Source organism: Marmota flaviventris, chromosome 14 (genome assembly GCF_047511675.1).
Source record: "Marmota flaviventris isolate mMarFla1 chromosome 14, mMarFla1.hap1, whole genome shotgun sequence".
Classification (NCBI taxonomy): domain Eukaryota; kingdom Metazoa; phylum Chordata; class Mammalia; order Rodentia; family Sciuridae; genus Marmota; species Marmota flaviventris.
In genome coordinates, this window is record NC_092511.1 from 76,097,466 (window position 1) to 76,241,644 (window position 144,179).

The 144,179-nt window shown below is 41.3% G+C and overlaps 2 protein-coding genes and 1 pseudogene across 5 annotated transcripts; 2 read left to right on the top strand and 1 right to left on the bottom strand.

Moving 5' to 3' along the window:
* Positions 1 to 15,163: 15,163 nt before the first annotated feature.
* On the bottom strand, positions 15,164 to 71,439 carry LOC114103236 (zinc finger protein 519-like). Of its 4 annotated transcripts, none has more exons than XM_071601781.1 (4): positions 71,026 to 71,392; positions 46,634 to 46,760; positions 24,383 to 24,510; positions 15,164 to 16,039 (listed from the first exon to the last, which is right to left on the bottom strand). In XM_071601781.1, exons 1-4 carry the CDS (start codon positions 71,026 to 71,028, stop codon positions 15,920 to 15,922), a joined length of 378 nt encoding a protein of 125 aa, XP_071457882.1. In that variant the 5' UTR covers positions 71,029 to 71,392; the 3' UTR covers positions 15,164 to 15,919. The 4 variants fall into 4 exon arrangements, with proteins under 4 accessions (XP_071457882.1, XP_071457883.1, XP_027804663.1 ...); XM_071601782.1 differs by lacking the exon at positions 15,164 to 16,039 and adding an exon at positions 20,866 to 21,049 and having other exon boundaries at positions 24,383 to 24,525; positions 71,026 to 71,438; XM_027948862.2 differs by lacking the exons at positions 15,164 to 16,039; positions 24,383 to 24,510 and adding an exon at positions 35,241 to 39,551 and having other exon boundaries at positions 71,026 to 71,439.
* Positions 71,440 to 80,686: 9,247 nt separating this feature from the next.
* On the top strand, positions 80,687 to 82,237 carry LOC114103239 (stathmin pseudogene; annotated as a pseudogene).
* A 27,788-nt stretch (positions 82,238 to 110,025) lies between these two features.
* LOC114103235 (zinc finger protein 85-like) lies at positions 110,026 to 141,211 on the top strand. Its single transcript, XM_071601780.1, has 4 exons — positions 110,026 to 110,312; positions 110,708 to 110,832; positions 133,269 to 133,395; positions 137,918 to 141,211. The coding sequence occupies exons 3-4, from the start codon at positions 133,362 to 133,364 to the stop codon at positions 140,065 to 140,067; spliced, it is 2,184 nt and encodes a 727-aa protein (XP_071457881.1). The 5' UTR covers positions 110,026 to 110,312; positions 110,708 to 110,832; positions 133,269 to 133,361; the 3' UTR covers positions 140,068 to 141,211.
* Positions 141,212 to 144,179: the final 2,968 nt, after the last annotated feature.

Below are 144,179 nucleotides of genomic sequence, written 5' to 3' on the forward strand. Positions count from 1 at the left end.
CCCACTCTGCAAAGCCACCGCAGTCACCCCCTTCGGACCCAGTGCCAAGGTCGGAGGGCTCTGCGCCTTGTTGGTACCAGTCAACGACCAGCACGCGCACAGCACCGCCCTGAGGAAGGGCACAGACCCCTCTGTCCAGTGTCCAGGAAAGGACCGACTGTGGAAGAAGCACCCTGATTCAAACCCCTGTGGGAGCTTAGTCGGCGGCCTCACCAGACGGAAAGCCCCCTCCCCTGCAAGCATTGCAGGGGGGAGAGGGGGGATGGAGGGGAGCGGTGGTTGCGTTGCGGGGACAAGCGCCCACCGGGTCGTCAGGCCCTGCGTCTTGTCCTGTCCTCTGCAGGTGGACCGGTCGCCGCGACCAAGGGGCCTCTGCTTCCCTGTCCCCACCGGCCGGGCTTCAACTCCTCTTGGCACCTGGTCCTCCATGGCAAGCCCCTGGCCCCGAACCGCTTGCCTGCTCTGAAGGCTGCTTCCTCCTCTTTCAGGAGCGCCTGCCCTCTTTTGCCATCTGCTCTCTTGCTTGGCTCTCAGCGCAGACTCCTAAGACCCTGTGGCCTCCTTGGCCTTCTCTCAGCCTCTGCTGAGCACACACCCTGAAGTCGTGTGCGCACTTCAAGGGTGATGTGTGAATCCACTCTTACATCCATGGGAAGTTAGATGGGAGATGAGAGAACCTGTGACTGTCCAGTCTCGAGGCTACCATGGACCTGGTGACTTGCAGCCCAGAGTGAGTTGGCTGGGGTGGGGTGGGGGGTAGAGGAGTGAGTGTGTGTCTGTGTGTGTGTGTGTGTGTGTGTGTGAGAGAGAGAGAGAGAGAGGAGAGTCAAGGCCAGAGAGGGATTGAGTGGGAGATGGAGACAGGGATGCCTCCTCACAGGCCAAGAGAGAAGGAGAGATGGATGAACAGAGACCCACAGAGACATCTGCTGCTCTGATGAGAGTGAAAGGGAGAGACAGGCAGAGAGATAGACTCAGGGGGACCCTCACGGAGGAAGGCGGTGGGGAAGGAGGTAGAGACACAGGAGGGACCTTGGGGAGGTGGTGCAAAGAGAGAAGGACCCAGGCAGAGACGCTCGATGGACTCTCCCACTCCCAGGATCTGGGTGGCAAGGTTCTGCTTGTGTGGCAGGAACCGGTGAGGGAGCGGGCCCCGCGGGTGGGCCCCGTGTTCTGGGGAAGGCGGGTGTCGCCCCCCCACACAGCCCATGCTCCAGGCCGAGGGGTGGGGGCGTCGATCAGGGTGCACAGGGAGGGTCGTGGCCTGGACCTGGCTCGGCTCAGCGGGGTCTCATGGAGTGAGTGTCCTAGCGTCCCTGGGGAGAGCCAGGCCTGTGGGCCTTGCTGCAGGCGATGGGCGCTGGTCGTCGGGAGGCCAGCCGCAGGCCTGAAGGGACACCGACCGGCAGCCCAGGGCTGCGCCTGCGCCCTGGCCCGAGGGCCCGGGGGTCACGGCCTGTCTCTCGGGGCCACGCAAGTTAAAAGTGTGTGTGGGAAGGGGGCGCAAAAGCCTACAGCACCCGGTATTCCCAGGCGGAATCCCATCCAAGTACTAACCAGGCCCGACCCTGCGGTATGGCCGGAGACGGTGAGGGCCGCCCGGGGGCGCCTCAATAGCCTGCTCTGGGTTCCACCCTTCAGTCCAGGGGAGGGGAAGGGGGTGGAGGGGGGAAATCGGAGGGGGTGGTCCCAGGGGGCCTCCCTCGCCCGCCCCACAACAGCGCAGCCCAGCCCAACTCAACTCAAGGCTGGGGGCTCTCACGCTCCGACCTGACTCCACCCGGCAGCGGCCCAGGGGTCCTGGGAGACTGGGACTGGCTGAGTCCCGCCTCCAACACCGCCCCTCTCCACCTGGCTCCACCTACCGCGAGCCCCACCAAGCGCCCACAGGGCACGCACCGCCCCGCCCCGGCCTGGCGTGGCCTGGCGTGGCCTGGCCTCCTCCGCCGCTCCTCGCCAAGGCCAAGGCCTCCCGCGACCCCAACCCCCCCCACGGACCCCCGGACCCCCACCGCCACGTCCACCCCGCCTTTCGCCAGGCGGAGAAGCCCAGAAGCCCTGGCCATTTCAGTGTCCCGCGCGCGCGAACCTAGCCTAGCCTAGCCCGGAGCCCAGAGAGCCAGGGGCGGAGAGGCAGGCAGGCACCCCCGTCGGACACCCCAGGGACCCTGACAGAGGCCCAGCGCCCCAGGCGGAAATGCAGTCCGACTGGGCAATGGCCAGCCGCCGGCCACACACGTCCCCTGCGCGTGCCTGGCGCGTGGAGCCACGCACAGGGAGGGCAGGAGGGAGGAACACACTCACGGACTCACGGAAAACCGGGCAGAGGGTGGCCGGGGGCAGCGGCCCGCTGGCTCCCACTCAGTCAGTGGTCCGGCCAGGCTCAGAAGTGCGCCGCTGGGGTCGTGCCTCGCCCTGAGTTTCGGGCCCACTCTGCAAAGCCACCGCAGTCACCCCCTTCGGACCCAGTGCCAAGGTCGGAGGGCTCTGCGCCTTGTTGGTACCAGTCAACGACCAGCACGCGCACAGCACCGCCCTGAGGAAGGGCACAGACCCCTCTGTCCAGTGTCCAGGAAAGGACCGACTGTGGAAGAAGCACCCTGATTCAAACCCCTGTGGGAGCTTAGTCGGCGGCCTCACCAGACGGAAAGCCCCCTCCCCTGCAAGCATTGCAGGGGGGAGAGGGGGGATGGAGGGGAGCGGTGGTTGCGTTGCGGGGACAAGCGCCCACCGGGTCGTCAGGCCCTGCGTCTTGTCCTGTCCTCTGCAGGTGGACCGGTCGCCGCGACCAAGGGGCCTCTGCTTCCCTGTCCCCACCGGCCGGGCTTCAACTCCTCTTGGCACCTGGTCCTCCATGGCAAGCCCCTGGCCCCGAACCGCTTGCCTGCTCTGAAGGCTGCTTCCTCCTCTTTCAGGAGCGCCTGCCCTCTTTTGCCATCTGCTCTCTTGCTTGGCTCTCAGCGCAGACTCCTAAGACCCTGTGGCCTCCTTGGCCTTCTCTCAGCCTCTGCTGAGCACACACCCTGAAGTCGTGTGCGCACTTCAAGGGTGATGTGTGAATCCACTCTTACATCCATGGGAAGTTAGATGGGAGATGAGAGAACCTGTGACTGTCCAGTCTCGAGGCTACCATGGACCTGGTGACTTGCAGCCCAGAGTGAGTTGGCTGGGGTGGGGTGGGGGGTAGAGGAGTGAGTGTGTGTCTGTGTGTGTGTGTGTGTGTGTGTGTGTGAGAGAGAGAGAGAGAGAGGAGAGTCAAGGCCAGAGAGGGATTGAGTGGGAGATGGAGACAGGGATGCCTCCTCACAGGCCAAGAGAGAAGGAGAGATGGATGAACAGAGACCCACAGAGACATCTGCTGCTCTGATGAGAGTGAAAGGGAGAGACAGGCAGAGAGATAGACTCAGGGGGACCCTCACGGAGGAAGGCGGTGGGGAAGGAGGTAGAGACACAGGAGGGACCTTGGGGAGGTGGTGCAAAGAGAGAAGGACCCAGGCAGAGACGCTCGATGGACTCTCCCACTCCCAGGATCTGGGTGGCAAGGTTCTGCTTGTGTGGCAGGAACCGGTGAGGGAGCGGGCCCCGCGGGTGGGCCCCGTGTTCTGGGGAAGGCGGGTGTCGCCCCCCCACACAGCCCATGCTCCAGGCCGAGGGGTGGGGGCGTCGATCAGGGTGCACAGGGAGGGTCGTGGCCTGGACCTGGCTCGGCTCAGCGGGGTCTCATGGAGTGAGTGTCCTAGCGTCCCTGGGGAGAGCCAGGCCTGTGGGCCTTGCTGCAGGCGATGGGCGCTGGTCGTCGGGAGGCCAGCCGCAGGCCTGAAGGGACACCGACCGGCAGCCCAGGGCTGCGCCTGCGCCCTGGCCCGAGGGCCCGGGGGTCACGGCCTGTCTCTCGGGGCCACGCAAGTTAAAAGTGTGTGTGGGAAGGGGGCGCAAAAGCCTACAGCACCCGGTATTCCCAGGCGGAATCCCATCCAAGTACTAACCAGGCCCGACCCTGCGGTATGGCCGGAGACGGTGAGGGCCGCCCGGGGGCGCCTCAATAGCCTGCTCTGGGTTCCACCCTTCAGTCCAGGGGAGGGGAAGGGGGTGGAGGGGGGAAATCGGAGGGGGTGGTCCCAGGGGGCCTCCCTCGCCCGCCCCACAACAGCGCAGCCCAGCCCAACTCAACTCAAGGCTGGGGGCTCTCACGCTCCGACCTGACTCCACCCGGCAGCGGCCCAGGGGTCCTGGGAGACTGGGACTGGCTGAGTCCCGCCTCCAACACCGCCCCTCTCCACCTGGCTCCACCTACCGCGAGCCCCACCAAGCGCCCACAGGGCACGCACCGCCCCGCCCCGGCCTGGCGTGGCCTGGCCTCCTCCGCCGCTCCTCGCCAAGGCCAAGGCCTCCCGCGACCCCAACCCCCCCCACGGACCCCCGGACCCCCACCGCCACGTCCACCCCGCCTTTCGCCAGGCGGAGAAGCCCAGAAGCCCTGGCCATTTCAGTGTCCCGCGCGCGCGAACCTAGCCTAGCCTAGCCCGGAGCCCAGAGAGCCAGGGGCGGAGAGGCAGGCAGGCACCCCCGTCGGACACCCCAGGGACCCTGACAGAGGCCCAGCGCCCCAGGCGGAAATGCAGTCCGACTGGGCAATGGCCAGCCGCCGGCCACACACGTCCCCTGCGCGTGCCTGGCGCGTGGAGCCACGCACAGGGAGGGCAGGAGGGAGGAACACACTCACGGACTCACGGAAAACCGGGCAGAGGGTGGCCGGGGGCAGCGGCCCGCTGGCTCCCACTCAGTCAGTGGTCCGGCCAGGCTCAGAAGTGCGCCGCTGGGGTCGTGCCTCGCCCTGAGTTTCGGGCCCACTCTGCAAAGCCACCGCAGTCACCCCCTTCGGACCCAGTGCCAAGGTCGGAGGGCTCTGCGCCTTGTTGGTACCAGTCAACGACCAGCACGCGCACAGCACCGCCCTGAGGAAGGGCACAGACCCCTCTGTCCAGTGTCCAGGAAAGGACCGACTGTGGAAGAAGCACCCTGATTCAAACCCCTGTGGGAGCTTAGTCGGCGGCCTCACCAGACGGAAAGCCCCCTCCCCTGCAAGCATTGCAGGGGGGAGAGGGGGGATGGAGGGGAGCGGTGGTTGCGTTGCGGGGACAAGCGCCCACCGGGTCGTCAGGCCCTGCGTCTTGTCCTGTCCTCTGCAGGTGGACCGGTCGCCGCGACCAAGGGGCCTCTGCTTCCCTGTCCCCACCGGCCGGGCTTCAACTCCTCTTGGCACCTGGTCCTCCATGGCAAGCCCCTGGCCCCGAACCGCTTGCCTGCTCTGAAGGCTGCTTCCTCCTCTTTCAGGAGCGCCTGCCCTCTTTTGCCATCTGCTCTCTTGCTTGGCTCTCAGCGCAGACTCCTAAGACCCTGTGGCCTCCTTGGCCTTCTCTCAGCCTCTGCTGAGCACACACCCTGAAGTCGTGTGCGCACTTCAAGGGTGATGTGTGAATCCACTCTTACATCCATGGGAAGTTAGATGGGAGATGAGAGAACCTGTGACTGTCCAGTCTCGAGGCTACCATGGACCTGGTGACTTGCAGCCCAGAGTGAGTTGGCTGGGGTGGGGTGGGGGGTAGAGGAGTGAGTGTGTGTCTGTGTGTGTGTGTGTGTGTGTGTGTGTGTGAGAGAGAGAGAGAGAGAGGAGAGTCAAGGCCAGAGAGGGATTGAGTGGGAGATGGAGACAGGGATGCCTCCTCACAGGCCAAGAGAGAAGGAGAGATGGATGAACAGAGACCCACAGAGACATCTGCTGCTCTGATGAGAGTGAAAGGGAGAGACAGGCAGAGAGATAGACTCAGGGGGACCCTCACGGAGGAAGGCGGTGGGGAAGGAGGTAGAGACACAGGAGGGACCTTGGGGAGGTGGTGCAAAGAGAGAAGGACCCAGGCAGAGACGCTCGATGGACTCTCCCACTCCCAGGATCTGGGTGGCAAGGTTCTGCTTGTGTGGCAGGAACCGGTGAGGGAGCGGGCCCCGCGGGTGGGCCCCGTGTTCTGGGGAAGGCGGGTGTCGCCCCCCCACACAGCCCATGCTCCAGGCCGAGGGGTGGGGGCGTCGATCAGGGTGCACAGGGAGGGTCGTGGCCTGGACCTGGCTCGGCTCAGCGGGGTCTCATGGAGTGAGTGTCCTAGCGTCCCTGGGGAGAGCCAGGCCTGTGGGCCTTGCTGCAGGCGATGGGCGCTGGTCGTCGGGAGGCCAGCCGCAGGCCTGAAGGGACACCGACCGGCAGCCCAGGGCTGCGCCTGCGCCCTGGCCCGAGGGCCCGGGGGTCACGGCCTGTCTCTCGGGGCCACGCAAGTTAAAAGTGTGTGTGGGAAGGGGGCGCAAAAGCCTACAGCACCCGGTATTCCCAGGCGGAATCCCATCCAAGTACTAACCAGGCCCGACCCTGCGGTATGGCCGGAGACGGTGAGGGCCGCCCGGGGGCGCCTCAATAGCCTGCTCTGGGTTCCACCCTTCAGTCCAGGGGAGGGGAAGGGGGTGGAGGGGGGAAATCGGAGGGGGTGGTCCCAGGGGGCCTCCCTCGCCCGCCCCACAACAGCGCAGCCCAGCCCAACTCAACTCAAGGCTGGGGGCTCTCACGCTCCGACCTGACTCCACCCGGCAGCGGCCCAGGGGTCCTGGGAGACTGGGACTGGCTGAGTCCCGCCTCCAACACCGCCCCTCTCCACCTGGCTCCACCTACCGCGAGCCCCACCAAGCGCCCACAGGGCACGCACCGCCCCGCCCCGGCCTGGCGTGGCCTGGCGTGGCCTGGCCTCCTCCGCCGCTCCTCGCCAAGGCCAAGGCCTCCCGCGACCCCAACCCCCCCCACGGACCCCCGGACCCCCACCGCCACGTCCACCCCGCCTTTCGCCAGGCGGAGAAGCCCAGAAGCCCTGGCCATTTCAGTGTCCCGCGCGCGCGAACCTAGCCTAGCCTAGCCCGGAGCCCAGAGAGCCAGGGGCGGAGAGGCAGGCAGGCACCCCCGTCGGACACCCCAGGGACCCTGACAGAGGCCCAGCGCCCCAGGCGGAAATGCAGTCCGACTGGGCAATGGCCAGCCGCCGGCCACACACGTCCCCTGCGCGTGCCTGGCGCGTGGAGCCACGCACAGGGAGGGCAGGAGGGAGGAACACACTCACGGACTCACGGAAAACCGGGCAGAGGGTGGCCGGGGGCAGCGGCCCGCTGGCTCCCACTCAGTCAGTGGTCCGGCCAGGCTCAGAAGTGCGCCGCTGGGGTCGTGCCTCGCCCTGAGTTTCGGGCCCACTCTGCAAAGCCACCGCAGTCACCCCCTTCGGACCCAGTGCCAAGGTCGGAGGGCTCTGCGCCTTGTTGGTACCAGTCAACGACCAGCACGCGCACAGCACCGCCCTGAGGAAGGGCACAGACCCCTCTGTCCAGTGTCCAGGAAAGGACCGACTGTGGAAGAAGCACCCTGATTCAAACCCCTGTGGGAGCTTAGTCGGCGGCCTCACCAGACGGAAAGCCCCCTCCCCTGCAAGCATTGCAGGGGGGAGAGGGGGGATGGAGGGGAGCGGTGGTTGCGTTGCGGGGACAAGCGCCCACCGGGTCGTCAGGCCCTGCGTCTTGTCCTGTCCTCTGCAGGTGGACCGGTCGCCGCGACCAAGGGGCCTCTGCTTCCCTGTCCCCACCGGCCGGGCTTCAACTCCTCTTGGCACCTGGTCCTCCATGGCAAGCCCCTGGCCCCGAACCGCTTGCCTGCTCTGAAGGCTGCTTCCTCCTCTTTCAGGAGCGCCTGCCCTCTTTTGCCATCTGCTCTCTTGCTTGGCTCTCAGCGCAGACTCCTAAGACCCTGTGGCCTCCTTGGCCTTCTCTCAGCCTCTGCTGAGCACACACCCTGAAGTCGTGTGCGCACTTCAAGGGTGATGTGTGAATCCACTCTTACATCCATGGGAAGTTAGATGGGAGATGAGAGAACCTGTGACTGTCCAGTCTCGAGGCTACCATGGACCTGGTGACTTGCAGCCCAGAGTGAGTTGGCTGGGGTGGGGTGGGGGGTAGAGGAGTGAGTGTGTGTCTGTGTGTGTGTGTGTGTGTGTGTGTGTGAGAGAGAGAGAGAGAGAGGAGAGTCAAGGCCAGAGAGGGATTGAGTGGGAGATGGAGACAGGGATGCCTCCTCACAGGCCAAGAGAGAAGGAGAGATGGATGAACAGAGACCCACAGAGACATCTGCTGCTCTGATGAGAGTGAAAGGGAGAGACAGGCAGAGAGATAGACTCAGGGGGACCCTCACGGAGGAAGGCGGTGGGGAAGGAGGTAGAGACACAGGAGGGACCTTGGGGAGGTGGTGCAAAGAGAGAAGGACCCAGGCAGAGACGCTCGATGGACTCTCCCACTCCCAGGATCTGGGTGGCAAGGTTCTGCTTGTGTGGCAGGAACCGGTGAGGGAGCGGGCCCCGCGGGTGGGCCCCGTGTTCTGGGGAAGGCGGGTGTCGCCCCCCCACACAGCCCATGCTCCAGGCCGAGGGGTGGGGGCGTCGATCAGGGTGCACAGGGAGGGTCGTGGCCTGGACCTGGCTCGGCTCAGCGGGGTCTCATGGAGTGAGTGTCCTAGCGTCCCTGGGGAGAGCCAGGCCTGTGGGCCTTGCTGCAGGCGATGGGCGCTGGTCGTCGGGAGGCCAGCCGCAGGCCTGAAGGGACACCGACCGGCAGCCCAGGGCTGCGCCTGCGCCCTGGCCCGAGGGCCCGGGGGTCACGGCCTGTCTCTCGGGGCCACGCAAGTTAAAAGTGTGTGTGGGAAGGGGGCGCAAAAGCCTACAGCACCCGGTATTCCCAGGCGGAATCCCATCCAAGTACTAACCAGGCCCGACCCTGCGGTATGGCCGGAGACGGTGAGGGCCGCCCGGGGGCGCCTCAATAGCCTGCTCTGGGTTCCACCCTTCAGTCCAGGGGAGGGGAAGGGGGTGGAGGGGGGAAATCGGAGGGGGTGGTCCCAGGGGGCCTCCCTCGCCCGCCCCACAACAGCGCAGCCCAGCCCAACTCAACTCAAGGCTGGGGGCTCTCACGCTCCGACCTGACTCCACCCGGCAGCGGCCCAGGGGTCCTGGGAGACTGGGACTGGCTGAGTCCCGCCTCCAACACCGCCCCTCTCCACCTGGCTCCACCTACCGCGAGCCCCACCAAGCGCCCACAGGGCACGCACCGCCCCGCCCCGGCCTGGCGTGGCCTGGCGTGGCCTGGCCTCCTCCGCCGCTCCTCGCCAAGGCCAAGGCCTCCCGCGACCCCAACCCCCCCCACGGACCCCCGGACCCCCACCGCCACGTCCACCCCGCCTTTCGCCAGGCGGAGAAGCCCAGAAGCCCTGGCCATTTCAGTGTCCCGCGCGCGCGAACCTAGCCTAGCCTAGCCCGGAGCCCAGAGAGCCAGGGGCGGAGAGGCAGGCAGGCACCCCCGTCGGACACCCCAGGGACCCTGACAGAGGCCCAGCGCCCCAGGCGGAAATGCAGTCCGACTGGGCAATGGCCAGCCGCCGGCCACACACGTCCCCTGCGCGTGCCTGGCGCGTGGAGCCACGCACAGGGAGGGCAGGAGGGAGGAACACACTCACGGACTCACGGAAAACCGGGCAGAGGGTGGCCGGGGGCAGCGGCCCGCTGGCTCCCACTCAGTCAGTGGTCCGGCCAGGCTCAGAAGTGCGCCGCTGGGGTCGTGCCTCGCCCTGAGTTTCGGGCCCACTCTGCAAAGCCACCGCAGTCACCCCCTTCGGACCCAGTGCCAAGGTCGGAGGGCTCTGCGCCTTGTTGGTACCAGTCAACGACCAGCACGCGCACAGCACCGCCCTGAGGAAGGGCACAGACCCCTCTGTCCAGTGTCCAGGAAAGGACCGACTGTGGAAGAAGCACCCTGATTCAAACCCCTGTGGGAGCTTAGTCGGCGGCCTCACCAGACGGAAAGCCCCCTCCCCTGCAAGCATTGCAGGGGGGAGAGGGGGGATGGAGGGGAGCGGTGGTTGCGTTGCGGGGACAAGCGCCCACCGGGTCGTCAGGCCCTGCGTCTTGTCCTGTCCTCTGCAGGTGGACCGGTCGCCGCGACCAAGGGGCCTCTGCTTCCCTGTCCCCACCGGCCGGGCTTCAACTCCTCTTGGCACCTGGTCCTCCATGGCAAGCCCCTGGCCCCGAACCGCTTGCCTGCTCTGAAGGCTGCTTCCTCCTCTTTCAGGAGCGCCTGCCCTCTTTTGCCATCTGCTCTCTTGCTTGGCTCTCAGCGCAGACTCCTAAGACCCTGTGGCCTCCTTGGCCTTCTCTCAGCCTCTGCTGAGCACACACCCTGAAGTCGTGTGCGCACTTCAAGGGTGATGTGTGAATCCACTCTTACATCCATGGGAAGTTAGATGGGAGATGAGAGAACCTGTGACTGTCCAGTCTCGAGGCTACCATGGACCTGGTGACTTGCAGCCCAGAGTGAGTTGGCTGGGGTGGGGTGGGGGGTAGAGGAGTGAGTGTGTGTCTGTGTGTGTGTGTGTGTGTGTGTGTGTGAGAGAGAGAGAGAGAGAGGAGAGTCAAGGCCAGAGAGGGATTGAGTGGGAGATGGAGACAGGGATGCCTCCTCACAGGCCAAGAGAGAAGGAGAGATGGATGAACAGAGACCCACAGAGACATCTGCTGCTCTGATGAGAGTGAAAGGGAGAGACAGGCAGAGAGATAGACTCAGGGGGACCCTCACGGAGGAAGGCGGTGGGGAAGGAGGTAGAGACACAGGAGGGACCTTGGGGAGGTGGTGCAAAGAGAGAAGGACCCAGGCAGAGACGCTCGATGGACTCTCCCACTCCCAGGATCTGGGTGGCAAGGTTCTGCTTGTGTTGCAGGAACCGGTGAGGGAGCGGGCCCCGCGGGTGGGCCCCGTGTTCTGGGGAAGGCGGGTGTCGCCCCCCCACACAGCCCATGCTCCAGGCCGAGGGGTGGGGGCGTCGATCAGGGTGCACAGGGAGGGTCGTGGCCTGGACCTGGCTCGGCTCAGCGGGGTCTCATGGAGTGAGTGTCCTAGCGTCCCTGGGGAGAGCCAGGCCTGTGGGCCTTGCTGCAGGCGATGGGCGCTGGTCGTCGGGAGGCCAGCCGCAGGCCTGAAGGGACACCGACCGGCAGCCCAGGGCTGCGCCTGCGCCCTGGCCCGAGGGCCCGGGGGTCACGGCCTGTCTCTCGGGGCCACGCAAGTTAAAAGTGTGTGTGGGAAGGGGGCGCAAAAGCCTACAGCACCCGGTATTCCCAGGCGGAATCCCATCCAAGTACTAACCAGGCCCGACCCTGCGGTATGGCCGGAGACGGTGAGGGCCGCCCGGGGGCGCCTCAATAGCCTGCTCTGGGTTCCACCCTTCAGTCCAGGGGAGGGGAAGGGGGTGGAGGGGGGAAATCGGAGGGGGTGGTCCCAGGGGGCCTCCCTCGCCCGCCCCACAACAGCGCAGCCCAGCCCAACTCAACTCAAGGCTGGGGGCTCTCACGCTCCGACCTGACTCCACCCGGCAGCGGCCCAGGGGTTCTGGGAGACTGGGACTGGCTGAGTCCCGCCTCCAACACCGCCCCTCTCCACCTGGCTCCACCTACCGCGAGCCCCACCAAGCGCCCACAGGGCACGCACCGCCCCGCCCCGGCCTGGCGTGGCCTGGCGTGGCCTGGCCTCCTCCGCCGCTCCTCGCCAAGGCCAAGGCCTCCCGCGACCCCAACCCCCCCCACGGACCCCCGGACCCCCACCGCCACGTCCACCCCGCCTTTCGCCAGGCGGAGAAGCCCAGAAGCCCTGGCCATTTCAGTGTCCCGCGCGCGCGAACCTAGCCTAGCCTAGCCCGGAGCCCAGAGAGCCAGGGGCGGAGAGGCAGGCAGGCACCCCCGTCGGACACCCCAGGGACCCTGACAGAGGCCCAGCGCCCCAGGCGGAAATGCAGTCCGACTGGGCAATGGCCAGCCGCCGGCCACACACGTCCCCTGCGCGTGCCTGGCGCGTGGAGCCACGCACAGGGAGGGCAGGAGGGAGGAACACACTCACGGACTCACGGAAAACCGGGCAGAGGGTGGCCGGGGGCAGCGGCCCGCTGGCTCCCACTCAGTCAGTGGTCCGGCCAGGCTCAGAAGTGCGCCGCTGGGGTCGTGCCTCGCCCTGAGTTTCGGGCCCACTCTGCAAAGCCACCGCAGTCACCCCCTTCGGACCCAGTGCCAAGGTCGGAGGGCTCTGCGCCTTGTTGGTACCAGTCAACGACCAGCACGCGCACAGCACCGCCCTGAGGAAGGGCACAGACCCCTCTGTCCAGTGTCCAGGAAAGGACCGACTGTGGAAGAAGCACCCTGATTCAAACCCCTGTGGGAGCTTAGTCGGCGGCCTCACCAGACGGAAAGCCCCCTCCCCTGCAAGCATTGCAGGGGGGAGAGGGGGGATGGAGGGGAGCGGTGGTTGCGTTGCGGGGACAAGCGCCCACCGGGTCGTCAGGCCCTGCGTCTTGTCCTGTCCTCTGCAGGTGGACCGGTCGCCGCGACCAAGGGGCCTCTGCTTCCCTGTCCCCACCGGCCGGGCTTCAACTCCTCTTGGCACCTGGTCCTCCATGGCAAGCCCCTGGCCCCGAACCGCTTGCCTGCTCTGAAGGCTGCTTCCTCCTCTTTCAGGAGCGCCTGCCCTCTTTTGCCATCTGCTCTCTTGCTTGGCTCTCAGCGCAGACTCCTAAGACCCTGTGGCCTCCTTGGCCTTCTCTCAGCCTCTGCTGAGCACACACCCTGAAGTCGTGTGCGCACTTCAAGGGTGATGTGTGAATCCACTCTTACATCCATGGGAAGTTAGATGGGAGATGAGAGAACCTGTGACTGTCCAGTCTCGAGGCTACCATGGACCTGGTGACTTGCAGCCCAGAGTGAGTTGGCTGGGGTGGGGTGGGGGGTAGAGGAGTGAGTGTGTGTCTGTGTGTGTGTGTGTGTGTGTGTGTGAGAGAGAGAGAGAGAGAGGAGAGTCAAGGCCAGAGAGGGATTGAGTGGGAGATGGAGACAGGGATGCCTCCTCACAGGCCAAGAGAGAAGGAGAGATGGATGAACAGAGACCCACAGAGACATCTGCTGCTCTGATGAGAGTGAAAGGGAGAGACAGGCAGAGAGATAGACTCAGGGGGACCCTCACGGAGGAAGGCGGTGGGGAAGGAGGTAGAGACACAGGAGGGACCTTGGGGAGGTGGTGCAAAGAGAGAAGGACCCAGGCAGAGACGCTCGATGGACTCTCCCACTCCCAGGATCTGGGTGGCAAGGTTCTGCTTGTGTTGCAGGAACCGGTGAGGGAGCGGGCCCCGCGGGTGGGCCCCGTGTTCTGGGGAAGGCGGGTGTCGCCCCCCCACACAGCCCATGCTCCAGGCCGAGGGGTGGGGGCGTCGGTCAGGGTGCACAGGGAGGGTCGTGGCCTGGACCTGAAGTCGTGCGCGCACTTCAAGGGTGATGTGTGAATCCACTCTTACATCCATGGGAAGTTAGATGGGTGATGAGAGAATCTGACTGCCCAGTCTCGAGGCTACCATGGACCTGGTGTCTTGCAGCCCAGAGTGAGTTGGCTTTGGTGGGAGCCGGGGGTGGTGGGTAGAGGGGTGAGTGTGTGTCTCTGTGTGTGTGTGTGTGTGTGTGTGTGTGTGTGAGAGAGAGAGAGAGAGAGAGAGAGAGAGAGAGAGAGAGAGAGAGAGAGGAAGGAGAGTCAAGGCCAGAGAGGGATTGAGTGGGAGATGGAGACAGGGATGCCTCCTCACAGGCCAAGAGAGGCACAAGGGAGAAGGAGAGATGGATGAACAGAGACCCACAGAGCCATCACTACAGAAGACAATGGGGGCTGCCATAGCACATACTCCCATGATTCTGGACAGTATAGTCCAGTATTCTATAACAGATCCATACTGCAGGGGGTTGTTGAAATACTGGCTCCAGTCACACAGGCATTTCTAGGGACTTTGGAAAATGTAGTCTGCTGGTATGTTGATGCAGACCACACTATGATGGCTCCCTGAAGCTTCAGATTCCCAGGAATTCTTGGTATTGTAGTTCGTGTAAATAAACCCTCAGTGCTCTCTGGGAGAGCTGCATTCCACTGATTATAATGGGTAGTGCATTCCATACAAACTAAGAGGACCTCACCATCATGGCTCCCAAAATATACATACCACAAGACTGCCTGGCTACCAGAGAGGAGTCTGGTAGTGCAAGACGAAGCTCACACATGCAGCTATCCAATAGGAAGTGGAAACTCCCAGAGATTGCCTGCACAGCCTCACTGTGGTGAGCTGCAGGCTACACAGGTACTTGGACACATCCAAGAATTCTGGGCAGTGCAATTCACTTCTCAATCCAGTAGCCCTCACCACTGAGGGTCCTAGGAACAGCAGTCCTCTGATTACTATGAGTAAAGTACTTTAGTGTTTTTTTCTGCATGCCCCTGCTGGAAGGACCATGAGAACTGCAGGCCACATATCTACCTTGGTACTGCAAACCTCACTGCAGGCCTCTGGGTACTGCAGGCTTCAAATTCACCCGGGTTAATGAGTAATGTAGTCTGACTTTCAGCATACATGCCATTACTGTGGGGGCCTCTGGGAGTTGCAGGCTGCACACCCACCTGGGCAGCACCTCACCCCAGGGATACTTAATAGTGCAGTTAAGTTCTCTGCCCTACAGTCCTCACCATAAAGGCTCATGGGAACTGTCGGTACTAAGGTTTGTTGTTAACACAGTCCTGAGTTTCATAGCAGAGGACCCTAGAAGATACAGCCCCCAGAATGTTGAGTAATGTAGTCCATTGTTTTGCTCACTCACTGCAGAAGATTCATGGAGCTAAATTTCCCTTTAAGGTTGTGGGTAATGCAGTGCAGTTATTTGTCCACTCACCACAGAAGGTTATGGAAACCATAGCCCCTGAGCATTGTGGGGTATTGAAATGCATTTTTCGTTGCAACCCCTGAGGATTGTGGATCATGTTGTCCAGTATTTGCCTGCACAGCCATGCCAGGAAGACCACAGAGCTGCATATCCCATGTTTTTTCTAGAACCCTGAAGATACTAAGTGGTGTGCTCTACCAGTGCATCCCTGACCACAGAAACTTCTGGGAGTTACAGGGGTTTTTTTTTATTAATTTATTTATTTTATGACAGCAGAATGCATTTTGATTCATTGTACACATTGCAGCACAAGTTTACATTTTTATTGTTGTACATGATGTAGTATCACAAATTACAGGTTTATAGGGTACAGGCATCCCCAAGGAATTTGAGCTTTGAAGTCTGGTACTTGTAGCCCTCGCCCCAGAGGCTCCTGGGTACTGTAGACACCCAAGGGTTACAAGTAGCATAGTTTGTCCTCTGCCCTTACATCCCTCAGTGCATAGGTCTCTACAAGCTGCATGTCCCCCAGGGTTATAGATAGTGCAGTCTTAGATTTGGCCCATGCTGCCCTCACTGCAAAGTGCTCTGGTAACTGCAGGTTCTAAAGGATCTGGGTAGTGATGACCCTCATAAGCTTTGCAGCCCTCATCTCAGAACCTCTTGGGAGCTTCCTGTCTCATTCTTACCAGCCACACCTGAGAACTCTGGGCAGTGCAGTCCATCATTCTGCTACCCAGCACTCACCAGGGTGGCTCCTGGGAGATTCAAGCCATGTGCTTGCCGTGGTACATGAGGATTTGGGGTAGTGTATCCCAAGGACTGCCTGCCCAGTCAAGAACTCTCCACAGAGTGCTCTGGAAACTGAAGCCACATAACTGCCCAGTAACCTCATGAATTCTGAGTAGTGGTTGTTCCACCTGTGCAGTTTTCATGACGTAGGCTCCTGGGAGCTATGAGCCCCTGAAAGTTCTAGGTAACATAACCCAGCATTTTCCCCATCCAACCCTTCCTGAGGGTCCATAGGAGCTGCAGGGCACATACTGACCCTGATACCCTGAAGATTATATGTACTGTAGCCTAGAGACTGCCCACACAGCCACCTTCATGGTGGCCCCAGAACTTGTCAAAAGGTCCACTCCACTGTGAAGAGACTCACCCAGGAAGCCCCAGCACTGTTCCTTCTAAAACAAATAAAAAATAAAAACTGTAGTCATGTAATGGAAAGAATTATTTAATACAGCTATAATTGAAAATACTCATGAATAATTCCTTAATAGGATATACCCAATTAATATACTGATTATTCCAGATATTTTAAATAATTTTGTAGTTAGGCACAAACAATTTATGTTCAAAGTAGGAGCACCCATTGTATTTGATTACTACATATTCAGTCTTTTTTCCTTGCCTCCTACTTATTAACAAAAGTAGTTAATTTATACTGTTGAATTTCCAAGTCTGTGTTTTGCTTCTTTCTTTGTTTTGCTTCTTTTCATAGTACCTGGGATTGAAGCCAGGTCCTTACACATAATAGACACAACATTACCACAGAGTTATAGCCCACCTGCTTGATTCTTATTTTAACAGACACAAATATAATATTTAAACTTAAAGTTATTTTGAATTTTAACACATTAATCTCTCAATATTTCTCAAATACATTAACACTATAAGACAAATGAGTCATCAAAACATAAATAAGAGCATGCAATGAGGTAAACTTCCCCTTAGCCCTTCCCTTCAGGCTCCAGTGAGACTCCAGACACTGGGCCCTCCCTGTACCATCTTGAGGGGGCATCTACTTTTCCTTTATGTGTCCTTGTATTTGTCTCCAGAAATACATCCAATCCACACATAACACAGTGACATGCTATGATGATGAGCAGCCAAAGTCTCAGTAAGGAATACTTCTGTAAAATTAGTGCTGCTAAAATATTACCTGATGCTGGGAGCCATTAGCCAAGTAGGTATGACAATTTCCTTGCCAGCGTACCCCATGTTGCAGTGACATTGAATGTAGGTGACCTTGCTCAAGGACCAAGGCGGATTAGGGTGTTCCAGGTTTAAGATAATCAGGTTTAGGGCGTTCCCGGTTTAGGTTCCAGGTTTAAGGTTTAAGATTATTCCTGCTGGGAATAGGGCGTATCCTGCTGCCTGAGTTCCCCTTGAGTTCTCACGGGATTCAGACAGTATTTTTTGGGATATAGAAGCCCAGTGGATGTGGATTTGGGAAGAGAACGTGGATTTCCCCAGAACGTGTTTGTAGACGGCTGGTGTGAGTTCGGGAATAAAGAGTTGCTGTTTGAATCTACAAGCTGTGTGGTGGCTCGTGATTGTGTGCCCAGCCAGACTGCGGCATTTGTGCCCAGCCAGACTGCAGCATTTGGTGGCCCGTACGGGGAACTTCTGAAGCTTGGAGGTAAGTGAAATTGCTCGCCCCTGAGGAAGAGCGAAAGAATGGGTGACCAATTCAAAAAACAATGTGTTATTGTTTTGATTTATCTTGTTTTTGTTTCAAGCTGCCTATCCCTAGAAATTTCTTAGGCAAACTGGAAAAAATGGTTGACTAAAGGTTTGAAGTTTGTCGGCCCTGAGGAAGAGAAAATTGATACAACGATTTTTTATTCCGTTTTTGTTTCATTCAGTTTCGGTTTTGTTTTGTGTTATCTTATTGGGTTGTGTTATCTTTATAGTAGATTAGAAATTAGTAAAAAACAAACCAAAAAGATGTTAAGTAAATTGTTAGAGGTTCAGACCATGGAGAAAGACATTTTAGATCAAGCAAAAGAGAAGGTCTCTCGAGCTAGTCAGACAGAGGAAGAAAATTTAAAGGAAAAGGGGTTGTTAGGAAAAAGGCCACAACAGGAGGCTGTTACTAACTCCGTTTTATCACAAGAGGGCGTAATTCAACCAACAGCCCCACCGATGGAGACAGCTGAGTGGCACTCAAACCCCGTAGTTGATAAATGGGATCCTGAGACAGGACCTCAAAGATTAGCATGCCCTGTACTTGAACAGGCAGGAGGGCAGCGAATTCACCGTGCTTTAGATTTTAAAACAGTGAAGCAGTTAAAGGAGGCTGTAACAACCTATGGTCCCCAAGCTCCCTTCACGGTAAGCATGGTCGAGTCCATTACTAACTTGGACATGACGCCAGCAGATTGGGCTAGCATGTGTAAATCTGTACTAAATGGAGGAAAATATTTGTTATGGAAGGTTGCCAATGAGGAATTTTGCACGGAGACAGCTAGGCGAAATGCAGCAGCCGGTTACCCTCAAAGAAATCTAGATATGTTGTTAGGAAAAGGACCTTATGAGGGTCAACAGCAACAAATTGAATATGATCCTGCTATATATGCACAAATTGCTGCAGATGCAGTTAGGGCATGGAAGACTTTACAAGGACATGGAGATTTACAAGGTCAGCTATCTAAGGTAATACAGAGAGCTAATGAACCTTACGCTGACTTTGTAGATAGGCTAATTCAAACGGCTGCCAAAATTTTTGGGGATACAGAACAAGCAATGCCATTAATAAAACAACTGGCTTATGACCAAGCAAATCGTTGCTGCAGAGAGGTTATTAGACCATGGAGACATGAAGATTTAAACACATATATTAAATTATGTAGAGATATTAATGAACAAGGGCAAGTCTTGGCAGCTGCAGTACAACAGGCTTTAGATGCCAGGCCAAAAACATGCTATGATTGTGAACAAACAGGACATTTTAAAAGGAATTGCCCCATAGGAGGAGGGTTTAACAAAAGTAGGTATCAAAGGAATAGAATACCGGGTATTTGCCCACGATGCCGTAGAGGGAGACATTGGGCTAATGAATGCCGTTCTCAAACCACCATAGAGAGTACGCCCTTATCAAAAAACAGACAAAGACCAGGTATTTATCCACGATATCGTGGAGAAAGGCATCAGGCTCCACTGCCAAAAAACAGACAGGGGGGCCCAATGCCCCGGGGCCCACAACCACAAATCTACGGGGCAGTGGAGGAACCCAGCAACACAATCAGGGTAGTGCCCAGGACACATTGTCCATTAAATCCCTCATCAGACAAACCCGAGGGAGCACAGGGTTGGACATCTGCGCCTCTGCCAGAGCAGTATTAACTCCAGAGATGGGAGTTGAAATCATTCCCACAGGAGTAAAAGGACCTCTTCCCCAAGGAACAGTAGGCTTATTATTGGGACATAGTTCATCTACATTAAAAGGACTTATGATAAGTCCTGGGGTAATTGATCCCGATTATGTAGGTGAAATAAAAATTATAGCTAGTTCTCCAAGAGGTATATCAGTAATTTCACCTGGAGACAGAATAGCACAGTTTTTAATAATACCCAGCCTACATAATAAATTTCCTAGTCATAGTGTAGAAAGAGGTTCCAGGGGATTAGGCTCCACAGGTGTAGATTGGGCTATGTTGTCTTTAAATTTAGATTCTCGCCCAATGCTAAAACTAAATATTCAAGGTCATGAGTTTAATGGGCTACTGGACACAGGAGCTGACCTTAGCATCATATCTCGTCAAGAATGGCCAAAACATTGGCCATTACAACAAGCCACTCAAACACTTCGAGGCCTAGGAGTGGCGACTAATCCCCATAGAAGTTCTATGATATTAGATTGGAAGGATCCTGAAGGATGTGAAGGAACTATACAGCCATATGTATTGGATCATCTTCCTATAAATTTATGGGGACGAGATGTCCTAGATCAATTAGGTTTGACATTAACAAATAACATCAATCCTAATGCGCCCACTACTAGGGCTAGACAAGGCTTTAGGAAAGAAAAAAGATTAGGAAAACAAGGGCAAGGTATAGCAGCACCAATACAAATAGATCAAGGAACAGACAGACATGGGTTGGATTTTCAGAAAGGGCCACTGAGACAATCAAAATTACTTGGAAATCAGAAAGACCAGTGTGGGTTCCTCAGTGGCCCCTGACTAAAGAAAAGACACAAGTAGCCCATGATCTGGTCAAACAACAATTAGCGGAAGGACATATACAACCTTCCATATCTCCCCATAATACTCCCATTTTTGTCATCAAAAAGAAATCTGGTAAATGGAGATTATTGCAAGATTTAAGAGCCATTAATAATGAGATGGTTATTATGGGACCTGCTCAATCAGGGATTCCTCAATTGTCTGCTTTGCCAAAAGCCTGGCATGTTTTAGCTATAGATATTAAAGATTGTTCTTTTTCAATTCCAATTCATCCCAAGGATAGTCCACGTTTTGCATTTACTATCCCTGCATTAAATCATGAAGGTCCTGATCAGAGATATGAATGGAAAGTACTCCCTCAAGGGATGGCTAACAGTCCAACTATGTGTCAAATATATGTTAACAAAGCAATCCAGCCACTTAGAAATCAAAATCCTGCACTACAAATATTTCACTATATGGATGATGTATTATTGGCACATAAAGATAAAAACATATTGCTGGAATGTTATGCCACACTTACAAACTTATTAAAAAATTATAATCTAGAGATAGCAATAGATAAAGTACAATTGAATTTTCCAATTAATTATTTAGGAGTTCTATTATCCTCAACCATGGTCCGTCCACCAAAAATTCAAATACGAGTAGATCAACTCAAATCACTTAACGACTTTCAAAAGTTATTGGGAGACATAAATTGGATAAGGCCTTATCTAGGTATACCAACAGGAGAGTTGGGACCTTTATTTGATATTCTAAAAGGTCCATCAGATCCAAATTCACCCCACATGTTAACTCCTAAAGCAAGAAAGGCATTAAAAATTATTGAAACATATATGGAAAATATGCATTTGGATAGAATTGATATAAGTTTGCCTTTATTATTTATTATACTACCAACAAAAAATATTCCTACAGGAGTATTTTGGCAAGAAGGTCCATTATTGTGGATACATTTATCTTATTCTCCTAACACTATTCTTACTAGGTATCCTGAGGCTGTAGGACAATTAATACTCAAAGGAATAAAAGCAGCGAAGGGAGTGTTTGGAATTTCTCCCAATAAAATTATTACTCCATATACTATGGATCAAATTGATGAGTTAGCTAATGAGTTAAATACTTGGGCAATAATCATGTGTAAATCTAATGTTTCATTTGATAATCATTTACCATCTAATCCTTTGTTGTCTTTTTGGTCTAAGCATCCTGTAGTTTTTCCTAAAATGACAAGAAAAACACCTATCATGAATGCTCCAAATATATTCACTGATGGGTCAAATAATGGTACAGCAGCAGTAGTTACCCCTGATCAAACTTTTACATTTTTAGTACCCAAACAATCAGCTCAAAAGGTAGAGCTTAATGCAGTTTTACAAGCTTTTTTGATGTTTAAAGATTCTGTAATTTATTTATTTTCTGATAGTCAGTATGTAGTTAATGCTATAGTATCTCTTGAAGATGCTGGTAAGATTTCCCCTTCTTCTACTGTTTTCTCTTTGTTTTCCACTATACAAAGTCTAATCTGGGACAGAAAAGATCCATTCTTTATAGGACATATTAGGGCACATACAGGATTGCCTGGAGCCCTTAGTTTAGGCAATGATTTAGCAGATAAAACTACACATGACATACATATTTTCTCTACATTTGAAGAAGCTACAAATTTTCATAAAAGGTTTCATGTTAATGCTAATACTTTACAAAAGCATTTTAAAATAACTAAGGAACAAGCCAGACACATAATAAAACAATGTCAAAATTGTGTGACATTTTTACCACAAGTTAATCTTGGAGTCAATCCTAGAGGACTGATACCTAACCATATTTGGCAGATGGACGTCACACACTTGCCAGAATTTGGAAAATTAAAATATTTACATGTTACAGTTGATACTTCTTCTGGATTTCTGATGGGCTCCCTTCATGCCGGAGAAAAAACTAAAGATGTCATAGCTCATTGCTTACAAAATTTTGCCACTGTGGGCGTTCCTAAACAGTTAAAAACCGATAATGGTCCTGGCTATACCTCTACCTCTTTTAAACAATTTTGCTCATCATTTGGTATTACTCATATAACAGGAATCCCATACAATCCACAGGGACAAGGCATAGTTGAAAGAGCTCATCAAACTATTAAAACATACTTATTAAAGCAAAAAGAGGGAATTGGAAGGGGGTATATATCCCCCAAAGATAAACTTAAAATAACGCTTTTTACTCTAAACTTTTTAAATTTGGATTCATCAGGACTTAGTGCTGCGGAAAGGCATATGTATCCAAAAAATGTACATAAGCCTAAAGTACTTTGGAAAGATATTCTAACAGGACAATGGAAAGGTCCTGACCCAGTGATTGTCTGGAGTCGGGGCTCTGTTTGTGTTTTTCCACAGGGAGAACAGCAGCCAATTTGGATTCCAGAGAGATTAACTAAAACAATTTCTACAGATGGAAAAGAAGATGATTTGACTCAAATCCATAACAGCTGATATCCAGAACTCCAGCTTGGCCAATCTTACATCTGCGACAGTGATTAACCAGGATGCTTTTTTCAATAGCTATTTTATTATTGCATTTTTCCACATCATAAGGTTCTATTTTTATTTTTTGAGCTCATACAAACCTAGGTTAATGTTTTTCTGATCAGTTTTATTTTTTGACTGTGGAGTTTTTAAACATTGCAATGGAGATTTCACCTAGGTAAAGCTACAAGGCCTTTACTATTTTCTTATGTGTTGTACATTTGTGTGCACATTTGTGTTTTGTGTTGTATGTCTATATGTGCGTATGTCCATATTTCTTATATGAGGAGCGCTCATGAAAAAATGGATCCGAATTATTATTATTATTATTTTTTATTCACGTGATTTAAATGGTTTAATTTAAATTAGGTAAAAAGCTGTTAAGGATTGTTTTTAAAGTAGGTTAACAGATCTGTTTGTTTACTTTCACCTTTCCTTTTCATTATATTTAATAATTCTTTTCAGGATAATGTCTTTTTAGCATCATTGCCAGAATTCCTATCTTCATCCCAGTGCCGGTGAAGACAAAGATAAAACCAAACTACAGCTTCTATGATAGCTATCACAGTAAGCTGTATAAACTGATGCATCAGTGAATATAACTCAACAAGTAATGCTCAATCAAGGAGTCAACTTACTTTGGGAGGAAACGGATTTTGGGAGGAAATGGACATATTGATAGATTCCTCCGCTTTGAACTGCTTGCAGAACTTGCCTGGACTATGTAACTATCGTTTGGTGCAGCGAATTGTGGTAATGCTGGCATATCTTTGCTGATGGTGTCACCAGTGATGCAATTTTTATTTCCTTGCCAGCGCACCCCATGTTAATTGTGGTAGTGCTGACATATCTTTGCTGATGGTGTCACCAGTGATGCAATTTTTCCCAAGGAGCCGTCAATTGGCTTGGTGTCGTGGCATTTCTGTATCCTCCTCCCTTCTGCTAGTGATGGTCTAAAATTTGGGGGCCAATGGCTTATGCTGGACCGGTAGTCAGTGACGGGTATGATCCAATTGCAGTGGTATCAACCTAAGACAGGAGGCTGACGCCTAAAGGTCAGTTTTCCGATGACGGGTAAGAACCATATGTTGAATTGGACAACCTACCAGGCATGGTCCTTAAGCCACATTAACCTCCTCACTCCCCCACTGGCACCAAGGTCAAATTTGGGGGCCAACAGAGGTGAGGCAAAGAACCTCACCCCCCCACACACACTGGTGCATAGACCTATCCACAAGTATGGCTGTATGCTGGACCAGTAGTCAGTGACGGGTATGATTCAATTGCAGTGGTATCAACCTAAGACAGGAGGCTGACGCCTAAAGGTCAGTTTTCCGATGATGGGTAAGAACCATATGTTGAATTGGACAACCTACCAGGCACGGTCCTTAAGCCACATTGCTTGTTGTTTAATTAATCAGAAGGGGGGAGATGCTGGGAGCCATTAGCCAAGTAGGTATGACAATTTCCTTGCCAGCGTACCCCATTTGCAGTGACATTGAATGTAGGTGACCTTGCTCAAGGACCAAGGCGGATTAGGGTGTTCCAGGTTTAAGATAATCGGGTTTAGGGCGTTCCCGGTTTAGGTTCCAGGTTTAAGGTTTAAGATTATTCCTGCTGGGAATAGGGCGTATCCTGCTGCCTGAGTTCCCCTTGAGTTCTCACGGGATTCAGACAGTATTTTTTGGGATATAGAAGCCCAGTGGATGTGGATTTGGGAAGAGAACGTGGATTTCCCCAGAACGTGTTTGTAGACGGCTGGTGTGAGTTCGGGAATAAAGAGTTGCTGTTTGAATCTACAAGCTGTGTGGTGGCTCGTGATTGTGTGCCCAGCCAGACTGTGGCATTTGTGCCCAGCCAGACTGCAGCAACCTGAGAAAGTAAAGAATGTGGAAGAACTTCTTCCTCCACATGCTGGGCAGTACTCAGTAAGATTTTCCTAATTGTTTCCTCACATAGACCTCAGTCATCCTGAATCCACTGTGGTGTCTCCATGGATAGGTACTAAGGAGAATAAAGCTTTGCTCCTTACCTTAAAGCTCCCAGGCATCCCAAGTTGTGGCAACTTCCAGGTGCGTCCTGAAGAAAAGGGAGTTCTGATCCTCAGTGTAGACATTGCCTCTAGGAATTCCCAGGCCATGGAATCTCCCTGGGTGGCTCCTAAGGAGAAGGAAGCTTACAGAGAACAGAGAACACAAGTTTCCTAAAGCAGATGTTCCACCATAGTCAAGAGAACATTGCTCCAAGCACCACCTGCTGGCCTCCAGGGACATCATATAACATTGGGTACAATTCTTCAGAGCTGCCCCTGTGCCCATGGTGCCAGTCACACTGAAGCTCTGTAATCCATAAGTCTGATAATTCTGGGTCATGATTTTTGAGATCAAAAAGAAACAGAATCCACCATCATATGTCTGGGTCAAATGGATGGAGGTGGCAAGAAGTAAAGTGCATGCAAAATTCCTCTGATTTCCTATTTGTCAGAAATAATGAATAGAAAACAGTGGAATTTAAAAGCTGCAATATGAAAACTTTAAAAATTTAAAATATGCTCCACAATTGAAGTACTTGCACATGTAAATATTAAATTACATACTTTCAGAGAATCTTGAAATACAATATTCAGATCTCAATATAGTTATGATTAAATTACCTGAAAACTGATTTGCAGATTCACTGCAGTCCCAGTAAAATTCCCAAAAACAAGATGTTTCTAAACCTAGAATAGCTAGCACTGACTTCAAAAGGGTAAACTTCAAGAATATATACATCTGGGTTCCAGAACCCGTCAAAATACTCCATACATAGATTTATATTTGAAATATCAAACAGTAAATTCTAGATGTGCATGACCATGTTTCATGATAAGGTTTTAAATACAGCCCCCAAATAAATTTATAAAACAAAAAATGAAATGTGGACTTTATTCAAACTACTCTCTGAAAAATAATCATATGAAGAAAATTAAAAGACAAGTCAAAGACTGGGTAAAACATTTGGAAAGTATGTGTCTAAATAAACTTGTGTCCAACATATAATAGGAAACTCAGTCATAACTCAGTGGGTACAAATCTGAATAGACAACTCACAGAAAAGATACAAGACAACAAAGAGGTAAAAATGATGTTTAGCATCACCTGTCACGAGAAAAGCACAAACTAAAACCGTGAGATGCACTGCGCACCTACTAAGCTGCTATGGTCTTTTCTTAAGAGCAATATCCACCATGAGGAGGATGAGCAGCCACAGGCACTCTCATGCATTGCTGGAGGAGTGCATACAATTCACTATAAAAAAGCTGGCCTTGTTTTTCCCTCCCAGTGTTACACACAGTGTCACCACATGATCCTAAAAATAAAAACAACTGCCTTGAAAACACATATCTTGATAATAGCATGCAATTACATACAGTAGTTCTATTCACAATGGCTATATAACTTAAGGAATCATAATGTACTTCAGTGGGGGAAAGAATAGCAGAGCTCCCCTAGACCTCTGCTCTAGTCTACGCAAGCTCTACTATCCCCATTCCCCCTTTCCCCCTTGTGGACCAAATGGAGATTGGCCTACTGTCCATGCTGAACTCTCAGAATAGATTTGTGCCCACCTGTCCCTCCACATTCTTGTGACCCCAGCAATAAGATAACCAGGGTCTCTGGGGACAATTGGTCAATACCAATTGGCAGGGAAAGAGAAGGTGATGAAAGAGGGTCTGTGACCCTCCGCAGAGCAGGAGGGGGACCAAGTTGGCCATTTACACATTCAAGGCACTGATCCCAAGAAGGACTCAACAGAATATTGAGCCAAGTCTACGATGGCACCTCAGATGACTGGGACTCCACAGGGACTGAGGGTGGTTGAGTGTGTACATATCACCCTCTAGGTGACTCAGAGGACAAGAATGTGCCTCACTCTCCACCCTCAAAGAGTACCAGTTATGTCTGTCAGACCCAGGATGTTTTCATTTAACTCAGCTAGGCAAATATACTTAAGTGAAGGTGCCCTCAGATTGATCTGTGCTTTTACCACAATGCTAGGGATCATTCGACTCCAGAGCAATAATCTGAGTCACTGGCTGCACTAATTTATATGCACACAAAGGTGCATGAGAGTTCATTTTTCTCCATATCACACTGCTACTTTTTCAAATTATTCATTCTAATGGGGATGAGATGATAACTAATTATATTTTTGATTGGCATTTCCCTGAAGGCTAATTATATAGAGCATTTTTTCTATATATTTACTGAAACTTTGCATTTCTTCTTTTGAGACCTGTCTACTTAGATGCTTTGCCCCCTTTTGAATTGTATTGTTTATGGTGTAAAGATTTTTAAGTTCTTGACATAACTTGTGTATTAGTCTTGCATAGAATGACTAGATTTGCTCCAGTTTTATACTCTTTTATACTCTTTCTCTCCCCTCTGGGCTTTTTCTTTTGTTGTGCATCAGCTTTTTGGTTAATGTAATTTTTTTTTTTATTGTGTGAGTGATTTTGTAATTATGTCCAAAATATCATTCTCCTTCTGAAAATCTTTAATTATTTCCCATGGGTTATTCTTGTAGTTTAGAGATTCAGGTCTTTCTCCAAGATGAGGCTCAACCTTATCATTTATTTATTTATTCATTTCTCTATCCAGCCATTTTTATTTTTCAATTTCGAGGCAGTGTTTTGCTAAGATGTCAAGACTGTCCTCAAACTTGAAATTAGTCATAATTAGCCTTCCAAATACTTGAACTTACAGGCATGTGCCATCAAATCTGGTCCCTTGCCAGCTTTTTTTTTTTTTTTTAATTCCCATAGCTGCTGGTTTTCTCCCCCTGTTGATATATGTGATGTCAGACCCCAAACTATTAAAACCCCCCACAATTCTAGTGTTAAAAATCTAAATCTTGCTATATGAGGTAATATAATGGAGATGCCTGAAAGGGAGGGAGAAAGAAAGAAAAGGGGGAAGGAGGGAGGGAGGGAGAGAGAGGGAGAGAGGGAGGGAGAGAGAGAGAGGGAGAGAGGGAGATCAACTAGGAAAAAAGTGGGAACTTTAGTGTGCATGGCAGAACAGACTTCCAGCATTTGTCAATCAGAGATATGGTCATATCTATTTAGGAGAGCGGGTACACATTTAAGGAAAATGTGAAACATCTTCAAGGGAGATAGAGCAAACCACTGTTTTGGTGTGTTATTCATAGTGGGACATGGTGGGGTGGGGCTGGATCAAAGGTACAGTTGGAGCAGAAATACATGATTTTACACTAGTTTTTCCAGGGGTTTCTTATAGACTGGTTATCAGGTTAGTATTTTGTGAGCCAGAATTCTGGCCTACCAAGAATTCTGGATTGTTTAGGAGTTGCTTGTTTTTAATGTCATTTTTTTTTTTTTTTTTTTTTTGGCATTTCCTATACTGTAGTGATTTATGAGCCTTCTACTTTGAGACTCAGCATATCTTCTTTGTATTCCAAATTCCTATCTCAGGCAAACATAGTCCACACTTCCTTATGGCCCCCAAGATTTGCTAAAGTAACCATTAAATTTTCATTTGGTTAGGAAAGCAAACATGATAGTGGCTTCAAGATGGAAATCTTACGAACAACTGCACCCACACAGAGGAGAGCAACTTGCTGCAGTATCCCATCTCCCAATGAATGGCTCCCCTAACCCACTTCCATCTTGGGACACTGCAGGCCTCTCAAAAGCCCCTCCACACATATTGTCCTCCACCTTGGGCCTGGAGGTAGCAGCCCACTGCAGCACTGTACACCACGGCTTTGCATCTCTGACCAGGTTTCCCAATTCCACAGCATGGCTTGCCCTCTCAGCCCCATCTCTGAAAGTGGTCACCTCCATCTTGGGACACCTCCACCAACATCTTGGGTTACCTCCACTGCCACAACCACCATCTTTACTTGGGGCAGCTTCCAACTTAGGACACCAGGTAGGGCCTGGAAGCCTAACACCAACATATCTACAGATTAGATGCTTCTACTGCCACCAACTAGGAACATGGCTGTTTTTATCTGGAGACAACTGCGAGGACCTGGTACACTATCACCAAGGATGCTGCAGGCTTGATTGCAAGAAAGGTATCCCTGTTAGCCTACTTCTCATGATTCCTCTTTTACTCTTCGTATGATCTAATACCTCTGTAATCTCACTCCTACCTCATAAACCTCACATCCTACACCCCCTGCTCTCTCTGTCCACCATTAAAAACTATAGATTAGGGGCTGGGAATGTGGCTCAAGTGGTAGCGCGCTCGCCTGGCATGTACGTGGTACTGGGTTCGATCCTCAGCACCACATACAAATAAAATAAAGATGTTGTGTCCGCCGAAAACTAAACAATAAATATTAAAAAATTTGTAGACTCTTATGCAAACCTATGATTTATATTGTAAATATTAATCAAATACATTTCTGTTTATTACAACAAAACTGTAATTGTCCAAATAGGAGTTATTTGGTTTAAAGCTGCATATTGTTTGAATTGGGTGGCGTAAATATTTATCTCCCCCTTAAAGGAAAGGTATTGGTAACCTGCAGGTACACCACAAGATTATAGGATAGAATGTATAATACCTTTGATTCGCACTGCTGGAGAGGATGGCACATGGACACCAAGAAAAAATAAGGAAAGAAAGTGCCCCAAACAAACCAAGATGCTACAATAATGGACTATATTGACAGCACTGTAGGTGACATGTCAGAGAAGGAGTTCAAAATGTACATAATTAAAATGATCTGCAAAGCAAAGTATGATATAAGAGAACAAATACAGAAACAATTGATCACTCCAACAAAGAGATAAGAGCAAAAGATTACTTCAAGGGCTAGGACTGTAAGCTCAATGTTTGGGCACTTGCCTCGCATGTGTGAGGCACTGGGTTCAATTCTCAGCACCACATAAAAAATAAATAAAATAAAGATTTTTTAAAAAGATTACTTCAAGAACAAGATTGAGATTCTGAAGGAAAAAAAATCAAAAATTGGTAAAAGGAAGGAAGTAAAAAAATTAATAGAAAGCATCATCAACAGATTATATCACTTGGAAGGCAGAATCTCAGGCAATGAAGACAAAATAAATAAAATAAACTTTGAAAATAAAGTTGACTACACAGTGAAGATAGTAAGAAACCATGAATAGAACCTCCAGGAATCATGGGACAACATGAAAAGACCAAATCTAATGGGGGGCAGGAAAGATGGTGGTATGAGATGATATCATTACCCTGGATGACTGAACATATGGTGTGACATTACATCGTATACAACCAGAGAAATAAAAAGTTGTGCTTCAATTGTGTACAATGAATCAAAATGCATTCTACTGTCATATATACTTAATTAAAATAAACTAAATAAAAAAAAGACAAAATCTAAAAATTATTGGGACAGAGGAAGACTCAGTGATACAAACCAAATGAATGCACAATGTCTTCAATGAAATAATATCAGAAAATTTACCATACATGAAGAATAAATTGGAAAATACAAGAGGCTTCCAGGATACCAAATGTACAAAATGAAAAGAGATCCACACCAAGTCACATTGCAATGAAAATGCCTAGTGTACAGAATAAGGATAGAATTTTAAAAGCCAGAAGAGAAAAGTGTCAGATTATACATATGAGAAAACCAATAGAGATGTCAGCAGACTTTTCAACCCAGACCCTCAAAGCTAGAAGATCCTGGAACAACATATACCAAGCTCTGAAAGAAAATGGATGCCAACCAAGAATCTTATATCCAGCAAATTAAGCTTCAGATTTGATGATGAATTAAAAACTTTCATGACAGGGCTGGGGATGTGGCTCAGGCGGTGGTGCGCTCGCCTGGCATGCATGCGGCCCGGGTTCGATCCTCAGCACCACATACAAACAAAGATGTTGTGTGTGCCGAAAACTAAAAAATAAATATTAAAATTCTCTCTCTCAAAAAAAAAAAAAAACTTCCATGACAAACAAAATTCAATAGAATTTACAAGAAGAAAGACTGCACTACAGAACATTCTCAGTAAAATATTTCATGAGAAGAAAATACAACCACCAATGAAAATCAACAAAGGGAGGAACAACACTAAAGAAAAACCCAATAAAAGGAGAAACCAAGTCAAGTTAAAAAAAAATAAACCAAAATCACTGCGAATACAAACCATATTTCAATAATAACCCTGATTATTAGTGGCCTAAGCTCATCAATTAAAAGACACAGACTGACAGATTGGATTACACAACAACAAAATACTGCATTGAGGAGACTCATAATAAAAGACATCCAGAGCCTGAAGGTGAAAGGATGGGGAAAAAAATATCACTCACATAGATTGTGTAAACAAGCAGGGGTTTCCATTCTCATATCAAATAAAATGGACTACAAACCAAAGTTAATCAGAAGGGATAAAGAAGGACATTTCATACTGCTAAAGGGAATCATACATCAACAAGACATAAGAATTATAAATATCTATGCCCCAAACAATGTAGCATGAGTGTATATCAAATGAACACTTCTCAATTTCAAGAACCAAATACACGGGGGCTGGGGTTGTGGCTCAGTGGTAAAGTGCTTGCCTAGTACTTGTGAGGTCTTGGGTTCGATCCTCAGCACCACATATAAATAAATAAATAAAATAAAGGTATTGTGTCCAACTACAACTAAAAAATAAATATTTTTTTTTAAAAAAGAAGAACCAAATACATCACACACAATAATACTGGGTGACTTAAACACACCTCTCTTGACATTTGAAACAAACAAAACAAAACAAACAAACAAAAACTATAGAACTCAATAATACAATCAATAATTTAGACTTAACAGACATATGGAATATTTCATCCATCAATGAACAAATATATTTTTTTTCAGCAGCACATTGATCCCTTTCTAAAATAGATTATATGTTACATCACAAAGTAAGTTTCAGCAAATACAAAAATATAAATATACTACCCTGCATTCTATCAGACCATAATGGAATGAAATTAGAAATCAATGATAAAATAAAAAATAGAAGGTACTCCAACACCTGGAGACTAAATAATGCTATTCAATGATGAATGAATAACAGAAGACATCAGGGAGGAGGTAAAAAGTTTTCAGAGGTAAATGAGAATTCCAATACAATATACCAAAATCTGAGGAACACTATGAAGGCTGTAGTAAGACGAAAATGTGTTGCATCAAGCTAATTCATGAAAAGAATAAAAAGTGAACAAAATAAATGACCTGACATTACATCTCAAAGCCCTAGAAAAAGAAAAACAAATCAGCACCAAAAGTAGAAGACAGGAAATAGTTAAAATCAGGGCCAAAATTAATAAAATTGAAAGAAAAGAAATAATTTTTAAAAATTTACGAAACAAAAAGATGTTTTTTTTAAAAAAATAAATAAAATTGGTAAACCATTGTCCACCCTAACAGAAAAAAGAAAAAAATTACTGAAATTTGTGATGAAAACAAAAACATGATGACAGACACTATTGAAATAAAGATAATTAGAAATTATTTTCAAAATTTTTACTCCAGTATAATAGAAAATCTGAAAGACACTGACAACTTTTTAGAGGCATATGATCTGCATAAACTGAATCAGGAGGACATATGCAATTTAAACAGATTAAGTTTGAGCAATGAAATGGAAGACACCATCAAAAGCCTACCAACCAAGAAAAGCACAGGACCAGATGGATTCTCAGCTGAGTTCTACAAGACTTTCAATGTAGAAATAATATCAATACTCCTCAAATTATTCAATGAAATAGAAAAGGAGGGAACACTTCCGACCTCATTCTATAAGGCTAATATCACCGTAATACCAAAAGCAGACAGAGACTCATTAAGAAAAAAGAACTTCAGACCAATATCCCTGATGAATATCCATGCAAAAATTGTCAACAAAATTCTGGCAAATCACATAAATAACATATTAAAAACATAGTACACCACAATCAAGTGGGGTGCATCACAGGAATGCAAAGTAGGTTCAATATATGAAAATCAATAAACATAATACAAGACAAGAATCTTATAATCATCTCAATAGATGCAGAAAAAGCATTTGAAAAAATACAGCACCTCTTGAAGTTCAAAACACTAGAAAAACTAGGGATAGTAGGAACATACTTCAAAATTGTAAAAGCTATATGTGTTAAACACAAGGCCAACATAATTTTGAATGGAGAAAAATGGAAAGCATTCCCTCTAAAAACTGAAACAAGACAAAGATGCCCTCTTTCACCACTATTCAACATTATCATAGAAGAAACTCTAGCCAGAATAAATTAGGCAAAAGAAATAAATTAAAGGAATACAAATAGGTAAAGAACTCAAACTATCACTATTTGCTGATGGCATGATTCTATATTTAGAAGACCCAAAAGATTCCACCAGAAAACTTTCAAAAAACCAAAGGCCAAATGTTTTCTCTGATTAGTGGATGCTGATCCACAATGGGAGGGCGGGCATGGGAAGAAGAGAGGAACTTTGGGTTGGGCAAAAGGGAGGGTGGGGAAGGAAGTGGGAATGGGGAAGGAAAGCTGGAGAAATGAAACCAACAACATTACCCTAGGTATGTGTATGATTGCAGGAATGGTACAACTCTACATCATGTACAACTAGAGAAATAAAAGTGGTGCTTCATTTTTGTACAATGAATCAAAATGCATTCTGCTGTCATGTATAACCAATTAGAACAAATTGGAAAAAAATGTAGATCTTAGAAAAATGCTAATTTTGATGTTTATTTATTACATATTTATTTTGCTGAGCACTCATGCAGTTTTAGCAGTGGCCCACAAACCAGTGGACCAGCATGATGTCTCCAGAAAAATTGTTAGAAAAGCTTTGGAACCTCTGAATTTAAGCCTGAGAATCAATGTGGTGGGGGGCTCACACAGTGTTTCTTAATGAAGCCCTCAAGGCAAGCCTGCTTGTGCTAATGAATTAGCACCAGGAGTTCACCTTAAGGACTTTCCACTCAGTGGCAAAAACACCTCACCTGCACACGTTTTAGAAATGCAAAAATCTCAGGCTACATGCCAAACTCACTATTTCAGAAACCAATCTAATATAGTCTCTAAGGAATTTAAATGAGAACCTTTGTCTATATCACCATTTGTGCATGATACAATGAGGACTTCTTCAGCGAGGTGAGAAATGTGACAGCCTCACTGGAGAAATGATGAAATCTAACATCTTAAACAACCTAACCCATGGAGCCCAGGGCAGCCAAGCTGCTTAACAAACTGCAGAGTGATGGCAGAGCCAGAGTTCAGAGGGGTTAAAAAAGGGGTCTGCAGGAAATACTCCATCAGAAACACGGTCATTTCATCTGGGTTGCCAGGAGCAGATATGTCGGGAAGGCTTCAGAAGCTGAAGAAATTTCTGCAGAGGGCAGGAGACTAAAAGGATCAGGAAGTGGAGGCTGGTGCAAGCACACAGCTGTAGATATCTGGGTAGTACTCCCTGGGGTTCAGGGGTGGGAACTGCACACTTCCTATGAAAAAGGAACGTGTGCAGTCAGGGTAGGAGGGAGGTGGACCACAGGACTGTACAGGCCAGTGACCACTTGACTCCTGATTCCCTTCCAAACTTCCCTGGCACCATATTGCAGGTAGTTGTCCAGAAAAATTGAGGTGGATAGGAGCTGGTACTGAAGCATGGAGGCTTTGTGTCAGAACGGGAAGGCAAAGAGCTGTGGTGAGGTGAGAATTAGGCTTCCATTTCCCACAGGTAGCCTGTGGACTACAATGATGAGCTGTCCTTGAGCTGCCCACTGTCAGGGCCCCTGTGAGCTGTTACCCTTCTGTATCCTCCCTCAAGAACACTTCCTTGAACACACATCCAGCAGCCACCCCAAGCATACGGAATGCAAGGTCAGGTCCTACAGTCCATGTGCCTATGCAGAGTAACTGGATGGTCCCCCCCTCCAGCATAGGAGCATGCTCCAGGACTCAGGCCATCCTGAGTTAGGTGGCATTGCTATTGGATCAGGTTAGTCACTGCTACTCCTCAAGTGCATCAAATCTACACATATTGGGGTTGCTACCCTTGCTGGACCCTTCACAGTGTATATATGGATGGGGGCTTCAGAGCCTTGCAGAGGGGTGGAAGAGGTGAAGGGGTGCCCTTCAAATTTTCACTTTCTTCCTGCCTTCAAAGGCTGTGCTGAGCAATTTTAGAAGCAGTTGCTCCAACCTTAGAAAATTTCCTTCTGGGCTATACCGTCAGGGTCATGTATCCTACTTATTATTCTTTTGGATGAGAAAACATGGCATTCTTTTTTTAAATATTTATTTTGTAGTTATAGGTGGGCACAATATCTTTATTTTATATTTATGTGGTGCTGAGGACCGAACCCAGTGCCTCACACATGTTAGGCAAATGCTCTACCTCGGAGCCACAACCCCAGCCCCCAAACAGGCATTCTTAATGAATCCTTTATGGGGCAGAATTAACTCCTCTTCTGACCCTAGATGTCCCATTGGATGGGTAGTTGATAAGAACAGTGGGGAGGGAAAATGTTAGCAAAGGGTAAATGTGGCAACTGCAGGAAGAAGAAAGTTAAGCCTAAGGGATTTCTGCAGCTGGGACAATTGCAGTAATTATTACTTTTGCAGTGCTGGTAGATGGGAGGGGGAGGTGTTGTCCCTGCAAACATTTGATCCTTCTCTTTCCAGAGAAGGCCAGGCATGTGACAGGAGTCCTAAAATAGTCTGGCTGGACCTGTCATTAATTGACCACGTGGCATCCCTCAGCTAGTTTCCTCCTCTTTCAAGGAAAAGGCAAGAATCAGTGTTGACTGTGCTGCAAAGAAGACAAAGTGAGGCACTTTTGGAGGTCCCCATCCCTGACTCTGGTGTTCTTGCTTGATAGGACTCCAGACAAGATGCTGCACTTACTAAAACAACAGCAAAGTTTATTTAAAAGAAAAGGAAAGCTGGCCACAGTGGCACACAACTAAGGCAGGAGGACTGTGAATTCAAGTCCCTATTCAAGTCAGCCAGACAGTATCTTAAAAGAAAAGAAAATATTTACAAAAGACTGGCACTCCTGGTTCAATATCCAGTTAAAAAATAAAAAGGTATAAAAGTGAGGAAAGAGGACACTCTAAAGGGAGGGAATGGGTCCTCTCAGAGGCAAAGATAGTGCATTCCTCCTGTGCTCCAGTTTTATTGGGAGTCCCAGAGAAATGTTCAGAGAGTTCTATTTTTAATTGTTCAGTTTAGGTACCAAGATATCAAACAAACCTGATTAACATTTTAAGTCATTTTTTTTCTGCCAAAGACAAACATTAACAGCATTTTTTTTTTCAACATCTGCACATGGAAATAAAATTCTTGCCCTGCCAACTGAGCTAATTAGTTCATGAGTGTTTCTTTGACTCCTGGGGTGCCTAGAACTCCCAGTATTTCTGGCATATACAACATGGGCACCCCATTGGCTGCTCTGCTGCACACCAGAATCACACAAGGTGTTCATGTTGAGCTCTACAGCAGTGGCAGTCCAATGGCCCAAGGGCCTCTGCTGAATCAGTCAGTGTACCAAGCACTCTTGTTGCCCACCAGAACTGCTTCTTCCTGAAAGGATGATGGTTCTGTCAGGTTACATTCATCACCAGTGTCTGGTGCATCCTCAGGGGCATACTGCACTGGCCATAGAACCTTTCTGAGATCATAGGATAAATGACTAGGGCATAGAGCACTTCTCTATTCCAAATATGCCCTAATTTGATGGAGGAGGTGTCTGGCTATGCCCATCCAATTCATGCACCATGGGAATTTCTGCATGCAGAGAAGACACCACTTCAGTCAGTGCTCCATAATCTAGCCATTCTCCAGGTGCCATTAGGTTTTTTCACCAGCTGTGACTATTCTGCAATCATTGTCTGCCCCCAGTTCTATAGTCACAAAGCCCAGGCTGCCCATGGTCTGTTGGTCTTCCTTCTGAGCTCCTTCTGCGTTCTACCACAGACCACATTGTGGGGGCTGAAAACTCAGTGGGGACAGAAAGCTCCTCTGAGCCCTTTGCTGAAGATGGAGTTGGAACTTGTAGGAAATCTGTTTAATTTCTACACGTGACCCTTCAAGACACAAAGTATCAAGTTTACTTTTCATGGTGTATAGTTCAGTCCCAGCTTAGGCATTACAATATTTTATGTCTTGAAGAATATGTCAAGTCCTAGAATGTAGTGTCCAGTTTTCTCCTTCTTCTTTTGCATCTGGAGGGAGGTTTTACTTCTTTGTTTTATAATGTTAGGCCTTAAACCCACAGACACTCTATCCCTGAGCAGCATCCCCAGCTCTCTTCATGTATTCTTATTGGCTCAGAGAACCATTATCCACATTCCAATTATCCAGCTTCAATGTCAGGTTTGGGATGCTTCTGTATTCTATTGGAGGTCTCTCAGGGAATGGCAGGACCTTGCACCAAAGAAAATTATTTTATAGGGCTTAAGGCCAATCAAATGATTGTCAAGTAATCAGCATCAAGAACTATGAAAATAGGCTAAGGCTATTCTTTTATTGGTGGGTGTAGCTTATATGGTCATTTTTTTTTCCTATGTTGAGGTAGGCTTCCAACTCTCAGCTAGGGTCCACGTTATATCCCACTGTTACTCAGCTTTTCTTGGACATAAGGAAGTTATATGTGCAGAAAGTTTCTCAGATAGCAAAGAAACTGACTAAACTAAAGTAAAACAGAATCCTATGTGAATAATCCCAGCTTTTACGGTTTAATCCAGAAATTGCAAGATTGGGTCTGGTAACATAAAAAGTACAAACAGGAAATATTTAACAGCTTCTTGAAGTCAGCATTTTTTCCTACTTCAATAGAAAAGCAATAGATATGGGTGAATTCTCAATCTAGTGTATCAAGTTTCTGTGTATGATAAATGAGCAGGGAGGGAATCTTGTAGGAGAGTGGCTAGGGAGATGCATGATTTTTACCTTCATCAAGAGGACTTAAGTTTTCAAAGCAGAAAAGAAAAACAGACTGGAAGAAAAGGGATAGGAGAGATGATAAAAAGACAAATAGAAAGGCTGAGAGGGAAGGAAGGAAAGGAAGGAAGGGAAGGAAGGGAGGGAAGGGAAGGAAGGGAGGGAAGGGAAGGAAGGAAGGAAGAGAAGGAAGGAAAGGAAGGGAAGGAAGGGGAGGAGGGGAGGAGGGAAGGAAGGTAGGAAGGAAAAACTCCCTGCACTCTGACTCAGAGCCCTGCAGAGCTTTGCCATTGGAAGGAGATAAGAGTGTGCTTAGCTGCTAGGGAAATACATTCCAATTTAGTACTCTGGGTACTTGTAGCATGTGCAGGAAATCTAGCAGGTGTTCTGGGGTGCTATGATTGGGACTTTCCTTGTCTCCTGCATGAATTCTCTGGTGTTTGGTAAAGGATGAAACATCCTTAAAAGCACTGCTGCATTCTTTACATTTGTAGAGCTTCCCTCCAGTATGAATTTTCTGGTGTTGGGTAAGGTGTGCTCTTTGAGTAAAAGCTTTCCCACATTCTTCACATTTATAGGGTTTCTCTCCTGTATGAATTCTCTGGTGTCGAGTAAGGTGTGCTCTTTGAGTAAAAGCTTTCCCACATTCTTCGCATTTGTAGGGCTTCTCACCTGTATGAATTCTCTGGTGCTGTGTAAGCTTTCGCGTTTGGGTAAATCCTTTTCCACATTCTTCACATTTGTATGGTTTGTCTCCTGTATGAATTCTCTGGTGTCGAGTAAGGTGTGCTCTTTGAGTAAAAGCTTTCCCACATTCTTTACATTTGTAGGGCTTCTCTCCTGTATGAATTCTCTGGTGTTCAGAAAGCTTTTGTGTTTGAGTAAAACCTTTGCCACATTCTTTACATTTGTAGGGCTTCTCTCCCGTATGAATTCTCTGGTGTTGAGTAAGATGTGCTCTGAGAGCAAAACCTTTCCCACACTCTTCACATTTGTAGGGATGCTTTCTAGTATGAACTTTCTGATGTTTAATAAGGTTTGATCTGAAAGTAAAACACTTGCCACATTCTTCACACTTGTAGGGCTTCTCTCCAGTGTGAATTCTCTGGTGTAGAATAAGGTTTGAGCTACGATTAAAACATTTCCCACATTCTTTACATTTGTAGGGCTTCTCTCCAGTATGAATCCTTTGGTGTTCAGTAAGAGTTGAAAAATTTTTAAAAATTTTGTCACAGTCTTTACATTTGTAGGTTTCCTCACTGCTATGCCATCTCAGGTGTTTAGAAAAGGTTGAACAACCCTTAAAGGGTTTGCCACATTCTCTACATTTGTAGGGTTTCCCTCCAGTATGAATTGTGTGGAGATTAACAGGGCATGGTTCTCTATTAAAAGTTTGGCCACATTCTATAAATCGGTAGTGTTGACCACTGCTATGGTATTTAGAAAGGGGTGAGCAACTCCACGCTTGAACACATTCCTTAAATTTGGGGGGCTCCCTTCCAGGATGAGCTCCACTGTATTGAGGAAGGCTAGCCACTGGGTTAGAAGCTCTCTCACATTCCTCACATTTGCAAGGTGCCTCTTGGCCCTGAGTACTTGGATGGGTCATAAGCTTTGAGCATTGAGGAAAGATGTTCCCACATTTATCATCTTTGTAAAGGTTCTGTGCACAATGAGCACACTGATGTTCTCTCATATTGCAACCAGAGCTAAAATTCTTATGTGTCTTGTCACATTTATAATTTTTTTCTCCAATATAAGTACACTGGTAATTGCTTAAGATAGGGACCTCTCTAAAGGTGTTGCTTGCTTTATTACATGTGTTGTTTACTTTCCAGATATCTAAATTTTGAGTAGGCAATAATGAGTGCATAGGTGCCTTCCCAGAATCATTAAAGGTGTATGTTTTGTCACAAGAAAGAATTCTTTTTTTATTGCAGAATAATGGACAGTTTGCAAGGACAGTTTCAAAATGATCCCTTTTAGAAACTTGTCCTTCAGTTATAAATTGAATACTTTTCTGAGCTATTAAATGTTCTTTAGGTCTGTTGACATTAAAATTTTCTTTATGGACAGTCACTACTAATTTGTCTTGTCCTTTATAATATGATTTCTGACCTTCACTCTCACCTACACTGTCACATACTTTCTTTTGTTGGAAATAGTCAAGGTCACAATTTCCATATCTTCTCTTTATAACTTTTTTAAATAAATATTCTATGCCAGGTTCTGATGAAATTTTCTGGGTATGATGAGAGGTCATGCCTGAAATAAATGAAAATAACAGTTATTTTACATATTAGACTAGAAATATGCTTTGTATATATAATATAAAATTATAGCAGTCAGTATATCAGCAGGGTGGCTGAATAGTACACCAAAGGCCATTATTACCCCATAAATACATAACAGTGGAGAGAAAAAATTACTTTGTATGAATTATAAACCACATGAGAGTTCACAGTATCCAAGATGAGCATATCATTAAGGAGAGTGATATAGTAGAGGAAAGGAAAGTATGTTACTTTTATCCACTACAGGTCTTCCTCTTCAAGCATACACCTTTGTACAATTATGAAAAATCCACCAACTTCCTTCTTCTCTATCGATAGCAAAAGGAAATGTGAAACTTAAACATTTCTGACTTTCTTGGGGAAGGTCTGAAAACCACTTGACAGAGAAATGGATTTAAGATATTGGTTTTTGGATGACAACAACACAGATATTCAATAGGAGTAAAGAGCCTATGATCTCCAAGGAGAAATATGGATATATCTTTTTTAATGGGAACAATACACAAACAAACATGCACAAAGCCTATATTAGTATGACTTGGATGAAGTCAACACATGGTGATCAAGACAAATGACTTGCTTTTTAATTTTTTTCAATTCTAAAATTTATTTTTATTATATTGAAATATAGTCAAATTATTTTTCTATTATGATACCCTTTTTATTTGTTCTGATTAGTTATATATGACGATAGAATAATTTTGACACATCATACGTAAGTATGAGTGTAACTTCTCATTCTTTGGGTTGTGCCCAATGTAGAATCACATTTGACATGTAGTAATATATGCACATAGGGTAGTAATGTCTGATGCATTCTACTATCATTCTTACACCATACATTATCACCCTTTTCACTCTCCTCTGCCTAATCTGAAGTACCTCTTTTCTTCTCTAGTTGCCCCTCCTTATTGTGAATTAGCATCTACATATCAGAGAAATATTTGGCATTTGTTTTCTGGGGACTGGCTTACTTTGCTCAACATGATATTCTCCAGCTCCATCCATTTACCAGTAAATGCCATAACTTTGTTCTTCTTTAAGGCTGAGTAATATTCCATTGTGTATATGTACCACATTTTATTTATCCATTCATCTGTTGAAGGGCACTTAACAGGCTTCCATAGTTTAGCTATTGTGAATGATAGACCCAACCTGATCTTTTCTTAAAATTGGGAGCCATCTTGCCACAAAGCCATGAAAAGATAATTTCGGCTTTACTATGAATTACTGCAAATTCTGAACATGCTTGGAATGCCTGCCTGTGCCTTGAACTCACCCATGCCTGGCTCTCTGACCAGATAGCAGCCCTCTCTGAAACTTTAGTGACACCTTATAAATATTGGCCTTCCCTGGCCAGACAATGACCCTCTCTGAGGCTCTAATGGTCCTCATAAATTCTGATGTTGGGGCCAGCAAAAAATGTAAACTACCATTAGTGTGATGCTTGTCAGAGTTCTGTTATCTGTAACCCCCCTTTGTGTAACTTTCTGGGCTATAAAGCTGGGCTGCAGGAAAGCTGGGGGGCTGTCTTGTTCCCGCCGTTTTGGGAGGGAGAGGCAGCCCGGCCGGTGGAAATAATAAGCTTGCTTTAATTTGATTTTAATTGGAGTCAGTGGCCTTTTCTTGTGTCCTGGTCTAACAGTGAGCTGCTATAAACATGAACGTGGCTGTGTCACTGTATGATATCCTCACTAATATGAGGTTGTAAACCTCTATTTGTTTACATGATCCATATGAGTGATGTTTTTTCCATCCTTTCATGTTCATTCTGTGGAATTAATTGGCTAGGAGGTGAGACAGCATACTGTTGGGTCTTGATTTTTAAACCAATCTGCCAGTCTATGTCTTTTGATTGACATTAACATTCAAGGTTATTATTGAGATGTGATGTGTATTCCTTGACATTTTGGTTTATTTCTATTTTTTTCATATGACTTATTTCCTTCTTTGATTGATGATTCTTTTAGTGCATTTCTGTCCTTTGCTCATTTTCATTTTTTTTTTCATTTTATCCTCATGTAATATTTTCTTGAGAATATTCTGTACTGCACACTTTTAAAAAGTTATAGATTCTTTAACTTTTGTTTATCATGGAAGGTTTTTATTTCATCTTCAAATCTGAAACTCAGGTTTAGTGGGACTGGGTTGAGAAGTCAGCTGAAATCCAAACTGTTGTGCCCCTATATATAATTTGATATTTTTCTCTCATGGCCTTTAAAATTTGATCTTTATATTTTATGTTAGTCATAATGTGACTTGGTGTGGGTCTGTTGTAATTTTGTACATTTGGGGTCCTGTAAGCCTCTTGTATTTGATTTTCCATTTCATTCTTTATGTTTAGGAAATTTTCTGATATTATGTCATTGAAAATATTGTGCATTTCTTTAGTTTGTATCTCTGCACCTTCATCTATCCTGATAAATCTTAAATTTGGTCTTTTAATGTTATCCCATAATTCTTGGAAGTTATGCTCATGGTTTCTCATATCTTCTCTGCATGGTTAATTTTCAAGGTGATATAGTTTCTCTTCATCTGTTGGTGGGTACTTTCCATTAATTTTTCCTTGGGTTTTAAAATTCATTTTGAGGATTTCTGCTTGATTTCTTTTCAAAATCTGTTTCTTTATTGAAGTGATCTTTCATCATCTGAAATTTATCTCTGATTTCACTCTTTGCATCACCTTTACATTGTGGATCAGTCCAACTATGTACATTCTAAACTCCTTCTCTGATATTTCTTTTACTGTGTTGTCAATGGATTCTGTTACTGGAGCATGGTGGTTTGTTTGGGGCAATTTGTTCCCTTGTTTTTTTTCATGTTGTTTTTATGTCTTCCCAGTTAGCACTACGGATCTGAGGCAGTACAGTGTCCAGTATCTTGCCTTTAAGGGAGAGAACAATATTAACAGCACCCAATGCAAACCATATGCAGCCTCTTAACAAAATAGCTCCTATTAAGACATCTAGAGTTTTGTCACAATAAGCAGAAATAATGGTTCAATTATTGTTCATAGTATAAACTGTAAGTTTGTAAAAAGGTTTTACAATTTCAACTGGTGGATAAAGAGAGAAATGGTAGGATATGTTTAGGAGGAAGGAAAAGAGAAGTTAGAAGTAAAAATTCATAGAAAGAGTGAAAGAGGTATTAATAGAGGCTATCTGTTAAAAGTAGAAAAGAAAGAAAGATTCCAGGGAGACAGATAAGTGAGAGGAAAAATATATACAGAGTAGAGAGAGAGAGAGAGAAACATAAAAATACAGAAGAAAACTGTAATATACTATTCAGACATCCCAGTCCTCAATAAACTGATTCATAAAAATTCTTGGTTTTAAAAATGGTAGAGAAGTAAAAGGGAAAGAAATAATAATTTAAAAATTTTTCTCAATGAAAAATTGAACAACTGTTTCCCTTGGAGTTCAAGTTTTTTAGCTTTCCTCTCAGCCGATATGTGTGGTAGTCTGGAGATTGATGGTAGCTCTGGTCTGGTGGGTGCTAAACTGGCTGGCTCAGCAAGCTGATAGCAAGATACCCTAATACCCTTTATCAAACTTCTGATCCATTATAGCCAACCTTGTCTATCCCCACATACTTTAGGACTCATGGAGCTGGGGACAGCCTTGCTCTCTCTGGCCTCTCTAACCTGTGATTCCCCTTAGTAAAATACTCCCAGTTTCTGACCTTTCCACAGGATTGCTAACTCAGATTGGACCAAGCAGATCTAGCTGTAAACTCACAGATCTGGGTTTCAGTTTCTTTAGGCTCTGCTGTGTTGCAGACCCATGATCTCAATGTTGTTTTAATTTACACACAAAGATGTGACCATGTGATGCAGCAGTAAGATTGTGGCCACCAGCACATACAGCAAGATCTCAGCTACAACTAAACCTCAAGGCACTTTGATTTGGGTCCTCCAGGCCTGTGTCCCCAGATGTAGGTGGTTGGGACTCAAGATGGCAACAGCAAACTTGCTGGCACCCTGATATCAGACTTCCAGTGGTAGCTGAAATGATACAATGTGGCTGGAGGAGGTAGGAATCAGGGCATGCTTTGGAGCATGTATTGTATCTGCTTTCTGATCACCATATGAGCCATTTCCCTCTGCTCTCCTTTCCTGCCATGATGTTCAGCCTCACCTCAAGATCCAAAGAACTGAGCTGGACTTCTATGGACTAAGACATCTAAAACCATGAGCCCCCAAACAAACCTTTCCTCCTTGAAGTTGTTCTGGTCAGGTCCTTTAGTCACAGCAGCAAAATAGCTGACTAAAACAACCAGTGTCCCGAGAGAGAAGAGGCTGGGTGCAAGGAAACCTGCAGGCACCCTAAGAATGGACCTCCAGGCTTTCACATGGCAGCAGCTATAGCAGCCTTGCTTTTTAAGTTTTGTGATTTTGGTTATTTACTGATTCATTTCATTGACAAATTAAATTTCATTATTTACTAAGTATTGGTATTTTAAAATATAAATACATGATGAAATAACTAAATCTAGGGGCTGGGGCTGGGGCTCAGTGGTAGCGCACTCACCTAGCATGCATGATGCACTGGGTTCGATCCTCAGCACCACATAAAAATAAAAAAAATAAATATTGTGTCCACCTAGAACTAAAAAGTAAATTTAAAAAAAAAGAAAGAAATGACTAAATCTAGCTAATTATCAAATTTATTATTTCATATAATTATCATTTTAGTGCTTAGAAAACATTGCAATTATTCTACTACCATTCATCAAGAATACAATACATTAGTTAGGTGTGGGGGTACAAGTCTGGAATCCCCACAACTTGAGAGGTTGAAGCATGAATATCCTAAATTCAAAGTTACCTTTAGCAACTTAGTAGGGCCATAAGTTAATTAGTGAGATGCTGTTTCAAAATGAAAAACAAAAAAAGGGCTTGGAATGTTGCTCAGTGGTTAATTATTTCTGGTGTTAATACAATATGAATATTTCATATTAAAAAATAAAATAAATGTGCACAAAAACAAAAGTCATATGAAATTTTAAAGATTTACTGGCAAGAAAAAGTCATATAGCAATATACAATTCATTTTTACTGGAATGATGTATCATAAAACACCTTTTCCATAGGATTTGTAAGACAAAAAAAAATCATCATAAACCTTTAATGTGTATGCAATAAAAAAAAAAAAAAAAAAACCTATGCCAGGGCTCGGGTTGCGGCTCAGTGGTAGAGTGCTTGCCGCTTGCCTTGCATGTGTGAGGCACTGTACTGGGTTCTCAGCACCACATATAAGTTAGTGAATAAAATAAAGGCCCATCAACAACAACTATAACAAAAAAATAAATAAAAACTAAAAACATAACTGTGCCATCAATAAAATAGTTTTAAAAGAACATATAAATATACTAAATTTTGTCATAAAATTGAAGTTAATTTATTGCCAGTTTAAAATATAGTATAATTTTTAAAGATTTTTATAAAATCCCAACGTAAATGATAAAACAAATATACGTAGAATGAAGTGAAGTGAAAGAGAGATCAAAGAATTTCACCATAAAAATCAGTGGACCACAAGTTAAAGCAATAAGAAAACAAGATAAAAGAAATAAAAGAAGCAAGGGAAACTTACCAAAAAAACCCCAAAACAAAACAAAACAAAAAAACTATATGCAGTCTACAGGAGACTCTAAATCTACGGATACAATGTGAAGGCAAAAGCAAATAAAAATATTACACAACAATGACCAAAACCTGATGTAGCAATAATTATCATGTACAAAACATACTTTAAAACAAAAACTTAGGAATACATTTTATCCCCAAAGTAATTTTATTGGCAATATAAACAAAAATAAAAAATAAGAAAGAAACGTAATTTTATTGGCAACAGAAAAAAGGAACAGGCATATTTTAATTCATCTCACACTGCCCTAATTTGTGAAATATTGGGAACTGCCATAAAATCATAAATGTAGGTAAAAAAATGAAAGCATTAACTGATTGATGTGAGGAAACCTGCACTTTAACATGAAATTATCTTATAAAATAAAACACAGAGAAGGAAAAAAAAGAAATTTAACTAACAAAATTCTGAATAACCATGGATGTATTATTTTATAAACTCCTATATAACTACAACTTTCAACTATGACTATTTACCCAAAGTAAGCAGCCATTGCAAAGCACTGACATTCATTATATCGCCAAAAAAAAAAAAAAAAAAAAAAGCAGGAAATCCATTATAATATTCAAAGGCGCTCTAATAAGGCAATTTCAATGAATAAATAAATATGTAATAAATAAATATGTATTAGAGAATCTGCTTTATGACACTAATATATTACAATTGCTCCATGTAGAGGTCTCCAGAAACGTGCATGGATTTCTGAGAGACTTCCACCAAATAATAAAAATGCCATCAGATGATGCTGACCTCACAAACAAAAGAGACTGTTTGGGCAATTAATTTGAACATATTGGGACATCAACCCAGGAGAAAGAGGAGACTAAAGAAGTTGAAAGCATGCTAAACACAGAGCATCTAGAACAACAAGAGAGATAAACATAAGCTTCTGGAAAACAATTTCTGTGGCATAATAACTTCTCCACCATCATTTGGAAGTTTGGCTTCCTCCTTGGCTTTTGGATCTCTTACCTGTGTCCTCTGCTTCTTGAATTTCTATCCACTTGGGAATATGGCTCAGGGCTCTCTCCTTTGCTCCAGAGGAGGGTGCCCAAATAGAGCTTAGAGATAATAAGATGTGTTCATTGAATTCTTCCTGTGATTACTGATGCTTAATAGTAGTACTGATGATACCACAAAGGGAAAAAATTATACTTTGACACGTAGGTTAAATCATTGTATATCACTGAATTACTGTAAGTAGCACTAATCTAAAGTGAAGGGTATATATCACCTCAAGAAATGAAGAGATAAAGGACTAAAAGAAATGGAACAAACTGCCCAATCCTTTTTCTTGAAGGCAAAAATCTTAAACTCATTAATGAAAAAAAAGAATCTCCCAAAAGATATTCTGCAAGGGAAGAAAACTATATAATTAGGAATTCTGAAGGGAAGCTCTGCTCACCCAGGAAGACCAGGTTTCTGTAGGTCTCCAGCATCACATCTCTGTATAAATTCTGCTGAGCAGGCTCCAGGCATTCCCATTCCTCTTCAGAGAAATCAATAACCACATCCCCGAATGTCAACAGTTCCTGAAATAAGAATAAGTCAATTAATAGCACATTGACCATTTGATCATTCACAGAGCTTCAAAGCTGACTGAAGATGAAATGAGAGTTAGTAGAACTGCTGTCAAGAAAGTGGGTGATTTTAATTATTCAAGAAAATACATTGTAACAGTGATATTCTCTATTATTTAACACTGACATAAGAGTGTCAATAGCCCCCCACCCCAAGTGAATATACTCCACTTTTATAAAATAAAATGTAAACTTAAGGCATTAACACAAGAATATACATTTTAATTGAGATTTAATATATAATATGAATTGTCTACTTCTCAGACAAGAAAGTTATGGTAAAAAAGGTAATAACATTAAAATATTAAGTATATAACCATAAATCAGAGATTTACTAAAATGCAGACTCTGATTCAGTGGTTACTGGATGGGAACTGGTTTTCTGAATATGTACAGTATTCCAATCTAGTGATATTAGTGCCAGAGCGCCGAGACACTCTTGAATAGCAATTAGGTATCCCACTATAGGAAAAAAAATAATTAATGAATTTGAGTTCAAGTATTTTAAGGGATTTATGTACTTTTATTAGAATACCAATTACCAGCAATAATCCTTTTTAGCTATTTCAAATACATACTTCATGTCTTAATGCAGAAACCCAAAAGATGTGATAGCTGTAGTGGTACTCCTCCTTTATCACATTTGTCAAATATCCAGTAAATGGTAGAGCCTGATTTTTACCCAAGTTTATTTGGCCTGTAACTCAGTAAAAAAAGGAGTATTAAAGTCAAGACAAAATGTGAATGTTAGAAGAAGAATTTTTATAGCATGGCAGTGATTACAAATGAGAAGACTAATGAAAGTATTCAAGAAGAAACATGATCAGATTGATCAAATGATATTTAGGTTTCACGTACACACATACAGAAATGTCAACTTCACACATTAAAAACAATTTTTCATGTAAATTAAAATAAGAAGCATATTCTGCTTTGTAACACATATAAACTAATTTGGGATGGATGCTATTTTAAAAGACACTATTGAGATACAGATAATTAAAGATAGTAAATAAAATAAGAGCTACATTTACTTGGTCTTTTCATTTTTTCCCTGTTGTTGAAATTTTATTTTGAGGTATACTTTGTAATTTTCAGACAACTGGAAAGATATAACTCTTGTCTCATTCACAGAAAATGCAAGGAGGTTATGAGGTTTAGGTCTGTGAGCTGGAGGTAGAATAAAATGAAAGCCTACAAGACCGTGGTCTGCTTCAGGAGCTCCAGTAATAAAGTCAGTACTCTGGTAAACAAAAGGCAGAGGCTATATTCACCCAAAGCAAAACATAAGGAAAAACTACTCAGAAAAAAAGAGTTTCTGGATCAAATATGATTGTTCAAGTAGATTATTTAGAAAAATCCTACCAAGATGCCTACAAACAGAAAAAATTAATTTTATGGAGTTAATTTGGCTGACAGCATTTATACCAAGCAAATGAGGCTAAAACAGTTGTAGAACAAATAGAACAAATTTTAACAAAGTTGCATCAACATAAAAGGTCATATCATCAGTGCTGTAATATCAGTGGCCATCAAAACAAAATGACATAATAAGAATTGTAGTAGACTTTCTTTGGCATTCTAAAGATTGAGTCATTTCTAATCATTCTGTTTGTTCAGGACATACTAATTTCTTAGGGGAAACTAATGTACATTTTACTAACACTGTGTATGTAGAGATGATGGAGCATCCAGATGGAAAGTAAACAAAGCATGGTTCCATTCTTCAGCAACATCTAATGACCCCAAAACATGTCCAATAGGAATCTAGGATACCAAGATTTTCCAATATCCATTTACCAAAAAGAAAATCTTTTCAATCCTGTAGGCATGGCATGGCTTAGACGAAAGTGTAAGAACTGAAGGCTCCTGGTATAGGGGGTATATATGGGCACATATATTTTAAACAGATAATGTTGTTTACCATGAGAAGAGAAGGAATCAAAGTGGCTAAAACATGTTAAACACAAACCTGATTGATAGAAAATTACAGGTGTGCATATTTCAAATATAAGGTAGTTTGGGAGAACAATACAATGCCACACCTGATGTGGACCACTTATCTGGAAACCAACTACATTGTTCTCTTCCTTCTCTAAACTTCCTTCTCAGGAGTGACTGCTTACAATTCAAACCCATAAATGCATGGGTCTCAAGAAACAAAATACATGGGTCTCAAGAAACAAAATACATGGGTCACAAAGACCTTTTATGGTAGCCTCAAGATTAACTTAACTACAAGTCACAGAGCTCAGATCTCTATGTTTCCCAATTTTATTCATTTAGTTTTAGATGAGAAAGGACCCATTACTTAATGGGTAAAGGTATTCACACTCAGTAGGATTTTGTTTTGTACCAGTGGTTGCTGGGATCCAGGGGATATATACAGATTTACCAGTAACAACATTCATAGTTGTAATAAAATTCATTTTACATTTAGTCATTTTTACTTTTTATTTTAAAACACATTCTCCCTAAGCTTCCACGTTTGATCTCCAAATGTTATCTTTTTTTGCATTAGCCTCCTGAGAAGATGGCATCTTAGACATGCACTACCCACCATGCCTGGCAAAACTCAGTGTTTATGTCTACAGGAGGCAACAAATGTGTAAAGCACTTATATTTCATTCCTCAAGAGGGAAAAACAAAAGCATCCATCTTTTTCAGAAAATAAAAGTAAAATTTTGTTGCTATCTTCATGATAACAAATAATGTGCTAAAAAGTAAATCATATAAATGATTCTAGGATTTGCCAAAACTTATATCACATGATTTAGTATTAAGCTCAAAAACCCAGATCAATGACTTATTGACAGTCACAGGCTTTCATGGATAAGAAGCTGATAACTTGGTAAATTTGAAATTCAACTATGTTGCTGCCCCTCAATTTTTTAAAACTGTATTCATTTTTTTTTCTGCAGCCACAATGGGAGAGATATTTTCCCTATTTACTATTTCTGGTAGAATTTCCAAAGCTAAACCCTGGAATTTCACTTGAAATCACTCCCAAAATACAGAGCCATGGAAAAAACCCAAAGAAGACTCTGAAGAAGAAAGGTAAAAAAACATTTAAATACAGTAATGTAAGGCTGACTTCCTTTACTAAAATCCTACTCTGTCCTATACCTTTGGAGACAAGGACCAAGCTCTCATTATCAAATTTGGTTGTATGAAGAAAACCAACAGTGACCTGTTCAAGCATTCTTAGGTAGGTCTGGCACTGTGAGTAACCCCACATCCACACTGAGGATACAAGGTGGCTGATCATCTCATTGACAGTTGAGTGTGGAGAATTAAGAGACAGGTAAGTTTGTCTCAGGTTGTCCTGGAGGAGCTGTTTTTTTAAATAAAGAGAGGGTCTGAGCGGCCTTCCCAGAAGCTGCCAAGGCTCCTTGGTTTCTGGGATCTCTTGATTCTCTCCCTGAATGTTGTGGGTTGCTCCACCTTGGGTCTACTATAGAAAAAAGGAAACTAAATGCAGTAAAGTGATGCCAAATTGGACATCCAACAAGCTCCCCAAGTGTGCACACTGAGACCCTTGATTCCACACATCTGGCCCCCTATGGGGGAAAAATCCTGATCCCTGGGGACATCTATGGGATCATTGGTGTCAGAGTTGTGCTTCAATGAGAGTAGGAAACTTAGGAGATTTTCCCCCTGTCAGCTCTGTTTTAAAGGCTCCCTTCTGTTGGTCCTGGTTTGGGGATCTCTTCTGGTTGTCTCCATGCTTTTGATTGAATGTTGCTGGCCCTATAAGACATGGGCAATGCTGCATTGATCTCACCTGCAGACTCTTGAGAAAAATCCTGTCTGAGAGGGCCAAAACTAGGTATAAGCCTGTCCAAAAATAGCTGATGTTTTACTGTAACCATCAGATCACTGAATGACTTTCTTAATTATTATGATCTTGCTATTGGAATTGGTCTGTCAGAGATAGGTAAATAGAAGAAATAATATAAGTGCAGGTATTCACGCAGTTGCATGAGGAGTCTGAGTGGCCTGAAACAAGATGGTGGTGTAGAAAGGCACTGCCTCTGGTGTGCAAGGATAGCAAGACACCAGAAAACAAAAGTGTGCCCAGCACTGTTTCTCAGCCCAGTCCCAGGCAGCTGCAGATCAACCCACTGTGGGTCAGAAAAACCAGCCCTATGTCAGAAGAAAAATCCCAGATAAGCTTCTGGGGTTTAGAGAAGTAAGTGAAGAGGATGTGGCCTATGCCATGTCTTCAGCCTCCTTTGCCTAAGCTGGGAAAAGATACATACACACACAAAAAAAGACATGGCAGGGGGTGTTGTAACCACTAAATAATGACTTGGGGACAAGGGATGGTCTCTCCTTTGGGATTTCAAGGACAACTCATTTGCTCAGAAGACACTCATCCCCAAGGCAAAGCCATTTTCCCTATGACAGTACCCCATCACCCTAAATGAAGATGGACAGCATAAGCAATGGCACAAAGAAGAAAAAAAAACAGGTCTGGATAAAAGTAAATGGCTAGAGGGAATAAAAACAAAACAAAACAAACAAACAAAAAAAAACCGTGACCTTTTGGGCCCTGGACTAGCCAGGCTCTAGTGAAGCAGCAGGGCTTATGCCCATATAGATATAAGGCCAGCTTAGATGAAGAGAGGCAAAGCCTCCAGTGCAAACTCCCCCAACTTTTGTGTCATAATCCTCTTCCCTAGTGCCTGAAAGTACATGGCTCTGAATGAAGTCCAGACTTTTGTACACAGACCTCAGCATATACAATGGCCCCCTCAAGTCCCCATTTATGAAGGCATCTGCTTCTTGGTCCTGCTGGTTTCTGCAGAAGGAAGTCCCTAAAAATATCTGTTTGGACTAGCTGTTGTTGTGCATGCTTGTAATCCCAGCAACTTGTGGGGCTGAGGCAAAAGGATTAGAAGTTTGAGCCAGCTTCAGCAAATTAGGGAGGCCACAGAAAACTTAGAGAGGCTCTAAACAACTTAGGGAGATCCTGTATCACAATAAAGCATAAAATTAGTATATATGGCTGAGTGTTTAAGGGACCCTGGATTTAATCCCTGGTACAGTACAGTCAATGTGACCTTCATTGGACAGAGTACCCTGTACATAGGAAAGAAGCTCTGATGGGTAGAAGGGGAAAACTGACACACTCCCCTCAAAGCTAATTGATAATTTCTTTAAGGTAATGCCTGGTCAGGACAACCCATTTTTCTGTGTTCTTCATCAAGCTGTGGTGGTGCTCATACAGAAGTATGGGTGCCAGCTGAATGTTGGGAGGGTAGGGAGATTCAAAACCACCTTATCAGACAGTCCAAATGTCAATCTCAAAAAAACCCATGACACTTTAAATCAACAAACCCTGTTGCCAGCAGATGTAATGAACATGACTCCTCAGAAAGCTTGGAGACTCTTCACAAGTGCTTTTATCTTCAGTAGCCTATCATTGAGCCAGACTGGGCCCCTTCACTGATAGAAGCAAGTTCAGGGTCAATGGCCAGTGAATACCTGGATACTCTGCAGTCAAGGAATAACTGATATTTAAAGCTGAGGCCCTGCTGCTAAAACATCAACCCAGAAAAGCAAGCTAATTTCTCTGACAAGAGCTCTCACTGACCAAAAGAAAGAAGGTAAGCATTTACATTGACTCAAAATATGCTCTCATGAGAGTGTAGGCACATGGAGCTATCTTCAAGGAAAGAGGAGTCCTTGCAGCTAAGAACAATGCATTAAGCATGCCCTTGAAAATACTGGCATTAATATAAGCTGTGGGCACACCAAAGCAGGTAGCAATCATACACTATCCTGGTCATCAGAAGATTGACATCTAGATGACCTAGAGAAATTGGGCTGCAACTTATAGGGCAAGAAAGAACAAACTGTTTATTAGGGCCTTGAATCTCAGCTTGAATCAGACAATGCAAACCTTTTCATACTCAATCTTTCATAGCTCAACATGTAAGGAACACATTGCATATCCAAAGAAAGTTACATGCACTCTGGAGACCCCAATGAACAGGAAAATAGAAAAGACAAATCTCACCTTAAAAATAATGTGATCTAAGGCTGGGACGGCTCAGTGGTAGAGTGTTCACCTGGCATGCATGAGGGACTGGGTTCAATCCTCAGCACCATATTAAAAAATCAATAAATAAAATAAAGATATTGTGTCCACCCACAACTAAAAAATATATATTAAAAAAATGGGGTCTAAATTATGTCAAGAAACCCATGTGCATTGTGAATAGGTGTCTTTCAAATGCTCTCCACTAAACAGTATTCATAGCAGCTGGATTAAATAGAACTCACAAAGAAACAGTGTATTAGAGATCCTTTCTTACACCATGATGGGATAGCAGAAAATAGAGCAATAGCACAACACCCGCAACAAAAACTTAGTTAAAATAGTATGTACAACCATCAGTCAAAGAAACTGATGTACAAGAACATGTTTCTTCCAGGTCACCTTTAAGAATTGCCCCTCGTCCCTTCTAGTAAAAATGCAAAAGGAAAAATTATAACAACTGGTAAATACCTTCTATTCTAGGAACCCCTTCACCACCTAGTTTGTGGAGAAAACAGCTTAGAGATATAGTCACCCGTTTTTTTGTTTTTAATAAAAATTGACTGTGGGAAAAATAAAAATAACATTTGCTGTTCTGCCTCTATGAAACCTACACCAGGGTATTCCTGTGTTCTTCAGAGTATCCAGCTGCTCCCAAAAGAACCTCCATCTCCAAAACTCAATGATTTATTATTTTAAAAACTCTATGATTTATTATAAAACTTACTTTAAAAAAATTTTCCCTCTCCACCTTTGAAACCATGAGAGGAGAAAGGTTAACCCTCTTCTTGTCCTAGGTCAATGATCCCTCCTTCAGCTCTTGCACCACAGGAATGAAAAAAATCAAGAGTTCAGGGCTGACACCAGAAGATCTAAGAAGTGGCTACCTCTTAAGAACACAAGTATAATATAACTCCTGATAGGGCACAGTTAGAGTGTAGACTTTTTGTTAAAGGCACATTTTTCCCTAGAGTAGTTAGAATCACAGCCTCTGGGACAGGATTCCTCTCTGTTTCTTCTTGAACATCACAGCAATAAAACTTATTTTTTTTCCATTTCCTCAAAACTTTTTCCTCATTATTGGATCAGCAATGGGGACAAGGACAGAAAGCAAGTGCTTCTCTAAGTAACTGAGAGATGCTTGCTTTCCTAGTATGTCAATGCATCTTTAAAATAAAATTACTTGTTACCCAAATCTGAATGACATATATGACAGTGTACGGTATCACTAAAAATTATACCCTCAAAAAGGTCATTAAATTCACCATTCCATCAAAACTTTTTCTGGTCTCATGGAGGGCCCTAACATGCTTGATGTGAGAAGAATGTGACAGCAGTAGGGGAGGCTCCTGAGAGAGAGCAGGCCTCAACAATATCATTTTATAGGTTCAAAAGTTGGCCTCAGTTTACAACTTCTTCTTTTGGAGTGGCTAAAATCCACCTGTATCTTGCCTCTTAGGAAATATCGTCTTTCTACTACTATTGATAAAATACATAACTTAGCCAGGCACAGTGGCAGATTCTTGTAATATCAAAGGCTTGGGAGGCTGAAGCAGGAGGATCATGAGTTCAGAGCCAACCTTAGGAACTTAGAGAGGTCCTAAGTAACTCAGTGAGACCCTGTCTTTAAATAAAATATAAAAAGGGCTGGGGATGTGGCCCAGTTATTAAGCACCCCTGGGTTCAATCCCCAGTACCAAAACCAAAAAACCAAAAAAACAAAACAACAACAACAAAAAAACTTAGATGGCATGGTGGCACATACCTATAGTACCACTGGCTCAGGAGGTGGAAGGGGGAGGGTCACTGGGTTCCAGGCAAGTCACAGTAACTTGGTGATGCCTTAAGCAACTAGCAAGACTGTCTCTAAAGAAAATATGAAAAAGGGCTGGGGATGAGGCTCAGTGGTTAAATGCACCCAGTACCCAAAACAAACAAACAAACAAAAAACATAGCTCATAAAAACTGAGCTGGAAATTAGTGAACATGTTTTTCAAATTGACAAACTTGGAGAGGGGGGTGTACTGGTGGGTTGAACACAAACATGCTCGACTGTAGGGAAAAGTCAGGTCATCCTGCCAAATAGGAAATTCTTCCCACAAATATCCCTACCATGAAATACTGTGTTGTACCCTTGTATCTGCATGAAGTGAGTTTTGCCCTGGAAATACCCTGGAAATAAAAATTTAGAAATGATCTTCCTATTTCTTTGGAATACTTTAATCTCTCTTCACAACTCTGAAGATCCAAAGAACAAGGATCATCTTTGCCTTTTCTTTCATTACTAGAAGATAAATGGCTGACAAACAATGTGTCTGCAAGGAATTGAAGCTAGAGTTTGGGGAAGATAATCCCAATGCCCCAATCCATTATCTCCTTAGATGAAACCTACACCAGTGTATTCCTGTGTTCTTCAGGGTATCCAGCTGCTCCCAAAAGAGCCTCCATCTCTAAAACTCAAGCTGCTCTGTAGAAAGAGAGGAGTACACAGAGCCTGATATTCTCTAGGAACTCTAAGGGACAAAGCACCTGTAGGAACCTAGGTCAGTCTCATGCAGGTTTTAAAAGCAAGACAAGGAAAAGATATTGCAGTGACTGAGGAAATTCCACCTTGTCAAGTTTCCTAAGGGGAGACACAACAAAAACACATTCTAATATGCCAACTGTGCCTAGAGAGGATAAATGGAAAAGAGGTACAAAGATGTTTAAAATCCAAGTGTCAGGTGATTATACTCTGCTTTCCTGTCATATGAATATTCATTTTTAAAATGTCATAAATAACTCAATAAAAATGAATTAAAATATTTTGTCATTTGAAATGTAGCATAGGCAAATATGTAAAAAGTAGTGAACTGAATGGAGGAATACAGCATTTAGAAAAAGCATGTTCTCCATAGATTTGGAAAGCATGGTACAGAATGGATGACCTCAGTGTAGAAAAGAGTGACAAGGAATGCTACAGACTACAGCTACTCCAAATTTGAATCCCTTACATGGGTGAGGATTCTCCCAGGATCCCCTGCCTGTCTTCATCACCCATTCTGGGCCAGTGTGAGGTATAGAGAAGGAGCTGCACAAAGATGACTCAATTGGGCACAGGACAAAACAACCAGGGCCCTGGCTGCCAGTCCAGCCTAACCATAAGGCCTCAAAAAACAAAACACTAAGCTGTCCTAGCATTGAAATGGAATTCAGATACGATCCCTGACCTTAGAAAAGCCCAGGTTCCCACAGCCAGTTCTGGCTGCTTCCAAACAACCCGCTGCAGACATAACCATTTCCTGGTTTCTGGTGTGTCCAGGCAACATGTGTACAAATCTTCCAGTACCTGAAAGTCAGAGTGACAAAGCCACTCACATATCAGAGAACCTGAAGATGTATTCAGAGATTTGCTTGAGCCAGAGACAAAATCTTCCACATTATGAAGCCCACATCCTATTATCTGACTATGCCTCTGATTGGATAATAATCACCTCATCAACCAGGAGTGAACAAAACTACAGGCTCAGATACCTCTGGCCCCAAGTGGCATGTGAAGAAATCTGAACTCTGGCTACAGAACACAAGATTGCTAGGTTGTTGGGTACAACCCCTTTCAAACACAGCTTCCTACTTCCTATTTTGAAGAATAGCTGAACTTGCAAAGGGACAAGTGAAGTTCACCTGGAATCTAAGGTTATATCCATTTACCAATAAGACTATCAATAACATATATTCTCAAATGTAAATAATACAGGCAAAATTAAATTTAATTTTCAAGTTTTATAACCTTTGTGTTTTGGTAGTGCATGTGCATGTGCATGTGTGTGTGCGTTTGAATCAAGGGGAAGTTTGTCGCTGAGCTATATCCCCAGTCTTTATTAAGATTTATCTTGAGACAGGGTCTCACTAAGTTATTGAGGCTGACCTCAAATTTTTGATACTCCTGTTGCACCCAAGCAAATGGGAATACATGCATGAGTCACCACACCCAGCTCATCCTCTCATAATTTAAAGAGTGAGTTTGATCTCTACAAAAGGAGACAGCACTGTCCATGAAACTGAGCCACATGTGTAACTTTGAAATTGTAGTGGTCACATAAAAATTAAAAGAAACAAGTGAAATAAATTGCAATAATACCTTTAACCCAACATATCCAAAATATTTTCATTGTAATATGTGACCAATATAAAATTATTAATTACTTTTACGTATTTTTGGCACTAAACCTTCAAAACTCATTCTATGTTTTAAGCTTCTATGACTTCTCAATACAGACCAGGTACATTCAAGTGTTCCACATCTCCAGGTGGCAAATTGTAATGGGGGTTTGTTGAATAGCTATCAAGCATAATAAGCCACCCTCAAGCTTAACAGTTCATGATTGAAATTGTTAGATCACCTTAAGACATATGTAGACTGGGCTTATCTAGGCTACTCTTCTAGACTCAGCTGGGCTCCATCAGTCCTATGTTCTGCAATTTAACTTGGTGGATCTGCTTCTGGGGGACAGTTGGCAGTCCCCTGGGACACTTTCATTCTCCTCCTCATGGCATCTTATCCTTCATAAATCGAATGTAGGCTTGTTCCCATGGAGTTAGTGGGGTTTGGAAAAGGAAAGACAAAAGCACTGAAGACATTTTTAGGCCTAGGAATAAAACTGGTACACTGCTATACTCACTGCATTCTGTTGGTGAAGTACATGAGCATTTTAGATGAAAAGCTCAGAAGGAGATTATGCCACTCAAAGGGAACAGCTATAAAAAGAACAATGCCAAGGGGGTGGATATTAGAAAACATAAAGAAATGTAGCTGTGTCTGCAATCCTTCATTCTGACTTTCTTTTCAGATGAAGTCTGAGTTTTCCAAATGAAGAAAACTTTCCCAATTCCACAGTAACCAAAAAGCAACTTAGTGAAAACCTTTCTCACATGAAAAAACAATAAACAAACAAACAAATAAATAAAAAAATAAAAATAACAACATTAAAGGCCCTGTAGAGACAACTCAGTACTAAAGCACTCTTATACTGAAAAAATAAGTAAGTAAATAAATAAAAACAAGGCCACTTACCAAATTGGGGCCAAAATAAAAAGATGTAGGGAGCCACCCAAAGACATAGGGCACAGATAAATTTCTCATAATATTAAAATCCATAAGATGAGCAAACATGTCCTACTCTAAAACAAAAACCAAATGCTACGGTTATTCTAAGATACTGAATTTGGGGCAAATCAATCATATTTAATATTTACATTGATATACGATGTGCATACAAAACATACAGAAAGCATGCATGTATTTGTATAAAAGCATGCATTTATACAAATGGTTTATTATATGAATTTTTAAAAAAAATATATAAAATAAAGTAAATAGTACAATATACCTACCACCTAGACGCAGCATCTGCTCATTATGTGCCATTTTCCCTTCCCCTGTGTGCCTACCCACTCCCCAGCCAAACCTCACCTTATTTACTTTTGGGTGAGTTCATGTGTACACATATTGAATATAACAAATATTAACCGTGTTGTTTTGACAAACACACCAATAAAACCTTACAGTGTTTAAGCATAGAATATTTAAAATATTTCAAGAAAAATATCTGTGGATATTCCCAGTCAAATTTTATCCCTCCACATGCAAGTTACTATTAGAATTTTTGGGGCTGGGGATGTGGCTCAAGCCGTAGCGCGCTCGCCTGGCATGCGTGCGGCCCGGGTTCGATCCTCAGCACCACATACCAACAAAGATGTGTCCGCCAAGAACTAAAAATAAATATTTAAAAAATTCTCTCTCCCTCTCTAAAAAAAAAAAAAAAAAATTTAAAGAATTTTTGAACCATACATTTGTTGTGCCTGAAATCATACAATAAGCATGATTTTACGTCTAGCTGAATCAGCACACAATGTTGGTGAGATTCAACTGGGGTGTGTGCTTCAGTAACATGCTCCTTTGTAATGCTGAGCAGCGTGTTATTGTGTGAATGCATGACAATGTGTCATTTCACTTCAGTATTACAAGATATCTAGGTTATTTCCTGGTTTTCACCATTAGAACTGGAGGGCCTAAGCACTTTTTAAAAAAATACCTGTTCTATTCATTTTAATTTCTTACCAGTATTTAAATGACATAGCTATTGATTTTTACCCATTGCTCTATGGATTACAATATGTATCTTAACATATCATAATTTTATAGTTATTATAGTATCAATTTAATAATTAAATTAATATAATAATATTATATTAGACTGTTTTTCTTCTATCCTTTAGCATAAGAATCAATATACAATATACAGTATAAATTCCACAATATAGTGTTATAATTTTTGTTCTATATCATCATAGGTTCAAAGAAATTAGGAGAAAAATGTATTAATGAATGTTAAAGAGAATTCACATGGAGCTAGATAATATAATATTCTCACTTGTTTCACCCACAAGTATTGTAATCATCAGTGAAGAATGCCTACAGGAGATATTCCTACACTATTTGATTGGTGACTTTGTATTGTGTATAAATCCCCTATATATTTTTTTAAAAATATGTTTTAGTTGTAGATGAACATAATACCTTTATTTTATTTATTTTTATGTGGTACTGATAATCAAACCCAGTGCCTCACACATTCTAGGCAAGCACTCTACCATTGAGCCACAACCCCAGCCCCAAAGCGCCTGTATTTATTTGGAATTTTTCTCTAAGGATGATTTGTCCCTACTTTGTTTTCTTCCTACCTTCCTTATGTTTTAATGAATGTTAATTCATTGATATTTGCTTTACTTGGGTGAGAGCAAAGCAATGTGATTATTTATTCTGTGTCCCACATTTTTAAAGTTTGGGTCATGGAGGGACTTTTTTATATTTTTTAAAAATATATATATTCAAAACTTTAATTTATTTTAAAAGAATTTTAGTATCTTCTAGCACAAGATATACTGGTTTGTGTTCCACACTGCAATTCCAAAATTTTACACTAAAACCAAATAGGGATTATTTCACACAAGGGAGGCTGATTCAAAATTCATATAACCACGTAATCCATCACACTAACAAGTTAGAGAATAAAGAATTGTTCATATCAACAGTTACAGAAAATTCCAAGGGAGGAAAAGGCATTCAGTTTAAGAAAGAAGAGGTAAAACTGGTTTTCCTTTTTTTACACAGATGGCATAATTATTTATGTAGAACATCAAGAAAATAAACCTAAAGGTCCTGAAATAAGATTATAGCAAATCTGTAGAATAAGAGATTAATATACAAGTCAATTGTTTTTCTGTGTATCTGTGAACACTTGAATTTGAAATGAAAAACACAATACCACTTTCAGAACACCAAGAAAAAAAACATATGAATCTGACAAGTTGGTATAACAAAATATCCAAATTTCTGGAAAAATAACTAATTAAGGGGCTGGGGTTGTGGCCCAGAGGTAGATGCTCGCCTAGCATGCAAGAGGCACTTAGGTTCGATCCTCAGCACCACATAAATGTAAAACAAAGATATTGTGTCCACCTAAAAAACTTAAGAATAAATATTTTTAAAAAATAACTAAGATATAAATAAATGGTAAGTTAGCCTTCTTAGATAAGAAGATTCAATATTAAGATATCAGTTATCTCCAATTATAATAATAAATGAATTGAACATAATCATGATAAAAATCTTTATAAGCTGTTTCACAAATACCAAAAAACTTGATCCTAAAGGCTATATGGAAAAGCAAGGCATGCAGAATGGTCAACAATACTGTAAAAGAAACTTATAGGATGGACATATCTGGCTTTAAGGTTCACTATGAAGTTACAGTCATCAACACAGTGATATATTTGGTGAGGAGTATACAACAGATTGGTGGAACAGACTGAAAACCTAGAAATAACCTAAAACAAACATAACTGTTCATTCACAAGAGATAGTAGGAATTTCAGTGGAGAAAATATAGTCTTCAGGGGCTGGGGATGTGGCTCAAGCAGTAGCGCACTCGCCTATAGTCTTCACAAAAAATATAGTCTTCACAACAAATGTATGAATACCTTGAATTATGATATATTGATATATGATTTATACATCTGTATCTATATTTGTTTATATATGTACAGATTTTATGTATGTATAATTTACACACACATATATAGTACTACATAATTGCATAGTTTAAGCATATTTCCTAAACAGAACTTCATACAAAGAGACATATTAATGAATAAATTATATATAATGAATTACATATAAATAAGTCATTAATTATGCAATGATGTATGATTATATATAATTTATACATAAATATAGAATATTCTATAAGTTTTTTTTTTACCCACACACAAGTTAAAACAATAGTGTTTTCTGGACCCATTGTAGTTAAGTGGTGCAGTTCTTATTTAGCATGTGCAAAAACCCTGTGTTTGATTACCAGCAGGGCAAAATCTATAATGCTCTAAAAAAATAGAAATAAAAAAAACTATTCTTTTTCTTTCATTTTTTGTAGTGATGGGAATTAAACCTGGGTTCTTGCATATGCAAGGCAACTTCTCTACCACTGAGCCACATTCCAGGCACAAATCTATATTTCTTTTTGGAAGATCATCTAATACCACTCTTTCTCATATTTATTCTATACCATCTGTTATTGTTAAAATGACCTTTTTTCATATCTTAAGTAACATTCTATTATCCTTACTATTATGATTATTTTCTTGACACAGGCTGAGAATTCTGCGTGGTCAACCACAACCTTGTAGGGCTTCATGCATGTGCATTTTAGTGCTGCCTGTTTACTTCATCTAGGGTCTACCCCTGGTCTCCCTGCACCTCAGTGTGCTCAACCTCACCAGGTACTCAGTTCCCTGGCCACCTCAGCCTACTGGCTCCTGCCTTGGCTCTCCTACCTACACCAGGGCAAAGGGCCTGTGGCTGCATCTAGCACACTAGACACAAGACTATGTGGGGGAATAACAAGAATCCATCTTCTTCTCATAGTCATGTTTTCATAGAGAAGCAACTGAGCAAAGGGATATTCAGCTTCATGAGAAGGGAGCCACATGCCACTACACATGAGACAGAAAAAACCCTGAGAACAAAGAACTTGAGCATAAATAAGACCCAGGGTGTAAATGTACACACTGACTAAGAGTGTTACATAAACATGCTAACAACAAACTCCAACATACATAGACTTTATACTTGTTCAATTTATTTCCAATTCTCTCTTAAAATCCAATATCTGCAATTTTGCCAGAATGGTTATCTCCAATGCATTGTAAGTATATGAAATTTGTGATAAATGATATCATTGACCTCTCAATTACAAAATCAGCCCTAGGTTCTTAACAGAAAAATCTGACCTCACCTTCTTTAGCCTCAATTTTGGTTTCTGTTTTAAAATGACAACTTGGTGTTTCAAACAATAGAAATGTGATTTTTTTTTTTAAAAGGTCTACAGAACTGTGATGTTAAACTAGCCAAGGAATTACACTCTCCTGAGGCCAGGCAACATGGATTTCATTTAGTTCATTATATAGTTCCACAAAGCCTAAGAATAATAATATAGAGTAAAAAATAAGTGGTCAGCTTCAGCTATTTTTTTTGTTTGTTTGTTTGTTGACACTGAGGTTTGATCCCAGAGTTACTTAACCACTGAGCCACATCTCCAGCCCTTTTAATTTTTTTTTTTTTTTTTTTTTTTTTTTCACTTTGAGACAGGGTCTCACTAAGTTTTCAGGGCCTCACTGAGTTGCTGAGGCTGGCCTTGAACTTGTGGTCCTCCTTCCTATGTCTCCCTTGTTGCTGGGATTACAGGTATGTGCAACATGCCTGGCTTTCAGCTAAGTTTTGAATCAAGTCTAAACTGCTAAAGTCAGTGGTAAAGTTAGACATTCTATAAATGTCTCCCTAAAGCAAACATTAATGTTTTAATGTGTGAAAATAACTAAAGCAACACAATGAAATAGAAGAAAACAGAAAAGTAGTGAATTCAATAAAGAAGGAAATAGTCCAGGCCTGGTGGTGCATATCTGTAATTCTGTTGACTTGGGAGGCTGAACTCAGATGCTTGCAGGGACAAGTCCATTGGGTCAACTTAGCTCGACCCTGTTTCAAAATTAAAAACTTTTTAAAGGACTGGAGATGTAGCTGGTGGTAGAGTACATCTGGGTTTAATGCCAGAACCAAAAGTAAACATGGAATAAATATGATTTTAAAACAGAGAAAAAGATGTTCAACCATGTTAAATACTTAACAGAAACTAGTGTAGGGAGATCATCACTAATCTAGTTCTAAAATAAATCTAAAATAGAAAACATATGTGTGTGTGTGTGTGTGTGTGTACACACACACATACATTCATACACACACAAATATATATTATGTTTTATATATTTATATTTATTCATACACACACAAATATATATTTATGTTTTAGTTGTAGTTAGACACATACCTTTATTTTTTTTAAATATATATTTTTTAGTTGTAGTTGGACACAATATCTTTATTTTATTTATTTATTTTTATGTGGTGCTAAGAATTGAACTCAGGGCCTCACATGAGCTAGGCAAGTGCTCTACCACTAAGCCACAACCCCAGCCCCAGAAAACATATATTTTAAAATAATCAGTTTCTCTATAAAGTTGGCAGATGCAGAAAGCCAACAAAAAAAGGTTTGCTCTGACACACTGAACAAGAAAAAAGTGAATAAACCGCAAATAAATATTCTTTTTTCCTGAATGCAACAGAAGACAGATATCAGAAGGCAGAAAACTAACTTGGCCCTGAGCTAAGGCAGACATGCAACCATATGTGATCAGGGAGAAAGGTGAAGGGTTTAGTTTGTCAGAGGAGAGGCATTAAGAGAGTTGTCATAAAGGTGAGACCAGAGAGAGCTCTGGAATGCAGGGACTAGAAAGCTCTTCCTATGTGGGAAGGAGCACTTCTTAGACATGTGACTCTGCCCTTGTTGCCACTGCACTATCAGGAACCTGAGCTTCCTCAGTCCATCTTTACATTGTCCACTTTATTCCTAGTATACCACCCCTAGCAATTTGATTTAAATATTGCATCAAGTATATTAATGCAAAGATCTTTATTCCAGGCCTGAGGCCATGAAACAGTCTACATGCAGTGCAAGACAAAAGAGAATGTCAAACACACACACAGGCACAGAAAGCTGAGACTCACTGAGGCCAATACTTTAACCTCCTCACAGGAGATGTGGGTGACAATCAAATTATAAACAAGAGGCAATGTGGTGAAGACCTTTTGTAGCTAAGAGAAGTAAGAGTAATGTGAGGCTCTCAGGTATTTTTGGAATTCAGCCAATGGTAAAAAATACATTTCGTATGAAATCCAAGTACACATCTAAATTCGCTGAAAAATTGAAATTAAAAAAAAAAAACTTATACTCACAAAATGTTGTGGTCTCTGATGTATTATTTTACATCATATTTTCTTCAACTAATAAGTAAATCCATGAAGATCAACTGAATTTACTCTGCCTGTAAATTTTAAAATATTTTCTTAGAAGACTAATCTATTTTAATGGCCAGCCCAGTCCTTGATGCCTTCCATTTCTCCTCTGGAATGTGCTGGGATGGGCAATATGACATTTTCCCTTGAGAAACCTCCCAATCTGAGTATTTCATGTTTGTTTCCAAATATATCTCGTAAGTTCTATGGCTGACAAATCTTGCAAACCTACAAATAACTCTAATATTTACGATAAATTTGCATTTGATCTATGTGAGAATGAATTTAGTTCTGAAGCCAATCTTATTTTGGAGTTCACAGAAGGGAGTTCTCTAGGGAGTTCTCTGTTATATCTCATATTTTGTTTTTAAATTGTATTGCTGCTGAAGCTATTTTTCCCTCAACACATCTGAGGTATTTTTATTGCATTTCCTCATGCAACACTTAGGAAATGATGACGTTGAAGAAAATCCCCAGAGGATGAACCTGAGGTCATTGCTGTCCATTGAGTCCACAGGCTTCTTTTTTTTTTTAATATTTATTTTTTTAGGTGTAGATGGACACAACACAATGCTTTATTTTTATGTGGTGCTGAGGATCGAACCCGGGTCTGGTGCGTGCTAGGCAAGTGCTCTGCCGCTGAGCCACAATCCCAGCCCCTCCACATGCTTCTTGACAAGTAATTATCAATTGTGAGCAGAACCCTGAGCTCCTGGAATATAATTTTGCTCATTTCTAAATTAAAAATAAGTACTCTTACTTTACAAATCTGTGAAAATAAAATGACATGTGTATATGTGAGTCCTAATACAGCAGGTAAGTGATGATGGACCCACAGCTGCACCCACTAGGCTACTTGTCTTATAATTAAAGAAAGAAAATTTACACTTCTGTTTTTTGTTTGCTGTAAAGAACACTTTAGCGGTATACATTAGAACAGAAAGGTAGTTTCTGTAGTTACAAGTAATGCACAAGTATGGACAACAGAGTGGACAGGGAGACAAGGAGGGCACAAAGGGGGGTTATCTATGTTCATTAATGTTCTGGTTCCTTATGTGTGTGTTTGTGTGTGTACTTAACCACTGAGTCACATCCCCTCCCCTTTTTATTTTTTCAAATAGGGTCTCACTAAGTTGCTTAGGGCCTCACTAAGCTGGGAGGCTAGCTTTGAATTCCTACTCATACTCCCAACTCACTGGGATTACAGGCATGTGCCACCGTGTACAGCAACACTCTGATTCTTTTTTTTTTTTTTTTTGAGAGAGAGAATATTAATATGAATATTTTTCAGTTTTCGGTGGGCACAACATCTTTATTTTATTTTTATGTGGTGCTGAGAGAGAGAGAGAATATTAATATGAATATTTTTCAGTTTTCGGTGGGCACAACATCTTTATTTTATTTTTATGTGATGCTGAGGATCGAACCCAGCGCCCCCGCGCATGCCAGGCGAGCGCGTTACCGCTTGAGCCATATCCCCAGTCCAACGTTCTGATTCTTAATGGAGACCGGAGCTACAAGGTGTGTCCCCTTTGCGATAATTCATTGATCTATATAATTTTAAAACTAATCCTATTTTTACTTTGCCCAATAACATCAAAATTAGTTTTAAAAAGTGGTGAAGAGCAGAAAGGAAGGATTTTTAAAGAGGACCAGGGAACAATTTAGGGTTATGGACACATTAATTATGATGAACGTGGTGATGGTTTCATGAAAGTATGTAAATGCAGAAGATAAAAGTATATACCTGAAATATTTACAGGTTATTATATGTCAATTATAAGAAAGCTAAAAAATTGTATACATCTAAAGCTGAGGTAAGAAAGGAAACACACATTCTTCAATAGTTAAACTAATAAAGAGCCTAAGAATTAAACTAATAAAGAGCCTAAGAATTCATTAGCTAATAATCAGTCTCAATAATTTGGAGAAGGCAAATTTTATGAAAAGGAGAGTATAGAAAGACAGACTTAGGCAAAAGAGCAAAATTTAAACATATTGAAAGTGAACATATGCACAGAGTGTCAGCAACGTCAAATTTTCATGCTTTTATTTTACTATTTTATTTTTTTAAAATATATTTTTAGTTGTAGATAGACACAATACTTTTATTTATCTATCTATCTTCTATTTATTTATTGATTTATTTTTATGTGGTGCTGAGAATTGAATCCATTGCCTCACACATGCCAGGCACGTGCTCTACCACTGAGCTACAGCCCCAGCCCCAGCCCCAAATTTTCATGCTTTTAAAAGACAAATAAAATTTAAAGAACTCAGGTTAAACTTTAGAAAAACAATTATGTATCAATTATACATATATATCTGATATATATTTATATATTTTTTCAAGGCTGCCTCATTTAATGTTGATATACTTTCTGGGAAACACTATGAGTCATTGTAATTCATGTGTATGCATGCTTTAAAAGGAAATATATAGACTGGGGTTGTGGCTTAGTGATAGAGTGCTTACCTAGCATGTGTGAGGCACTGAGTTTGATCTTCAGTGCCACATAAAAATAAAATAAAAGTAAAGGTACTATGTTCATCTACAACTAAAAAATGAAATATGTAAAATTATCACAAAATTTAAATTTATGGAAGCAAACATACCATGTGTAGATGATAATGCTGTAAATCACTGTAAAGTAATTTTTTATTTTGCATTCATCACACAGAGCACTGATACCTACATGGTACACTATACATACCTAGGCTATATGTGATAACTGTCACTGTACATGCGGTCTATCACCAACCAAAAGGTCATTATGCCACACATGGCTGAATGCTATAACGTTACAGCAGTTAATGTACACCTCATAATAAGATGAATAAATAGACCTATTGATCTAAAGACAGAACCTTTAAAGAGACACTTGCAATTTAGACAATGATAAGTTACAAGAGTTTGCACTGCAGGAAAGTAGAAAAATGGCATCGTTTCCAAAGAAAGCTGCTGGGAAAATGGGGTATCTGTGCGACTGATAATAAATGCAATTGTGGCCTTTCCTCATATCACATGATAAATCATTGTCCTCTGACACTTAAATACAAAAGCAAATCAAAACATTCAAAAATTATTATAACAAAGAGAGTTACAGGGTGGACACGGTGGTACACATCTATAATACCAGCTTTCCTGGAAAGCTAGGACAGGAAGATAGAAATTTCTATGGCAGCCTGGGCAACTTAGTGAGACCCTGTCTTATTATATGTCAATTATACTACAATAAAGCTATAAAAATTATATGCATCTAAATATATAAATTTCAAATAGGGCTGAAATGTAGCTCAGTGGTAGCACTCCTTTGGTTCTAATCCTAAGAACCAAAACAAGGGAGTTATTTTCAAAGTTATACAAAACAACATGTTAAAAAATAATAAAATTGGGCAACATTAAAATAAAAATTTTATTCATCAAATGCTACCATTAAAAGGTAAAAAGAGAAGTGACATAGTGGATGAAAATAATTCCCTCACATATAACCAAACATTTTTAATGTGAAAGAAAAAGACAGGACACCAAAAAAAAAAAAAAAAGCAGGCTTGAGTGATTTATAAAGGAGATATCTCAATAGTTAATACTCATAAAAAGGCTCCAAAAATCTTAAGGAATCTTAGAGCAATGTAAAAAAAAAGTCACATCAGCTAGATAAAATTAAACAATAATAAAAAAACATGGAATAAATGGATTATGAACTAAAGAGAAAATGTAATTTGTGCTTACAGAAACTGGCTATGAAGATACATGATACACCATCAGCACAGTGCATGTGTGAACTATAAAAAACATGTGAGGACCCAGCAATTCTGGTCAAAACAATTGAAATCTAGAGGGAGGGGAAAGTTTTCTCTGGTTTGCGTCTTAGGAATAAATAATAAAGTGGGGAAAAATGATTTCTAGGACCCAGCCACATTTTTGGTCACATTACATTCAGTTTAACCACAAAAAACATCAGATAAGTATTAGAGAGCTGTCTCATCCACGTGATACTTCATGTGTATGCATGCTTTCGAAGGAAATATTTATAATTTACCAAAAAATTAAAATTTACAAAAGCAAATAAAAGACTCAATCACACACACAATGTGTAGATGATAAAACTCATCCTTCTACAGATTATCATTTTCCTCACAGTTAATTTCCAACATTATCCATCAAAATTTCAGCGTGCTTTCCTTTTAGTGAAAGAAAGGACAAAACACCCTACAATTCATCTGTAAAATACATACAAAATTAGCCAAAACCCCCTCTGATTTCTAAGAGCAAAACAAGTAGTTGTCATTACTTGACACTAATATATATTATGAAACTCTAATTGTGCATTAATAGTGACTAAGGATTCATAATGAAAACAAAACCCATAGCTGAATCCACATGTATGTAAATTTTCTATTGTCAAGAGCAATAGAAAGGCCAATACCAATCCAAAACTTATCAAGAATTACATCAGATTTGAATGTATGATCAATCCAATCTAAAAGTAGGTGCTGGGCTTGGGGGCACACAGCTCACTGGTAGAGTGTGCATGCAGAATATGCAAGGTCTGGGTTTAAACCCCAGCACCACAATAAAAGGAAGATGTTAATGGAGGATAATGTTGGAAATTCAGCAGAATAGAAGACTCCTGCCTCTCCCTTTCTCTATGGATACACTGTTTCCATAAATATCTACACATTTCAAGACCTTAGACAAAGTCAGGTCACAAATGAGTTGAGACACTTAGGAGAGGAAGATTGGGACCATATATATCTGAACTCTAAAGTTTTCTCTGGTTTGCATCTTATTTACCTAGTGCTGAGAGAGGAAGGGATCACATACATATACACAAGTATCAAGACCACTTTCATGAGTGGTCTGGGACCAGGGATGACAATTAGTTAAATCTTGAAGGTTTCAGTTTATCCATAGAATGACTCTCCATCTGCCAGCACACTCTGCCAACTGCTGTCTAGCCAGAATTATAAAGTTAAAAAGGAAAATATAGGCTCCCACTAGCAGCCTGAGTGGGAATTTGGCACTTCCTGAGCTCTCTCCCACAGTTCACTCTAGTAATAACTCCAATTCTTCCTAGAAGGAGTCTGTCCAGGCACTGAGAGCCTCAACTTCAACACCTTTTCTTCCTGGGTTTTCATCCTAATCTTCTGTGAGCAAAGGTAACTGAGCATGTGTAAATCTCCATAGATCATAAACAAGTGGTTTTACTTTGTTATGCAAGTACTCCTTAGGGCCACAATCCCCACCAGTAGTGAAGAAAAGGGGTTAAAATCCACAGATCTCAGAAAAAGTCACAGCACACTCTTCTAGTGGCAACTTGACAGACTGTATTCTAAATTGCATTAGGGACTTAATGCACCAATCAATAGCAGACCTCCTGCAGCCTGAACAGTGTTGTTAAAATGGTTATTATCAAAAAGTTGCAAGATAACAAGTGCTTCAGAGTACAGACATATGAGGAAAAGAAAACCCTTATAGAATGTTGGTTAGAATATAAATCTTGTACAGTTTTTAAAATAGCATAAATATTCTTCAAAAAACTAAAAATAGAGCTACCATATAATCCAGTAACAATAATTCTGGGTACATATCTAAAGGGATTGGAACCAGTATGTCAAAGAAATGACTGTACTCTCATTTTCATTGAAGTGCTATTCACAGTAGCTAATAAAAGAAACAACTGACATGCCTTTTAGATGAAAGAAAGATCAGGGCAGGACATTCAATTATTTTATGAGAAGCTCCACCCTCACAATTCCAGCTATTCTCAAGGAGCACACGACCCAGGGAATGTGTACACTAGACACTCCAGGAGGATTTAGACATGGGGTTGCAGCACTTTGTGTCAGGCAGTTATCAAACCGAGGGACAAGAAAAGATGGGAGGATGGAGTGTGGACACTTCACACAATTAAGTCTACAGAGGAGAATCTCAACGCAAAAAAAAAAAAAAAAAAAATAGTGGTAAGTTTTTGTGCTTAGGAAAGAGAAGGGGAAAAGCACACATATTTTTTCCCCCAAATGCTCAAGCAATTTTCCGCTCTCCTCTCATAAAAAAAAACCAACCAAACAAAACAAAACAAACCCTCAAAACAGAACACAAAATCTTTAAAAAGTGCCATTCAATACTTGGAGAAAAATATGTCCATTTGAAATGTAGCATGGGAAACAAATAGTTCACAACTTGGAGAGGAGAATTCAGCATTGCAATAAGGACAGGGAGCTGGAAATCTAGGAGTTTATCTATAACTTTGGCATTTATAAAGAGCCAGGCTGCAGGACAGGCTGCTCTGGGTTGGACGTGCCGCTTCCCGCACATTCGGGAGGCCCAGGAAGTGGGGGAGCTGGGGTCCCCGCAGACCCCAGCTATTCTCACGCAGGAACACCACGCACAGAGGTGGACCCTTCCTGAGGATGGTCCCTGGTCTCACCGCACAGCTGGGTCGAGGTCGGGCTGCTGGCAGGCTGCTGCCCAGACAGGGCTTCAGTCAGGGCCGAGGCGACCACGCAGTGATCCGAGAGGGGGCTGGGTCCCCGCCGTGGCGGACCTGCTCTCCGCTAGGACGGCCAGGACGGCTGAGGGCCGCGCTGCCCCAAGGAGGACTCGGGGCTGCAGACTGAAGAGGACCGGGCGTCCCACCCACCGTTTCAGGTTCCCGCCGCGCCAGTCCTGCCAGTTCCACGCAGCGCCCGGGCTCCAGACTCCCCCGCTCACTCACCATTTCCCGGCGATCGGGAGCGCAGCGCTCTCCTGTGGGTCCCGAGCGCCTCCGTGGTAGAGCGACCGGACGGCAGGACACAGGACAACGAAGCTGCAGGTGGACCGGAAGAATGACGGGCTCCGGAGAACAGCGGCGCTAGATGGCAGAAATCCGCCCCCTCGTCACGGGCTCTGCGCTGGATTGGACAGATCTCACCCACGTGCCCCTGATTGGACAGGACATCAGGGCCCGCCCCCTCGAACAGAGCCCAGCGAGCCAACGCTCTGAGTGACAGTAGATTGCACCCAACCAAGGATGAACGAGAACAGAACGACAGGTTCTCGGCTCCTGTTTTTTTTTTTTTTTTTTGTTCGTGGGTTGGTTGGTTGGTTGGTTTTTCTCCAGTATTAGCGATATAACCCAGGGACTCTCTATCCCTCATTTACATCCCCAATCCTTTTATTCTCTCTCTTTTTTTTTTTTTTTTTTTTTTTTTAATTTTGAGACGAGGTTTTTTCTGTTTCACAAGGTGGCCTCTAACTTGGAAAGGCCTCTAACTTGGATTTCTGTTGTGCCCCACCATGGCTGACTATTTTCTTTTTCTTTTGAGGTTCTATATATTGAACCCAGAAATTCAAACTGCAGATGTTTTAAGACATGACTTCCTCTGAGTAGCGGAATCTATACTATCCAGGAAGATATGTGCATTGAACCCTGTCTCATATCAACCTTAATTATATGTTTATATATTATTCATGAATATAAAAGATTAGCAATTACTTTAATTTTTTAAATACTTTTCTGCTCTCTGGTCTTATCAGGAAGTATCTTGATCTCTGAACTGGGAAACAATACCCTAAAGCAGCATTGTCGGACTCAAACAAAATGTGAGTCACAAGTGTAATCTCAGCGGCTTGAGAGGCTGAGGCAGGAGGATGGCAGGTTCAAATGGCCTCAGCAACTAAGAGAGGCCCTAAGCAATATATGCAGAATATTATCAAATAAAATTATTAATGAAGTATTTATATTTTTGGAGCTGTATCTTGAAAACTCACTCTTTTTTATTTCAACACATCTCAATTCACAGTGGTCACACTCCAGCTTGCAGAGCTATGGCTCCCCTGACTTCAGCACCACAGGAAAAGAATAAAACTTCTTAGTAATATTTCTCCTTGGTCCAAAGCCAAGGAAAGACTACCTTCAGAAAGAGCAAGGAGCTCCTACCAACAAGTATTCAAAGTAGGCCACTATTTCTCCCACTATTTCTCATTTGATGCTGGGCACAAAGCCATTTTCCTTTCATATATCACACAGCAAACAAAGGAAGGTGGGAGTCCAGGGAGGTGGGGGGTCACATGTATTTAGATCTCTTCAGTTAAGCTCTAATTAAAGAAGATAAAGGAACATATGATTTTGAAATTTGACCTAATGGCCAGGCTGTGAAATCTGTTTCCTTCTGTGGGATGGGCACTATGAGAGTTTAGCACCAATATATGCCTGCATATATTTCTGTATAATTCAACACCATCTAATGAGAGATCTAACTTTTAAGGTAGGAGAAAAGAAAATCAGCACATGTATGGCACCTCTTATTTGCCGAATAACATTAAGTCACATGTGATTTAATCTTGGCATTAAGATAGTGAATATATTAGTTATAAATCACTGGATATAAATACTTTAAAGTGTATTAGCTCATGATTTGGGCTGGTCATTCATCTAGGCTGGACTCAGCTGGGGTCTGAATGCTGCATATAGTTAGCTGATTTTTTATAAGATTGCTGGACTTCAGAGGGTAGGCTGGCTGTCAACTGGAGCACCTTGGTCCTCCTCCTCATGATATTTCATCCTCCAAAAAGCTAATGTGGGCTTCATCTCATGGAGATGACAGGGTTATGAAAGCAAAAGCAAAATCATTCAAGGAATTTTGATCTTATCTATCCAATTAATACACTTTCATGATCACAACTCTCGATAGGCCATAGAAAATAAGAAAAGCTCAGATTCAAGGTTTGGGAAAGAGATTCTGAGTTTTGACAAGAGTAGGAGTAGAAGCACATCATCAAGTTTGTGGATACAGATAAGACTGAAGAATTGCCTATAATTTGACCCTCAGTATCATTCTGCATTTTCTTATAAGTGTGGTTCATATAACTGTTTAACATAAAGGAACATGTCTAAAGTCCCACAATTATTAAGGAGTCAGGCTGAGATTTGGGGTCCACTTTGCCTGATTCCAAAATCAAAATGCCTCCACTAAACCATATGATCCATCCTTTTCTTATAATGTTAAGTGTTGGATAGTGACACTCAGAACATCAGCACTAGATCAACACCCCAGTGCTCTTCTCCAGTGGGAATAATTCCTTGAGTGAATGCCTCTGGAGCTTCTGGGAAGTTCTTGGAAAATTTTTGGGAAGCGACTAAGCACTGAATTAAGAAAACTAAGAAACAACAATATATTATATTTCCTATGACAAGAAAAATTTTAAAACAGGTATCATGCACCCACAGGCATGGTGATAAAAAGCACACTATGGAAATTGTAAAGAGAAGCCTCATCTGTATCACAACAATGCTAAAAATGAACAACTTGAAACATCAAATAGGAAAGAATATGATGTCATAGAGTAAGACAGTATTTTTTAAAAATAAAAATATTTTATTTTTAAAATATAGAGCATCGATCAAAGAATTTGCTAAATCTCCAAGTGAAAACATCACCTGGGAACATGTCTTCACAAAGAACTGTGAAGGCCAATGTAGCTAGCTTCAGCTCAGAGGGTTTGTAGTAGTCTCCAACTAGGAGGGGATTGCAGGAAGGTAACACCTATGTATTGATGGAACACACTCTGAGGCTTAAGTGCAAGGAATTAATCTAAATATGTTTGCAGGGGATTATCTCCAAATATGAGCTATGGAGAAAACATCACAAAGAATGAAAGCAATGTATAACACACACACACACACACACACACGGATAAATTTGAATAAGATATTGATAGAAGCCAGTAGTACATAGGAATTACATATAAAGAAAGGTTAAAAAAAAAAGACAAGGGTGTTTTAAGAGAAAAATGAATTCATAACCATAATGCATGAAGCAACACAGGAGTGAGTTCATTTAGGTCACCATGATGGTCACTGGTGGAGATGGAAACTGAGTGCCATCTGTCTACTTCCAGAGGTCACATTCATCCTCAAGATACTGATTCTTGAAACCCTGTGCCCCTTCTGGAAAACCATTGATTTTTCATGTCGATTTTGTAACCTGTGAATTTGCTGAATTTGTTAGCTCCAGCAGTGTTCTTGTGGAGTTTTTGAACCTTCTATGTATGCAATCATGTCATCAACAGTGATGATTTTATTTTTCCTTTCCCATTTTTATCCTTTTATTTCCTTCTCTTTCTAACACACACTGGTTAGAAGTTGTAATGCTATGTTAAACAGGAGTGGTGAGAATGGACATCCTTGTCTGGTTCCAGACTTTAAAGGAAATGCTTTGTATTTTTCCTTATTCACTATGATGATGGCCTTGGGTTTTTCACAGATAGCCTGTATGATGCTGACGTCAGTTTCTTCTTCCCCTAGTTTCTCTAGTGTTTTAAACATGAACAGGTGCTGGACTTTGTCAAATGCTGTTTCTTCATCTATTGACATAACTATATGCTTTGTGTCCTTAATTCTCTTTATGTGGTAAATTACCTTTATTGACTTGCATATGTTAAACTATCTTTGCATCCCTGGTATGAAACCAAGTTGGTCACGATGTACAATCTTCTTAATATTGAATATGATTGAACAATACACTTTTGGATGATGAATAGATAATAGAAGAAAACTAGGAAGAAACTTTTAAAATTCTTAGACTCAAACAAAAATAGTGATAAAACATACCAGAAACCACGGAGAAATATGAAGGCTTTTCTAAGAAGACAGTTTATAGCTTTGAGTGCCTACCTGAGAAAATCAGATAGATCCTATATAAATGATGCACCTCAAGGCCCTTACAAACAAAAACAAATGAGTTCCAAAATCAGTTGATTATGACTTCTCAATATTTTATTAAGATTTTTGCATCTAATTTCATCAGGGATACTGGTCTATAGTTTTCTTTCCTTGATGTATCTTTAACTGGTTTTGGTATCAGGATGATACTAGTTTTATAGAATTAATTTGATGAATTTTACCCCTTTCTATTTCATGGAATTATTTGAGGAGTGTTGGCATGATATCTTCTTTGATGGTCTGGTGTGGAATTCAGTTGAGAATCTATTTGGACCTTGGTTTTTCTTGGTGGAACAGTTTTTATTACTGCTTATATTTCATTGCTTCTTATTGTTTTGTTTAGTTTTCCTAAAACTTCTTGATTAAATTTCAGCAAGTTATGTATGTCTAGAGATGTATCCATTTCCTCTAGGTGTTCTAAAATATTAGAGTATAAGTTTTGTTTTTTCAAAATATTTTTAGTTGTAAATTGACACAATACCTTTATTTATTTATATTTTTATATAGTTATGAGGATAGATCCTAGTGCTTCACACACACTAGGAAAGCACTGTACCATTAAACTACAACCCCAACCTTAGAATATCAGTTTTCAAAATAGGTTCTAATGATCCCCTGGATTTTTATGATGTCTGTGGTGATTTTTTTTCTTTTTCAATTCTAATTTTTTTAATTTGAGTGTTTTGTTTTTGTTAGTTTGGCTACAGATTTATCTATTTTCTTTATCTTTTCAAAGAACAAACTGTATATGTTTTTGGTGCCAGGAATTAAACTTGTAAGCAAAAATAATTTGGCACCATAATGAAAATACAAGTAACTGGGATGGAAGCAGACTTCAAAAAGATCAGCAAGTTTTTTTTTTTTTTCCCCTGCCTGCAGTGGAGTCACTCAATCAGGCAAGAAAGGATTTATTTTCTAGGTATGGAAATGGCTTACAGGGTACAGAAGTCTGGGATTTATAGTTTACAATGAGGGTGAATTAATATCATTGGAGATTATAACAGAACACTGTTCTGTTCAGACAGTCAGGAACCTAGTTGTGCAGGTTAAAATTTCAACTCAAGAAAGCAGTTGTAAAAACTTTGAAACTCATTGTCCCTGGGGAAAGCTCAGAACTAAGTGTTCACTGTTTATCTTTCTTATTCTGGGACCCATTTTTACCTAGATTTCACTATTTGCTTTTCTCCTTCCAGGACCCATTTGCAATGGGAAAAGGTAAAAGTCCAGGGCTCAGCTTTTCAGTATCTGCTTCCCTGCTTCAGAGCCCATTGTGGTTGGGAAGAAGTGAACGTTGGCTTTTGGTGAAGATGCTGGGGCTGTACCCTGAAAGGGATGAAAGTTTGCTTTTTCTTTCCAGGCAATTGTTACTGGGAAAGGATGTACTGGGAGAGGTTTAATATTTGGCTAGTTTTTTCCCCCTCCTCCTGAGCCACACTGTTCTTCCATTTTTCCTGGGGTGGGGGTGGCTATCCTGTAGGAATATTATTTTCCATAACCCTTCAGAACCCAGGGTCCCTTAACCATTAAGCTACATGCCCAGTCCTTTATGCATTTTATTTTTAGATAGGGTCTTGCTCAGTTTGTTAGGGCCTCTCTAAGTTGCTGAGGATGACTTTGAAATGGTGATTCTCCTGCTTGGCTTCCCAAGAAGAACCGACTCTTAATTTCATTGATGCTTTAAATGATCCTTTGTATTATTTTATTGTCTATTTTATAGACTTTGGTTCTGATTTTAATTATCTCCTTCTACTGGTTTTGGAATTGGTTTGTTCTTATTTTACAAAGGCCTTGAGGTTTTGATTTGGGATCTTTCTGATTTTCAAAGCTATAAACTGTCATCTTAGAATTGGTATCCTAGAGGTGTCCTAGAGGTGCTGGTAAGGTTTATTGATGTAAGACAGATGATGCCATACACCTGAGGAATTTTTAGGAAGCAGGTTTATTTAACCTACACAGGTCCAGAGGGGCTAAAGCTGAAAAATCTCTGGACCTCCAGCCTGGAGATAAAACTTTGAGTTTTATACCTAGTGGGTGGTTACACTACATGGTGATTAACATAGCAGTTACTTTTTGTTTCATATTCTTAGGTAGGACAGAAGTTTCACAAGTTTTTACTAAGAAAACAGAAATAACATTTGCATAGCAACAAGCTTGATTGCAGACCTAACTTTCACAAGAGGAAACCTGAAACCACGAGGAGCTTTCTGCAGAAATCCTGCTGACTTTATTATTATTATTTTAATTGTTGATGCACCTTTAGTTATTTATTTATATGTGGTGCTAAGAGTTGAACCCAGTGCCTCACACATGCCAGGGAAGCGTTCTTCCCAGAAACTTCAACCCCAGCCACTGATGATATTTTTTTGTAAAAATCTTGCTGACAAGGAAAGAAGCTAATGATTTTGATTGGGGTTTTTTGGGGGGCTACATCGAAACACTACTCTCATTAAAATCTAAGACTTTTTTCCCCCTGTGGTATTAGGGCTTGAACCCAGCTGTGCTTAAACTGAACCACATTCCTTGCCCTTTAAAAAAATATATTTTATTTTGATACAGGACCTCGCTGAATTGCGGAGGATGTATTTGCCCCTGCGACCCTCCAGCCCAGCCTCCGGAGCTGCTGGGATTACAGGCGTATTCCAGCATTTCCGACATTCTGAGAGCTTTTAAAGCTGCTTCCCAGTTTTCTTGGATCAGCCCTTCAACATTCAGAAGTGCGCTGTTCAGTCTCCGCGTGTTAACACGGTCTCCGAGGCCGGGCGTCCCGGTACGCAAGTTCCTGGGCTTCCACAGATAGTCACTGAGCTGGGTTTTACCCCGAAAGCTGCTGGTATTTGACGCCTGCACCCTCACCCCGGGGGATGCCGTCCAGCTGCTGCTGTGAAAATGGACCAAGCCCGCGACACCCGCGCTGCCACATACCTCCGTCTGTTCAGACGCGCAGCCCCCAGCTGTGTAGCGAACCCGAGGCCCCGCGCCGTGACGTAGAAGCGTGCGCGCACGGCCTTGGAGCAACGTGGGCGACTTTATCTGGGGACCTTGGACCGCGCAATACCTAGCAGTTGATGATGGCGCCTATTGATGGCGTCTCATGGGAGAGGCTGCGCGCATCCGCGTCCACCGCGGACCGCTCGTTGGTGCTGGGCTCGCGTGGACTGCTAGGCAATAGCCCGCTGCACTCACGTATCCGAGCGCGCTAAGAGCTCCTCCTGCGCAGATTGGAGAAGGTCAGGAACACGCCGGACCACCCTGCTCTCCTTGACTTCTTGCCCTTAGGAGGCTGTGCTGGGTTGAGCTTTGTCACTGACCCCAGAGCTGCTGCACGTGCACTCCTGTGTGGTGGAGTGGGCTGAGACTCCATGTTCCCAGCCCCAGTGGAGCCTGAGAGAGACAGCCTGGACCTTCCCGGGGTGAGAGGCGCTGGGAACAGCGGTTTGTGCAGTTTGGAGATATTCCTTCCCGGGTGCATATGGGAAAGCGTAGGATGATCACTTAGCCGCCTCCAGTTTGGCTTTTCTTTTTCTCCACCTGCGCTTCTCTGACACGCCCCCTGACCCCGCAGCTTCCTGTGAGCCCTGGAGCACCACTGAACCACTGGCCTTCTTCAGAAATCTGATTCCAAAGTTCTGCCCATTGCGCAAAGTCCAAGTGATCAATGAGGCTGTGAAGGTACCTGTGGCAGGGATGGGTTGGGCCTCTGTGTAGTCAGTGAAGGAGGCGTCCTTGTCCAGAGAGGCTGCGTGATGGACTCATTCCTCTGTGTTTCTTTCTAGACCAATTTGACAACAAGGTTGTGATAGATATGGGGATTCCTTTAAGTCGAGTGGCACATTCCAGCTCTTAATTGTGGGCCCTAGCAGCTGACTGCCAATTTCTTTCTGGGTTCTTCTTTTCTCACGAATATGAAGGAGATCCTTGGATAATAATGGAAGGCAAGAGTGAAAGGAGTAGAATTTATTCAGTGAAAAGAAAAAGAGAAGTCTTGCAAGGCTGAAGGGAATCTGGCAGTAGGTTTCCATTTACATGTACTAATCTAGGGGCTTATGTCCCTTCTGGGTAGGGAAAGTGATCAGAATCTGTGCTAAAAGATGCGTATTGTAAAATTACCAGGGCTGTTGGTTGAACTCTGTGTTAAACAGGTATTGGAAAAGCATCAAGGTTATTGGTTGTGCCCTTTTAGTTTGAACTTACCTGTAACCTCCATTTGAGTCTGCCCCTACTTTCATTTTTCCCTTGCTCTGGGATAGAGGCTTGGCTGTTAATGTTTGGGCTGCTTCTATAGGCTGACTTCATGGAGTGGTGTTTTTTTGTTGTTGTTGTTTGTTTGTTTTGTTTTGTTTTGATTAGGGGGAAAAGAAACAAGAAGAAACAAAAACAAAACAAACAACAACAACAACAAAAACTTAAATTGGGGGCCCATTATCCTGACAGCCTGACCATTTTACTCTCTATCTTATTCCCTGGGGCTACAGAGAATAGATTTTGGGGCCCATTCTAAAGAAGAGGAATCAGGTGGCTGATTATATGTACAAAGCCTGGGAGGAAGGCTAAGGATTGCTCTGAAAGCCTCTTCCTGGGACACTTGGTGAGAGGTGCTAGGAGAAGAGGCAGGGCTCCTGACCTGCCAAATTGTGACCCATCACTGTTCAGCAACTGTGGGTCCAAATCTACATCCTCACTCCATGCAGGAAGCTGAAGGAGGGACTGGACTCCAACAGACCAAAGTGGCTTAGGACATGGCAGAATGATTTCAGGGTCCAAGGGAATCCTGGTTTTGGCCACTCACTGATCTGAAGCAGAGACTAGAAGTTAAGTCATTCTCCACACTCACCATGAGTGTGGATAAGAGCATAGCCAAAATCTAATACATGTAGTTAATTACAGTGAAACACTGAAAAAGGCTTTGTGGGTTGTCCCAGTCACTTCTAAGGATGCTAGAGGTGGAAGAGGGCAAAAGTCCAAGGTCAGCATCATCAGTTTAGCAAAGGTGCTAAGTAAAAATAAAAATGACTGGGGATACATGTATGTAGAGAATCAGATGTGACTGCGTTACTATTACTGTCCTTGATGGAGTCTGCCTGCAAACGGGATATTCTGTCAAGGTATAGATAGGTAACAGCAGACATGCTTGAAAATGAGGTATCTGCTGTCCTTGGGAGGACTTACCTACAAATGGGATGTTCTGCCAAGTGGGCTAGGAGGGCGCTAAGAAAAATTTTATTATCTGTTCTTAACAAAGAGCAAAGCTCAGCATACTCCAGGCCGAGAATAGATTAGCCATGAGAAGCGGGTCATTTCTGATTAGAAAGTAAAACTTCTGTCTGCTATGTTTAATTAGTTGAAAGACCTGATTTATTGATGTTGGAAGGCTGCCTTCTTTGTTCACAATACTATAAAAAGATTGCTTGTACACAATAAAGGACTTTTTTTTCCTGCTGCTGCTTTGCTTGCTCTGCTTCTTCTTTCTTTTCCCATGCTGACCTGCAAGTGAATTACTGCAACACATGTAAGTGGCTAAGCAACCCTAGGTTCAAACCCCAGAAAGAAAAGAATATGTTGCCATTTAAAATAACATGGATAAGGGTGTGGCCAGGGGGCTTGGACTCAGCAGTGCTCTCCTTACCTATGGATTGTGTAGAATACACTGCCAGTCTCTTATCTTCTTTTCACCATGGCTGCTTCTGATATTCAGATGAAAGAACTGGAAATGTGACTCAGGCTAGGCTTTTGAGCTGATTCTAAGCTCTCTGTCAAAATAATCTGTCCTAGATTCCCCCTTTCCCCTCTAAAATTAAGCATCTTTCCTTGTAGGAAATTCAAAAGAAATTAGAAGTGTAGAAGAAAGATTAAGTCCTGTGAAGCTGAGGTCAAGAGCATGAGAAAGAAGTGCTTCAGAAAGCCATAGAAAAAAACAACAACTTCAATAAAATGGAGGAAGAGAAACTGACTAGCAAAGAGAACTGAGATGCACAAATGGCTGCCATACTGGAGCATTAGTGAGAGAAAAGTAAGCACATTGAAGAGGGACAGAAGAACAAAGAATCCAAAGACCCTGCTGACGAGACGGAAGCTGACTAATTTGTTCTAAGAACTGACTTTCTCTCCTTCCCTTCCTGAATATCCTAAGATTGTACCGGCCATTGTCATTTTATTTTTTACCTACTCACAAATATTCTAGAAGCTGATGTAGGACTGCTTATGTAGATCCAGACTATAAGGTGTTGTTTTAGGGGATAAAGGGGTAGAAACTGAAAGTGATTTAATCTGTTTCTAAAGTGTTAGTCTTTTTGGTGTAGCTGTCTTTATTTTTGCATATTTTCTACTTCAGTGCACTTGGTGTACTGAGTAAATGGCAGGTACTATATTGGCTCTGTAAAAACATCTTTATGAAGAGTATGTAGTGGCTTCTTTCAAACTGTTAGATGCTGAATATCTGTTTACTTTTCAATCCCAGTTCTGTGCAAATCATACCAGATGCTACTGAACTTGAATGGTTAACAAAACTACACAAAGCTGTTAAAAAAATAAATAAATGGCTGAAGCTGGAGACTTCATGGTAAGGGAAATGATCCAGACACAGAAAGAAATCTATTGCATACTCTATGTGTGTAATCTGGGCAAAAACATTTGCATGTATAGAGAACAGTGGTTATTAGAGAAAAATAGTTAATAATCCTTGCATCATATACTAGAAATTCCAAAGAGAGTAGAATTTTAGGTATTCTTACTGCAGAATCAATAAATATGTGCGATGATGGATTTTATTCTGACATATTCACTATACATAGTAATGAAATTTGGTGTGATATTTTCATAAACGCATGCACATGTACTGATAATATTCAATTCCCCCCTTCTTCCACTCTTGATGCCCAGAATCCTTCCTGGCCAGAGTCAATATTCTGCTTTCACATTGATTTTATTTTACCTGCCATATATAATAGATAATAGCTTGTGATACATTTTCTTCTGTGTCTGTCTTTCATCTTTTAGCATTACATCATCCAGTTCCATCTATTTTGCTGAAAATTACAGGATTTCATTTTTTGTTTGTGACTGATACTAATACCATTGTGAATACCTAACATACTGTCTGATGCATACTTTGTTTACCTATGGCACTAATTTTTCTCTTTTTATGCATGCTAAATATATTGTTACACAAGTTAAATTTCTACAACAAAAGTCAGAAACAAGGAATAAAGTAAATTAGGGAACTATACTCCTTGGCCTGATTTTATCCAACTGAAACAAAGTAATCTAAAACTTGAAAAATAAAATCACATCCCTATTTTGCTTTAAATATGATGATAAATAAGATAATAGTATGCTAATTCTCTTTGAATCTGTCAAACACTAAACAAATATGGGAGTCTTCAGTAGATTCTATTACACAGAAAACTGCCCTTGTACAAATAAATAAAACAGTAGGTTGATAGGAGATGTATGATTCATAATCTTTCTGCAAACTTACACTTTCAGTGTAAGTGTTCCAATTATTTGGCCCAAAACCCTCATGTTTACTTCATCCATCAATAATAACTTTAGTTTTATTTTGGTGTGTGTATAGAAATATAGAGACAGAGATCATTCTGAACTTTGACATGTCTTGCAAATTTCTTTTTTCCTTAATATTTTGTTTTAATTGTAGTTGGAAACAATACCTTTATTTTATTTTTTAATGTAATGTTGAGGATTTCCCCACACATTCTGTGGTTCTACCCCTGAGCCAAAACCCCAGCCCTGTCTTGCAAATTTCTGTCACAAACTAGGCAAGCAGTTCTGCCTATGGTGCTCCCCAGAGTACCACTGACACAGACATTTCTCATCCATAAAAATGGAGACAGTAACACACATTTCCAAGTCCAAACCTCATTCTGAGCCAAGCTGTAATAATATGAAAGTCAGAACACAATCTACTTTAAAAACACTTCTATGTTAAATCTCATTGAGAAAAACTACAGCTGACATAGCAGGAAACATAAGCAAGTTACAACACCCCTGACTTTAACAAAGTCAGACATACTGGTATTCATGAGCCATCCATGGGTTGCGGGTGGGTCACTGTGCATCAAAGCCTAGTGAATAGAAACATCTGGTGTCTGGGAATGACCAGTGGACATTTTATTTGGTCAAATGCTAGGGATAGTGTGAATTATATCCAACTCTGCCATGTTCCAAATAGCACCTGAAATGGGTGTGACCTACCAAAATGCCAATCAACATGCTGACTGCAAGACATCACAAAACAAGATTCCACCCTTGAAACCTTATTCCTGCCTTTGATGTATTCCCTTAAATAAACCAGAGCCATTTTTCTTTTGTCTATTTCCAGCTCTTGTTTAGACTGGATGTATCAGGGGCTCTGCTTTTGTAATATATTTCTGACTCTTTGTCTTTTGTTCTTCACTAATTATTTTAGATTTTAAGCTTTCCTCCTTGGCAGGAAGAAAAAAACCCCAATGAGATGCTGGCCATCATCCCATTAACTGGTGAGACTCTCAGCCAAAGTTTGAGTCCCTCTAAGTCAGAACTCAAGAAGACAAGCCCATAAGCTTCCACAAACACACATTGCCAGGCACAAGAGATGATAGAAACACTATCCAACAAACTTTCTTGTTCTCTATCTAGAAGAAGATAGAATTATAAAATAAATCCACCTATCTCTAAAACAAAACCAGTGTTGTCAGGAAATTTATGTCAGTTTCCAAGGCAAGAAGCCTTGCTCCATGAGGGACACTAGAACTGTGGAAATTTACCCAACATTCCCCTGCCACCCTGACCTTGCAGTACATCCTCTGTCCTCAAGATGACAAGCAGACTCATTCCTGGGAACCAGAGGCAGCAGACCCTGAGATGCCTCCACTTGCATTTGTGATGGAAGACATGCTCAGCAGTGATGGGGTGTGCAGGGCGGAGTGTACAGGGAGAGGGTGTGCAGAACGGGGTGTGCAGAGCAGAATGTGCAGGGAGGGGGTGTGCAGGGAGGGTATTAAGGGAGGGGGTGTTCAGAGCAGAGTGTGCAGGGAGGGGATTGCTCTCCTCCTTTTTTGTGAGATGGGATCAGCACCATGAAGCAGTTCCATGCTGTTAACAGGCTGCTCTGGTGACACAGGACCAGGCCTGGGAAGCACCAGACCTGGGAACAAATCCCAGAGCAGGCCCAGTCCTCCGCCTGAGGTTGGCCCAGCTCAACTTTGAGCCTTGCACCTGCCCTGTGAGTGCCAGCTGGCTGTCAATGAGCAGGAATATGTCCATGTTGGCACCTGGAAGCCTCACATGTGGTAGGCAATTGCCCCTGTCCATGGAAAAGGGGTCTGGGGGAGCATCCACATCCATGACCCCACCATGAGAAATTGTCTCTGTCCTTTCAGCTTTAATGGCAGCAGACCCTTGTAAGGTGAGGGATGCTCCTTCTAGAGGATTTTGAGTCTGAGCAGGGAGCATGCAGGGCCAGGCCGCTCTCATCTCAGCAAAGCCAGCTCTTCTACCCTCACACCTTCTAGGTCATATGGTATGCAGAGCATGGCTCCAGGTCTGTGGCCTGGTGCTGGGCACCCTTCCTAGCATTTGCAGCTTCCTTTGACTCATTAAGGCAAAGATAAGGGGACATTAATGCCACCCACTTTAGGCAGAAAGGGTCTGAGATTGACAGAACCAGAGCTAACATTTATAGGCCATTATTAGTTCAATCAGAAAACATAGATGAGCTGGATGCGGTAGTGCAAGCCTCTCATTCCACTGATTCCAGAGGGTGAAGTAGGAGGGTCTCAAATTCAAGACCATCCTTATCAACTTAGTAAGGCACTAAGCAACTTATAGAGAGACCCTGTCTCAAAATTAAATAAATAAATAAATAAATAAATAAATAAATAAACAAATAAATAAATAAATAAAAAGGGCTGGGGATGTGGGTCAGTGGTTAAGTACTCTACTAGGTTCAATCCTCAGAACCAGAAAAAAAATAAATTGGTTATTTAATCTTACATTTCAATTCACCTGGCATTATCTCATTTTTTAAAGAATTCAGGTGAGGCCCAAGAGGACAAGAATCCTGTCCCAGCTCACAGATTGCTGTCTAAGGTGGGCAGGGTTTGGTTTTCCGCCAGAATGAGGTCTTCACAGTTTGGGAGCAAACAAGGATGATGTTCAAGGATTTGCCACTTGGGGGCAGTGGAGTCCCATGAAACGAAAAGCGAATCCCCGCCCAGCCCAGCTTTGGAAGGTCTTTCATGTCTGTTTAAGAGATTTGGCAGGTGGTCAATGGAAATTGGGTAAAAGTGTGTCTGGGACAAGAGGCCAGGTTCTGTTGCCACCTCTCACATTCACGGGCTGTGAGATCTGAGGGAAGAGTGTACCACTTCTGCTCCCCCGACCTATCCCCTCTCCTGAGAAGGGACTCACAACCAGGAGTGAGCCAGGGCCCTAAACAGCCACTTACCATGCCAGGCACATGCTGAGCACTCTGAAGCCACCTCATCATATCCTGGGACCGTCAACAGATCTTGGAGGAAGTTGCTAGGGTGCCATGTCATAGATGAGGGTGGTAACTGTCTGGGGATACTTGCCAAACAGAAGCTGCTTGTAGAATCCACCTCTGGACCATCCTTGATGCTCAGGCACAAAGCACTGTGAGGAAGAACCCCACCCACCTTCTCTCTGCTTACTGTCCTGCTCCCAGCCCCAGCCTCATGTAACCCCCACCCTGCCTCTTCTTCCATTAGAAATACCCCTTACCACTCCACATTTCCATCCTCTCCCCCAGCTCTGCCCACAGTCCTGATCCCTGGTCTCCACAAACCAGTCTCTGCAGCCTGAGCCCTACATAGACTTTCTCTAGTGATGAGCAAATCCTCCAGGACCCTTAAGTTTGTCTCTGTCCCAAGAGAAGAAGAGCCCAGATGGGAGGACAGCAGAGACTGGGCCCTCAAGAGGGAACCTCAGGCTTCACTGGACAGGAAAGGCTTTAAGAGATTGGGACTTGATCCTTGGTCATTGTCCCTTGGTGAAGGTTCAGTACAGCTGGTCAGACTGGAGACCTGGACTGGGCTGCTGGAGCACCAGAGACTGCAGTCAGGGCTAGGCACTGGGCAGTCCTACTGCCCCATGGTGGCTTAGGAGGGAGAGAGAGGGACTCAGCAACCCTGGGAGGGCAGCTGAGGTGTGGGCGCCCTGTCCTAAGACAGAGCTCACAGAGGAGAGAGTGGCTAAAGGTTCACTGGACCTATCTAGGACTTGGGCCATGTTCTAGGCCAGTAGCTTGGAGCAGAAACCAGAACCAGCACAAATTCTGACATCTGAGCCTTGGAGAGAGGGGACCAGAAGTTGGTTAGGAGAGAAGGGAGCAGCCTTGACCAAGGCAGAAGCCATCCATGGATACTGTGACCCTCCTGCTGCCTTTCCCAGGAAGCTAAGCTGAACTTTATTTTATTTAACAAGAAAGAAGAAAGAAAGAAAGAAAGAAAGAAAGAAAGAAAGAAAGAAAGAAAGAAAGAAAGAAAGAAAGAAAGAAAGAAAGGAAGAAAGAAAGAAAGAAAGAAAGAAAGAAAGAAAGAAAGAAAGAAAGAAAGAAAGAAAGAAAGAAAGAAAGAAAGAAAGAAAGAAAACTTGAACACAGGGCTAAGTCCAGACTCTACCACTAATAAAAACTCCTACCTTCCCCCGCGCACCCCACCCCCCTCAGTTCTGGGGATTAAACCCAGGGGTTCTCTACAACTGAGCTACATCCCCAGCCCTTTTAAACTTTAGCTTGAGACAGGGTCTCACTAAGTTGCCCAGACTGCCTTGAACTAGTGATCCTTGTGTTTCAGCCTCCCGAGTAGCAAGCCATTTGAACAAGCATTTATTTAGGGCTATTGATTTATGTAGAGTAACTCAGTTCCCACAACCCTCTGAAGGAGGGATGGTTTTAACTTTATTTGCCCATGAAAACTTGAAGGCACCAAGAGGTTGAATGACTTGCCCAGGATCACTCGGGATAGGTATTCAAATACAGTCATCCTGGCTCCATAGTTCCTCCTGACCACATGAGAAGGAAATGATGGCCTTTACCCTCTTTCCAATTGAAAATATATATTGCTTTTACTGATTTGGAATGTAACTGAAGAGACATAAAAATATTTTATCAAGATAGATGGATATAACCTAGGTGCGGTGGCACACACCCGTAATCCCAGAAACTCAAGAGGCTGAGGCAGGAGGATCATAAATTCAAAGTCAGCCTCAGCAATTTAGCAAGGCTCTAAGCAACTTAGTAAGACCCTGTCTCAAAATAAAACATCAGCAAAAAAAGAGGGGCTGGGATGTTGCCCAGAGGTTAAGCACTCTGGGTTCAATGCTCAGTACTAGAAAAAGAAAGAAAGAAAGAAAAATGATCATAAACAGAAAAAGAGATGACTGTCCACTAGACCATGTTGGACACAGATGTGTTTGCCTCTGGTTTCAACATGACATAGTATGGCCAGATCTTTGGAGATTAAATTTGCAAATGTAAATGGTGACCCAGCATGTGGCAACACTGGGAACACTGGCAACACATGCCCAGCATGTGGCAACACTGGGAAATTGAGATAATTGGGACAGAGGAGGGAGACTTGGGAGAGTGCCCAGAAGCTCATGGAGTCTGGGAGAGAAAGGCAGTGATGGGCACGTGCCAGGAGCTCTCAGGTGTCCACAGCCCAAGGCTGGAAGACCTGGGCATTTATGAATATTCCAGGCCTGCTGTTGGGCCTTCAGGAACTGAGTCTGGCCCTCAGCAGTGGGCACAGCTGGGGTCTCAGATGGTGGATACAGAGGACATCAAGCCTGGGAGGCCCCCCCCCAATTCACTGTTTGAGTATGGGACTGGTGGGGGAGAATGAGTTGTTCTAGACGCCCACCCAACTCACTTAAGGAGCTCAGCTCCCTGCACAGCCCAACATTGCCTTCAGCCTTTGCAGGAGAAAGAGGCTGTACAAACAGAAGGTCCCACAGCAGTCTGCAGGAGGGCAGTGACCCAGGCCTGGCATGCCTGTGTGAGAGCCATGGGCTCCAGGGACCTGGAACCCCAACAATCAGACTTCCAGGAGCCCCAAAATGGCCTTTCTTTTAAGGGTCTCTGTTGAGTGTGAGGTTTCTAGGGAGAGAATAAAGTTTGTGGGCTAAGGACAGCTGGGCCCTGGCTCAAACTGAAAAATAAAAAGGGCTGGGATTGTAGCTCATAGGTTGAGCACCCCTGGCTTCAATCCAGCACCACAAAATATAAGCAAATAAATAGAGATAAAACCAACAAAAGGGCCGTTGATGAAGCTTCGTGATAGAAGGCTTGACTAGCCTGGGTGCAGCCCTGGGTGTGATCCCCAGCCACATACACAAATATCTATCATGAGTGCAAAATGGATGTCACACTTCTAACATAATGACCACCATAGCCTGTCCCAGCCTGCCTGAGAACACCCACGGCAGGCTGCATTAGGGCAGTCAGTAACACAGCCAACCTCTCTCTGCAGTACTAAGTGTCTTCGGTTTCTGTGCTGGGGATGGAACCAAGGCCCTGGTGCAGGCTAAGTGCACTCTACCACTGAGCCTCTCCCCAGCTCTCAAAGTACTTACTGTATCACTCAGGATGTGAATGCCAACTGAAAAGGAGCACCCAGTTGTTGTGTGGGGGACATATTGCACTTTCATACTCCTGGAGAACACAAGTCAGGGGCCAGCTGCCTCTGGTGATCTTTCTAACATTTGAGGGGTGCTGGAGTTGAATGCATGGGCTCCACACACACTGAGCACATGCTCTGCACCCAGGGCTGGCTGAGATCTTAACAGACCAGATGCTTCTGATGGTGCCCAGAAGTCACTTCCTGACTTCAGTACAGTGTGCCTCTAGGGAGACAGAGCTCTCCAGAGAGACAGAGCACTCCAGATCAGGATGCCCTGCCCTTAGCCCCTTTTTGTTTTGGGCACCTAGGATTGAACCCAGAGGTACTTAACCACTGAACTACATCCCTGTTCTTTATTTATTTATTTATACTTTTTGATACAGGGTCTTCCAAAGTTGCTTAGGGCCTTGCTAAATTGATGAGGCTTACTTTTAACTCTCATCCTCCTATCTGAGCCTCTTAAGCTGCTGAGATTATAGTCATGTACTACCGCTTCAGTTTCCTGTAAAAAAAAAAGAGTCCTTCCTTGCCTGAATCTTCACCATATTGAATTAGAATCTGACTTCCTTAACAAGACTTCTAAAGCACAAGAAGTAAAATCAAGAATCAGTAAATGGAAAGGATGCAAACTAAAAAGCTTCTCAGCAAAGAAAAAAATCAATAACATGTAATAAGAATTGTAATGCATTCTGCTGTCATGTATTTAAAAAAATAAAATCAATAAAACTGAAAAAAATCAATAACATAAAGAGAGAGCCTACAAAATGGAAGAAAATCTTTACTATATGCATCTCAGATAGAGCACTAATATATATACACAGCCAACCTTCATATATATACACAGGATACATGAAGAACTCAAAAGACTTAACACAAAACAAAAACAAAAACAAAACCAATCAATAAATAGGCTAAGGAATTGAACAAACACTTCACAGAAGAAGAAATACAATCAATCAACAATATATGAAAACAAGTTTAACATCTCTAGAGATTAGAGAAATACAAATGAACACTACACTAAGATTTCATCTCATTTCAGTCAGAATGGCAGTTATCAAGAATAGACAGCAATAAATGTTGGCAAGGATGTAGGGAAAGAGGTGCATTCATACAGTGCTGGTGGGACTGCAAATTGATGCAACCGTATGGAAAGCAGTATGGAGATTCCTCAGAAAACTTGGAATGGAAACACAATTTGACCCAGCTATCTCACTCCTTAGTTTGTATCCAAAGGACTTAAAGTCAGCATATTACAGTGATACAGCCACATCAATGTTTATAGCAGCTCAACTCACAATAGCTAAACTATGGAGCCAACCCAGATGCCCTTCAACAGATGAATGGATAAAGAAAATGTGGTACACATACACAATATTACTCAGCATTAAAAAATAATGAAATGTTGACATTTGCTGGTAAATGAATGAAGCTGGAGATTATCATGTTAAGCAAAGTAAGCCAATTTCCCCCCCAAAACCAAAATCTGAATGTTTTGTCTGATCTGTGAATGCTAACTTACAATAAGGAGGGAGGAGGGCTAGGGAAGAATAGAAATACTCAAGATTAGGCAGAGGGGAGTGAAGGGAGAAGAGAGCATAGGAAGAACAGTAAAATGAATTGGACATTATTACCCTATGTGCATATAAGACTACATGACCACTGTGATTCTACATCATGTATAATGAGAAGACTGTGAAGTTATACTCCATTTATGTATGATGTGTCAAAGTGCATTCTACTGTCATGAATAACTAATGAGAACAAATAAAAACATTGTCCTTCCTTCAATACACCTTCCTCTCCCTGCATATTACACCAAATAGCAGCAGGAATCACAGGCACCCCTTCCCATTACCTGTCACTCCCTATCGGCCCTCCTGCCTCCAGCCCCCCGCAGCCACTCCTCTGCTCTCTGTCTCTACAGATCCACCTGTTGGGAGCTCTTTCTATAAATGACATCAGCCACAGGCAGTCTTTACTGACTGACTCCTTTTCCTTGGCACAATGTGTTTCCTCCTATAGCAGCATGGATCAGTGCTTGATGTCATTGCCCAATAATACCCCATTGCAAGGACCTACCACAGCTCACCTGTCCATTCTCTAGCTTAAGTGTATGTGACCTATGCTGCTGTTTATGGATTCCGTGACTCACATTTTGGACTTCCACTTGATCACCATGCATTTCTGAGGGTTCAGCCCTAACGCAGGGGGTTAAGCTATAACCCCATGATGTCCTTCCCAGTTCATCCTTTCCCCCATACCGTGCTGTGAGTTTCCTCTAAAATTCATGCTTTGAAATTTAATGCCCCATGGTGGTATTAAAAGTGGGACCTCCAGGAAGCGGAGCCTCTTGAACAGATTAACACTCTCTCCATTAGGGAATTAGGGAAGCAGTGTAGGCCCCTTCCCTGTGCCCTCCCATCCCCTTGCCACAGGGGGACAGTGTTCACATCTGCGTGGGCTTTTTCTCATCCGGCGAGAAGGTCCATGGAACAGGGTAGAGGAAAATGTGGCTGCAGAGACCAAGGTGGAATCAGGTCTGATTATATTGTGCAGTTATCATGTATATATACTCAGGCAGGAGCTAAGCAGATTACAGGCGGCCACCAATGCAATTTCTTGCTAACTGTCCTTGTGGCAATCATTTGAGGATAGGGATGTGGAGCAAGCACAGGGACTGCAACATGTGGCCTCACACCCAGAGCCATGCCTATGGGGTAAGTGGCCTGCTGCTCATGTGCCTAGCACTAGGGGAATGACCTGCCACTCAAGTGCCTTTAACGTATGCCATGTATGCAGTACTCTATGCACTTGTCCCTAGACATGTATCCCCATGGAGAATGAAGCAAAAGGCATCCTGTCTGAGACAGAGACCAACCCTCAACAGATACCGGCCCTGCCAGCATCTTAAACATGGATGGCCCAGTTCCAGAAGTGTGAGAAAACTAATTTCTGCTGTTATAAATGATCCAGTCTTAGGAGTTTTGTTAGAGCTGTATTAAAAAAACCAATTTGGCAAGGCACTTTGCAATTCAGCAAGACCCTATCTTTAAATAAAATATAAAAAAGGACTGGAGATGTGGCTCAGTGGTTAAGCGTCCATGGGTTCAATCCTCAGTACAAAAAAAAAAAAAAAAAAAAAAAGAAGCCCAGCAAGAATGCTTTTCTTTTGCCCAAAGTTCCCTACCAATGACCCTCTGTGAAGGCCACCAGCCCTTGTTCTGTCCCTCCACCTGCCTTGGCCAGGCTCTTTCAGATGACAGGGTGGCCATCTGTGCATGCTGTGCTAGGACTTGTGAGAACAATCAGCACTTTAATTGTGTGTACTTCTCCAGGTGTGACTTCTGTGGTGGCACTGGAGTTCCTTAAAGACCTCACAAGGGGCCTCACTCCACCTCTACAATGCCTACCTCAACATGTATGATACCTGGCCTTTGGGGGACACTCCAGCTCCAAATATAGTAACATCTAAGAGGAAATAAGCTTCCATTCTAAAAAAAAAAAGTCTAATAAATACCAGTCTAAAAGTGCATACCCCATAAAAATATCTTTCTTGGACAAGGAGGAAATTGACAGTTTTAAATAAGCCAGCACAGGGATAATCACATATAATTAACCTATGCAAAAGGATGTTGTTTTAGGCCAGAATCCCTCAAAACAGCCCTTGGAGTTCTTGTGTCTATGAATTATTGAGGCAGAACTCCCAAAAGAACCTGTCAGGAAGTGAGGGAAGCTGGACAGGACAGGAGAGGCAGCCACAGGTTCTCAGCCGGGCAGAGGCACAAGCCTCAGATCCCATGTGACCACAGAGGACACAGCACAGCTGATGGTTTTGGAAAAAAGGTGTTCATAAATCACAGGTGAGGGCCAACCCTTGATTATAAAACTCACTTTTTGCTAGGTGACCTTGCCTCTGTAGGCTAGCAAGGTGATCTGAGCCTGTTTCAGGCAGGCTGGGCTCAGCTACTGGTATGCAGATGATTGGGGTGTTCTATGCATATTGGACTTAGGATTTACTCAGCTTTAATGTGTTTTAGGGATGGAGACTCATTGTCAAGGAGCACCTGTGCTATCCTTGCATGTAGAAGGTAGCATCTCTTCTCCTTGTGCTTCTTGAGCAGTGGTGTCCACCACTAGAGTTCATGTTTTTTGTTTCTTTGTTTTTTTTTTTTTTGTTTTTTTTTTGGTATGGGGAATTGAACTCAGAGGCACTCAACCACTGAGCCACATCCCCAGCCCCTTTCATTTTTCAATTTGAGACAGGGCCTTGCTAAGTTACTTAAAGTCTCCCTAAGTTGCTGAGGCCAACTATGTACTCCCGATTCTCCTGCCTCAGCCTCCTGAGCCACTGGGATTACGGGCATGGCCACTGAAAGGAAAGTGACCACAACACTCAGAGTGACCAAGAGATCTTTATGGCAGCAGTGCAAAAAAGGATAAAAAGAAGGAGAGGAAGAGAGAAAGAGAGGGAGGGAGGGAGGGAGGGAGAGAGAGAGGGAGAGAGAGAGAAAGAGAGAAGAAAGAGAGAGCCAGGGAGAGTGAAAGCAAGAGAGGGAGACAGAGAGAGCAAGAGCAAGCGAGCAAGAGAGAGAGGGGCCCGGCAGGAGGGAATTTTTATAGCCCAAATCTAATGGGGTCTCCAGGTCTGCAAGCTGCCTTGTTGGCACAAGGGGGGTTAAGAGTTCAGCCTTGAGCGGGGGCTTGGGTGTTTGGGCTTGAAGCAAACAGGTGATAAAGAATCAGACAGAGGGTTTGAGTGGCCAGGTCACCCTGCAGCTAACTTTGTTTGGCATGCCCTGCAGACAACTTAATTCAGCCTGTCCTGTACCTAACAGCCACCACATCCAGCTGTTGAGTGAATTTAAATGCAATAAAAATACAGTTGCATAGTTCTGTGTGATGTAATAGAATTTAGTGGTAAAACAATGTTGAGTATAGTTACAAATGTATAAAGTCAAACTATAAAACTTTTAGAAGAAAACACAGGTAAAAACCTTTTCATGATCTGGCATTAGGCAAGAATTTTTAGGACGGATACTAAAAAATGATCTAAAAAAATTTGAGCTTCATCAAAATTAAAGACCTCTTATCTGCAAAAAGAATTATTTAAAAAATAAACAGATAAGCTACAGCAGGGACAAGTGTTTGCACATCACATATGTGATAAGGACTTTTTTCTAGAATATATAAAAAATTCAGGCTGGGTGCAGTGGCACACTTGTAATCCCAGTGACTTGGGAGGTTGAGGCAGAAGGATCACAAGTCCAAAGCCAGCCTCTGCAACTCAGTGAGACCCTATCCCAAAATAAAAAGGGCTGGGGATGTGGCTCAGTGGCAGAACATTCCTGGGTTCAATCCTTAGTACATAAAAAAAAAAAAAAATTCAACTCAGTCATGAGAGAAGAATCAAGGAAAGCACCCTTAATATGAGGGCAAAGTAAACATTTCACCAAAGAACATGTACAAATGCCTATTAAGCATATGAAGGGTGATCCACATCACTTGTCAACTTGGAAAAGCAAACTGAAAACACTTTGAGATACCATCACACACTGATTCAAATGGCTGTAATTGAAGTAATTGTAAATATTAGCCCAACTTCCAAGGGTCTCTACTCTGAAAGTGCTTTTGGGATCTGGGGAAGGGCCATTGAGAAGGCACAAGGCTCAGCAGACCTGCTCTGGCCAGAACTCAGGCTCTTTATCTGCAGCCCCTAGACGCTCTAGAGAAGTAGGGGTCTTGACACGGTTTGGTCTCAAGTGTCCCCACTTGCAGGTGCCCTGGGAGCCTCCACGTGGTCCCGGCCCTATGCTGAGAAAGAAATGCTTGAGTAATTGAATGTCCAGAGACTCTGCCTAACCCTCCAAGTTCACTATACCCTGGAGGTTTTTCAGCCCTGGGGTCGCGGTCAGGATTCCTCCTTCTGCAGTTGCGGCCTCCTCAATCAGGTTCTGGGTTTGAAACTGACTCTGGAGGAACTGGGCAAGGACCGGGCTGGGGTGTGGGGTGGGCACTAGCCCAGCCTGTGCGAGTCCTGGATTCCATCCCCAGCATTTCCCCCAACCAGCTGGGGCAAAGCGGGCAGGGGGCGTGGCTTTGCGTGGGCGAGGCCAAAGCCGCCCAGGGCCCTTTGACTGGTTCAGATCCTGCAGGCCCTTGCTGGCTACCAGCTGGTGCGCCCCTCGAAGTCCAGGTCCTACCAGCCATCTCCACCACTCTTTCCTCCTGGCCTGCTAGCTGCTCCTCAGCCTGGCTCACTGGGATCATCCCACCCCTGCCTCTGCAGTTAGGTGCTGTCATAGCCTTGGCCACTTAGGACCCTGGTCCACTCCTGGCTGTGAGTCCTTTCTCAGAGGAGAGGAGAGGTCAGGGAGGGAGCAGGAGTGGTGCGCACTTCCCTCAGATCCTAGCCAGAGAATGAGAGAACTGGCGTCAGAACCGGGCCCCTGGTCCCAGAGAGGCTTTTACCCAGTTCCCATGGCCGCCTGGGAAATCCATAGAATAGACGGTGAAACGGACCTGAAGGGCCTTCCAAAGCTGGGCTGTGCTAAGAGATGCTTTTTGTTTAGTGGGACTCCACTGCCCCCACGTGGCCAGTCCCTGAACTTCATCCTTGTTTGCTGCCAAACTGGGAAGATCTCATTCTGATGGAAAACCCACACCTGCCCACCTCAAACAGCAATCCTTGAGCTGGGACAGGATGCTTTTCCTGGGCCTCATCTGCGTTCGTTCAAAAAAGGAATGATTCCAGGGGTATTGAAATGTAAGATTAAATAATCCGTTCAAACTATTTATTTATTTATCTATTTATTTATTTCTGGTCCTGGGGATTGAACCCAGGGGCACACTGAGCCACATCCCCAGCCCTTTTAATTTTTTTTTAAATTTTGAGACAGAGTGTATCTAAGTTGCTTAGTGCCTTGCTAAGTTGCTGAGGATGGCCTCGAATATGTGATCCTTAACTGATGTGATTCTGCAATCTGTATACGGGGTAAAAATGGGAGTTCATAACCCACTTGAATCAAATGTATGAAATATGATATGTCAGGAGCATTGTAATATTTTGAACAACTAATAAAAAAAGAATATGTGATCCTTCTGCTTCAATCTCCAGAATCACTGGATAGAGAGTTGAGGTGGTCCAGGTGCCATGCTGTTGAATCTTCAAAATTATGAGCAACGTAAGCCCCTTCTCTTTATAAAGTTGGCTTGCCTTGAGTAATTTACACAAATGAAAACTGTTCTGGGCTGGGGTTGTGACTCAGTGGTAGAGTGCTTGCCTAGCATGTGTGAGGCACTGGGTTCAATTCTCAGTACCACATAAAAATAAATTTAAAAAAAAATAAAGATCCATTGAAAACTAAAAATAATGCTTCAAACAAAAAAGAAAACTATTCTAACAGGTATGCTTTTGTGAACAAAAGTGAAATATTTACCTCAAGTCCATCTTTGATCTATCTAAGATTGGAAAATTATTCATAATTATTATTTCAGTGGTATGCATTGATTTACATAAATCCAAAAAGCATGTGTTTCTCCTCATAACAGGATATAATTTGAAACTTTATATTTATTACCAAGGTGTGCAATGACATGTCATATTTAAATTGTTTATAGGTTTTTTAGAGAAAGTAAACCTGAGTCTGCATGGCTATCTAGCCACAAGAGTCTTTTAAAAGAACAATCAGAGATTATTATGTGGTCAATCACTATTCTTCCTGCAAGTTCACAAATAATCAGGCAAAAATTAATAAAATTTAATGGATCAAGCCAGGATAAAAGGATCCTATGCCATGCACTAACTGTGGAGGTAACTAGTGGCCTGGGATATAGGATATTTGGACCCCACCCAATCTTGTCATTATGATTCAATGAGGTCCACAATGAGAATCACAATTATTACATACTTTTTGGTGATTTTTTATTTTAATTTCTGTTTGGAATCCTACTTAAAACTGATCTAGACCATTTTATTTATCCTTTCATTGCTGATACATATTTGAATGGTTTCCAGTTTATACATAATGCTGAGGTAAATGTTCTTTCACATGGAGAACACAGGTTGGCATTTCCACTGGGTGTATGTCTTAGAGTAGGATCTCTGAGAAATAGCTACAGTCTACTTTCATCTCAAAAGAGGCCATCACAGAATTTGGGAAGTGGTTGTGACCATTTAAATTCATATCTATGTGTAATATTTCACTTGCTTTACATCCTTATAACTCTTATCAGTGGTCTTAAGCTATTGCATATTTGTATCACATTGTGGTCTGTCTTTTAAATGAGTCTGGCATTGAGAATTGAAATGGACCTTACATATACCAAAAAAGAGCTTTGCAACCTAAGCCAAACCCCGAGCCCTGCATTGCAATTTTAAATTGAGTTTTATTATTAATACTGTGGAGCACATTTTCATATACATGGGGGTCATTTGGTATCTTTCTTTGAAATGGCTAGTCGGATACTCATTCATTTCCTCCCCACTGTGAGTTGCCTGGGTTTTTCTTACAAATTATTGCTTATTATTCACAGCAGGAGGAGTCTGGATGTGGAGTAAATGCATGGGGATTGCCCTAAGGGCCAAGACCTTTGTGCATTGTGCATAAGTGTATGGTTCTGTAACAGAGATCCGGCTGTTCCAAGCCTCGTGTACATCTGCAGAAGCCATAACAGAAAGTCAGTAAAACTTCACATGCAAGCCTGACCCACATTGGTACCTTGTGCAATATTTATGGAGCTCAAAACCATGTCCCCATTCAGTACATACATATGCTGGTTCACATGGAACTTCTCATTGCATTTTCAGAGACTGAGGCCCAGACATAGAAAGGGACTGGTCTAGCCCATAGGTGAGCAGAATTCAGTAGGGTTCTGCCCTCTCCCATAATGTTTATTTTGGAATGATAATACCTATTATTCTGCAAATCCCTTCCCTGTATCTCTTCATATGAGCCATTTTCCACTTCTTACTCACTCATGAGCACACAAACATACATGTGTGTGCATATATATACATATATATAAAGAACACATGCACAACTTCTAAGGTTGGCATTGTGAGGTCAGGCAACAGGCGGCAACCAAAGGAGGCAGATTTAAAAAGACCACTGAATGAGGCTTTATTGAGACTCACTCCGGGGCAGAACTCTATCAGTCCAACAGAGTGGACAGGAGGAGGGTCTGAAGAGAAACTGTGTGGGGGCTCGACTGGACTGTAATTTTATGGGGCTTATGGTAGGAAGGGAAGGGCTTGGGACAGAAAAAGGGATTTTTAGTATTCCTTGTCCCACTGGAGTTGGTTGGGGGAACTGGCTGAACTCCAGGATTGGCCAGGACATCCCGCTGATTGACAGGTGTTTCCGTGGGCGCCTGATTCATGTTTCTTTTGCGGGGGCGGGCTGCTTGGTGCTTTGTTCCTAAGTCACCGCCACCAACCTGACAGAATGCATCTGGCTAGGGAAGCTCAGGGAGCCTTTGCCCCAGTGCTGGGCAGCCAGCTTCATGCTGTTTCCATCACCATGGTAAACACCTGAAGTCTGGCCGGAGCAGGCTTCCTAGTCCTGCCTCCTGTATTTTCATGGGCTTCCCATTGGTCCTTCCACTGCCACTCAGTCAGGACTTCTGGTCCTGCCTTCCAGCCACTATCCTGTACTTCCTGTTCCATACAGATGTGCTGCTGAAACTACACAGAGCCTGCATTTTTTAAAGAATGCCCTCCTGTAAATGCTAATGAAATTTCTTTTTCAGACAAAATATAATTCCACAAGTTTCTAAGTTGCAGCCCTGAGCCTGACTTATTTTCAAAGCTAAATAATCTATTTTTTTTCTTTATAGCTGTATTATTAAGATAAATTGCAGAGGTAATATAGCAATTATAAGAAATACATGTTTCTTTATATTTTGCTTTTAAGTTTGAAGGTTATGAGGATGCATTTGCTCGTCACAGGAACAAAAGCCGGCAATATTCCTGTGATAATCAAGAAATCCTTTTCTCATTCCTGATTTTATAATTACAAGAAATGAATAAATGTGTACACCAAGATCTTATTTCAGCTACATCATGTGACGTCACATATTAGAGTGCACTCCTAGTTAAAAATAAATTGAAATGGATCCAAATATCTTAAAATCCACGTGGTTACATAAAGTTACTACAATTATAAGTTATGTGCTTATTCTTTATATATATATATATATATATATATATATATATATATATATATATATATAAAATCCTAGGTATTAGGATAACTTATTGTTGTTTATACATAAGATAATTAGCACATATGTCTAATTGTTTAATTAATATGAATTTATCTGATGCTATGCCTTTCAGTTACAGATATCTGAGATAAATGTAGTTTACTATAAATTTACTTTCAAAAGATAATCAAGTAATCTCAAATTATTGTACAAACTCTATAAAATGATAAACAAATATAATTCTATCTACAGGAATATCCAAGAACTTTAACTATATTTTCATTAAGATATTTAGATTCTAAGGTTTTCAGAGATTATTCCAAAGTATAACCCGAAGAATTCTAAAAGGAAAAGAAGATGCTTCAACAGAGAGGAAACACACATTGGAGGTCCTAAGAAGAAGAAAGAAATCGTCTTTGGATAAAAAAAAGATCTTTATATTCTATATTTTAATGATAAAAGTATTTTCCTAAATAGAAAGATCTTTATATCATTATCTAAACAGGTGATATAGAAAGTTAAAACAATTGAGAAAAAGATTGTAAACTGACTATAAAAATTTTAACTGATTAATTCAAGTATTTCAGGCTATTTTCTTGATTTTACTATGCTAGTATGAGCTAAGATTTTGTCCATATTTTGACATGATAAAGACCTATTAAGATGTTAAGTTTATTTCCTTTAAGGAAGGTCGTTATTGACTAATGATTCTTACTGTTTAAGGCAAGGATTAATTTTGGTGAATAAGTTCATATCCTTGATTAAACACTAAATATATTAAACTGCTCCCTTAGATCCCAATTTTGACAATTCTCCTTGGAGATTAAATTTGATTGATTCAAAGACACTGCTGATTCTTGCATATTACTTTTGTTTGTTGGATAATTATGAGATTTGGGAGAACATTTTATTCGGACTGAGGTTCTCCAAATTAAAGTTGAATACTAGTTTTGAACAATAAAAGTTGAAAACCTTGTTGGAAATTCATTGGTATTATAGAAGTTCTCTGGACCTATTATTCATAAAAAATATGGTAAGATTTATATATTACTCCCTACACTGAGAAGTAACCTTAATCATATTTTCTAAAAGATAATTAATATTATTTAAAGAATAATACTTAAAGGATAAATTCTGAAATATAGATATATTTTAAGACCTTCTCTCAAAAAGAGATTGAGGGTTCTTTTTAAATTGTATTGGGAAATTACAATAATCAATAAAAGATTAATCTTTTTTATCATTTAAATACTTGTACTATTTATAACTTAAATTGATGATACTATGGCTTATGCCAAGCCTTTACTCAATTTTATTAAATAAAGAAAAGGGGAGGGTGGCTGAGTGGTAGAACACTTGCCTACCACATGTGAGGCACTGGGTTTAATTCTCAGCACCACATAAAAATAAGTAAATAAAACAAAGGTTCATCAACAACTAATAAAAATATTTTTAAAAAAAAAAGAAAAGAAAAGGTGGGAAAACAGGACCCCAGAGGCTTACAAAATATTTAATTTTTTTCTTAATTGTAATATTGAGAATCTCACTGCTGCTGAACATGATTCAATAAATTAACTCAGATTTCAAAGGAGAGTTTATTTTTTTCTTAATTTAGAGTATTTAGAAAATAAAGTGCAGTGTTTCATATTAGGGTAATTTTTAGCCTAGAGCCCAGTTCCCCCAGTCACAATTGTTGGACATTAATCTAGAACCTCAACTTCCTTACCTCAGTTATCTTATTTTATTTATTTATTTATTTTCATTGATTTTATTATTTTTTTAAATACATGACAACAGTGGAATGCATTATAATCCTTATTACACATATAGACCACAATTTTTTGTATCTGTGTATATAAAATATGTTCACGCCAATTTATGCCATTATACATGTACTTTTTTTTGGCATTACAATAAAAGGACTATTGTACAGATAAGTAAATTTAGTCTTAATCTTTAAGGTATATACTACACATATATACCACAATTTTTCATATCTCTGTATATAAGGTATGTTGACACCCAATTTAAGTCTTCATACATAAATTTTTTATAATGATGACCATCACATTTCAAAGGAGAGTTTAAACCAGTCACTGTAAAAATGACTGAAAAAACCTGACACAGGAAGGTAAATCTCCCAACTGCAGAGTTTATAGCCATGCAGTTACATGAGCTTGTCAGGTGAGTAAAAATTTATGAACAAACTTCTATGAACCCATTTCTCAGATCCACATTTAATATGTCTTGCATTGTGGACGGAAAGACCACCCATGAAACTAGATTAATTGTACTGACTACAATTGTCAGTTATACATATAGGTTGATTCTATGGTAAACAGGCTGTCTGGGAATATCTTTTGAGAAAAAGACAGCATATAAGAAACCTAAACCAGTCAATCATGCTGGTCCTTAAAGATTAAGACTGAATTTACTTATCTGTACAATAGTCAGAAAGATTATTAAAATAGATTTTTCCTATTCAGGCCAGTTATTTACATAAAATAGCCACCAATGTATTATTGCCCTAATCATTCTATAATAGAAATTAATATTTTTTCTAAGTGGATAGATTATGCAAATGTCTTTCCAGTACCACTTAAGATATCTAGAAATAATGGGCATATTTTAGACTGGTCTCCCAGAATTGACAAAGATGATTATGCAAGGATGCCATGACACCTGGAGGTTTATTGTTAATACCCTAACCCTCAGCAAGATGGCACCCAAAAGGATGTTTTGATGTTTGACTTCTACCTTCAGAATATTTACATTACTTACAGACCTAATAAAGTCCTTATATTTGAGAATTAAGAGGAAGGATGATGAATATCCTGTAGCATGTAAAATACAACTTATTATATTACTAGCTATTGCCAGTTAATATTTCAGAGCTATAATATGCTGAAATTAACATTCAGGCTTTGAAATAAGTGCAAGCCAATTAACTAGACCTAGGCAAACTCCTAGTGTCATGATCCTTGAAGTGACTACTTTAAATATTATTCCTTGCTTCTACAATTACAGCCTTGTAGCTATGTCTTAAAACTTACAATATGTGGATTTTCTTAAAAGTTGACTTAAATTATTTCCAAGATCCTTCATAGTCAATAAGTGCTGATGGAAGGATTGGAACTAAGTTAAAATGCTCTAAGAAGCCACTGTAATATTGTGAATGAGCTCTCTGCTCTATGGTGTGGAAAGGCTTAAATGCCATGCCAAATAAAAATGTTTATATTTCTATGACCAAACACAATGCTTTCCAATAAAATTGGGAAAAGATTAAGAATCTTCTGATGAGTATTTGGCAGAGTAATAATAATAATCTGGGTCTTCCAAGTTGATTATGTTATTAAAGTGATATGTTTTCGACTAATTTTTTTTTTGCATTTCAATAATAGATCATGATGACCTCAGACCAAGAATCCAGTGACTGAAAGATATAATTCCCCAGTTGCCTTTTTTTATATTAAGAAAGGGGAAATATGTCAGGAGCTGCCACACAGGAACTGAGCACCCTTTGACCTTGAGTGATGAGAGTGTGGAGATGTGACAAGCCAGCATGGGCTGTGTGTGTGAACTATGGGTACTGACCACATAGGGTGGATGGAACCACCATTGCCCCTCTGTTTGGGTGCTCCTTGCTCTGGTCTTTTCACTTGCTCTGCCATGATCCCCACACAGCTCATGAGATGGGCATGGCCTCCCTAGATGTCAGTCAATCTGCTGACACCAGACATCATGAAGCTACATTCAACCCCCTGAAACCTGATCCCTTGCCTCATTTGAATGGCTTCTCCTCAATAAAATAGAGATCAGCATGTGATATCTCTCTCTCTCTCTTCATGGACCCCTAAGGTCAGAGGAGCCATCATAGGACCCAAAGAAAAAAGAATCTTTGTCTCTTGTGTGATTATTTTGTGCAGCCTAGTTCACCTAGAGTGACCCTGAGTGTTTTAGTCATGAAACGCATCAAATGGACCCCCTCCATGCTCAAGAATTGTTAAAAATAAATTGATGTTGTTCTTAAGCCACCTAGCCTAGGTAACTGCGTTGCAGTGAACTGTATTTTCTGATAGAGAAGCAGTGTCCCTTCAATTTTATTGCACACTATTGTTAAGTATTGAGTCACTAACTGCCTAGTGTTGGGACCCACGGTGTGTGCTAGGCCACACATCTATCTAATTCTAAACATCGCAGGATAACAGGGCAAGGTTTATTATCAGAAATGAACCACATGTGAGGTTCATTTGATTTCAACAAGCATGTTGCTGATGCAGAGTGCAGTTAGTCCCAGAAGAGAAGGACCTGCACAAGATCTGCTGGAATTCAGGCATCCTAGAGGTTGTCCTCTGGTGTCTCTCACCCATTGTTATTCTCATTTCAAAGTTTACACCAAAATGTAAATTGCATGGGTTTGGTCTAATTTACACTTATGATCTTACAGGAAGTAGATGCCAATGTGATCCCCATTGTGTGTGGGTGTGTAAAGCCTGAAAAGCATGATCACTTCTCTAGGGTCACAGGAATGGTAATAAAATGTAAATTCTGAAGCCAAATCTGTCTTCTTAAACTAAGGCCCTTGGCTGCCTTGATGACTGCCCAAAGAATTTGAAAGGCCATCTTTGTTTGCATACTTTTATACAGTTGAGAAGATGAAAAGTCAGTATCCCTAGGAGTACTTGGGGAGGCCTAATTATTGGAAGAGGTTCACTGAAATAAATTTTGAAGATGTGGCCTAAAGTTTTTGGCATTAGAAATCTTTTAACCAGGCACACATTCAAGAAACTGTCCCTTATCCAATTCACTTGAAGGAAGATGCTCAAGAGAGAAATCTGTTTCTTGATGTGTCCAAAAGCTCCAAGGTTGTAGCCACAAAAAATGTTCAGAGTGGGAGCATTTATAGATGTTGACAAAGCCAAACATCAGACCCTATGTCCATTCATCAGGAAGCACCCACAGGTAAAAGAGGGCAGGCCAGAAAAACCAATCCAGAAAAGCCCTTTCTGTGAGCACACGTGAAAAGTCTTTCACCTTCCCCTTACATGTATGTGGGGGTGTGTAGAGGGGAATTGCAGGGGACCTGCAATGATGGGAGGATATTACTAGATGTTAGAACTCTGGCAGTCTTTCATATTAATACCACTGGGCATGGCTGGCCAGGGGGGATATTTAGACATTGGATCATAATTTTTCTACTGAGTTATTTATCCAGGGATCTTACTCTGTAATTTGGTGTTACCCCTGGATGGAGGTCTATATTTATTTTATATATTTCACATCTGGGTATACAATTTTTGAATGGAAGCATCCCCATGGTACCAGCTAGGGTGGTCAGAGTTATATGTTGTACTGGATATCAGGGGTTCTCTTTGCAGAGTTTCATGCAGATCATCAGGAAACCATTTATTAAGTGTGTCTCCTTGAGAAAAAAATGAAATGCACCACATAAGGGTTTCTATAGGCAAGTACTTCAGATTGTCAGGATAGAGCCAGTACAAATACCCAAGTACAGCGACTGCTCTAAGCTCTATTCTAGCACTTTACCATTTGAATGATCTACATAATCTTTCCCAAAAGTATTTGGACTGTATTTACTACCTCTTGAAACCTAGTAGGAATAAAGCTCCAGATTACATACTTGTAGAAATACCAGAGAAAGCATTTGGCATCATTTTCAATTTGTACTGGGCAATGGGTATTTTTTTACTGTTACTGGTTTTTGCTTTAGTTTTGGTCCCCAGGTAGCCCATGTAGCAGTTGACTACACTGTTCTTCTAGTCCTTCTACAAGACAAAAAACAAACAAACAACAAAAAAAACAGTCTTACCAGGAAAGTATTTACATGAAGAGACATGAGGATTACACAAAGGAAGTTAAATTCTGCTACATATTTTTGGAACTATGCCCTATCACAAAATATATTCCTGTGAGGCAGGTCACTCAGAAGTTCCACTTTTGTCCAAATTGAAGAGTCTTTATTCCAACTGGCTGGGGTTGTTTTTTACAGAACCAAGTCATCTCTGCAGAAAATAGCCTAGAGCTTCAGCACTTTAGGGTATTTAAAGGAAAAACCACAAAAACCCCATCCGGGCTGATATAGCAGCAAGCAAGCAGGTGAACAGAAGCTGAATCGAGCAGTTAGCAAAACAATGCAATAGGTACACTGGTATTCCCCAAGGGACTTTCAGGTTGGCATAGCAGCAAACAAGCAGAAGGGAAGTAGGTCAGAATGACCCTAGTTGCATACAAGTTAGAAAATTTTTACTAACATCTAGATAATCAATCTCTGAAGGTACATTGCCCAAGAAAAATGGGAACCAAAGAGAACAATTTTACATTGTATAAGAATTGCCATTTTGTGTTGCCAAGTATGCTGTGCTAGGTAACTATTAATGAGTACAGAGACAGGTTTTTCCTATGGGAGAAGCATTTCTTACATGATATGGAGTCTTAGGGTAAATGGAGTCTGTTTGGTCATTGCCTGTATAGCAGGCCCACAGCAATATCACTATGGTTCCACTAGGTAAGGAGCTAATTTCTCACCTGCCTTCAGAATATTCCAGTAAGAAATGCCATTTATTGCAGCAGTTCAGCCTTTCAATGCTGGTGGAAGGTGATGTGATCCAATTGTACCTTCATTCAGCATGCTGCAGGGACAATGTATGTGTGTTCTAGAGGGCTACATCTGTTTCATAGGGCTGTCATAAGACACTGCCGCAATTGTGGGCTTTAGGACAGAAATTAATTTTGTCCTAATTCTAGAGGCTATACATCAACATGCTTGCTGGAGTGATTTCTTTTGAGGCCCACTCTTTTTTTTTTTTTTAAAGAGAGAGAGAGAGAGAGAGAGAGAGAGAGAGAGAGAGAGAGAGAATTTTTTAAATATTTATTTTTTAGTTTTCAGTGGACACATCATCTTTATTTTTTATTTTTATGTGGTGCTGAGGATCGAATCCAGTGCCCCACGCATGCCAGGTGAGCGCGCTACCGCTTGAGCCACATCCCCAGCCCAGAGGCCCACTCTTTGACGTGTAGATTGCCATCTTCTCTCTCCATGTATGCACAACATTTTTCTATGCTTATTTGTGTCCTTATTGTCACTTCTTATAAGTGGGCCAAGTGGCTTTATGGATTAGGCCCCACACCAAATACTTGGATTAACACTAGTTTTATCTGTAAGCAACATATGTGCAAATAGAGTCACAGTCTGAGGCACTGGGTATTTAGAACACCAACATGAGATTTGGGGAGGGGGACACAATTTATCTGATAACAAACTGGTTTCCTAATGAGGATAGAATCTGAGGAAATAAAATACTGATTGAAAGAATATGCACATGTAACATTGCAGTAGCTACAGGCAGAGCATGGTCACATTGAAGCTGCAGCTCTAAGATTGCCACCAGAAATCTCTGACTATAGCTGCTTCTCTGAAGCCAGTATTTCCTGGGTGTTGGCATTTTTTGGGGGGGCTATTCTTTCATCTATGTGGCAAATAAAATCACACTGTTCCATTCATTTTTAATTTTTCAGGTGATCAGCTTGAGTCATCTTTCAAGTTGATTCTTGGCCATTTAATATTGTTATTCCCTGATTCAGATTCTGAGTCCTGTGATGTGCTTAAAAAAAAAAAAGAATTATTTATTTATTTGTTTATTTATTTATTTTATTCTGTAGTCTATAAGCATTTGGCCCTAGGAGGAACAAGTGGTTGATAGCTTTGTTTCTAAAGACCTGCCATAACAAAACAAAACAAAACAAAAAAGGACAAGAAATTGTGTCTCTTAAGTCAAAAGATCCTCCTGGAATATTTTCTCTAGGAGGAGAGAGGTTTTCTCCCTACAGGAGCAGGTTTGAAGGAATTTCATACAGTCCTGTCTGGGCAGTTCTCAGTTGGGATGCATACTGCCAAGAAGCCATTTGATATGTAGAAGCCTACGTTTTCCTTGTTTTGAGGATGTTCTTGGAGGACTCAGTCAGATGAAGATCCTCATGAAGGCTATTAAACACATATGTGCTGTGGCTCCATCACTGACAAAACCCTGGAAGATGCCTTGCAGATACTAATTGTTTAGCCACTATCTGCCACTCACACCAGTTTTCTTTTGAAAGTTTATTATAACCTTTTCCCACAGGCACTGATGCTATCCACATGCTCAAATACACATTTTGAATCTTCCTGGTCTGATATAGATTCCTATATCAGATGATTCATGGCACTGCCAATAATCATAGGTCCCTCTTTGTCCTCCTCTTATTTTATGTCTACAATAAAGAAGTTGTTTGCTACATTTCTCTATAGCCTAATGTTTATCTGTGTTTGAAATCACAGGACTCAGTGGTCTTTTATATCCCTCTAGAGAAGCCTGATGAATAATTTATAAACCCTGATTAAACCTACCACATTTTAAAAATCAGCCTATATTTTTATTTGCAAAAGGGAGTTGAGATTACTTCTAGATGGTGTTTACCCTTGATGTAAACTGAGCCAAGATTCCCTAGATCCTGAATTGGGAGTCTCATGATGACTCAGGTATATGAGAAGTCTTTGTTGTGGTGTGAACTGGTCAATATAATCAATAAGTCATAGACATAGGTCATAGATTATAGGAATTAGGTAATGTAACATAGATAAGCAACAGTAAGACATAAATTCATAGATAAGTTCATCAGGAGTAAGCCTAAGTAATAGTAATAAAATCATGTAACTGTAACACATAGGATTTAAGCTAGAGGAAAAAGATATGGAACAGTGAATGGTGATAAGTCAATATGCCTGCATAGTTATAGATAAATAAATGCTGATAGGTTAATATAGATATAGACAAGGTGAAACCTATATAGTTGTGAATAATTGTATTAGTTTGATCATGTTAGACATATGGCTTATGGATATCAGTACTAAAATGATGAGTACAACTGCAATAATCAAATAAGTTTCTAGTACTGGGATAATTGCAGTGGAGTCACTGTGGCTATACAAACACAAGTGTGGCCATAGGGACTCCACCTTGGCTATTTTAGAATCTATCTTTGTTCTCCTGTTACTGCTCCTGTGAAAGGGAACTGCAGTACCCATTTCTGAGAAACAAAAATGAAAGCTGTCTCCTTTTAAACAAAATTATTTTTCTGTACTTTGTACCCCACAGAATGTACCCAACTCAGGATATGATGGTAGTTGTGGTGAGCTACATCCTGAGTTTAAGTACATTTATGGGTCTACAGGACTTTAAAATAGATTATCTCCCCCAACTCAGCTGAAACTCAGGATACAGTTGTCTAACACTTGTTCAGACCTGGATGTGGTTAAGCTACCTGCTGTTTTTAGCTTCTGTAACTTGCTTGCTTGCTAACTGGAAAATTCCAGTCCTGCTTAGGTCCCTCTTACTATTGGCTTGCTTGCATGACACTGAGAGAAGCCCCTGAGCTGTGGTTTTTATCCTTAAATTTCCAAGACGCAGGCCAGGAAATTGCTGTTCTCCCACAGAGCTTTAGTCTCTATGGGTGGGTGACAGTCCCTGGTCAGGTAAATAATGCTCTCTTTGATTTGAATTTGAATTTAGAGTGTATTCTGAAGTGGTTCCTCATAACAGTTCTGTTTGTGTTTTGATATGAAATACATGGTACTGTATTCTATACATATAATCACAAATGCTGCTTTACAAAATAATTGTCACATTCCAAGTCTGATGAGAATAAGCAATGTTGCATGAGTCCTTTGGTTTGGTGGAGGGGTTTTGGCTTTGGAATAAGGTACAGCTCATGCTGAGTCCCAGTCCAGCTGCTAATTAGCTGTGGGGTTTTGACCACAGGATGAAACAGACATCATAGCCTGGCCATTAGGTCTAAGGCCAAATTGCCAAATAAGAAGTATTCATTTCATGTTTGAAACAATAGAGTCAAGACTGTGGACAGATCTGAAGACATGTGTCCCCCACCTCCTGAGACCCCATTTTCCTTTGTTTGCTGTCTTATATCTGCAATGGGAATGGAGCTGTGACAACCTTCTAGTGGGAAAGAGTGACCTGCTTTGGACACTTCCCTGTTCTCACTCAGGGTACTGTCTCCCTAGGATGTTGGGTCTGAGGAGAAATATTATTAAGGAACTGTATTTGTCACCTCTGGCATAAAAAACAGGGGACCAGGCTCTTTATGTTTCAGAAAACAGGGGGCCTATAATAGTCAAATCTGAAATGTGTTTGCTGCAAAATAAGATATCCTAGAAGGTTAAAATCCAGTGAGTTTGGGGATATAGTTCCAAAAGTACATATGCTTCATTAGTAATTTTATATGGGTCACACCGATGTAGGACAGTTGAGGTAGAACTCCCAAGGAATTTGTAGGAAGCAGGTTTATGTAAGCTTTAGTGGTCCAGAGGAGCTAAGGCTGAAAAATCTCTCTGGATCCAGGGTTGGAGAATCCTTTGAGATTCATCCTCAGTGGGTGTTTACATTATACTGGGTGGTTACATAGCAGTTACTCCCCCCCCCATATTTTTAGCACAGACAGGTTTCACAGGTTTTTTTTTTTTTTTTTTAAACATAATAACTTTTGTACAGCAAGCTTTCTTGAGACAGAATCTGTTACAACATTTGTCTGCAAAACTGGCATTTACACGAAAGATGAAGCTTCAAACCACAGTCAGGTCTCTGCAGGAAAAAAAAAATCCTATTCACATTCTTTTGGGGCTACATTAATGATAATAATCTGGATAATATTCTGAATATATTGGTTTATAGCATTACAATCAATTCCCCCTCTCTTTTTAAATTTTTAAAGTGAATATTAGAAAATTTTAAGTTATCCTTGTGCTTCACATATGGTTTTCATTGGACATTGCTGTTTTAGGGGATTACTTCCCAGTTCATTCTATCTACTCAAACAACGAGAGAGAAGAAAAGTTAAATGAAATTGCACAGTAATTGTAAATATATTATTTCCACTCGTGAATACTATGCAGACATATAATTCTTAAGTTGAAATCACCTTGTATGCGAGGTTCATCGCACATGTCCCCAGGCGCTGCTACATCACTCTTCTAAGAGGAAACTTTGCATAGGATTAGCTGTAGCCTGAGGCCCTCTTGTACAATTCGCAGACCTCAGGAGGAAAAGTAAAAGCTGTCACCAGGAACCTGTCATTCTGGCCTCACTGATTCCTGGGTTGGATGTCGTCTACTGTCACTCAGAAAGAAGGCTCTCTGGGCTCAGCCTGCGGGGCGGGTCTGCAGCCCGGTGCAGCGGAGAGCACTTGGGGAGAACCGTCCAATCCCGACTCAGCCAGCGAGTACAAGGGCGGCTTCCGTGATCTGGCCGGGCCCTTTCCTTCTGAGCCGCCCTTCTCGCTATCTGGCTTTAGGCTTCTGTCGCCAGCCCTGGGGTCCCAGGTGGCTTTGCCCTGCAGGTGCTGAAGATCCCTGGTGGCCGCCTGACTCCCGAGCGCCAGGAAATGGTGAGTGTGGCGGGGCCTCTTGAGCCCGGGAAGGGAGGTCGTTGGAACCGCGGGACTGGCTACGGTGGGGCCAGGAGCTGCTGGGGACTCCGGGGTCCGCGGCCTGAGCCCTCCTCCTGGCAGTGTCCCCTCAGGCCCCTGGCCAGCCAGGTGGGGAGCGTGTCGGCAGCGGAGCTCCTGCCCAGCCTGCTGCACCCCCTCAGCTGGCCTAGAGCGCCAGCAGCCCGGTCTTCCCAGGTGGGTGGTGATTGACAGGTGGGCGGCGGTCAGAGAAGTCTCTCCACATGGGATTTTCCTGCAGGACAGGAGCCGTGGCTGGGCCTCGCTGCCGCCGTCCTCCTAAGCTAGCTGGCTTTCTTGCTTTTTCTCCCTCCTCCCCAACCTTCCTTCCGCAGGGTGCTTTACCAGGAGCTCCATCCCTGGTTCTGATGTAGGGCGGAGGGGGCGGCACCTGAGGAATTCGCGGGCAGCAGGTTTACTTAAGTTGCAGCCGTCCAGAGGGAGCAACGCGGGGACCCTGGTAGGGAACTTCTCTGAGATTTATAGTCAGTGTGTGGTTACAGGGCAGCTACTTTTTTTTCCCCATAATTTTAGGATATAGAGAGGTTTCACAGGTTATTATTTTACCAAGGAAAACAAAAATAATAACATGTACAGCAAGCTTTCTTGAAGCAGAGTGTGTGACATCTGTCTGCAAACCTGTGTTCTACTTGAAAGAGCAAGTTCAAACCACAGTGAGCGCTCTGGAAGAAAAAAAAATGCTAACATTCTTTGTAACAATCTTGCAGACAAGAAGAGAAGCTTCATTTTGCTAGTGGTTCTTTTGGGGGCTACATGAGTACTTTTTATTTTTTATTTTGAGACAGGGTGTAGCTAAGTTACTGAGACTGGCCTAGATATGGTCGGATTTATACAGACCTTTCTATTGAATTTAAGAGTACGATTTTCAGCCAGGATCACCTGTACTCCCAGTGGCTCAGGAGGATAAGGCAGGAAGATCAGGAGTTAAAAGCCAGCCTCAGAAACTTAGTGAGGCCCTCAGCACCTCTGTGAGACCTTATTAATAAATAAAATACAAAAAAAAAAAAAAAAGGCTGGGGATAAGCGCCCTTGGGTTTAAACCCCAGCACCAAAAAAAAAACAAACAAACAAAACACAATTATATGGATTCATTTATGGATTTTTTAATTCTGTGATTCCATGATCATTATGATATTATTATATTTTCATGATATACACTATCTAGTAATGATAGCTCCTTCTTTTGCTCTTATAATTAAAAGGTTTCTTGGCTAAATGATATATTTAACTGTATAGATAAATTTTAGAAATTTACTCTTTGGTTCCTTATTCCATTACAAATAAAGCATGCTGAATTTTTTTTATTAGTGCATTATAGTTATACATAATGTTGGGGTTTATTTGACATAATCATACAAGCATGAATGTAATTTGCTCCATTTTAGTGGTTCTTCCCCTTTTTCCTCACCTCCCACCTCCCCATTCTCCCTCCTCTCCTGGTCTTCTTCTATTTATTTGTAGTTTTAAACTGCTGGTTTATAGATAAACATAATGGTGAAATTCACTGTGATATATTCATGTGTGTACAGAGCAGTTTTGATGGGATAATAAATATTATAGGTAAGGGTGGGGGAAATGGTCATTCTTTTAATGATGATTTTTGTCATTGGTAAATGGGGTGTATAATTGAGTCTTTTATGTACTTGTGTATATTTTAGTTTCTCATAAATCCCACATATTTCTTTTAAGAAACATGTTCACATGTGAAATACAACATTCATGTGAATCTGTATGAAACTTTGGTAGTGCCAGGCTTGGTGGCCCTGAGTCTGTTACAACAATCTGTAATCCCAGTGGCTCAGGAGTCTGAGGCAGGAACATCCTGAGTTCCACCCAACCTCAGCAACTTATCAAGGTCCTAAGCAAGTCAGTAAGATCCTGTGTCTAAATAAAATTCAAAAAAGGGCTGGGGATGTGGCTCAGGGGTTAAGTGGCCCTGAGTTGAACCCCTGGTACAAAAAAAAAAAAAAAAAAGTCTTACATGGTGTAAACTTGTGTGTGTCCGTCCTTACCTGGTCAAAATGACTTTCCCCCATGTAGACTTTATGTCACTGGGTTCTCATTATCCCCTCTGATATTTTCCTGATCCCATGTTTCAGAACTGCTTGATGCGAGGATCCCACAGCTGGCCTGTCTAAGTTCTCTTGGAGTGTCTCATGAACATCAGTACCTGGGTCTTAACCTATTAGAAAGCTGTCTAAATTTAGGGGTGTAGTCTCTCAAAAGTAGCTGAGTGTCCTGCAGGTGGGAGGAATCTCCTGGTGCACCCTTTATCCAAAAGACACTTTTTTCCTTACCTTGGCTACTATGTATACTGCCAAGTGAAGATGAGTATGAAGTCTTTTATTAACAGAGGGATTCCAGTTTCTTTGGCTGTGTACCCAGTATTATTATCAGTGTATCATATAGTAGTTCTATATTTAGTTTTTAAACAGCTTTCATGCTATTTATAAAAAAATCTGTGCCAAATTTATATTCTAGAAACAGTGTAAAAGGGGTTCTTTCTTCCATTTCCATACGATCAGAGACCTCATTTGCTTAGGCTGCAGGAGGTCTTACAGTTGACTGGAGCACTAAATTCTGATGCAAGCTTGCTAGAATTCAGGCTGCCCAATAGCCACTGGAAGAAGGAGCTGTGAACCTCTTCTAGAAATAAAGAGAATAAGCAGAGATGTGTAGGTGGGCATGGTGGTGCATGCCTGTATTCCCATCACCTGGGGAGGCCAAGGCAGGAGGATTGCAACAGTTCAAAGCCAGCCTCAGCCACTTAGCAAGGCCCTAAGCAGCTGAACATGACCTTGTCCCCAAATAAAAAGTAATAAAAGGGCCAGGGATGTGATTCAGTTGTAAACTGCCTAAGGGTTCAATCCCTGGTACAAAATAACAACCACAACACACAAGCAAAACAAGGATCTGTGCTTTTTAACCATTTTTCTTCACTCCTGGTGAGGTCTGTAGCCCACTTAAGGGCTGCACACCAATGTGAAGCCCCTCCTCTGTGATCTGGGGAGATACACACATGCACAATTGCCATTTCTCCCAGGGTTTGGGGGTTTTGGATGCAGTTCATTGAATGAAATGAGTTAAAGTTGGGACACTCAAATTTTGCATGCTCAAATTTCTTTTCTTTTTTTTAAAATATTTTATTTTTTAGTTATAGTTGGACACAACACGTTTATTTTATTTATTTATTTTTATGTGGTGCTGAGGATCGAACCCAGGGCCTCGCACGTGCTAGGTGAGTGCTCTACCGCTGAGCCACAACCCCAGCCCCTCAAACTTCTTAAAGAAAGAATTGGCAGGCCTGGTTCCTACTGAGTAGCTGGGTGGTGGGTGGGTGGGCTCAGGAAGTGCTGTACTCCCACTTGGGCTTCCTGTGGTGGACTGTGTTTCCCTGTTATCTCTGGTGCTGGCTACAAAGAAGCTCAGCTGTTAGCAACAGCAATTTGCAGAATTTGCTGGCAAATCTTTTCTAGGAATAAACTGGGACCCCTGGAGATTTAACTCTTCCTACTTGTCCCAGGGAAGAAGCCCAGGGATTATGCACAGCCATAGAAAACCACTAGTTTGTCCTCTGGTCTTGATACTGGTGTATTTCTAGTCCCTTCCTCTCTGTGCACCAGATAAATTCAGGCCCAACTACAGGCAATTTAGTTAAATATGCTTTATTTTTGACCCCAATCATCTCTACTCAAGGTGACACTAGATTTGGAGTATTCTGTCCGAATTATAGGCTCATTGCTTAAGGCATGAGTTATGCCCAAGTGTACCTCAACTTTTCCTACTCATCTGATGATGAGTAGTTTTCTCAGTTGTTCATTGTATATACATCTCTCAACTCATTTAGGAGTCTGTTTAAGAGGGACTCAAAACAGAAGCAGATGTTTGGTGTCTCATGAAGGGAGAGTCAGCAGCCCCCTAGTCTGCTCTGTTTGGAATATTATCCTGCTTAACCTCTGCTTCTTGGGGAGTACTGGACTACAACTCAGGGCCACACCCTTGCTGCACACACTCTACCAGTAGTCTGTGCCTCCAGTTCTAACATCTACCTTTAGGTTGCGTTGTGTCGTTCATTCACATTAAATACGTTTCTTGATATGGTTGGATGTGTAGGTTCTTCTGTTGCACTTAACAATACAAATGATTTTTATATACATATGAATGTACCTGTGGAATTTTCTGTATTGTGATTCCTGGGTCTTTATTTTTGTAATAGTATAGTTCACTCATATACATTAGTGTCAGGAAATGATAGCTGCTACTTTTGCATGATAAAATTTTGATGGGATATTATTCTAGATTAACTTGGGGAAATGATCACCTTGATAATGAAGAGTTTTGTCATCTATACATGGGATGTGTAATTGAGTCTTTTATGTTCTTCTGTGTATTTTATGTTCTCCTAAAGTTTACACATTTCTTTTTAAAACATGCTTTGGGTTAAATGCAACATTTGTGTGACACTTATTGAAAACTGACATGTAGTATACTATTTTAATAATTGTATGTACTATGACATAAATGTGTCTGGCTCCTAGAAACCATTATTTCCCACATTTGTTGTTCCTCTTCCTGAGTGTGCAGGCTCCTTAGGCACACCCCTGGGCCTCAGGTCTTTGGGCAATATAGCTGTGTCCTTCTATGTCATTAGGGTTCACATCTGCTGCCATTTCTAGGAGCCTCTGTTTCTGGTGGGGGAGTATCATGTATCTTTAGTGGCAAAATAGTTTCCACAGATAGATAATGACAACTTAAACTTCATCTTTACTTCATGAGCATTCATTTACTCCATATATTCATCAATATTATTTAATTTTCTGTGTATTACGTGTTTTTTTATTTTACATTTCTCTAATTTCTAAAGACGTTGAGTCTTCTATGATTATTGAACACTTAGATGTGTCCTTTAAAAAGTGATTTTTCAAGGCTCTTGCTTGCTTTTCTCTTGGGGTCTCTCTCTAAACGTTTCATTGTGTATTTGATTATATGTGAGAAGATGAGTTTCTTTGACTTTGTGACTTCTCCTTGCACTTTTTATTGGTATCATTTGATAAATAGAGTTTTTTATTGGTATTGTATAATTTATAAATTTAAAAAATGTTGTGTAACTTTGCAGAGAAATAGTTCTCTTTTATATTTGTTGTTATTTTCCTTCTTCTTTTGTGATACTGGGGATTGAAGTCAGGGGTCCTATCACTGAGTTGCATCCTCAGCCCTTTGAAAAATATTATTTTGCCTCAGGATGTTGCTGAGTTGTTTGCGGCTGGCCTCACAATTGTGATCCTCCTGCCTTAGCCTCCAGAGCAACTGATATTGCAGGTGTGCACCACTATATGCACCCTAGTCCACCCTTTCTTACACTGACTTTCCAATGCTTTATATTTTCTTTTGAGTTCAGAATTTATTGCATCTGAAAATCAGTTCTTATGTGATATGGGTGAAGGGTACAATAGCATTTTTATTTTCACAAAGATGTCCCATTATTTCTGCATTTTTTTTGGGGGGGGGAAATGCCATTTTTTCTTCCCTTATCATTGTCTAATAGCAAGGGATGTATGAAGGGTTTTATTTTTAGTTCCACAGCCTAATTATTTCTTTAACTACATGGTCTCCACTGAACACTGTAACTTTGTAATATACATGTGTGGAATAATGGTGTTTTGGTTAAGGATAGACTTTATGTACATTGGCGGTAGCATATAGCCTATGCACATAGTAGTTCATACAATTTAGGGCTCCTCAGCACTCTCTATGATGATGAAATCATCTTACAATACATCTTCCAGAATATATTCTCATCATTAATTGAAACATGTTGTATATGTACATATATATAGAATTATATAATATATAGTTAATGCAATGTTTATTTGTCAAATTTACCAGAGTTCTTTCAATTTCAATTGTCTTCTCAAGGAACAACCTTTGACATTAGTGATCCCCTGTGTTGTGTGTGTGTGTGTGTGTGTGTTTCCATATTTTCAAATTTTGCTTTTTTGGTTAGCATTTTCTTTGTTTTTATTTTTATAAATTTTTTTTTCCAAATTACTGAGTGCGATTACTTGCTGATACATTCTTCATCTTTTTATAGTTAACTGGTTAAAGACTCTATATTTTCTTTTTAGCCTCAGCTTTAGATGCATTCCATTTTTTTTACAGTCTTATGCAAGTTTGATGGACATATGTTAGCTTGTATACATCAAAGGTTTATGCTTTTACGTTTAAACATATGTACATGTACACATCCATGAAACCAGGTTTTCAATCAACAAAATTATCATATTCACTATTAAAAGTGTCCTCTAGTGCCCATTTAAATCCCTCCTTTATGCTCTTACCCCAAATTTTATGTAATAAATTAGATCTTATTGAGCAAGAACAGGGCAAACTTCAAAATGATAAAGATCCTTGAATTACCATAGAGGGAGCACTTCCTGTCTCTACTGCCTCCAACAAGACACAGAGCATTGATGATCCCCAACAGCTCTCCCTGCCCTCTTCCTCTTACCACCCTCCATTCTCCCCAGTGGCTAGTGCTGCTTTCCTTTTTCATATAGTTCTAGGGAAGTATTTGTTAAAGGCAAAGCAAGCAAACGGTAAAAGAGAAGTGTGACTCCCTCTTTACTGGTTCATAGAAACAGGGGAGGAGAAAGGGGCAACAGTGGGCTGGGCTCCAGCACTGACCCCAGCCCAGCCGGGTGCTCTCTGATAGGAGGCATGTGAGGTGAATCCTAGGATGAAGGAGAGGCTGGGCAGGACGTGAGACTATGGCTGCTAGGAGAGGTTGGCAGACTGCAAGCTGTAGGAGTGGGGAAAGGAGCAAGGGGCGGGGGTCAACTGGGGACCAGATGGAGGCTCAGATGCAGCAGGCCGGAAGGTGTAACTGTGGCAGAGGGAGGGGGAGTGCCAGCACCTGGGGAGGTGGAGTTGAGAAGGCTGGTGTGAACACAGAGACATGGGATCATGGGCTGTGATGAAGGGAGACTAGGTATTTCAAAGTGTGAGGAAGAGGACTCAAAATCCATGCTGAGCTCCCTGAGTTTGAAGAACAGGGTCCCTGAGGTTTCATTGTAGGATCATAGAAGATATGAATATAAACATTGCAGTGGATATATTGTTTAAAAAATGCTTCTGGTTAGGACTTGGTCAAAAGTGAAATAATTAGAATGCTGGAAGTTTAAGTTGGCAGAAAGATTATGAATTGCTCATCTATCACCCAGCTGTTCATTGTTTGTAGAAGAGAAGTTTTCAGTGTAATAGAATCTACTGAAGATTCCCAAATTTCTTTAGTGAGTGACAGGTTTAGAGAAAATGAACATATTTTTGTCTTATTTATCATCAAATTTAATATAAAATAGGACCATGAATTTATTTTCATGCTCCTGATTACTTCTTTTCAGTTGGATAAAATCAGACCAAGAGCATACTTTCATAATTTATTCTTCTAAATTTTCTTTTGTTGTATAAATTTATGTTATTTAATAACATGTTTAGCATTATATACAAAGAGAAAAATAAGTGATATAGGTAACCATTTTAACATATGCATCAGAAAGTATGTTGTGTATTCACAATGGTGTATTATTATCCATCCATAGACAAAGGTGGGATCCTGTCATGTCCAGCAAAATAGATGGAACTGAATAATGTAATGCTAAGTGACAAAAGACAAACCCAGAAAGAGATATCACTTGCTGTCTATTAGACATGGCAGATGGAATAAAACTGATGTAAAAGTAGAGTTTTCACTCTGTCTGAGAATGGTTCTGGGGCATCAAGAGTGGAAGAAGGGTTGTTGGACATGATCAGTACATGTGCATGCTTATATGAAAATATCACATCAAATCTTATTAATACATACAGTGGATGTGTGTTAAGAAAATTCATCATTTCCCATAATTACTTCATTCTGTAATAGGAAAATCTAAACTTTTACTATCTTTGGAATATCTAGTATATTGGACACTATTATTAAGGATTGTTCTGTAGTAACCACACATTCTCTGTGCATTCAAAATTTCCCCCAGATTCCACACATAGAGTATGCAAAATATTTCTCTCTGTGTCTGGATCATTTCACTTACCATGATGTTCTCCAGCTTCATCTATGTTATTTTAAATGGCAGCATAATCTTTCCTTTTGTTAGTGGGGTTTGAACCTAGGGTTTCCTTGCCCCTGAGATGTATCCACAGTCTTTTTGTTGTTATTGTTGTTGTAGTTACTGGGGATAGAAATCGACTTCTGGGCCACATCCCCAGCCCTATTTTGTATTTTATCTATAGACAGGTTCTCACTGAGTTGTTTAGCACCTCACTTTTGCTGAGCTTCGCTTTGAACTCATGATCCTCATGCCTCAGCCTCCTAAGTTGCTAGGATTACAGGTGGGTGCCACTGTACCTGGCCCCAGTCAATTTTAATTTTTACTTTTAAGATAGCACTTGGCTAAATTCATGAGGCTTAACTTGAACTTTTACCACTGCTTCCACCTATAGAATCCTTCTCTATAAAAGTTAAAAAATAAGTCAGGTGTGGTGGCACAAGCCTGTAACCCAAGGTACTCAACAGGCTGAGGAAGGAGGATCACAAATTTGAAGCCATTCTCAGCATCATAGTGAGACTCTCTGCATCTTTAAAAGACCCTGCCTTAAAATGATCTTAAAAAACTAAAAATTGTATATATGTATGCATGATACCCTGGAGAATACAGGAATATTCTGGTATAGGTTTTGTAAGGAGGTCATGGATTGGGGCATTAGGATTGTCTTCCCCCAACACTAGTTTTAGTTCTTTGGAGATGCATTGTTGGTCAGCCACTTAGCTTCTCATATTGAAAAGGAAGGCAGAGTTTCTCCTTGTTCTTGGGTTTTCAGAGTTGGGAAAGGAGATAAAACAATTCCAAGGAAGTCAAAAGATTATCCCAGAGAATTTTCCAGGTGCTCAGACAGGAGGGCCCAGCACAGTGCCTCATGGTAGGAAGATCATCCAATACTTAGGTAAGCAGAATAATTGTGGAAGAATTTCCCATTTGATAGGATGACTTGACCCTGAGCCAGACACATTTTAGTTCCAGGCAGCAGTGCCTATCTCTGGGTTTTTCAAGGCTCAGCTTTAAATATCTGTTGTTGCTTGACTGCGGAGTATCCAGCTATCCACAGGCCATTGTCCATGAACTAGCTTTTATTAGTGAAGAGGCCCAGTCTGGCTCAATGATAGGCTCCTGAAGCAAATCCCACTTGTTGAAGAGTCCCCAAGCTCTCTGAGCAGTCATACTGTGTTGGCCCATGATCTTCTGCTGGCACAGGTTGCTTGACTTAAAGTGGGCATTGTTCTCTTGAGGCTGACATTTGGAGTGTTTAATAGGATGGCCTGGAGTCTTTCTACCCTCCCAGCAGCCCGCGGATACACATCTTTCTGTTTGAGCAACATGAGGACTCAACACACAAGAGTAGTGGGTTTTCTTAGAGTGGGTTTCTCAACCTCTTGAAGTAAATCGCAGGTGGCCGTCATGCCACGAAAGCAGAGGACAGTTCTTTTACTGTGTTCAAGTTGTTTTCACAGATAGGATACTGGTTGCAGTGTCACCAGTGTCCATAGGAGAACTCTGAAGGCTGTATTTTCTTTCTTGTTCATATATAGTCTTTTTGTAAAAAATTATTCTAACTAGTCATACATGACAGCAGAATGTGTTTTGATTCATTGTACATAAGTGGAGCACAAATTTTCATTTCTCTGGTTGTACATGAGTCACTCCATATGTGCAGTTATACATGTACCTAGGTTAATGATATCCATCTCATTCTGCCATCTTTCCTATCCCCATGCCCACTCTCCTCATCTCCCTTCCATTTGTACAGTTTCTCCATTCTTCCCCCCTACACCCCCATATGGATCAGCATCCACTTATCAGAAAGAACATTTGGTATTTGGGTTTTTGGGATTGGCTTACTTCTCTTAGCATGATAGTTTTCAGTCCATCCATTTTACCTGCACATGCCATAATTTTATCTCTTAATGCTGAGTAATATTCCATTGTACATATAATACTACAGATTCTTTACCTGCTTGTCTATTGAAGGACATCTAGGTTGGCTCCACAGTTTAGATATTGTGAATTGAGCTGCTATGAACATTGATGTGACTGCCTCACTATAGTATGCTGATTTTAAATTCTTTGTGTATAGACTGAGGAGTGGGATAGCTGAATCAAGTGGTGGTTTCATTCCAAGTTTTCTAAGGAATCTCCACACTACTTTCCATACTGGGTACACCAATTTGCAGTGCCACCAGCAATGTATGAGGGTACCTTTTTTCCCACATCCTCACCAACATTTATTATAATGGCATAATATATAATGCCATTCTGACTGGAGGAATGAAATAAAATCTTATAGTAGTTTTGATTTGCATTTTTCTAATTACTAGAGAAGTTGAACATTTTTAAAAATATATTTGTTGATCAAGTATATATCTTCTTCTGAGAAGTGGTCTGTTCAGATCTATAGTCCATTCATTGATTGGGATATATATATATATATATATATATATATATATATATATAGATAGATATAGATATAGATATAGATATAGATATAGATATATAGATAGATATATAGATATATAATGTTTATAATTTATATATGTGTGTGTGTTAAGTTTTTTGAGTTCTTTTAATATCCTGCAAATTAGTGCTATATCTGATGTCCTTGTAGTAAAGATTTTTCTCCCACTCTGTGGGCTCTTTCTTCATGTTATTGTTTCATTTGCTAAGAAGAAGATTTTTAGTTTGAATCTATCTCATTTATTAATTATACATTTCTTGTGCTTTAGGAGTCTGGTTAAGAAGTCAGGAACTAATATGAGTTGGTGAAGATTTGAGCCTACTTTTTCTTCTATTAGGTGCAGGGACTCTGGTCTAATTTTTAGGTTCTTGATCCACTTTGAGTTGAGTTTTGTGCATGGTAAGAGATAGTGTTTTAATTTCATTTTGCTACATAAAATACTTGGGAATCAATCTAACAAAAGAGATGAAAGACCTATACAATGAAAACTACAGAACACTAAAGAAAGACATTAAAAAAGACCTTAGAAGATGGAAAGATCTTCCATTTTTTTTTTTTTTAGAATTTTAATATTTATTTATTTTAGTTCTCGGCGGACACAACATCTTTGTTTGTATGTGGTGCTGAGGCTCGAACCCGGGCCGCATGCATGCCAGGCGAGCGCACTACTGCTTGAGCCACATCCCCAGCCCTCTTCCATGTTTTTGGATAGGAAGAATTAATATTGTCAAAATGGTCATACCATCAAATGCATTATACAGATTTAATGCAATTCTGATTAAAATCCCAACAACATTCCTCATAGAAATAGAAAAGGCAATCATGAAATTTATTTGGAAAAATAAGGGACCCAGAATAGCCAAAGCAAGAAGAGTGAGCAGGAGGCATCACCATACCAGACCTTGAACTGTACTAAGAGTTACAGTAACAAAACGTTAAAGTATTGTCATCAAGATAGACACGTAGAACAATAGGACAGAAAACACAATGGCAAACTCAGACAAATACAGTTATCTCATACTAGACAAAGGTGCCCAAAACATACATTGGTGAAAATATGTTGCTGGGAAATTCATATATAGTCTTAATGCCTTTGTGAGTCTGGCAGGCCTAGGGTAAAGGCTGTCATGAGGCTTTGCTTTAACCTCTCAAAAGTTGCTTGAAAATATGGTGTAGAAGTCAAATATTTGATTTCTATTCTTTTTAGGGCTTAATGCGAATATATATCTATTACTAAAATTAGGAACCCAAATATGGCAGAGCCATAACAATCTCTGGCACAATATAACTGTCTCTGATCCTGACGTCTTAATATAGCCTACTTTCAATGTGACATATAAACTCAAGTTCATTGGATAACCTGACTTTTTTACAAATTGGGATTTTGGTGGATGCCTCATTTTCACATGAAGAGGGCGGTTTAGAACAGCAGAAGTATTTCAGAGGTGCTGTTCTTGATTGCAGATGGCTCTAAGCAGGTCATTCACATGTTGTGGGACGTTACAGGTTAAATCACAAGGTGAGTCTTGAAACAAGACATGAGACATTATTCACCAGCAGGCCAGAAGGGCAGCAAGCAAGTGACCCCTGTAAACTTAGAACTCTTGCATAAGGCAGGGTGCATCCTTACAGCAAAAATGTGCAAGCCATGAGTAAGTCAAAACCATAGCAACATAAGAAGTTGGTTAAAATGACAAGTAGAGTCAGGGTACATTGCCAAAAAGATAAGGTGGGGGGAACCAAAAAAGAAAACAATTTTACATTGTACAAGAATAACAGAAACATTTCCCCAAGCTGTGTGGTTCTAAGCAGGCTGTGTTAAGCAGAATCAGGATTGCAGAGAGTTTTGTCACAGGAGAAGAATTTTGTACATAAAATGGAATTTCAGGCTAACAGAAAGTTTGGTCAAGCCACATATAACCTGGACCAAGGCATTTCCCCCTTTTCTAGAAACAATTAAATGTTTGACTCACTTTCCAGGTGAGGTATGGGGTTGTAATGGCCATTCCTATACATTAACTTTACTGAAGAAATGCACTGTTTAATGAACTTAAAAGGGCATTTTAAAATGCAGGTGCCTAATGTATAATCCTATAAACATCAGGGCTATGGGTTCAACCAGGTCAGTGAGAAGGGTAGTTAGCCAGGCATTCCAGTTAAACTGTCTCTGGAATATAGACTCATTTTGTTCTCATTCTCAATTTCATCTTGAATATTTTACCTTGGCTAGGGAGCTTTGAGGATACCACACTTATTCATATAAAAACAGCAGGCCTCTTTCAGGGCCGCACAGAGTCCCCCTTGGGACATGAACAGAGGTCTAAACCTCACCTGTTTTTGAAGAATCACTTCAGTCAGAGATTGAACCTGGTCATAAAGGTGGTTAATAGCTTGTTCTAAATGATCTAGGTCTTCCTTACTTCTTGAGTCAGGACAGAAAGGCATAGTTCACCTTCTATTAAGGCCACAATTCCCACCACAGTTGATCCTGCCACAGCTCACCCTAAGAGGGCTGGAATAAGAATGCAGACTGCTCTTTTGACCTGGAAAACATCTCTAGTTAAAAGGAGGTGAGTGCCTTCTGGCCCACTGTAGGCATAAACCTGGGGCAATACCTGTCCCATAATGCAGATAATTGGCTGGGGAGATGTAGTGGGCCAGTCTGAGGTCACAAGCAAACTATGCTTGACTGGGAACAAAATAGGACACAGTGGGTCTTCCAGTAACAGTATAAGAACAGATGTCAGTGGGAAAATCAGATGGCTCCATTGCATTGTTAGGGAATACAAGGCAGGTTGCGTTTCCTGACATATCACCTAAAGTGAAATTTGGTCCTGGGTTAACACAAGCAGCTTTCTGATTTGGTTTCCAGATCCACCCATCTGATCAGGCTAGAATCTTCTCACTTGAGATGATGAAATTGTATCTACAAGGTTCAGGAGCTTGGGCCTTATAACATAGTCAAAGTTAAGAGAAAACATATAAGTATTTTTTTAGTCCTATCTTTAGAGGATGGCTCTGGTCTCTGCGGGCGGTCCATTCTGTAGTAAAAGACACTTTTGTTGTCTTGACTTAGGTGTGATGAATCCATGCTGTGAGTCCCTCTACTTTCATGATTGTTCAAGTGGTTAAGATGGCTAAGTATGATCCCATCCAACTGAGTGTTAGTCTTTTTTTTTTTAATTTTAATTTTTGGAAATATTTGATGCAGAAGTAGTCTCCTGGCTGAAACGGGTGTTGGAAATCTGTAGTACCTCAGAGCTGGTTCTCAAAAAGGAACTTACGAGCTTTATGTTGTACCTGTAGGAGAGATTTAGCAACAGGTTGAAGCAGGAATAGGTTATTTGGGTAAGGGTGGAGGAAGGGCTCTGGTGGCATTAACATTTTAATTCCCTGGAGGCAGCCTTCAACTTTCTGGACCCAAACTAGTGTCCATTTTGGTGATCTGACCTGATTACCTTTCTACTGCGACTATTATACTTGCTTCATTTCCCCCCTCTAGTTTTTCTACTCCTATGGAAAAGGAAAAGGGCTTTGACCACTCTTTTTGCTTAGAGATGAGAGGGGACAATGTAGGGTAGCGCAAGCAGTTTGGAGTCCCCTTTTAGAAACTGGGTTGGTCCATGGGTCCATGGCAAAAGTTTGTTTCAGGAAGAACATGTTGTATGGTCATCTAAGGGTGGGAGCTTCTATGAGAGAGAAACAAAAAGACTTGAGTACTGAAATGAGATTGATACAAAACTTTCTGCTTTACCTTTGTTACTTGGGGCTAGATAATCAACTAGCATTGATGAAGCCTACCTGTGTAGGAGGTTAGGAAGATCTGTAGACCTTAAAAGGACTAAAAACTTTGACTTTGGCAGTTTCTCTTGAGAGTTATCAGGCATTCCTGCCTAAGAATCTCTCTTTTGTCACTTCCAGTCTTATTGGTTTTGCGGTAGTGGGGGGCTAACACAAGTGTACATCTTAAGTTACATTAAAATAACTTTTTTTTTTTTAATGTCCAGAATTGGCTGTTTTGGTTTTAACTATTTTTGCTCGATATTTAAGATCAAGTTGGCCCAAATGACCTTGTTCCTATCTACTGTTGAGAGTCAGCCTATTTCCCTTGGGGATCACTATCAGGAAACTGGTGAGTAGCCTTTTAGCTCCACTAGTGCCATCCACCAGGATTAGTCAAGATCTTCCTGACCATGTGGCTTCCCTTGGAAGCATAATTAATGTCTCCCATTTCAAGTGGGCCTCCTCTTTTGCTATATATGAACCGATTGGCTTTTTTTTTCTAGAATCCCAGTAATCCCTCTTGTTGGAGGGGTCATGTGACATAGAGTTGCCATGCTCTAACAGAAGTTCCCTTTTCCCTGGGATCAAGCTGACTCAGAGGGCAAGAGTCAAATATTAGTTTTCTTGATCATTTTATTTTAACCTTGATTTTTAACCCTTAATTGTAAACATCTAGCAAGATAGCCTTACCAGTCTTAAAGTAAATGTAGTGAGCTTTAACAATAATTTTTATAACTTTACAGTAATTTTTACCCCTTTTATTTAATTATGGTCTGTATTAGTACTGGAATTTCATATTATATACTATCTGTCTATAAATAATGGCTTAATATCTGAAATTAACTTAGGTTACTATATTGAAAGTTGTACTTTTGTAAGGCATTAACACATATCAGTTAAAGTTTATAAGAAAAGCTCAAAGTGAAATTAATGAGAATAAAAACATACTTAGTTTGTACATAATTTTAAACATTGACTGAGTTATACAATTATATTCTGTGCTTGAGATCACAGTAATTGACAATAAAATCAATCTTTGGAATATAACTTTAAGTGAGTGAAGTCTGCCCAATTTGAAGGCCATGTAGTAAGGTGGGAGGCACAGGTAGTAAGGTGGAGCTCTTCACAAGTCCTAGCTAAAATGTTCTAGTTTTGAAGTTGATCTTTGCCTTTTTAAAAAAATATTATTTTATAAAGTTTACATATATTGTTTCCTGGGTCTATATGAATGGTAGCTAACACAATATGCCATTGAATCTAAAACATGAATCAAAGAAAGGCTAGGAGAGCTTTTAACTTTATTTTTGTGGAAAAGTGGCAAAATGTTTTTATGTTTTACATTATTAACATTTAAACAGATCAGCCTTTCATTATCTTTTAGAAATACATTTATATTTTTACCCCAGTGTAAAAGATAACATAAGGTTTAGGTTCAGTTACAGAACATTAAATGATATAAATAAATCCCCCATAATTTTTTTTATCATATAAGTCTAAAATTACTAGTTCAGACAACTTTAGTTTGGGGAACACCAGCTTGATAAAATATTCTTTTAAACCTTCTACCTTAAAGACTTGTATATTTTGAAGATATGAACACATTTAATATCCAAAGAAGAGTAATTGTACCACAATTACATTGATAGTTTTATATTAACCAGTTTAGGTTTTAAAGAAAATTCAGATTCTGTAATGTAGTGCAGTACTCTAAAATAATAGTTGCTGTTTAGCCAGAGTTGTACAAACCCTAATTTTTTAAGACTAGTTTTTCTAGAGAATTAAACTTAACAGACACAACCTTAAGAATAGTGTTACCTTAGATTAGATAAAGGGAAGTGATGGGAGGGAAAGGGAAGGGATGTGGGGATAGGAAAGATAGTAGAATGAAACAGACATTATTACTTTATGTATAGGTGACTGCATGACCTATATGATTCTGCAACATGTACACTCAGAAAAATGAGAAATTATGTCCCATCTATGTATGACATATGAAAGTGCACAAATGTGTTCTCCTGTCATGTATAACTAATTGAAACAAATTAAAAAATTTTTAAAAAGGGTAAATTAATGTTTTAAAAAATCCTTGTCATTTTACATATATTAAACTTTGGTTTTTGTTAGTACATTAATATTTGACTTTAGAAATAAAGCTTGAATAGGTTTAACTGATTGTGTTAGTTACATATAAACAACTTAGTTCACACAAACCTTTTAAAATTTACCCTTCACTTACATATATCTTTTATAATTGAATTCGACCCCCTTGTTGTTTATGTAAATGTATTTCAACTTTAGCACATAAAGACTTTCTTACCTAGAAACAATTTCTTTTTTTACTAAGTACTTTTTATACCTAGAAGCTTTTAACTTTTTATCTGTTTGTTTACCTATTTATAAAAACATAAACAATAATCAAATATATCACCCATAAAATTTAAAAAATTAAGAGTATTTGGTACTATATATAATGTTAGCACTTTATCTTTGTAAATTAATCATATGTCTCTAACAAACACATGTATGATTAATCACAGATATGTCAAATCTAGTTTACTTATTTTTAAAAATCAAGATATCAGATAAATGTATTGAACAGCATTAGCCATTTCTTCCTTGATGAAGAAAAATTCTAGAAAATAATAGATGATAGACATTTTATAGACATCACCATTTTATCAGTCATTTGACCACCTTAAAACAAAAACAAAAACAAAAACTGTGAGTCAGTAACCTTTAAAGACATCTTTACTTTTATTTGTTTATACCTGTTGGGACTTTAAGTAACATTGTTTTTAGTGAAGACAAAAATCGTTTTTAAACTTTTTTTTTTAACCAAACAAAAGTAGACTTGACAATCATTAGTGTACACACATACACAAAACAAAGATCAATTGCCATGCAGCATTTTTAAACCTATTAGATTGAGAGCTAACTCTTGTAAATTAATCACTGAGCAAAGTAGAGTGTAACAACAACAACAAAAACACTCTATAATTAGATAAAATAGGTTTAATGAGGGAAACATATTAACATAGGCACACTGGACCAAAATCAGAAACTCAAAGAATTAGAGTTAAAATAGAATTTAAAAAGCCTTCCTAGCCTCTGTCCTGATGTGGTCCTACTTATCTGAGGTGAAAAGAATTTGAGAAGAGAAATTAGGGCTTGTGGGCACTCAGAGAGAGGAGAATGACTATTTTCTTAATTGTAAGTGAATATAGACAAAGGCCTTGTCCCATGGATTCCTGAAGGAATTTCCCAAAAAGGTATCAAAGGATTCTGCTTTCATGGTCTCCTTGGGAGAGCTCCTTTAGGTTGGGGTCCTGTTCTAAACTCGTTTTTCTTGTCTCTTGGATATCAGCCACCAAAATTTTAGCCTAGCATTCTGCAGCTTTATAAGCTGGACTGTCACAGTGAAAAACCTATTGGGGCCAATCCCCCCCCCCCCAAAAAAAAAAACCACACACACAAAACAAAAAATGCCGAATGCTTTCTCTGATTTAAGGATGCTGTGCTGATTCATAATGTGCTGGGGAGGGGCATGGAAGGATTAGATGAACTCTAGATAGGGCAAAGGGGAAAAGGGGAGGGATGGAAAGGAAGTGGGTATTGTTATGGGGAGCTGCCTCAGAAAACACTCTAAGTCCCAATTAAAACAAAAGAGAGCTTTAGGTACGTGGCCAGGGACTGTCTTTTACCATACCTCCTCTCCTCAACTTCCCTGGCCTCAGTTGACAAGGACTTGGAGGTTGGACCTGGCTCTGAAGCCAACAAGTGGCTCCTATCTATCTCCACATGGTCATGAGCTCTGTGCTTGTGGTGTGGCTGCAGTGAAGCCTGGGGAGCCCAGGGCCTTTGGCCTTTTTAACCAGAACTTAGCTGATGCTTTTGTCCAGAGCCTGTGAGGCTGGAGATTTCTCTCTACTATGGCCATCTGCTTTTCTCCACAGCTGTTTTTCTTTCTGCCATTGTTTATCTTGTCCATGTTCCTGTAAATTTAGGCTGATGGGATATTTTCATAGGAATAATAGCTCTTCCCCTTTGCTGAGTGTACCCTGAGCAAGTGGAATGTCCTGTAAACCTGAAAAGGAGACCATCCCTGTCTCAAGTCATAATACAGAAGTTTCAACAGCCACTGCTATGTTCTTTTATGTCTCTTTCCCCAGGTTGGGCAAAGGAGGTTGAAGGCAGGGCACAGTCCGAGTCATCTTCACTTACTTCTCTAAACCCCAGCAGCTTTTCTGGAAATTATCTTCTGACATAAGCCTGGTTTTTCTGACCCACAGTGGGATGTTCAGCAGATGCCTGGAACTGGGCTAAGAAACAGTGCTGGGCAAACTTTAGTTTTCTGGTGTCTTGCTATTCTTGCACACAGGAGGGTTATACCATGAACTTAGTCTTAGGCCAGTTGGACTCCTTATGTAACTGCATGGATACCTGCCTATGTAGAATTTCTTCCATTTACCTATCTCTGACAGACTAATTCCAGTAGCAAAATTATATAACAATTCAGAAAGTCATTCAGTGGCCTGATACAGTAAAACATCAGCTTTTCCTTAGGCAGAATTATATCTATTTGTGGCCCACTCAGCCAGGATTGTTTCCAAGAGTCTACAGGTGGGATCAATGCACTATTGTCTATGTGTTAAAGGGCCAGTGACATTCAGTTCAAAAAAAAGAGACAACCAGAGTGGATCCCCCAACCAGGGGCAACAGAAGGAACCCCTTAAAAAAGACTAGCTGGGGAAACATCTCTTAGGTCCCCAGCTGCTATTTTACCAGAACTCTGACACCAATTGTGCCATAGATGTCCACAAACAGAGGGACCAGATGTTCCCCTGTAGGGGACCTGATGTGTAGACTCCAGGGTCTCAGTGTGCACACAGGAGGAGCTTGCCAGATGTCCACGTTGGCATGATTTCATTGCATTCATTTTCCTTTTCCCAGAGTAGACCCATGTTAGAAAAACCCACACTATTCATGAAGAGAAGACAAGAGGTCCTTGAAGCCAAGTATCCTTGGCAGCTCCTGGAAAGACCCATCAGACCTTTCCTTTACTTACAATTACCCTTCATCCAGGACAACCTGAGACAAATGCACTAATTTGTCTAATTCTCCAGACTCAGCTGTCATTGGATTAATCAGCACCTTGCATCCTCAGTGTGGAAGTGGGGTTGCTCTGAGTGCCAGGCCTGCCTGAGAAGGCTGGAGGGGCACTCTCAGTTTTCTTCATGGTGACTAAATCTGATAGCAAAATCTTGGTCCTTATCCCTAGTCCTGATCCAATAATGAGAAAAAAGTTTTGAGAAAAAGAAAGTTTTATTGCTTTGCTACCAAAAGAAAAATAGAGGGGACAAAGCTGTGATTCCAATGGCCAGTGAATAGAGGTTTCAAAGTAGTGACTCAAAGTCTACCCACAGGCTGTGTGCTGTCAGGAGTCATAATTCCCTTTTAGCCTTGAGAGAGATATTTTTTAGAACTTCCAGTGCCAGCTGTAAAGTCTGTATTTCTTGGTTCCTGTGGAGCATGAGCTGAAGGACATATAACCTGGCTTAAGTTCTGACTTAACACACAAAGTAGATTAACCTAATTTTCCCCAGGGTTAGAGAAACATAAAGGGAAAACAGAAAGAAAAAACCAAGTCAGTTTTAAAATAAGTCTCAGTGGAAGAGAGCAAGGGTTATGTTCAAAGCATGAAGAGGACCCTGACACATTCCTTGGGAGAAGCAAATGGAACACCTGGCAGGTGGGAGTGGGTGGGGTTGATGAAGAATAGAAAGTTTAGATCAAGCTGGGCAATGTAGTGGATGCCAGTAGTCCCAGGGACACAGACATGTAGGCCAGAAGCTCACAAGTTCAAGGTCAGCCTGGAGAACTTAGTGAAACCATGAAAGGTCAAAACAATAGAAAGAGTTGGGGATATAGCTAAGTTTTAAAGTGCCCTTTAGTTTAATTCCCAGTAAAACCACCAACAAAAGAAAATTCAGATATAAGATCAAAGAATGCTTTACCATGAAGCCAGCATGTACTTAGAAGGGGACAGAAAAAGAGTGTGTGTTGGCTGGGGCTGAGGTCAGTCAGTCTCAATGGGGCTAGAGGCAGGAGGGAAATTAAAGCCAATATTAAGTTAACAAATATTTTGTTCTGTCCACTAAGAGCAAACTGTTCAATTATTTGTTTGTGACTGTTTGGATGGTTATAGTTAACATAGAGGTAATCATCAAAGTTATAATCAGCAGGGAGACTTTTTATATTTTTATTTTTTCTGAGTACTAGGGATTGAATCCAGGGGCACTTATCACTGAGCCACATCCTCAGCCCCTTTCTACATTTATCTTAAACAGGGTTTCACCAAACTTTTTAGAGCCTCTCTAAGTTGTTGAACCTGGATTTGAATTCTTGATCTTCCTGCCTCAACTTCCTGTTTTCTGTTGCAGAAAACAGACATTAAAAATGTTTGTTTTGTAATTGTAATCCCCTGCTGGGGTTACAACTGTGCACCACCATGCCCTAATCAGGAAGGGTGAATCTCTAATATGATGCTGTAGAAGAATAGCAAGGATGGGTCAATGAATTCAGTTGGTCATTTTTTAGGATTTAATACCTGCTGCATGTTCTGCCACATTCCATGTTCTGTGTGTCTTTTCTGACCTAATTTTCCCCATGGTTAGAGAAACATAAAGGGAAAACAGAAAGAAAAACCAAGTCAGTTTATTTAGTCATTGCTCATAATCATTTTTTCCTTTTTTTATTATTATTAGTTGTTCAAAACATTACAAAGCTCTTGACATATCATATTTCATACATTTGATTCAAGTGGATTATGAACTCCCATTTTTACCCTGTATACAGATTGCAGAATCACATCGATTACACATCCACGTTTTTTGCTCATAATCTTACCATGTATTTCTTAGAATCATTTTTTATATTTTTGCTTGATTGTACTACTTTTGAGTTTTGTATAACCTACTTTTCCCACTGCTATCCCATTAGGATTATGTTAAGACTTTCTTTCTTTTTATTTTTAACCATTTCTTTGTAGGGTTTCTTTAGTTTTAGTTTTCTGGTGTCTTGCTAATCTTGCACACTTGAATTTTCTTCTCAAACTACTATGGAACATGCAGACTATTACTTCTCCACTGTTCCAGTATTATGTTTAACATGTTTAAATCCACTTTGCTTCACTTTCTTCTCACAACATTCAACTTGAACTCTGTTTAAAACATATGGTGCACATGTCCCCCCTTTATCAGGAGTCCTCTGTTCTTTCACTTTCATCAAAGCCAGGCCAGGCATATGTGACCTGCGAGATTCAAAAGGTTTTCTTTTTGATAAATGGACATTGGATTGTCTTGGTATCTTAGATTCCCATTGGGGATGTTTCTGGGTCATTAGATTTGCTGAAGAAGTGAACCCTGCTTTATTTACATTCCATCTGGATGCTCCACTATCTATAAATACAGAAAACTTAATAAAATGCACATTCATTGCCCCTAAGAACAAAGTAAGTCCTAAAAGAACAGAATGATTAGAAGAGACTCAATCTCTACAATGCCATGGAAAGTCTGCTGAAATACTTATTATGTCATTTAGTTTTGATTTGGCTACAGATATCACAGCAATGTTGATGTGTCCTTTTATGTTGATTGACACTTTGTATCAATCTGTTCTATTTTTTCTACAACTCTTTTAACCTTATTTGCTTGGTGTGAATGCTGTCTGCCACATTTTCCCTATACAGTAATTTTTTTCTTTGTCTTTGGATATTTTGGTAGGATTTTTAAAATAATCTACATAAACATTCATGTTTGATCAAGAAACTCTTCTTTCTTAGTATTTTTTATTTTTTAATTTTTTTTTGTAGATGGACTTTATTTATTTATTTAATGTGGTGCTGAGAATTGAAACCATTTCCTCACACATGCTAGGCAAGCACTCTATTACTGAGCCCCAGCCCCAGCCCCTTAATAATTTTTATTTTTGTGGCTTGCTTTGGGGAATTTCGCCTCTGCCTGCCTTTTATTTAATGCAGACCGTGGCTCTCTAGAAATAGACCACAGTCCTGTAGGCATTCATTTTATTCTACCTGCAGCTCACAGACATTAACCTCATTTTAGTAAGTCTCTGGTTCATGGTTGTGCACTTAAAATTTTAGAATCACCCTACTTTTCCACCATAATTTTCTTCTCTGAGAAATAGATAATTTATCTTATGATATATAAAATCACAATTAAAATGTATATATTCTCTGTTGCTACCTCAATTTTACAATTTATTTTATAAAATTGGAGTATAAAACTTTTTTTGTGAACTTGTGACACTCTCTCCTCAGAGTTTGATGACAGAATATCACTGTTACAAAGTATTTTCTTGAATAATAAATCATTTCCATTATTTGGTGTGTCCCTCAGAAATCACTGGTTAAGAGTCAGTTCTCCTAATGCTCATTTCATCTTCAGCAAACGTACAAGCTCTGTGAATTATCAAATGGTCAATGTACTATTAATTTACCTATTCTTGTTTCAGGAACTGTTGACATTCAGGGATGTGGCCATTGATTTGTCTGAAGAGGAATGGGAATACCTGGAGCCTGCTCAGAGGAATTTATACAGAGATGTGATGTTAGAGAACTACAGAAACTTGGTCTTCCTGGGTGAGTAGAGCTACCCTTCAGAATTTCTAATGAATCATTATTCCTAATTGTATAATTTTTTCTTCTCACAGAATTTCTACTGGGAACTTCTTCTCTTCATGAATGAGTTTCAGATTCTTGCTTTCAAGAAAAAGGCTTGGGCAGTTTTTGTTACAGAGAAGAAAATGTTTAAGCCATTTCTTTTAGTTTTTAATCCTTCCCTTTCTTGAAGTGATATATACTCTTCACTTAAAATTTGTGGTACTTACAGTAATTCAGAGATATAGAATGATGTGACCTACATGTCAAAATTCAATTTCTTCCATCTGTGGTACCAGAATAGAAGCATCAATACTCTCAGTGATAATTCCAACAAACAGTCAATTCAATTTGTAATGAACATTTGCCTCTAAGCTGTATTTGGACACCCTCCCCTGGTGCAAAGGAGAGAGCCTTGAGCTATATACCCAGATGGGTAGAAATTCATGAAACAGAGAACACAATTGAGAGGTCCAAAGGCAAGGAGGAAGCCAAATTCAAATATTGGTGGAGAAGTTATTATGCCACAGAATTGGTCTTTCACGTGCTTAGGTTTAATTCTTGTGCTGTCCTAGAAAGACATCTACTGTCCTATGTTGAGCATGGGTCCCTCTTTAGTCTCCTCCTTCTCCCCAATTGATGTCTATGTTCAGTTAAATTAACAGTCCAAACACTCCCCTTTGCTTTTGAGGGTCAGCATGATCTGAAGGCATTTCCATTATTTGGTGTGTCCCTCCTAAATCTGTGCACATTTCTGGAGACCTCTAGGTGAATTCATTGTAATATATTAGTATCAGAAAGCAGTTTCTCTGATATCCTTAAACTGTTTTTATTAATTGAAATTCCCTTAGCAGAGCTCATTAGGTATACTTATAATGAATACTCTGTTTAACTTTTCTGCCATAGAGTGTATGTTGGTGTTTCACAATGACTGCTCATTTTAATTACAAGGACACAGGTGGAAACTACAGTTATGTAAAAGTATTGTAAACCATGCTTATTTAGAATTTTGTTGGTTTAATTTTTGTTTTCTTTTCTGTATTTTATTTTATACAGTAGATTTCAAGTTATAATGTAGGTTTCCTCACATCAGTTTAATTTTCCCATTTTTTAACCTACATTTTATAATTCTATGGCTATTTCCAATATTTCACAAATTAAGGAGTAGAAGATGAAATTAAATTATGTCTGATTTTTGTTTCTATTGGCAATACAATTATATTTGCTTCTTTTTTATTTTATTTTTGTTTCTTTTGCCAATAAAATTACATTTGAGATAAAATACATTGTTATTTATTTGAGATAAAATACATTGTTAAGTTTTTCTTTTAAAGTAAGTTTCACATATGATAATCATTTCCAAACCAGTTTCTGATCACTTTTGTGGGTAATATTCTTATACACTTTTGCCTTCAAATTGCACCTTTAGATTTAGTCTCTGGCAATCTGCATACAGTTGTAATTTTTATCTGTTTCTTCTGCTTCTTATAATTCTTATCCATTCTTTTTTAATTGAGTTATCTTGTGTTTCATGTATTGTTATCATGGCATTAATTGATTCCTCTTTCACTTCCCTTCATTCTATGAGTATTTTGTCATTTACTTAGATATTTTAATAAAAATAATTTTAAGCTTACACTAGGTTTTTAACTAGCAACAAATTGACTTCAATTTCATAACAAAATACATATATTTATTTATGTATCCTTTGAAAATTATGTTATTGATGACACAATTATTTTTATATTCCATACATATTTAGAGGTTTATGATGATTTTTATGTTTCAAATTCTATTGAAAAAGAGTTTTATGACTCATTAGTCCAGCAAAATTGAATTATATATTGGTATATGAATTTTCCTTAGTAAGAAAGCTTTAAAATTTCATATGCATTATGTTGCTGTGTACACTTATTTTATTTTTTTAATATGAGTAATTCACTTTAGTATTTTTTGAAAAAGAGGTCAAGTAGGCATAATGTTTGGGTGCCTTTATACATATTTAAAGTCTTTATTTTTACTGATGTTGAAGTATAGTATTTCTGATTATAGTATTCTCAGTTGATAATTTTGTTTTGTCACCCCTTTGATGCTATTCCCCACTTTTTTTCTGTATTGCAAAGCTTCCATTAACAAATTGACTAATAATTATATTCAAGTATACTTCTTAGTTGCACATTTTTCTTTTGGTGCTCTCAAGATTCTCTCTTTGTGACCACTGAATAATTGAGAACAACGAACTTTGAGTCTTTTTGTTTGTTTCTACTTAGACATAATTTAGATTCTTTAATTTGGACTTCTTTTTTTTTGCTCCTATTAATAATTTCTCAGGCTGTTAAAATTGATACTGGAGATTGAACTCAGTTGCCTTTCTACCGCCCTTTGCCTCATCCCTTTTCATTTTTAATTGTTGACAGTCTCACTAAGTTGCTGAAGCTGCCCTCAAACTTGTGATCTTTCTGGCTCAGCTGCCCAAGTTGATAGGATTATAGCTGTGCCCACCCCCCCCCCCCGACTCTCTCAGACACTATTTCTTAAGAAAGTCTTCAAGTACATGATTTTTGCTTGTTTACAGTAATGACTTTTTGTCTGAACTTTTCTCAGTTTTCTGTGTTCTTGCTTAGTTCACTAAACTAAAATTATTTCAAAAGGTTATTTAGGTGCTTTGGATAATTCATAACTCTTACTTTCCTAATGTTCAATTACTTGTGTTTCACTTTTTTTCCATTGATTAGCCAAGTGTTCATTTTTCTTTGTGTATTGTACAATTTTAGATTTGTCCATATAAAAACCAGCCAGTAGTAGATTAATAGTCATTTTGGAAAACAATATAAAAGTTAGTAAAGAACTGAAAAATAGAAAGCACAGTGCTACATGCTTGAAATCCCAAGTAATTGGGAAGACATGCAAGAGGCATGTCATACCATGTCTCAAACAATTTTAAAGGGCCTTGGATTGTAATTCATTGGTATAGCATCCTTGAGCTTTATCCTAAGAACCACACATAAAAAAATTAAAAGTGGAATGACACTATGATCCAGAAATGCAAGTTCTAAATAGATATCATAAGGACAATAAATCAGTGTGTGGAAGAGAGAGTTCCACTACTGTTTCAGTGCAGACATTGTTTAGAGTAGTCAAGACATGGACTCCCACCTATGTGCCTATCAGGGGTTAGATGGGTAAAAAAGATGGTATTTATACATAATCAATTACCAAGAGAAAAGAGATATCTTGTCAATTAAAGTGACAAGGGCTGAATATGCAGGACTTTGAATTACAGGAAATGAGGCAGCCACAGAAAGTAATTTGCAGCCTCATCTGACTCACATATGGAACTCAGAAGTACAGAGAGTAAAATGGTTACCAGCTCCTGTGTTTTCAGAGTGTTGGTGAAAGACCGCAATGTATTATTTTAAAGGATAAAAGAAGTATTGAGCCCCGAAACACTAAAATACTGAGCCACATCCCAAGCCCTTTTATTATTATTTTTTATTTTGATTCAGGGTCTTTCTAAGTCACAGCATTACTTGTTTTCTCAGGTTGGATTTGAACTTGGGATCCTCCTGCCTCAGATTCCTGAGTTGTGTGGATTTGAGGCTTGTACCACCACACTGGCCAATGTATATATTTTTGATAGTAGAATGAATGCAATGTTTTCTATGAACTAAAATGATGATTATATAAAATGTTCCTTAGCTACAATTAGTCATGCCATCATTTATTTATATTTTCAAATGCCATGAAATTCTTAGAAAACACATGTAATTTAATTTGTAAATGAAATAAATTCATAAATAACCAAAGTTATAAAAATTAAAAACTGAGTCATTTGTCTTGATCTCCATGTGTTGACTTTATCCAGGTAATACTGACATAGGATTGTGTGTGTGTGTGTGTGTGTGTGTGTGTATGTGTGTGTGTGAGTGTGTATGATGTATGTTTACCACTAAAAAGATTTTTTCATATTTCTCCTTTGAGACCATACACTCTTTGCCCCTATTGAATGTCTGTGTTATTGTCATCCAACATCTCTTATATCTAGGTCTTTCTCATGATAGACAGAAAGTGGTTTTCAGGCAGTCCTCAAGAAAGCCAAAAATATTCACATTTTACATTTCCCTTTTCCTTTGAGAGAGAAGAAGGGAGTTGGTTAATTTTTACTAATTGTACAATGGTGAATTCTCAAGGAGGAAGGCCTGTAGTGAATAATATACTTTCCTTTCCTCCGCTGTATTACACTTTTTAGTGATATACTCCTTTGGATACTGTGAATTTCCTCTGCTATAATACTCTCATTAATAGTATACTCATCTTAGACACTGGATAATTCTCACAAAGAAAATTTGTCTATCCATTGTTATTTAGTTCATATATTTATGGAGTAATGATGACTTTCAATCTGCCACCATATTAATGTCCTGACAGCTATAATTTTATGTTAGATTTGTAAAGTATATTCTCAGACCAATATGTAAAATAATTGTTATTTGCATTTTTTCAGCCATGACCTCTCATCATACTCAGAAAATTTTACCAGAACCCAGCAGACAGCATTTATTTATAAAAGTGATAAAGAGAAGATATGAATATTGCAAACTTGACCATTTACAACAAAAGAAAATACAGAACAGTGTAGGTAACAGTGAAGGTCAGAAATCATATTATAAAGGACAAGACCAATTAGAAGTGACTATTCTTAATAAAAATGTCCTTAATACCATCCACAGTCCTCAAGAAGATTTAATAGCTCACAAAAGTATTCAATTTATAACTGAAGGACAAGTTTCTGAAAGTGCTGATTTTGAAAATGTTTTTACAATCTCTCCATCATTCTGCAATGAACAAAAGATTTCTTCTTCTGCCCAAACATACACTTTTAATGATTGTGGAAAGGCCCCTATGCACTCCATACTACTTAATAAAAATTCAGATATAGGTTTCTGGAAAGCATGTAATACATGTGATGAAACAAGCAACACCTTCAGCCAGGTCTCTATGCTAAGCAATTACCAGTGCCCTTACATTGGAGAGAAAAAGCATGAATGTAGCAAAACTCATAACAACTTTAGCTTTGGTTGCAATAAAAGAGAACATCAGTGTGGTCATTGTGCACAGAACATTTACAAAAATGAGAAATGGGAGAATATCTTTTCTCAATGCCCAAATCACCATCCAAGTACTCAGTACCAAGAGATGCCTTGCTATTGTGAGGAATATGAGAGACCTTCTTATCTAACTACAAGTCTTTCTCAGTATAGCGGAGCTCAACCTGGAAGGGAGCCTTACAAATTTAAGAAATGTGGTCAAGCAGGGAATTCCACACCACTTTTCAAACACCACAGGTACCATAACAGTGAGCAACACTTCAAATTTAAAGAATGTGGCAAAACTTATAATCAAGAACAACCCTCTTTTAAGCACCACAGAATTCATAGTGGACAGAAATCCTACAAATGTGAAGAATGTGGCAAATACTTTAATATTTGCTCAACAATTTCTAAAAACCTGAGATGGCATAGCAGTGAAGAAGCATACAAATGTAAGGAATGTGAAAAAAAAATTAAGAATTTTTCAACCCTTCCTCAATGCCAAAGTATTCCTATGGGAGAGAAGCCCCACATATGTGAAGAATGTGGGAAAAGTTTTACTAAAAGAGGACAACTTACTCAACACCAGAGAATACATATCACAGAGAAGCCCTACAAATGTGAAGAATGTGGGAAAGGATTTACTCGAAGAGCACAACTTACCCTACATCACAGTATTCATACTGGAGAGAAGCCCTACAAATGTAAGGAATGTAGCAAGGCTTTTAGGTGTAGTTCGTATCTTACTCAACATCAGAGAATTCATACTGGAGAGAAGCCCTATAGATGTAAAAAATGTGGGAAAGAATATAGACAAACTGCAGGTCTTTCTCAGCACCAGAGTACTCATACTGCAGAGAAACCCTATAAATGTAAAGAATGTGGGAAAGGATTTACTCGAAGAACACACCTTACTCTACACTACAGTATTCATACTGAAGAGAAACCCTACAAATGTAAGGAATGTAGCAAAGCTTTTAATCGAAGATCAAACCTTACACAACACCAGAGAATTCATACTGGAGAGAAGCCCTACAAATGTAAAGAATGTGGGAAAGAATATACTCAAAGAGCAGGTCTTACTCTACACCAGAGTACTCATACTGTAGAGAAGCCCTACAAATGTGAAGAATGTGGAAAAGGATTTGCTCAAAGAGTACACCTCACTCTACACCACAGTATTCATACTGGAGAGAAGCCCTACAAATGTAAGGAATGTGGCAAAGCTTTTAGGTGTAATTCATTTCTTACTCGACATCAGAGAATTCATACTGGAGAGAAGCCCTACAAGTGTAAAGAATGTGGGAAAGAATATACTCAAAGAGCAGGCCTTGCTCATCACCAGAGTATTCATACTGGAGAGAAGCCCTACAAATGTGAAAAATGTGGCAAACGATACACTCAAAGAGTAGGGCTTACTCAGCACCAGAGATTTCATACAGGAGAGAAGCCCTACAAATGTAATAAGTGTGTTAAAGCTTTTAGGTATAAATCAAGCCTTACCCAGCACCAGAGAATTCATAATGCAGAGATTCAAGTTGAAGAATATTGGAAAGGTCTTTAGTATGGTTTACTCATCACCAGCCAATAATAATGAGGAGAGGTAGTACAAATGTAAAAACTGTTGCAGACCTTTTAGCAATGGCTCAAACATTGCTTATCACTGGAGAATTCATGTGCAAAGAATCCAGAACAGTGTAAATACTGTGCCCAAGTCTTTACACAAATTTCAAGTTTTCCTTAACATTAGAAACCTGATACCTATACGGAATTGGGAAAGATATTTGCCTGAAATACATGCCTTAAAAAACAGCAAAATATCTACAATAAAGAAAACATCTTTAGAAATATAAGAAATATAGCAAAGCCCTTATCTGTACTTTGTATCTTGATATATGTGAGAGGGAAATGAGAAAATTCTTTTAACTTTTGTTTAAAATTTGTTAAAAATCCCTAGGTGAGGTGGGAGAAATAAAGAAATTATCACAAGTACTATAAAATAGTGCAGAAAACTTGACTCTGGAAGGATGTAAATTTATTATAAATCAAAGACTTCTCAACATTTTCACTTTTGAAAACTGAAGAAAACAATTTAACTTAGATTTTTTTAGAAGAAGAAGACATGTTCCTAAGAGTTGTTAGTCTATAATTTCAAGACTTTACAGTGGATTATAAAATAGTTTATTCACATTGTGTATAAATTTTCCCACTAAATAAAAGTAAAAATTTTTAATGTTTAACATGTTAGGTGTTGAATCATGGTAATAAGTCAGAGATATTACTGTGTTCCTGTTTACTAAAGGTTCCATGCAACAGATAGTAAAAACATACTAAAATATCTCCATTAATCTTTTTAGAAACATCAGCTCATTTGGAGAATAGTATTCGCATAAATCAGATCTTTATTTATTTTTTTCTGTTTGTAATTATGGTGATCTTAAGGCAGTTATAGGTAAGATATAAGAACATGAAAATAAGCCCCAGATTTCTCTATCTTGAATTACTACTCTCAAATTTACCCTACACATTCTGGTCCCAGTAGTGGACACCTTTTTTTCCAGCAACTGAGGAGGCTGAGGCAAGAAGATCCCAAGTTCAAAGCCAGCCTCAGCAACTTAGCAAGGCCCCAAGAAATTTAATGAGACCCTATCTCAAAATAAAAAATAAAAAAGCACTGGGGATTGTGGCCCAGTGTTTAAGCACCCCTGGATTCAATTCCTGGTACCTCCCAATTTTTTTGTACCTTATACAATGAGAGAACTCCTAAGGGCCCTGTAATTTTGGAGAGCAACACAATTTCCCAACACAGGGTCTTTTAATACCCCAGAAACCAGGGGCCACCAGTGCAAATTTTGTGAAAGGAATGGCCATTGGTCAATCCCAATGGTTGCCCAGGAAGCCATGTGGTCAGCTGGACACTGACCCATCCTGGTGCCTGGCATGTGTGGTAGAAAACAACTAAAATACTGAAGAAGCCAACTCCACTATTGAAGACCCCAGGAGTCTAGACTCACATTAAAAATTTAGAAAAATACTTTTGCCCAAAACCAAATACCCATTTAGCCTTGAACAACCAGAAGGGAACTATAACCAGGAACAAGTGCCCAATAATTATGGTGAGGGGAAAAAGCCATACTCATAGAGCATTTTAGCCTCCCACATAATTTATATAATTTTATATATAATTTGACTTTGGCTACTTTTCACTCTATTCTATAATTTATCATGGTTATTTTACATTGGGGATTAAAAGATAGAAAGTATATGGCAAAGTCTCTCCAAACTCCTCTACCACTGAGTCCTTATGAGATACTCCAGATTACACCTGTCCCTTTTTAGGTCTTCACAGAAACAGAAGCACCTGCCACCACACAGGAAAGAAACAAAGTTCTTATTCAGATGAGACACTGGAGTATATACAAGTCATGTTCAAAAGTTTACCACAGCCAAAAATGTTGACACATGCCTGTAATTCCAGCAGCTCAGGAGGCTGAGGCAAAAGGATCTCTGCTGCCCCCAACCTGTGTGGGCACCTGAACTTAAGATCACTCGTATGAATTTGTAGGGACACCAAATAAAAACACAGACACCCTTTACCTTTAAACAAGCTTTAGGACGGCTTCTTCACTATCGGCCTCAGGATCCCCAAAAGGGAGATCAAGAGAAAGTCACAAGAGTCTGGTGAGAGAGAGTGAGTACCTTTGGAAGTGGGCTTTTATTGGGGGGATTCTTGTTCTTTAGAAAGTTCTATCCAAAAAGGCCAGAAGGGGCAGGGTTACAAGGGACAGGTGAGTGTAACTCAACCCCAGGGGTGACACCTACATCTAAAGACACACCTTTGCTAACTGAGTTGGGACAATGCCAAGTCACCACCAATGTAGTGATTGGTCAGAACTTCTTGCTTTAGTACTGGAAGGTGTGGGTCATTCAGAGTGGCTTCCCACATATTTTCCCTTCTTAATTTGAAAAAGTAGGTGATGGGTCACTATTTCAAGTCCCCAAATTCTTGTTCTAAAGGCTCGTCATCCTACAATTACAATACAAGAGAGAATTAGTAGCAAAGAAAACAGTACAAGGATATACCATGCAGAACATGTAAGAATGTTTCCAGGATTAAATTCATTCAATTCTTTAAGTATTTGATTATCTAAAGAAGTAAGATCTGAAAAATCAATCTTACTTTTTTGTATATCTTGAATATGATGATGTAACACCAAAAGATTATTATTATAATTAGATTATAAAAAGATTATTGTTATTAATATAAATATAAATAAAATTATTAATATTAATATAAATAAAAGATCATTATTATAATTAGATTATAAAAAGATTATTGTTATTATTATTTTACCAAATACCTAACGTGGTTTTTAACCTCCCATTCCCATTGGGAAGCATTGTATTTGGCAGCAGTAACATACACATACTTATAGTTAACATGAGTCTTTCCTTGAATTTCAAAGCTGAAAGTCCATTACCAATATTTATGACTGTAGCCTCTGAGGCATTTAACTTAGCCTCAATCCTTTCATCAATATTTATTTGATTATGAAGAGCCTTGGAAGTATTCTAAGCTAAATTTTAAGAAAATTTGCATGTTGAATATTTTGAGATAGGGCCACTGAAGCTGTGACCCTTGAAGCCATAAAGGAAACTAAAGCAACAACTCCCACTATTACAGAGCTTAGGAGCACATTTAGGTCTCACTAGCTGGACATGTAAATTGTTGTAAGACTTGAAAACCAGCATCAGCATACCACAGCTCTAAAATATTAGCTGGCAATGAGACAAAAGAGGGCTGATGAGTGTCAGTGTTCCTTTCCCTCTATTATATCTGGTGATACAGTTTGTTAAATTACATTTATTACATGTTACAAGATATCTATCATCCTTTCTTTTAACTTTCACATTTCCAATAATTAAAATGTCAGGAGATTGAACACAGGCCCATAGGCCATAACAGGAACCCTCCTTACAGTTTTTGCCTACTAAATCTGGTAAAGGTTTGTCAGTAAAGAATTCTGAGGCAGCAATTAAGCGCCAAACATCTTTTTGAATGCCACCTTTGCTGAAGGTCAAGATGTTACAAATCCTCCAGGTGTCATGGTAATACCCTTGCACCATTGCCTTTTGTCAATTTTAGGAGAGCAGTCCAAAATATACCCACTATTTCTAGATAACTTATGCTGTACTGGAAAAGTATTTATACAATCCATCTTATGAAAGATGACAATTTCTATCACAGAATGGTTAGTAAAATGAAGTATTTGTGGACGTTCTTCTGAGATGACTGGTTTGTTATGAGAAAGCCCCATTTTAATAACTGATATGATATAAGATTTTGAGTCTCCAGGAACAGTACAATTAGCTGGTCTAGGTCTCCCAAATGCTATCTTTTTCTCAAAGGACACTTTTAGACAGCAGCAAGTTTATCGTGGGACCAAAACAAAGGCAATTGAGCACTATAGCCAGAATAATTAAACCCAGTCACATGATTGGGAGTAATATGGGTGTCTGTAAATCCTCCCATCATATATGAGTCATTAGTAAATACTGAGATGGATTCTCCAGTCCACACTGCTGGGTGTACTAAAGGTGCATATGGAAAATATGTCCAATAGGTTTCTCCCTGATTCCCATCTACCTGACAGCTCAATAGAGCTAATATTGCAG

Coding starts and splice junctions, on each gene's coding strand:
- LOC114103236 (XM_027948862.2), bottom strand. Junction 39,552..46,633: donor CAGAAACCTGGTCTTCCTGG/GTGAGCAGAGCT, acceptor CATTTATTTCAG/GCATGACCTCTCATCATACC.
- LOC114103235 (XM_071601780.1), top strand. CDS start 133,362: ATGTTAGAGAACTACAGAAACTTGGTCTTCCTGG. Junction 133,396..137,917: donor CAGAAACTTGGTCTTCCTGG/GTGAGTAGAGCT, acceptor GCATTTTTTCAG/CCATGACCTCTCATCATACT.